The sequence below is a fragment of the Rhopalosiphum maidis genome, chromosome 4 (assembly GCF_003676215.2).
Source record: "Rhopalosiphum maidis isolate BTI-1 chromosome 4, ASM367621v3, whole genome shotgun sequence".
Taxonomy (NCBI): Eukaryota; Metazoa; Arthropoda; class Insecta; order Hemiptera; family Aphididae; genus Rhopalosiphum; species Rhopalosiphum maidis.
In genome coordinates this window covers 28966231-29110409 of record NC_040880.1, presented here as the reverse complement: position 1 = coordinate 29110409, position 144179 = coordinate 28966231, and the positions used below count along the sequence as shown (strand labels likewise).

At 28.3% G+C, this 144179-nt stretch overlaps 10 protein-coding genes across 15 annotated transcripts; 6 read left to right on the top strand and 4 right to left on the bottom strand.

Moving 5' to 3' along the window:
• Positions 1-8648: 8648 nt before the first annotated feature.
• LOC113548186 (centromere/kinetochore protein zw10 homolog) lies at positions 8649-12240 on the top strand. Its single transcript, XM_026948926.1, is given in 11 exon segments — positions 8649-8801; positions 8937-9139; positions 9344-10069; positions 10071-10149; positions 10218-10363; positions 10450-10535; positions 10845-11020; positions 11115-11291; positions 11440-11577; positions 11634-11767; positions 11833-12240. Coding segments are annotated over 11 exon segments (2130 nt in total). The 5' UTR covers positions 8649-8767; the 3' UTR covers positions 12064-12240.
• A 5714-nt stretch (positions 12241-17954) lies between these two features.
• On the top strand, positions 17955-20564 carry LOC113549058 (mitochondrial-processing peptidase subunit beta). Its single transcript, XM_026950205.1, has 8 exons — positions 17955-18112; positions 18183-18401; positions 18477-18648; positions 19126-19282; positions 19345-19532; positions 19599-19882; positions 19996-20199; positions 20265-20564. The coding sequence occupies exons 1-8, from the start codon at positions 18044-18046 to the stop codon at positions 20403-20405; spliced, it is 1434 nt and encodes a 477-aa protein (XP_026806006.1). The 5' UTR covers positions 17955-18043; the 3' UTR covers positions 20406-20564.
• Positions 20565-22912: 2348 nt separating this feature from the next.
• Positions 22913-25606, bottom strand: LOC113549059 (probable ATP-dependent RNA helicase DDX47). The gene is made up of 8 exons (XM_026950206.1): positions 25391-25606; positions 25042-25300; positions 24807-24973; positions 24509-24745; positions 24223-24446; positions 24016-24148; positions 23144-23272; positions 22913-23077 (listed from the first exon to the last, which is right to left on the bottom strand). The coding sequence occupies exons 1-8, from the start codon at positions 25454-25456 to the stop codon at positions 22946-22948; spliced, it is 1347 nt and encodes a 448-aa protein (XP_026806007.1). The 5' UTR covers positions 25457-25606; the 3' UTR covers positions 22913-22945.
• A 1194-nt stretch (positions 25607-26800) lies between these two features.
• On the top strand, positions 26801-34296 carry LOC113549057. Its single transcript, XM_026950204.1, has 12 exons — positions 26801-27251; positions 27929-28016; positions 28081-28236; positions 28303-28452; positions 28524-28667; positions 28778-28951; positions 29019-29114; positions 29181-29362; positions 29428-33368; positions 33458-33540; positions 33654-33782; positions 33842-34296. The coding sequence occupies exons 2-12, from the start codon at positions 27951-27953 to the stop codon at positions 33959-33961; spliced, it is 5241 nt and encodes a 1746-aa protein (XP_026806005.1). The 5' UTR covers positions 26801-27251; positions 27929-27950; the 3' UTR covers positions 33962-34296.
• A 4811-nt stretch (positions 34297-39107) lies between these two features.
• On the bottom strand, positions 39108-41745 carry LOC113548101 (coiled-coil domain-containing protein 47). The gene is made up of 7 exons (XM_026948778.1): positions 41473-41745; positions 41129-41408; positions 40941-41065; positions 40695-40853; positions 40445-40635; positions 39457-39766; positions 39108-39388 (listed from the first exon to the last, which is right to left on the bottom strand). The coding sequence occupies exons 1-7, from the start codon at positions 41653-41655 to the stop codon at positions 39287-39289; spliced, it is 1350 nt and encodes a 449-aa protein (XP_026804579.1). The 5' UTR covers positions 41656-41745; the 3' UTR covers positions 39108-39286.
• Positions 41746-59619: 17874 nt separating this feature from the next.
• On the top strand, positions 59620-61659 carry LOC113548638 (heterogeneous nuclear ribonucleoprotein L-like). The gene is made up of 2 exons (XM_026949613.1): positions 59620-60554; positions 60892-61659. The coding sequence occupies exons 1-2, from the start codon at positions 59620-59622 to the stop codon at positions 61238-61240; spliced, it is 1284 nt and encodes a 427-aa protein (XP_026805414.1). The 3' UTR covers positions 61241-61659.
• A 17476-nt stretch (positions 61660-79135) lies between these two features.
• Positions 79136-99733, top strand: LOC113561048 (xaa-Pro dipeptidase). The gene is made up of 11 exons (XM_026967239.1): positions 79136-79331; positions 79464-79647; positions 85223-85414; positions 88741-88788; positions 91374-91435; positions 91502-91546; positions 96423-96692; positions 97225-97373; positions 98102-98397; positions 98556-98707; positions 99559-99733. The coding sequence occupies exons 1-11, from the start codon at positions 79318-79320 to the stop codon at positions 99605-99607; spliced, it is 1461 nt and encodes a 486-aa protein (XP_026823040.1). The 5' UTR covers positions 79136-79317; the 3' UTR covers positions 99608-99733.
• LOC113561046 (FAST kinase domain-containing protein 3, mitochondrial-like) lies at positions 91532-94337 on the bottom strand. Its single transcript, XM_026967235.1, has one exon. The coding sequence runs from the start codon at positions 93585-93587 to the stop codon at positions 91593-91595; it is 1995 nt and encodes a 664-aa protein (XP_026823036.1). The 5' UTR covers positions 93588-94337; the 3' UTR covers positions 91532-91592.
• A 152-nt stretch (positions 99734-99885) lies between the features above and the next one.
• On the bottom strand, positions 99886-133224 carry LOC113561047 (UDP-glucuronosyltransferase 2B17-like). 3 transcript variants are annotated; one of them, XM_026967236.1, is made up of 6 exons: positions 132883-133224; positions 105041-105237; positions 102669-103577; positions 101429-101642; positions 100743-100962; positions 99886-100226 (listed from the first exon to the last, which is right to left on the bottom strand). In XM_026967236.1, exons 3-6 carry the CDS (start codon positions 103575-103577, stop codon positions 99986-99988), a joined length of 1584 nt encoding a protein of 527 aa, XP_026823037.1. In that variant the 5' UTR covers positions 105041-105237; positions 132883-133224; the 3' UTR covers positions 99886-99985. The 3 variants fall into 3 exon arrangements, with proteins under 3 accessions (XP_026823037.1, XP_026823038.1, XP_026823039.1); XM_026967237.1 differs by lacking the exon at positions 132883-133224 and adding an exon at positions 124201-124265; XM_026967238.1 differs by lacking the exon at positions 105041-105237.
• On the top strand, positions 108527-143261 carry LOC113561045 (C-Maf-inducing protein-like). 4 transcript variants are annotated; one of them, XM_026967233.1, is made up of 16 exons: positions 124296-124616; positions 124678-124792; positions 128292-128982; positions 137168-137296; positions 137426-137476; positions 137553-137624; positions 137717-137806; positions 137903-138094; positions 138182-138285; positions 138490-138666; positions 138852-138944; positions 140468-140624; positions 141087-141347; positions 141752-141946; positions 142036-142141; positions 142215-143261. In XM_026967233.1, exons 3-16 carry the CDS (start codon positions 128365-128367, stop codon positions 142337-142339), a joined length of 2370 nt encoding a protein of 789 aa, XP_026823034.1. In that variant the 5' UTR covers positions 124296-124616; positions 124678-124792; positions 128292-128364; the 3' UTR covers positions 142340-143261. The 4 variants fall into 4 exon arrangements, with proteins under 4 accessions (XP_026823031.1, XP_026823034.1, XP_026823035.1 ...); XM_026967230.1 differs by lacking the exons at positions 124296-124616; positions 124678-124792 and adding an exon at positions 108527-108766; XM_026967234.1 differs by lacking the exon at positions 124678-124792.
• Positions 143262-144179: the final 918 nt, after the last annotated feature.

The following is a 144179-nucleotide window of genomic DNA, read 5'->3' as shown; positions in this document are numbered from 1 at the left end:
GAATACTCAGGGAATTTAGGGAAAATAGTATTGTTTCACAATCAATTTTTGACATCCATCATTATTTTATTTTATTGTAATTCAAAAATTATCAATTTCTTTACATTGTATAATTTTTAAAATAGTTTTACTTTCTTTGTGCAATTTTTGTTTTTTTTTTCACAATTATGAATAAAAAATATTTTATCTGGTCAAAAAACTTTAACATAATATAATGCAAGGTTTCTCATAAGTTGTTATTAGTGGAATTTAAAAAAAAGTAGCGTGCGCTTTGATATTTTCTTAGCTGCACAGGAAAACATTGAAATTGAATCATATTATTAATATAATTTTGATTAAACTAATCATTAGTTGCTTGTGACAACGTTTCGTAAAAATAATTGTACCTAAATTATATTAAATAATAACTTTTGGGACACGTTTTTTTTTTCTATGGTAATGGAATTATATTATTTATCAGTTGTTAAGAACATACAATTAATTTTATCTTTTTAATTGCTTGGTTGCCATGACAACTATTACCCACAGTCAGAAAAAAATAATGTTGTATCCAACCAAAAAACACTTATATGTTAAAAAAAGTTGGATCTCATTTCACAAATATTTTTTATGAACGTTTGAAATTAAATTTAGACGAACATATACGTATACGTCCAAAATTTATATTTACGAGTATAATAATGATTTTTACAAAAATATATTTATATTATAACATTATATATATCCATGGTATAATATAAAATATGTAACTCTTTTTTACCTTATGAAATTTGACGTATGTTGTAATTCAAAAATATTTTTTCTTAGGTTTGAAACTTTTACGTACTTATACTATTAATTTTTATAACCTAACCTATGTTTTACACACAATGAATTTTCAAAAATATTTAAATTAATTATGTGCTATTGTTTATTCGTACTCTAAACCTTTATACACACGCTGTTCTATAATAAAAGTCGGTATTGACTCAAAAGTTGTTATTATAAATATATACTATTGTCTTTTATAATAATTATGCATTAATAACTTAATGAATACAATGTTTTCGGGAAAAAAATTCAATTTACCATTTAACTAATAGTAAAATAAATTACTATAATAACAATATATAGTATAATATATAGACTGACAGACTATCTTCGCTCAGAATTTTTTTTTCATATACAATTATTTTACTTAATAACTGATGATGATCTAATTAATAACAGGCATGGTCCTTATCTATTAATAATAAAAAAATAATTATGATTCCCTTTTCCGGCAAAAACCTAAGGGATACGATTCCTGTTTCTGTCAAAATGTATTTTAGTAAAAAGACGTTTCAGTCAAATATTACATATTTGAAAATCATGATATACAAATAAACAATTACAGTAGAAACTTGATTATCCGAACCGCCGTTATACGAACCCTCTATTATTCGAACTGCAATTAGCGTATCCGAACATTAAAACTTGTATTCGCGATTTAGCTGCAGAAAAGCGCGTTGCAGCTCATCGTCAAATAAAAATAGATGATTTTGTCAAAAAAAATATAACAAACATTATACGTTCCTAATGTATGTAATGTATTTTAAATAATGTAATAAAATATCAATGATAATAAATATGTATGTACATATTATAAAATATTTAACTGTGTTTTAAAAAAAATTTTTTTTAATTTCCAATATCCGAACTTTTGCATATCCGAACTAGGTGCGGTCCCAATTAGTTCGGATAATCGAGGTTCTACTATATATGAGTAAAAAGAAAAAATACAATACAATTATAGTTAAAAAATTCATCTATTACCAACGATTAATGCTGTATATAGTATATACTATTATATTATTATAGTCTTTCCCAATCGGAAATTTATGATTTATGTTGTCACTCACAAAGGTCGTAGTACTGCGCTTGTACTAGCTACCCAACAATTGTCTGGCCCTTATTGGCACAATACTGGCCGAAATGTTAGCCAGTATTACATAAGTACTGGAAAACTAGTACCGGCAGCCAGTATTAATTCAGTACTGAGTACTGACATACTACGGTCGTCGAATGAATTGTGAGCAAAGGTCAGCCAGTGTTTCTGATAGTTGTGCAAACGTCGGCGGAGTACCTACTACTTATTAGCATATTACGGGCTATAGTTATTTACAAATTGTAAAGCACTATTCCATATTATGTTACATTACAATATACAGATAAGCTATCTAAAAAATTTAAATTGTTGTTTATATTAATAATTATTTTTCATTTTTAGCGGAAAAAAAGCTATAGAGGAAAAGGTCAATATTATTTTGGCCTAAAAGCGTTAGTGTTACTCTCAATGACGAGGTACTTTGAACAACCACTAAACTTTAACACACAGTTAAGTGGTTACCTACTTACTCTTTTCCCTTTTTAAATTGATACTACTATCGTTATTTTCAATTAATATACCACTGAAAATGCAAAAAAATTAAATTATGTAGGTACATATTTAAAAACAAACTCGCACTGTCGTATGGTTATTTTATTTTATTACTTTAAAGTAAAACTAATTATTGTTAGTTTATATTGCTTATACGAGAATATAATATAATATATGTTTATTGAAAAAAATTGTATTCCAGCAGCCTTAGCTGTAGAGTATCCCAGATTTAGTATAATATAGCTAATATTTAAAAGACTATATAGCTAGAAATGTTTGATAATCACTATGTTGGTATTCACTGCCTCATGACAAACACACAGAACATATTCCAACTAATTATTAAACCATAAAGCTATTAACGAAGACGTGTAAAATTAAAACAAATATATGTACGTGGTACATATACATAATTATGTATCACAAAAGATTTTTTTTAAATAATAATAAATAATACATTTAAATTAACGATCGGAGACGTGTCACGATTATTCGCCACGTACATCATCGTCACTGCAATTCGCCACATTAGATTTGCAATATTATACTACCAATTACCATAACTGTGAATTATTGTTTTGCATTAGCTGTTTTAATTTAATTATAATCAAATGTCTTTTATACACCAGTAAAAAATTATCCAAGCAATAGCTATAGTCGATAATACATTTTTACAATATTTTTTTAAATTTAACATATAGAATTATGCATCATCGTATAAAATAAAGATATATACATATCATAATAAACCTATTAACGTGATAACAGTTTCAATTTCTTATATTATTTAAATACTGAAATTATAAATTAAATTTAACGTAATAAAATATTAACTTAAAGGTATAATTGTATTAAATGAAATATAGAAAAATAAGATGAATATTCGTCAAATGATAATCATTTTATTATTTAAAACTATTTTTAGTATTATAATGGTTAATATAATTTTAATTATGCATAATATTGTGTCTACTAATCATGGGCGTAGATATGGGGGGGGGATGTTCAAACACCCCCGAAATTAAATAAAACAATTGTATTATTTAATACATACAAATAAATTATTCATAATTTTATAATATTAATATAGATTTAGACGAAAACCCCCTCCGAAAATATTTCCTACCTACGCCCATTCCACTGATGTAAAGGGATCTTAAAATGTAAGTATTGTAATTGTTACTTTATTATTTGTACTATATACTAAATTTATAGTTTAAAACGTGAACTCATGGGCCCCCACACGAATTTGTTCAGTGGGGCCTGTCATCTTTTTGAACATTAAATAAAAATAAAATAAAATATACATATTACATAATATACATCCTCACTATGAGTATATACATATATATGTACACTCTACAGGGTGAGCCTTTTAAAGATAAAAACACTTATTTTCTCGAATAATTTTATTTTATTGTTTTTAAAATGTATTTTTTTTAGATAATTTAAAGCCATTGCAATACATTTTATTTCATTTACCTACATTTTTGCTCTTTTTGAATGATTAGGTACATTTTTAATCTCAAATGCTGGAATATTTTTCAGAGAATTTCAACACATATAAATCATTTTTGAATAATTTTTTACGATGAGTTATTTTCGTATATTAAAAGTTTGTACGAGTGGCGTGGGTGAACGGAACAAGAGTTGCCCGCTAAATGTTGGTGTATTATTACTATTTCCTTAAAGTAAACTTTAAATATAACTACAAGTTATAATTGGATATTATTCGTTTAAATTTCAATTATCATACCGGTATTAAAATTCCCAGAAAAATATTCTGCCTTGTAATATGAAATTAAAAATGTATCCTGTCGTTTAATAAAGTAAAAGCACTAGACTTTAAATAACAATAATAATAAAAAAAAATTAGTAAAGATTTTTCTAGAAAGCTAATATTTATAACTTAAAAAGAATCACCCTGTATCGTACAGTAGGTATATATGTACAAAATTAAGTATTATGTGTGATGAATGTTAGATATGACCTTGCTGGGAGAATTTCATGATCAGTATATTATTATAATATTATATATATATATATATATATATACGCTTAATACTTATATACAGGTACTATTATACTGTAGTATTATAGCAGTATGATGTAATTTAAAAGTGTATATGGACAGGACATACTTTATATTATTATATATTATATATTTATATAATAGATACTGGGATGTTGGACACTCGTCTCGCTTCACTCACCTCAACCGAAGCCAATATTTTATTATTAAACATTTTAAAGCAATGTGATAAATCACGGCATTCGAAAAACGATTCTAAGCAGAGCCCGATTCACTATGCAGGTGTTTGTAGAACGTTTAAAAAATTTAAGTGCTCATAAAAATAATTTACGAGTAAAGATATTTATAAGTTATGATTTACTGATTGAATAAATACTAATATTATAATATATAATGACACGCAAGTACATTATTATTAAGATTGTAGAAGACCCGTATTCAAAATTGCACAAATTGCAGTCGATATGTGATATGTACCTGATAAATAATTAAATATGTGAATGTCGTGTTATAAAATTAAAATTAAAGTTATTAATGTAATATCTTCATAAATTTCCAACAAATTTTTGCAATTTTATAAATGGACAAAGGTATTTCCTCATCTAAAAAAAAATTACGAACATATTTTTAATTTCTTAAATTATTTAAGCTTTTTAACAAAATTGATATAGGGTTTTTCATTATAAAGTATATTAATATGAGCTTTGCTTACAATTATTTTTCAAATGTGATAGTTTATCTTTTATTTTTTAATCTATAAAGTATAATGATTTACGTTCTTTTTAAATACAAAATCACAGTGCAAATACGATACACCCACTCTATGTAGTGGCCCATCCAACTATAATATATTATTATATATCAACTGATAGTATTATTACTACTTGATAGGTAGATATAAATTAGTGTAAAACCAAAATAGATGGTACGAATGAGTTAATATAATTATTAATTTATAAGTTTATTATAACAAAAAAATAAAAAGATTTTTTTATCTGCTATAAGCCTTTGTCCTAAAAGTTTTTTAGTTATTAAAACTGTGTGCAATAAGTACAAACAACCATACACGAAATAAGTTCAATTATTTTTAAAAATAAACTTTAGTGAAAACAATAAAATTCTATAGACTATACGATATAGCTCCTACATTGAGGTATAATAATAAAAATACTACTTAATTTGAATCTCTAAATATAATATAATCGATTCTTACTTGCTTATTTTTGTAAAAATTATTACTTGATTTACAAAATATTTGTTGAAATATTTCCGCAAGTGGTTTATATAACAAAAATTCATCCAAATAAATATTTTTCTGAACAAAATACTTATTTATGAACATGTATAAACAAATAACAACAAATAATTTAAATGTAGACAAATTTGGATAACAAGTAACATAAGAGAGTTATAAATTGTTAATATACTTTTTATCCGTGTACTAAGATATATATGTAAATAAGTTACAAGTGTTATATCATATTTAGTATTTATACCTTTATGATATGTAGAGGGGAAAATATTTTTATATCTTAGTGATTTTAGTCAGCTGTGCAGTATTACCCGTATATATAAGCATTAAGGTACGTTTTCTTTGCAGCGTCAGACAGTCACAGTTTAGACACCGAACATATCCGATGTTATAATAATTATAGATGCAGCATCAAGACAAATCGGGAAAAGTATTGATGCGGTTTGAACTTTGAAGCAATCGCTGATAACTGATTACATACAAAATTTACAAATATATAAGTACCATAGTACTATAGTAGTACCAAATTTGATAAGGTTTTTGTACGTGATTTGTATAGCTAATACTAAATGCATATAGACATACAGACCATACCGTTTAGTACAGAACAGGCGCGGATCCAAAATATATATATACAGGGTGGGAAGGTGGGGCTATCGCCCCTAGCCCCTCCTTAGATCCATGGCTGGTACAGAACATATTAATCATATTTTAGTAAGGCATAATGAACACAATACTCAAAAAATAAAATTACGAAAATAATAATTATTTCTTGGATATAGCGCAGGAAATAGGTATTGCAAGCAACTTAGTATGATTTTGATTTTGAGGAGAAAGAAGTGTCTTGTGTAATCACGGACATGGCGTAAATAACTTGTAAAAACAAATTTACAAAATCATTTACTACGATAATACAATATTAAGTCGTTTATATAATACGATTGTCGATTACAATGAATGGATATATAACTTCTAACATCCCTCCCACTGAGCACCCTACTGGTTTCCTTATACGGCTATAGTGCTATACATTATATCATATATAAGTATAAATATATTATTTAGATCTATAGTTTATAATATTGTTTTTCGGTTGGATGGGAGTAATGGGATTTTCATATTTGTAAATTATATTCAATACAAGGAATATCCTGTAAAGTGTAAAATATAAATAGTAGGCTAGAATAAAATGTTAATTTTTCTACACAATTTATATTAAACTTTGCATTGCCGGTGGGGGGGACAAAGTTCCACCCCATCCCCAAAGTGTATTAAACCATAATATGCATAGACATAAATTATTTAGTATCTATTTTTCATTATTTTTATCTTCAGATAATATTACATTAAATAGGACCACGCTTGAAAACATTACCTATGGATAATGTTAGTTTATAAACAGTAAATAATACATATAGCTCGTAGCGCGTTATAGTACGTAGGTGGCTACTGGCTACGACGCTACGTATATACACAGTTAACGATTAATATATATATATGTAAAACGGAAAAGATATATTTAGATATTTTTATAAAATATGTCAAAATGTATTAATACGAGTAGGCATGGCCCCTACAAATAGGGGGGGGGGCTGATAGACCTCGAGTACAGGGCCCCGCCTATTTCAAGGACCCAAGGGCACGTTGAAATTTATTTGTAACTTTTATAAAGTTTTATAAATGGCCCGGACAAACATTTAGAAAAGGGGCCCGATATTGTATGTGGTATTTTATCAAAAACGAAATTAAATTAAGAAAAAACAATAAAAACAATTGGCCATTGCTCATTACACACTTATTAAGCCTAGGACAAGCACTCGGTCTAGTTTAAAAATTTTAAAAATCAAAATATTCGTCCAATCTAAACACGAAGTAACCGGTCTAGTTGTTAGACGAGTGGAATTGAGCATGCGAATGAATCAAAACCGTTTCTAGCATTTTGTATTATATACACGAAGTGTGGTGTACACCACACAATTTTCGTATAATGTGTCTATAAGTGTAGGGTTGGTAGTTTATACATGACTGTGGTCTGTGGATAATTGATTAATGGTTAGAAGCATACATGGACTAAATCAACAAAAGTCAAAAATGACTACAAGAATAAAATTAAAACAAAGTATCATTAATTAATAATTATTATTATTTTATCATCACAACATTGCAAAAAGAAATTGTTCCATAAACGTTTCCAAAAGCTGAACTACTATATTGGGCAAGTTTTATTAATAATTAATAATAATTTCTATACCTAATTTTAAAAATTATTTAATTTTCACACGTGCAGCGATTTTGACAACGGTAATATTTAATGTTATTAAATTTAATAATAATATTGTATTTTTAGTAAATTTAACAAAGTTATTTACCATAATAATTATAATAACATGCTATATGCAATATATTATGTAATTAATAGTTTTATTAAAATTTAAAAGTAAAATTAAATAAAAAAATGATTAATTTATAACTGTAATATATTCTATATTCTGTATATAGTATAATAAGTTATTATTTCGAGTTTTAAATGAATTATCTTACTAAAAGCTATATTTTAATTAGCAAAATGTGGATAAAAAGGCCGGTAAAGGCGTATTTAAATTTTAATCAATGATAATATTATTATTTGCTGTAATTTAAACGATATTTCGGCGGTAACCATATAGCTGTGGTTCTAGTCATAGACTTAAGTTTATGGTTCTAGTACTGAACTTGTGGATGAAACACTGAACTCAATAGTCTATACCGTAGACGTAGAGTATAACACTATAAGTTACTCTCTAGTCTATAGTCTATACTGAGTATACTGTATACTCAATATTGTAAATAGCGTTCAGTGCACCTTGGTCTATGGTTCAGTGGGATGAAATCATGACTGATAAAGTGATAACAGTTATCTAGAACTGTTCAGACAATGTTATTGTATTTTTAAAACGCCGCGAAAAACGTTGACGTTATCACGACGCGCATATGTGTAAGTGTATAATTGCAGTATGTGTGTTTCAGTGTTCGACTCAAGATTCGACTGACGATATAAATTGACTTTTTCATATTTTTATAGACATTAGCGGGGAAAATCCTAATTATGAGCTTTCTGGCTGCCGTGTTGGCCTCCGCAGGTACGTCGTGCAAGGTTTTTTTTAGGTCTCGTATTTTTACACACAAAAAATCGTTTTAAGAATTTTATTTTGTTTTTTTATTTTAATAATCATTGCTATCGTTGTGTTTGTTGTCGTTGCTGCTGAATATTAAAGGCGAGGTAGAAATGACAGACTTGGACAAAAATGTATCCGAACTTAAACACAAAATCACAAACCTCGAGTACGACATCAAGGAAGCAATGGAACAACGTTATATGAAGTTTGCAGTGGTGTCTAGGGATGCTGCATCGTTGTTAGATACAGCCCAGTCATATTCAAATCAAATTAACAACCTTATATCTCGAATTGACAATCAGGTCTACTGGAAAAATACATATTATTTTGCTTACTTTATCTGCTCTACTTTATCTAGCTTTGGCCATGGGCTTTACGTATATATCAGGGTTAGGTTATCACTCTGGTACTTGCAATGTTCTCTCTATTTTTATCAACTTTTATGTTTAGTATTTTTTTTATCCAATAAATAAATAATAGTAAATCATTTTTTAAACTTTTTTTAGACTAAAAGAGAAGTTGTAGACGCGATGTCTGATCTGAAAATGTTCAAATCTACTTTGGAAGAAAATAAAAACGGCTTGATTGTTATAGAACAAGTCCTGGAAGCAAGCATGAATTTAACAAGTGACAGTCAAACTAAACTATCATTAGCTGATAGGATAAAAAATTTGCAAACTGCTCAATACATTTTATTAAACAATGAACATTTAACAAAATTGGATGTATACAAACCTTTAATGAGAGAACATCAAAGACTAACTGATGTCTTACATTCAAACTGTATATCAGCTTGGAGAAAGAAAATAGAATGGTCAGAGAATGATACGAATAGTCAAGACTCGTGGAGAGTGATTTTAAAAATATCTGGCAGTCAAGAGGATATTTGTGATACTGTATTTGCATTGCAACATTTTGACAGTCTCAATATTGAAGTAAAACAATTTGCAGATAAACTAATAAATTTAATTGTAAAACCAATTATTATTCAAAACTTACAAGTTGATGTGGTAAAATTTGTGAATATCTCAACAATGACTCTTAAAGTTTCCAATAATGAAGATGAATTTCTGTCAGCAATAATCAAAAAACTCAAGAATGTATTTGAATTTCTTAGTTCCACTCTTCCTGCTGACATCAATGAAATCCAAATTATGTCTTATTTAGGATCCTATGCAAGTCAGCAATTTTGTAAACATTTTAAAGACATAGTTATATTTAATGCCGTACCAAGTGAAATATCACAATCTTGATAATTTTCGAGAAGATCTGAATGAAGTTCTTGAGTTCAACAAATATTTAAGTGAACTAGGTAATATTTTAATATATTTTATTTTATATTATCATAAAAAATACCCTTGCATAATGTTGATTATTTAGGATTTTTTGAAGAATCAAATGATGAATTGATAAAATATATTGAAAATATTGATAATTTATTTTTCACAAAAATTAGTCAATTATACTATGATAGAGCAAGAACTATTATAAAGAAAGATCTTCACGATTTAGTTGAAGTGAATAATGTAAGATTTTTTTGATTTTCTTTTGATAGAACCTATGTAGCATAAGTTTTATTAATTATTATAACTGGATCATTTTTTTCTTGTAGGAAAACAGATGGACTCCTGATGAAGACGTTATAGATGATAATGGGTTTTGCCAAAAAATTTTTGCTTATCCACAAAGTAAAGTGAGGTAAATTATTTAAATTATTTGTTATTAACTACTATGTTATGTTACCTACTAATTAGTATCTAATATCGCAGAACAGATTAAATAACCAAATACCACCTTGTTGAACTCATAGTCATATCCCATATTTATACCTATAAAAAAGTTATGTTACTATTATATTTTTGTCGAGTTTCAATTATTTGTAATTGCTTTTTGTTTATTTTTATTATATAGCTACTAAAATATTTTTAAAGTTCAATTTAACACTTGATTTGTTGTATAATTTATTATTATGAATTTAATTTTATCATATAAATAATTATTTTTCAGTAAATCATTATTAGAATTTCTAGATCTTATTGATACAGTAGCCTCAGAAATGTCTAGCATACCAGAAAATAGTACTTGGAGATATCATGATATATTAAATAATATAACAATTATGTACTGTGATGTAATACCGCTTCAGCATTGTAAAGTGCTAGAATTTCATCCTCAGCAATCCGGTATACCTGTCTTTTATTAATTATTATTTATTATACAATTCAACATATTATTTAATTTTTTTTTTCATATATATATATAAATATTTACTTACAGCTGTTCTTTACAATAATATTATGTATTTTACTCGGAAATTGGCTGAATTAAGTCCAACCTATAAGAACTTACTCATCGTCCATTTACTTGAAAAACTAAAAAATTTAGCTAGTGAAATACTTCATTCTCAATGCAAACAGCAAATTACACAAATTGAAAAAATTGTCAATCAATCTGGTAAGATTTATCATTAAAAATGATTGTATTATATCATTTTGGGTAGCTGCGAATTTATCATTGATCCATAATCACATTTTTAATTTATTAAAGTTTAAAAAATATATGTCTGTTCAGTTAATACAAACATTCATTTTTTTTTCTTTAGATATTATTTTGATGGCTGTAAACTCAAATTTAGGCTATTCTGTTGAAAAAAGTATGTCACAATGTTATGAACTTCTATCTATCTTGAGTGGTTTGTGGAGAGATATTTTGCCATCAACTGTATACTGTAAATTTATTGGTAAATACACAAAATTATTATATTTAACTGGTATAAAATAAATAAATAATTTTTAGGTTATTCGTGTAACGGTTTATTTGAGTGTCTTGTTAATAAGCTATTCACATTAGAAGATATATCAGCTACTTCAGCAGAACAGTACTCGTCTATTTTCAACAAAATCATCAAAGATATTCCAACCTTATTTCCGGTATTTTAAATAGTTTGCAAGTATGAAATAGTTTAATTATATATATTTTGTGTGATTTATTTTAGGAACCCAAAGAAGTTCATAGATATGTTCCTAAATGGTGGCAGTTAAATGAATTAGTGTATATATTGAGTTCCAGTATGAAAGATATTGAAAACCGTTGGGCTGATGGAAAAGGTCCATTAGCTAATGAATTAAAAGTTGATCAAATAAAATGCTTGCTGAAAGCTCTATTTCAAAATACTGATAGAAGAGCAGCGTTACTTAAACACATTATGGCTACTGCACAGTCATAATAATGATTGATTTATGTATATATATATATATATATGTCATTACCAATTTTACTTAAATATAATATAATTATAAAATGTCACATTGGTAACTAGAAACATAAAACTGTAACTATTGTTGTAGAAAATAATATATTTAATAAAAATTATTTATTCGTACACATTGTACACAGTAAAGTAGATTTAAATTTATATATTTTATTCATATATCTCTGAAATGTATTATCACAGCAATTATAATTCATGATAAAATCATTACTTCATCATTTAAAAAACTTGGCTCATTAACAAAAGAAATAGCATTCAATGTTATTAAGAATTAAAATGTAGGGTTTTATAGATTAGTTTTCTCTCATCTAAATATTTCAAAACATAAAATTTATCTTATAATAAAATTTGTTTATTGTACAGCTTTTAATATCCATTGTTAATTTTTTTTTAATTTAAACAGAATAACACAGAAATTAAATATTTTTATATTAACATGATATTTTATTTGTATTTATCATTAAATTGTTTACATTTAACATGCACTCAAACTTAAAAACAAAAAAAAGCATAACAATTTTCTTCACAAATATTAATATACAATGCAAATCCAATTCCATGAATTAATATTAATACTTTCCTAAAGAAATGGGTTTATCAATGATAATTTTATATTTATATTAATAATTTATTATTTAAAAGATGTTAGGAATCATATTATGCCATTATGTCATCGGTTTAAGCAGAATTCTACATATGTTTCTCAATTTTATTTGATTAAGTTTTTGATTAGTAATGCCCACAGTCTTAAACAACTTATGACCAATCGGCTAATCCACTTGTAGATGAAGTTAATTAACTGGTCCAAATGATAACAGCTGTGCCATCTACCACTTTATTAAACATTTTTCAGTGCTCGTCAAGCTTTTAGGGGCTTGTTGACTTTATCATTGTAACTCAGGTCTGCGGTCTGCAGCAATTGCTTGACTTTCGTTTCATGTAACTAGTAAATTATAACTTCTTTGTAAGTAGTACCCGAGCGGACACCATTGCCCAGTGGCGCAGGAACTATTTTTCATGACGGAGGGCAAAACATAAAAACCTAATAACAATTATAATATATATTTGTGATTAATAACAGAAATACTTTCTTGATATTTTATTCTTTTAATGTTGATATAGGTAGTATATAATAATATAAAAATTATTCAATTATATGAATGTATTGATATAATTATAGTATAATATAAATATGAATATCTATATAAATAAATATAATAAATTAAATATAAAAGAAATAATAATATTATTACGCTCATTTAGGAAAATGAGACCAATTTTGAATAAGTAAACGAATAAATTAAATGGATTATGTAATTTACGATTGTATACCCTTTAATTTGTAGTGTGGGATGTACATTTAAAAATGTAGAGTGGGAAGGGTAATAGTATACTTTCGCCCCTATGGTTTATATCTGAGGGGTCAATTGCCCCCTCTGCCCCCTTCTCCGACGCCACTGCCATTGCCTAAGTATGCCTAGCTCTTTATTATTCATGCATATTTTTTTTAGGTGGACTTTTTTTTTATCAAGTTTTTTAATTTGTGTCAATGAAAAATGATCATAGGGTCTGATAAAATGTATTATTTATGTAGTTTGTGCATTGTATGTTGCAGTTACCTAAGCTCAAAACTGAAAAGATTAATTATTGCAGCTTATAATGTATTTTTAAATATTTTTTAGATTGTATATATTATCTACAAATTTTAAAATACATATAAAGGACATGATTTTTGAATTTTCTTAGTATTTTCGATTTATACATTAAAATATTGCTTCTTGGTTAAAAAATCATAGTATGAGTATAGGAAGAATCACCAAGTGTTACAAACCCTCATTTATTCTTTCTTTTATAAATTATTGAATTTATTAAAAATTCATTTTTGGAATTTTAAAGAATACTTGTACACTGAGAATTGAGCTTTATATATCATTTAAGAAGTGCACTATTGTGATACATACAAACATATTTTTCAAATGAAAACAATACTTTCCAGTATTGTTTTAATATATGACTGACTATTATTAAACTCTTCAATAAATTATATTTCTGTGATTCATTATGGGTAATAGGTAATATATATTTTATATAAGCAAAATAAATTTAGTAGGTAAGTATTGTAAGTGATACTTATCTATACCAGTTTCAGAGGACAAATATTTGTATCTACACCAATTTTACATGATAAATAATTCATCATATTTATAGTATTTATACCTATACTGATTTCATACAAAAAATATACATAATATATTGTTTATATCTACAGGTGTATCACAATATAATATCTGATGTTTGTCTCATAGATTAAAGCTACATGTATCTTAAATGTTTAATGTTAATCTATGACATATTCAAATGTAAGTTTAATGAAAATTTAAAAATTGTCATATCCCTATGATACATTGTATATTCGTAAATTAATAGTGTGCGATTATAAGTTCATAGGGTATATATTATAATATGATGATTTGAAAATCAAAATAGTCAATATTTATTCATTATAATTTTATAATTTCAAAAACTGTATATAAATACTAAAACCAATTTTAGATGTGTTTTTAAATCCATTTTTAAAGACTATTTATTATATTTTGTTATGTTAGTCATGTTTATTTGTAACAGTACTTAATATTAGAATTAAAAATATTGTGTTTTGTGTAGGTATGGGTATGTCCATTTTTCATATTACCTAATCGGCTAAATCAATATTTGAAACTGCTCCCATAAAATCATTTTTTTTTAAGACAGCAAAGAATAACAGGTGATCAATTGGAAAAAATTGAGATGTAGGTGAAAAAAATTTGAGGTAAATTCAAATTTACTGTCTGCACTATGAAAATGAAAGTTGCCCGATTTTTTTTAATGGCTGGCCATTTAACGTTATAAGTAGCTTAAGAAAAATGAAAAATGTTTATTTATGTTATAAAAATATAATATATTAGTATCTCACTCTAATATATCTATTCTGTCCTCCTAATTACACATACTGGCCTACATCTCGTTATAAAAACCCCGATATATTGGATATATTTATCACCAAAATTCCTAATAACCTCCATACGCAAACTCTCAACCTTCTAGACCCATGCTCAGTCCACTCTCCAGTTCTGCTCATCATAGACTGCCAACCTCCGGACAAATTGACCACCACAGTTTTATCCCAACATCAAACTGATTGGGAAAAATTTGATACATCCTTATTGGAAAAAACTGACTTAAAGATTCGTTTACAAACAACAAATGATATTGACGACGCTGTTAATTTGCTCACACATAACATACAATTATCAATATGGGAGTCACACAAATTATTACCTTCTAAAAAGTCACCTAACAATCTACCTGCGTATATAAGGACTTTAATCTCAGCGAAACGGCGTGCTCGTGCTGTTTAGCAAAACAATAGATACCCAGCAGACAAACGCCACTACAATGCTCTTGCACTAAAACTTAAACGCTTATTAGCTAACCACAGGTCCAAATCATATGCTACACATCTATCATCTTTCTCTCATATAGATGGTACCCTTTGGAAAGCTACTAAAAAACTTTTCCATATCTGTAACCCACTACCTACCTTACGCAACGATGATGGCAGCTGAGCTACATCTGAGCTAGACCAAGCAAACATCTTCGCAAAACATTTAGCTAATACATTCCAACCACACCATGATATTCTATCTCAAAATAGAATCAAATACATTGAAAATGATCTCGACTCTCCTTTGCAAATGTCCCTTCCTCCCCGAGCCTTTTCTCCCGGCGAAGTTGAATTTATTATAAAAAAAATTCCTTTAAAAATATCACCCAGTTTCGACCTGATAACCGCTGAAATAATTAAACATTAACTAAAAAAAACTATCATATTCCTTACTCAAATATACAATTAAATGATCAGACTATCGTACTTCCCAATCCTATGGAAATACTTCACTATAATTATGATCCTTAAACCTAATAAACCCCTGAACTGTCCTTCGTACAGACCAATAAGTCTTTAAAACTAAAAACTTTTAGCCATTCTACTGTGCACCAAGTACACAGATTAGTTGATAAAATCTCTTACGCATTAGAGGAAAAACTTTACTGTACTGGAACCTTCCTCGATGTCTCCCAAGCATTTGATAAGGTATGGCATGCAGATTTACTCTATAACTAAAACACCTACTACCTAGTAACTACTACTTAATCCTAAAATCTTATTTAAAAATCCGTTTTTTCTCAGTGCGTATAGGCTCTGCTATCTCCCCTCCAGCAGGAATTAATATGCTGGTGACCACAAGGCGCAGTTACTGCCCCTCTACTTTTTAATTTATTCATCTCTGACCAACCTAACACAAACCAAACCCTAGTCGGTGATTTTGCTGATGATAAAGCTATAGTAGCTTGCAGTGCAGATCCTAACTTAGCTTCTCTCTAAGTTCAAAATCATCTCCACCTTCTCGAAACTTGGTATAGGGAATGGGGAGTAAAAATGAATGAAAGCAAATCCACCCATTGTACTTTTACTCTTCGACACGGTACGTGCCCGACACTATTTCTTAATAACCAAACTTTACCTAATGCCCAATGTGTACGATATCTTGGAATTTACATCGACCGTCGACTTACTCGGGCTTAATAACCGCTTTCGTCTCCTACGACCCTTATTAACAGCCAAAAAAATAAAAGTACCTAACAAACTATTAATTTATAAACTACTCCTAAGACTCATCTGGACATATGGCATCCAGCTCTAGGGTGCAGCTAAAATATCTAATACTAACTGTATTCAAAGGTTCCAACCCAAAGTTCTTCGAACAGTTTCAAAAGCTCCATTCTACATCTCCAATTAATCTCTCCACTCTGATTTAAAAATATCAACTGTCACCGAGTTAGCCAAACTACATTACAAGCACTTCAATAGCCGACTAACCCAACATCCAAACCCTCTTATTACTCAACTCTCATCCGCAACTATTCCAGGCAACCCTAAAAAAAGACTAAAAAGACAGTAGTGTCGTGACCTGCAAAGATAAATTAAAAAAAAAAAATGTAAAAATGTGTAATACAGTCTAACTATCTCGACGAAGTACCTCCATTGGGAGTTCTCTTCACTCTGTTATTCCTGTTATTGTATTATTATATGAATTAAGCTTATTGTTCAAATTTGTAACAGATTGCTAAATAAAGAATTAAGTAAAAAAAAAAAATATTCTTTAAATATATAGTACTTTTATATAGACATTTTGAATAATATTTTAATATTTTACAGGCAGTTATAACAATTATTTTTTCATTCGTTTTTTGGTAGGCTTGGAATTAATGGAATTTGAAAGATCAAAATCTTACGGGTGTTCAATCCCATACAGACTACGAGTTCCAATAATGATTTTTATAATGCTTTAATGAATACTAAATACTTACATTTTGAATGGAATAAGCCTCCTAAACAATAATTATTATAATATATGGGACTTTATATTGAGTAATTACCTGCCTATTATATATTAAAGCCATCATTATCCGTATTCTATTTTCTAAATATTAATGGAAAATTGCAAACATTTTTGATTGCATGTAGCCATGAAATAGCAGTAGCAATGATTTTTTCACATAGTTCACAGTGATTCCAAAGTGGCAGTCACAAATTACTACACAGGTACCTATCAGAGATTTCTACTTTTTGTTTATTAATAAAAATGCAATGCTAAGTTCGTAATCATTACTACACCTACAGTGTAGCTGAGGGCTTAAAAAAAATAAAAATCACCAGTACGTTAACACGAATATTGATCACATACAAGGACACACTGTCAACGGCGTTGAATTGATAATCATATGTTTTAGGCGTTGATAACGATTTTCCCAATTTTTCTCTGTACTTTCAGTCCTTGGAGCGTGCACTCTACATATTACATCAAGTACGTAAAGGTTGTAGGGATTTTCTAAAATGGCATCTCGTTTATTAACCATCCAAACGCCTTTGAAGGCCCTCACATCAAAATACGGAGTCACTCAGGTAAGTGCTAAACACGACGCATATATATATGTAAAAATGCTTGTCTCACTACTCATATCGTTTTACACAGGTACCTATTTGCTGGCGGTCTACTGCGGCATCGTGTACTTCTCCTCGCGTGAACGTTCCCGAGACAAAGGTCACCACGCTTGAAAATGGTATGCGAGTTGCCACAGAAGACAATGGTTCGCAAACAGCGACCGTCGGTTTGTGGATCGATGCTGGCTCAAGATGGGAAACCGCAAGTAACAATGGTGTTGCCCATTTTGTTGAACACATGCTATTTAAGGCAAGTACCATCGTTTGAATTATTCATATAAATCAATCTATTGCTGTTTCTAACATAGTAGAATAACTTCTATAGGGTACACCAACAAGATCACAGACCGCCCTTGAATTGGAAATTGAAAACATTGGCGCTCATTTGAACGCATACACTTCTCGGGAACAAACTGTATTTTATGCAAAATCTTTAAAAAGCGATGTACCTAAAGCTGTTGAAATTTTAGCTGACATTCTTCAAAACTCAAATTTTGGTAAGTTAAAATAGATCTATACAATACCTATATAATATTCTATTGTATGCTTTTATAATAAAGTCTCTACAATATTATTAAATAAAATTGTCATGAATTGCATTTCTCTAGTACATCAGTATATTTCATAAGTAAATACCTAACACTTAATTTAATATTTAAGTTATTTTTTTTATTATTATTGACTGTTATTATTTTGTTTAGTTATTTTTTATTTATGAATAGTAACAAAAAGTATATATTTTTTTTTCATAAGCTAAATATGGCATATTTCTTTCAAAATTTGACTGAAATAATAAAATATTAATAATACTGTTTAAATACTGAATTTATACCAACAATGATTTTAAATAATAAAACAATTATTTTAACAGAGAAACTATGTATAATATATTAATTTGATATGTATCAAACAGTATACTTCTTATTAACTAATTTTTTTTTTTTTTTTGACGTGTTTAATTTTGTAACTAATAGGAGAAAATGAGATTGATAGAGAACGTGGTGTCATTCTTAGAGAAATGCAAGAAGTTGAAACTAATTTACAAGAAGTTGTATTTGATTACTTGCATGCCACTGCTTACCAAGGAACACCTTTAGGTCAAACAATTCTAGGACCAACTGAAAACATAAAGTAAAATAAAAGTCTCTTCAGTTATAAATAATTTGCAATAATTTTGTATTTATTATTTTCAGTTCCCTTAAACGTAAAGAACTTAAAGAATATGTAGACTTGTTCTATAGACCATGTCGTCTTGTATTGGCTGGTGCCGGCGGAGTAGACCATCAAGAATTAGTAGATCTTGCCAAATCCTTATTTAAAAACCCAAAAAATTTGAATATGGAAGCTGAAGTACCTCATTACTCCAAATGCAGATTTACTGGTTAGTACAAATATTTTAAATTTTATATTTATATATGTATATTTATACGGTTAATTATGAATTCAGGCTCTGAAATCAAAGCCCGAGATGATTCCCTACCCTTGGCTCATGTTGCAATTGCTGTTGAAAGCTGTGGCTGGGCTGATGCTGATAACATACCTCTAATGGTAGCCAATACAATAATTGGATCTTGGGATCGTTCTCAAGGAGGCGGTAACAACAATGCTAATCGTTTGGCCCGCTTTGCTGATTCATTAGACCTATGCCACTCTTTCCAGTCATTCAACACTTGTTACAAAGATACTGGTTTGTGGGGAGCATACTTTGTTTGTGATAAAATGAAGATTATGGTAAGTTAATATAATTTATTAACATCATAATAAAAATAATGTACAAATTAATTTTGCTTAATTATTTGTCAATCAATGTATGAGACATACTAATGATTTATTTGTTTTATTAGGAATTCACATTCCATTTGCAAGAAGAATGGATGAGATTGTGTGCTTCAGTGACTGAAGCTGAGGTAGAACGTGCAAAGAATGTTTTGAAAACTAACATGTTATTGCAGTTGGACACATCTACACAAGTATGCGAAGATATTGGTCGTCAATTGTTATGTTATAACAGACGTATACCTCCTCATGAGTTGGAAGCTCGTATCAATGTAAATATATTATTTTACACAAATTACTGTTCTACAGATTACTCAAACGCTTGTTTATTTTATAGGATGTCAGTGCCAAGAACATTCACGATATCTCTATGAAATACCTGTTTGATAGATGTCCAGCTGTTGCTGCTGTTGGTCCAGTAGAACAATTAGTTGATTACAATAGGTTGAGAGCTGCTATGCGTTGGGTAGCTTTGTAATTTTGTAAGAATAAATTCTTTTGTTTTCATTCATACCACTTTTATGCCGTTTCTGAATTGATATTTTATTTTGTTCGACCGATATTCAATTTATCAATGTATGTAATTATCAAACATCTCTATAATATTAAAATGCAGTAAAGTTTTGTTTAGAAACGGTGTTAATTGTATTTTTGTTGATTAGGACAATATTAAATGCAAATATATATATATATATATATATATTATGAAACATAAATTTCAGATTTTGGTCTTTAGTTTCTACTTAAAAGTAATATTTATATTTCTTACATTGTATCCATGTACACTTAAGTCGTAACTCATTATCTAGGGTTATAATTATTCCTAAGCATTTGAAATGCTGCACCCTTAAAAATATGACCTTTTAATTTTTGGTTGTATTAAATAAGGCCTTGCCTATAACAATACTTTCAGTTTCAAATACATTTGTGTCTCAAATTACTTTACTAACATCAAATTAAAGAGTTTCTGAGATAGTGTATCTCCACGCAAAAGTTAAGTTGTAACTAACTATGCATTTGAGTTAACTTCTTTAATTAAAAATATGTATATAATAAGTCACAACCCTAAAGTCTGTAGTTAAAATTGTCAAATATTTAAATTAGAACTGTCATAAAAATGTTGTTCTATTACATACTTTTTTTTATTAAATATAAAAGTTTGTCAGCGTGTTTCCGCTCTGCTGTACATTAGGTACAGAGTGGGATACAATTGTTAAATTTGAATTCAATGATGTACCATTCTATGCGGAATATGATTGTTTGATGAAATTATCTATTAGCATTTAGCCTTTATTCATATTTTTTTTATATAGCTATTTAATTCATAATCAATTTTTTTCTATGAATAATAATAAAATAATGGTTTCTTATTAAATAAAAAAACAATTATTAGAAATTTAGCACCCTTTCACTTTTTAAATATTAAAATAAATTATAGTCATGCAAGTGCTACAAGTAAGTACTGCTTAAAACTGTATATATATAAATATGACTTCTATAGTTGTTTTATTGTTGATATGCTTTGACAACTTTGGCTATTATCAACCATATTAAACTAGAGAAAGATTAAATTTAATAAATTACAGTAATTACAAAAAAATATAAGTTGGCAACTCATACATTATATTATGTAGGTAATTAGTTTGCTGTTTTCTAGTCAATTAGGCAGAATATTTTGTATTTTATATTTGATGCGTATAACACATTGACACTAAGATTTTGAGCATAATATATGATACAGTGATAACTTGACAGCATATTATAATATTTTGTATAGAGGGAATTAGACTTCTAGAAATATTTGTCCTCTATTGTCATGAATATGAAGTCGCTGGCTACACCTATGGACGATGAATAGTTGGCAAATTTACATTTAATTCTACGATTTGAAGATAGAAGTTATCACTAATTGACTAAATATATTTCACAATATGGTTTTAAAAAGTAATTAAAGTAATATATCATAAGTTTTACGATAAATTGATTTAAATTTTGCTTAAAACATCGCATTTATTATGTTATTATTACCTATTTCATTATTATACTAAAAAATATATATTATTGTTATTAACTTTTGAGTCAATACCACCATACCATAAACAGTGTGAATAAGTACAAATAGTAAATAGGTAATACACTAATATCTTAAATCTAATTTACGAATCCATGGGTTACAACTTACAAAATAATTATTTGAATATTGGTCTTACATAAAAAAATTTGTCTCCTAAATTTTTTTGTTCGTTATTTCAGATTATAAAAAAAATACTGGAAATTTTCTACCTAGACCTCACTAAAGTATAAACTAAATCCAATTAGCTATCTGAAACTTAAAGTTGAAAGTCAGAGCTTTTTTCACCTACTCATTATGCACACAAAAAAAAAAACAATATTGTAAAATCATCTACATTCATTAGCAGAACGCTCGGAATTAAAAATTGTTCATTATTATTCAATCAAAAACACTTTTATAATCTAATAATTAATATTAATAAGTTAATTTAAATTTTAAAGCTAATATTAAGTTTAGAATTTATAATTCTTTACTGATTGTAGTGTTTTTGAATACTTAACAGCATTTTAGTGTGCAATAACTTGAATGTTACAGCGATAATATTTTAGTGTTTTGTTTTTTTAAGACTAAAAGTTAGTTACATAGAGAGCTTTATAAAATATAAATCTAATGTTACAAGATATTGAATGATGTATATCAAATAATCTTAATACAATATCTTTAAGATGAATGAAAAAAATTTAATTTTTAGAAAATTAAGTAAATTAATATATTTCTGCCATAGCAAATAAGCTTAAATATGCAGGTGTTAAACTTCAAAGTTTAAATGTTTAACAAGCATTAATCATGTGATTAATCACAATATAAATTGTAAGTGTATTAGTATAAAGGATATACATTAAGAATAGGTTAAAATCAAAAACACTAAGGTTTTCAGGGTTGACTATTTTGAAAAATATAATACATTTTTAAAGGAAAATTATTTATTATATATTTGTGCAGTTTTATTTTTTTTTAAACTTTTTCGATTTATTAGATTTATGTCTACCAATATTCTTTTTCCTTACACCCATTGCGCCTTCTTCATCATCATCAAGGTCTCTTTTACCTTTCTTATCACCCATATCTTTCATATTCTGTAATTTTAAACAAAAATTATGTATTAAAATAGATGTAAACACTGCGAAATTTGTAATAATAACCATTTTTGCCAGCCGTTGAGCTTCTGACACTCGTTCTTGTAAACACATAACTTCATCATCTTCAACTTGATATAGCGGCAATTTTTTGCCAATAAGTTGTTCTATCCTTTGATATAACTCAATATCATACTAAAAATAAATAAATAATTTTAATATTTAATACATTTATACGTTAGATCAATTTTGATACACGTCAACATGGGCAAAACTACATTTATTTAAATTGGAAAAAAAATGATGTTGTGATTATGAAATTGATTACAAGTAGACATAATGCAAAAAACTTGTGATTTCATGGATCTACTTATTTGTAGCCATTTAATTGCATCATTAAATTGTCGTCATTTAGTTGTTATGTGTAAAAAAGATTACATGAACTCTTTAGTACTTCGATTTGCTGATAATTATTATTTTAACAAATAAAAATTAGTAACAAAAAAATACGTAAATAAAATATCTTTCATTAATTCAATAAATTAGATTTTTTATAACAGCTTGATATCAAATTAAATTTCAATAAAAATACAAATTAGATATAATTCAAGAATTTATATCATTCTAAATGAATATCTACATTCTACATATACTATAGAGTATTTACTGTGGTTTTTGACTATTTTTTATTTTAATGCAATGCAAAACAATTTCCAAATGGGAAGAACCTTAATCATCATTATTTCTATTGCAAGCATATTATATGTAAAAATATTAACATAATAATAAAATTGATGAAATAAAATGTTAAAATATTTTGTAAGGTCAATAAATATTTTTGGTTGTTTTATAAACTTCAATTATTACCAACTTTATCTATTATTAAATTGTATGATACAAACACTTATTTAATATAATCAATAATAATACAAAAATACCTGAGTCACAAGTGTAATTGCTTTTCCTGATCTTCCAGCTCTGGCAGTTCGTCCAACCCTATGAATGTAATCCTTACTGTGAGTAGGCATGTCAAAATTGATTACAACATCAACATGTGGAATATCCAAACCCCTAAATCGCCACAATACAAAAAATAATAATTAAGGATAAAAATAATTTTATTACCATATAAAGTAGACACTAACCTACTGGAAACATCAGTTGATATAAGTATTGATCTAGACTTTGATTTAAATTTATTTAGTGAAGCCAATCGCTTATTTTGTGTCATTTGTCCATGCAATGGTATAGCATCCAAACCCAAATTTCTGAGTAAAAGAGCTACACGGACAGTTCCGTTACAAGTGGCCATGAATACCATAAATGAATTACCAGCCATTTCATTTAATATATGTACTAAATATACATCCTATAAATATTGTATAATAAAAATAACATACAAACACAAGATTTATAATTTTTAATATTTACTTTGTATTTAACAGGAATGAAAATATAATATTGTTGTAGCTGTTCAACTGTTTGGAATTTAGTAGATACTTCTACCCTTACAGGATCAACTAAAGATGCTCGATGCAGTTTTTGAACTTTTTTTGTCATTGTAGCAGAAAATAAAAATGTCCTCCTTTCTCGAGGAATGACTTTTAAAATTTTATCTACTTCTTCTTCAAAATCCATGTTTAAAATTCGATCAGCTTCATCCATAACCTATTCAATATTAGTGATAAGTAAAAATTTTACAATTTGATATTATAAGTAGGTTACTTACAAGCATTTTTAAATTTCGTAAACTAAATCCTTTGGTGTTTTCAAGATGGTCTACAAGACGACCTGGTGTTGCAATAATAATATGTGGTTTCTTAGCCAACATCAACGATTGAGCCATCATATCCATGCCACCAACAATTACAGCACATTTAACGCCAATACTCGATCCTAATTTTAAAAACGATTGTTAATTGTAATTTTATACAGAACTAATGATTTTATTTGTCTATATTTACCAAGGGCTTCTATTTGCTCAGATATCTGGAAGGCAAGTTCTCTTGTTGGAGTTAAAATAAGAGCAAAATATCGCTGAGGGTTTTCTAATAGCGCTTGTAATATAGGAATAGCAAAGGCACCTGTTTTTCCAGACCCAGTCTCGGCTAGTCCAATGATATCTTTGCCCTGCAAAGCTACTGGAATAGCTTCTTTTTGTATTTTTGTAGGCGCAGTCCATTTCAATGTTTCACAAGTCTCACACAACACGTCCGTTACACCCTGTAATAGTGACAATAGAAAAATAAACATTTCATTCTAAAAATATGATTTTTTGCTTCAGATATTCTGAAAGACACGGTTAATACTCACTAAGTCTTTGAAAGTGACTGAGACTTCGTCGTCATCGTCGACTTTTTTGGGTTTTTCGGTGCTCATAATATTTGCGACTATAGGATGTGAAATTCAAATTATAGACGTTTCAGGTAGTCGGATACAATATTAGGGTGAATTATTAATTGAACGTTACTCTTTACTGACTATAATACCATTCGTCCGTTCATAGATAATAGATATAATTGCACGTGCTATTAACTGTAATCACTAATCATATTTTGTTAAGAACCGTGACTTCGTATTGGTCGGGGCAGTTTCTCCTTAAATTATTAAATTATTTTCTGGAGGAAACGATGAAACGTAGCAAATCGAATTTTCAGGAGCACCAACCATTAAACGTAAAAAATATAATTAATGTATAAATTTTGGTACTCCTAAAAAATTGGCGCTTTGAGTTAAAGTCACGGATATAGATACTACTAATATCTTAGTTTGTGGTACAGCCCATTAAAAATTTTATTTTCAATACAGAGTACAGACAATACATACAGGATTTTTGAAATGAATGAAGTCACTAGTAAATGCGTACTCATTCAATTTGTGATGGGCCATCTCATTTCAATGGGCCAATGAAGAACTTTTGGAGAATTCAATCGTTAAAAACGCACAACAATCGCTAAAATTAAACTGCATTTGTTCCATTTATACCAAAATATGCATTAATGATCATTAATATTAATACGAAAACGTAGAAAGCAAAGTATATTACAGCGTTTCGCGCATGCATGCATAAATGCGTAAAATCGTAAACTTTGGAAAGTAAGAACTTCCAAAATAATGATTTGCGAGAATTTTTTAATTAGACTTTTGTATTCAGTGCTTTGAAACACTTATTTTATGAAGAAAAAAATTGAAAAAATCGAATGGGAACTAAACTGCATTTATACCAAATATTAACCAATTTATAAACCAACCGTAAATATATAACTTAAACTTAAAAATTTCTAGTTATAATTTTTTTTTTCAGAACGTACAATATTTTTTTTGTATTCTTTAAGAAGATAAGGGTAGCCGTTGCTAATTCTAAGTTTCTGACCATAGGGCGTAGATCATAATTCATAATGGTCAAATAGAATATAGAGAAAATCAAGGAAAATTAACGGTATCAATGTATCATTATGACTTATAAGTACAAATGGTACTACGAATTATGAACTGACATATTAATAATTAGTATCGCTTTTTGTTGCTATTTCACATTCTAGAATTTTAAGATCACATGATTATGTTAATCAGCTATAATTCTTATCAAGGAAAGAACTGATCCCATCACCGCTACGTCATGGCAACACTGACCGTCGGCGTCCTTGAACTCGGCATATCACATTGGCCAACCTGTCACATTGTCCGTCGGACATGAGTGATTTGTTGTAAATTTTGATTATTTTTGTGTATCATTTGTATTTTGACAAATTTTTTATTATTATTATTATACTTCGAGGTCCGTACGCGTACGATTTCGGCGAGTTTATTTTATTATTTTAACGTAGAAAGACTGCTGTTACACGCCTAATCAGAAGGTCTCACAAGCACACCGCGTGAGCAACAGCCGCGCCGAAGTCGTCTGATCATAGCTTGCTGCCGCCGCCGCAGTGTCCGTCGCCAAATCTCCGAAGGCCGAACATCTAAGTCTGCTACAGGAGTAAAGGGATTTCAGGACAGGGTTTTCTGGCCAAACGACATTGTCCCGAGGGAAGATAGCCTGACGGCCTGCCGCAGTGCCCTTTGCCGAGAGACAGTCGGCTGAGGGATGTCGTCGTCTATCTCTCACGGGACACCAAACGCAGGACGACACCGTCCCATCCCAAACTTCGTATCTATTTGAAACATACTTAAAGTATGTACACAGCTTTATAGCTCATTTGCGATTTTTAGCCATCTAACCACTAGCTCCACGTTGCTTGTCACCCAAAGGAACAACTCTTAACAACATTCATTGACCAATTCTCCCCCGTTTGTCAACTGTCTGCTAAATACTTCGATCTCTACCAAAAGTATTATTATTTTGTTATGACTGTTGGTATACCTAATTGAGTTAATTTTCCAATCAGTAGTCAACAATAATGTTAAGTATAAAAATACAGTTTATTAAATATATACAACATTATACTTATTGCTCTAAACTTTATTTTCATTTGAAACTCATTGATACTAGATGCAAATGATTTTCGTCATATAGTCCTGTTTATATTTGAGCTTCATTAAATAAACTACTAGTAATCAATCTTTCACACATAACATTAATTCAGCGTCAATAGGTAAAGTACTTAAATACTTATGATAGAATTTTTTCAAGCTCAAATTGTTGGAAGCTGTTTAGTCTAAAATTATGAATTTGAATATAAATGAATGCATTGATTCTGTAGTCTATTTATTTTTACTCTATAAATAGGTTAGGTATATTTAATATTTAAAACGTATACAGTTACCTATAAGTTATTTTTTATTTTAACACCTAGTCTTATATTTACAGTAAATATTCTTATAATTAATTTTGTTTTTTATTATTTATAGAATTAAAAGTCAAATCACAAAGATGGCAGATTCTGGAGATAGTGATAGTGATACAGATATACACGTATATAAGCCGCAGAAATCAAATGTTAGTTTTATTAAAGTAATAGGTATTCATAATTTTATGTTTTTAATTATATTATTATTTTTAGGTTATCGAAAGTGATGAAGAAAGCTCATCCAATAGTTCTGATGGCGAATCAGATAAATGTCCAATATGTCTCACTCGACTAGGACAACAAGATTTAGCTTCACCAAATGCTTGTTTACATACATTTTGTTTAAATTGTCTAACTGAATGGGCAAAAGTAAAATATATTAATTTATTATAAAACAATTAATAATTTATTATTATAATTTTTTTTTTTTAACAGAATGCCAAGACATGTCCTATAGATCGTTTGGATTTCAAATTTATCATTGTGCGTAGTGTTGATGGACAGTTGTTACAGACAATTGATATAAACCTTAAAAATGAAGTAGAGAAACTTACCACAAATTTTGAAGACTTGACATACTGTGAAGTGAGTTTTTTTTTTTATTGTAATTGCACTTCATACAGTAATTATCATTCATATTGAAAATATGAAAATAGGTTTGCCATTTAAGCCATCGTGAAGATGAAATGCTTTTGTGTGATATTTGTGATGGTGGATATCACATGGACTGCCTAAATCCACCTATTTATACAGTCCCATTAGAAGAATGGTATTGTCCTCAATGTGAAGCAAGAGAAGAGGTAAGTTTCAATTTCAAATATACTATTAAACTAATTAATAAAAAAATTTTTGATTTTTATATTCTATTAATTGTAATATTTTAATGGTTTACTTTTATTTGATCCCATAGCAAAGTGACAATGACATAGATCGCGAAGAAGTAATTGATTTATTAAATGATTTAAATGATGATGAGCAATTACCTAGACCAAGGCAGACCAGAATACGATTACAACAACGTTTGGTGCCACGAACAAGAGCTAGTGAAAGAGTACGAATGAATACTCAGCGACTACGACAAAATGTAATAGCTTATATTATTAAGCATTAAAGTAATTAAAAGATAATTAAAATAATCATAACATGTATAGGCTACTGAAGGAGGTCTAGTACAAACGGCTTCTAATGAGAAAAGGACAAAGAAATATTCAAAAAGAAAAGTCAGGGTTAAAAAATGGAGGAAAAAAGTAATTGAAATATTTTTTTGGTAAATGAACTTTAATATGTATATTAATGTAATTTGTTTTTTTAAGAGTGTTAAACCTTTAAGAAAAAAGAATACTCAATTAGCTGAAAAATTAGGGATGTGTTCATCGAGATGGAGTAAAAACTCTTCTGGTGATAATGGCTCATTGGGTACTTCATCAAATTTTGTAGATCATACATCATTAAGTATATTTGGAAATCCTCATGAATTTGATTATGTTCCTGTAGAGTACGTTATATAAACTAAGGTATTTACATGAATAAAATAATTTTAAATTTTTGGTTACATTTTAGGTCTGATGAAGAACGAGACATTGGTGGTGATGGACCTTTGAATATGTCAACAATGTCTCGAATACGTATTTCAACTGATTTGATCTCTAGAAAGGAAATCAGTGAAATTTTACGTCGGCCAGTACGTAGAAATATGAACATATCACATAACACTGATTCAATAAATATTTTGGATAATATATTGAATGTACAAGAAAAACTGTTTAAAAAGAAAACAATAGAAAATGTTGATAAACACATCACTCAAGTTCCAATGTATTCAGATCATAGAACTGATAGGAACTCTGATAATGTTGGTAATTATTCATCAAATCGCAATAATAATAGAAACTATTCTAGAAACAATGATCAATCATACAATAGTGCTGGAAATTCAAGTTCATATGAAGAATCTCAATTGACTAATGAACCAAATTTTAGTGAAAATCAACCAGTGAATCCTTTTCCTTTTAGAAACTCTGGTCCTATCAAGTTTCGTATGAATGTCACAAAAATGGGGGAAAGAAAGCAACCTCGGACTCCTCCTAAGGCAGTTACTACTGAATATAATGTAGAAGAAGAAAGTGGCCCTAGTACTCAGGTAGAAGAAACTTTTAAAGCACTTGAACCACCTCCTGATCCACCAGCTTTATTGTTGGGTATCAATTTAGATGATGATGATGCTGATAATCTTATAATTGACGATAAAGATTATTATGATCCTGAAAATCCCAGTGATAATGATGAAGAAACTGAAATAAGCAAGCAAAGTGGAACTGCTTATATGCAGTCTCCTACATATGGTGGTTACATGGAACAAGTAGAGAACAGATCTATACCACATATACCTATTTCCAATAGTAACAATGTATTACGCCCTGATGATGAAGGCATGTCTTCTGAAGAAGATGAAAAAGAAACTAATGATGACTGCCCAAATATATCATTGTATTCTTCAACTAGTCTTAAAATAACTAATTCTCCTAAAGAATATGGACCTTTTTTGGAACATGAAAATGTCAAAAGTGATAAACTAAGCGGAGAAGCAGAATTACAATTTATTCCTATGCCACCTGTAAGTCCAGAAATAGACTTGTTATCTGAACATGGAGAAACAAGTCCAAAATCTGAAGAAGAATGTTTGGAAAGTATTGAAATTATTGATGATACAAAATTATCTCCACCACACAAAGATAATAAATGTAAAAATATTGATAACTCAGATGAAGATGAAAATAAATCAAACTCTGGTGACAATGTAACTGATGTCATAAATGAGATTCATTCAGACATGGAACGTGAGAGCAAAACATCTAAAGTATTAGAAAATAAACAAGAATCAGATGTAATAGACCTTGAATGTGATGATACTGTTATACCTATAAATGATGACACGGTTATAGATCAAGAAAATATAAATTCAACTGGAGATGCTACTTCTGATGTATCATGTACAACATTAAATAGTATAGACACTGATCACCAGCAAAAAGAAGCTAGTAATTTAAATTTTGATCCTATATCAGATTCTGAAGAAGAAAAGAAAAAAACCAAGGATCAAATAGATAGATCTAATAGTAGTCAAAGAAAAGATAAACTTTCAAATGGTAAAAACGAAGCAACTATTGCACCTAAAGAGAACAAAGATAAAGATAAAGATAGTAAAAATAAGGTGAAGGAAAAAGAGTCTGAGAAAGAAACTGTACCATGGAAAAAACTATCAAAAAATTCTAAAGATAGAAACTATCGTTATGGAAAGGGAAAAGATAAATTAGGTGAAGAAAATGATCGAAAAGAGAAAAAACAGAAAAGAAAAGAAATAGAATTGTATGATGTTCGAAAAGTACTTGAAGACAGACCTAGACGCAAAAAAGATAAATTCGGAAGAGATTTATCTAAATCTAGTCATAGTGATTCAGACTCTAAAGATCGAAGTAGGCGTAAAAAACGTAAAAGAAGTCGTTCCAAGCAGCGAAGACGATCTATTTCATCTAGTAAACCCAAAAGTCGAAAACATTCTAGGAGCCGTTATCGTAGTGAATCTAAAAATAGACATCGTTCTAAAAGTAGACATCGTTCTAGGAGCAGACATCGGTCAAGAAGCTCAAAACATTTAGGAAAGTATGAAAAGAATCAAACAATTACAAAAGAACGTTATCGTTCTCCAGTTTTATATGAAGACCACGAAGTATCTCCATTATCAAAACGCCAAGCGAAAAAATCAAAAGAAAAAACAAGTATTTACTCTAAAATAGAAAAAGACTATGAGAGAAAACTATTGAAAAATGATAAAATTGCTAAAAAAAAACTTAAGAAAAAATCCAAAGATTATCAGTTCTCATCCCCATCACCAAGATCATTATCACCTGGTATGCCAGGATGGCAATCACCTAGAGATCACATGAGTCCATGGTCACATACTGATATTTCTCGTACACCATCACCTGCTTACACGCGTCATGCAGCTGATATAGATATGAATTATACAACTAGAGATCAAGAGTTTTCTGAGTATAATGATAACATTGCATTAAATAATTTAACAGTTATAGTGAAAAACGATACTTCAAAAAAATCTAAGCTCTCTAAACGACATACCACCCGTCAAATAGCTGTTCCGCCTGTCAAAGAAGTATTTGCATCTGGGGACAATATATTAGTAAGTGTTAATTTCAACAAAGACACTACATCCAAACAAAATTCCCAAGAGCCATTGAAACGTAAACGGCAAGAAACTGTACCATCATTGGTCTCCAAAAAATCAAAAAACAATAATGCTGTGGCAGTGCCAGACACTACTTCAGCAAATCAGAAAATGACCACAAAAAGAACTCCAAACTCTAAATGGCTGAATCGTAAAAAAATTTCTAGGACAATTGAAGTAATTAATGCTAAACCAGTTGCAATCATAGATTTAAATACTTCTCCATTTAGAGAAATAGAGATGTCTCCGAAGTCCATTATTGTTTTAACAGACAGTGATGAAGACAAACAAGTGACAAAATCTGAGACCAAGAAGGACAATAGTCCTGAAAAGTCTAAAGAAACTGTTATTGCTGAACAACAAAAGCCTGTGGAGAAAAATGAAAACAGTACCCAAACATTATCAACAATCATGATTGGTGGTCCAAAAACTCCTCCAGAACCAGTTATCACCATTTCCAAACCAGATAATACATCCACTAACAGTTGTGAATTCAATAGTCAAGATGAAGATCACACTCAACCTCATGATGTACGAGGCCGGGGACCGAATACACCCCCAGAACCTCCTCGGTCTGTAGACACAGTTGTCAGCGAGACAGCATATGATCCTTTTGAACCAACAAAATCAAATTCACCAAGCCCACCACCTAGAATTGATATGTTTGAAGATGATGATGACCATGATGATGATGATGATGATGATGACAACCATAATGATACATCTGCACAACCTTTAGAGGAGAACAAAACGACTGATAGTCAATCTTCTATTTCACCTCAGATAGTAGCTAAAACTATAACGCCACCGTTTTTAGAATCCCAAAGTTCAACTCAAACAGATAAATCCCCAGAAAAACTTGCCACCACCACTGCAAATACATCGCTATTTACTAGTCCAGTAGCAGCCAAAACTCCTAGTCCTGTTCAACCAACACCTACTGCGACTAATCAAGATGAAATAATTAATTTAGATGACAATGATGACAGTCAAACGTCAGCATTTGATAATGGTGCTGATTCACCTTATTCCCCTGGAGAAGGTTTTGTAGATGAAATGAAAGGTTCGTCACCAGACAGTCCTGCTCCTCAAACTAAGAATGTTGTATCTACGTCACAGAACCAAAACAAAAGTGAAGCAAGAAGTAAATTGGACACTTTGCTCAGCATATTACCACAGCCTAAACCTGCAAATGTGTTTGATAATATAATGAAAATTAAAAACCTAAAACCTCTTAAATTTTCATCCAAATCAAAATGTAAGCATATTATAATTACCTCTTATTTGTATTACTAATTGTTTATTAGTTAAAGACTATTTTTTTTTTACATTCTTATTCACTTATAGATTCTACTAAACTTAATTCTTCCAATGAGGATAGTGTTGATGATTTACCTGGATCAGCTGTTGAATTGGAATCAAAAAACAAGGTGATATTTCTTAATTACTTATTTCCTAGAATATTACTTTGGTTAATTTCCAAAAAATGTATAATCCTAAAGACGTAAGACACTCATTGATAATTGTTGATACATGTGTTTAGTTTTTGGAAAAGCTAAATCGGCAGGAACGTGTTATTGAAGAAGTGAAACTCGTGTTGAAGCCTCACTACAACAAAAAACATATAACGAAAGAACAGTACAAAGATATTATGAGAAAAGCGGTACCTAAAGTAAGTCAAAAGTTTTAGTAAAATAATTTATTTTTATTAATGTTATATTCCGTTTGTAGATCTGTCACAATAAGAGTGGTGAGATTAATCCACAGAAAATACATAGTCTTATCGAATTGTATGTGATCAAATATAGACACTCGCACAGAAAACAAATACAACGGATCCCAAACAAGTGAATTGTTTTTAAATTTATTTACATAATTGTGTATAACATACAGCATAGCTTATTTCTTATCACAAATAAATTTAAGCTGAAAGCTCAAACTCGATTGTTAAAAGTTATAGCAAAAAAGATTTTTATTTATACTTTGTGTTCTTATCATTGTGTATTAGTATTAATGTATTCTTATTATTCGTCATTTTTTATAGATATTTTAAAGCCAGTGTTGTTTTTGACCCGGTTTGTCTCTGACTTTCGATTTATTATTTGTAAAATAACAACATATTAATTGTACATTTATTTATTGTGTTATAATTTTTGTATTACATATTTATGATAGGGAATAATAATATAATATAATATATATACATATATATACATTATTATTATATTATTTTCATTATTGTACTGTATTGTAAATATCTTTAACCTAATTTGTACATTGAATAACAATACTTATTTATTTATTTATTTAATTAAATACCTTATAGTTTAATCGTTTTATATTCAAAACATTTTAGTCATAAATATAGTGAAAAATATTAAATTAGTTGGGCAAAATTTTGAAATTTTAGATTTATTTAATTTAGCCCGATTAAAAAAAAATATATTTATATTTATTATTTACCAAATACACTTGTATTTTTTTTTAATTTCTCTACTAGTTTCAAATTATTTCCTATTTCTGGTTGTTTCAAATAAGACTTGGTCAAGTGTTCTTAATAATTTTCTGTTTTGTTCTTATCTAAAACCTACACAAAAAGTAATAAGTTTATGAAAATAAAAAAATAAAATCCAAATAATTATTTAATAAATTTGAAATAAACCATGTTAAGTAATAATTCGCTCAAACATTTGTTCTGCTGCATTTTTATTTTTATTTTTAAAATAATAGGTCATTTTACAAATAGGTATATAATTAATTTGTGAATAATATACCTAATGCATTAATTGTTTAAATATTTTATTAATTAAACTAAGAATTCCAATAGTTAAATACTTTTTCTTTAAATTACATCAAATTAAACAGCTTTGGGTAAAATCAATTGAAAATGTAAATAAAAAAATGAATAGAAATAATTTTTAACTTTAAAGTATCATAAAAAAAAAAAAAAAAATATATTTGGGTTGATTAATTCTTCAAAATACATATTACTCTCTTCAAATATGTTAAATATGTATATTCCAATTATATTTATTTTTAATAGGGTATATACTATATATTATCTTGTTAAGTACTCCGTGTCTATTTGACAATATCTACTGAGTCGTTTGTGGGGGGTCTAAGGAATTTTGATCTGATGACTTTTTTTCCTGTTTATTTTGGTCAAGTCTTTTGTAATTATATTGTTAAATGTATAGAAACTATGAAAAACCCAAAATTTTGGAGCATGTTCTTCATTTTCCAACTTATTTTAATGTAATTATTTAATGTTTTTAAAATGTAACCTATATTAAAAAAAAATTCTTTCGGAAAGTTGAACTAACTTTTTATGAGTATTTAAAATTAAAACTTTTACATCATAACATATTTATTATTCACCCATAAAATAACCATTTTTCCTGCGTTATATATAATCGTTGAGTCGACATTGCCTTAAATCTTAATCACCCTGTGTTGGTCAAACGGGGGGGGGATTGGTGAGGGAGATAGACCCCTCCATGACTTTTTTCTTTAATATACCTATTTATAATAATTAAATTTATTTATATTGTACTATAATGTTAATGTACCTATTAAATGTTGTGATATTTTTTTCTCAAAACAATGCTTATTAGCATATATTATTATTATTTAGATTCTTGACTCATTCTAGGAACAAGGCTGTTATTATTATTATTATTTAGTTGCTTATACAAAATATACGGGGATTACCCCGCTCGACAATCGTGAATATTCAATAACAATTAACAACACACTCCTCACTTGTCTTGTTATAAATGAACTATGAAGTACTAATTTACCTAATTTAAAAAATTGATACTAGGCATAAATTATATTTTAATGATTAAGCAGTGCATATTAAAAAATCAGCCACGCCCCCCTCTCATAAAATCATTTGACCACCACTGTAATCACCGAAACTCACTTTATATAGTTAATACAATATTAAAATATGTCTATACTCGGATAGTTGGATATATATTAAGATGGGTGTTCAGAAATCTATTTAACTAATTAATTTCCCACCGATTATAGCTACAATTCACTGTCACTCAATACTCACCATAACTACTAGCAATTATCGAACTATTATATGATAAGAAATAATTTTAATATTTTTATTATAGATGGATAGTGAAGACTATAACGCTTAACCATCAAAGTTTGGGATTATCGGATTAACAATCCACGTTGCAGTCTCTTATACAATTGTATAAGTACCAGCAATATTCGAATCCTCGCTCCTTCCGGAACAACCTACTGGTCAATCTCTCAAATCAAAAAACCCGATATTCTTGATATATTTGTCAAAGTTTCCTAGTAATTTATATTGTTCAACAAACCCTGATCATGCGTAGGTCCTATACTAAACAACTAAGCATATCAGGTATTCAGGTTCACCTCAGACAATCATCTAAATACCCAAACTTCTTACGACACAAACTAATCGATTAACCTTTAATAATTTAGTCCACCAAGAAATAAATTTTAAAATCAAGCTGAACAACAATTCAAAATGCGGTACACAACTCAACTAAAATAATTCACTCAGTGGCAGCAGCATTAATAACTACATACACAATTCAATTCCATTCAAATGCAGCACAGTTCTCATTTACTTCCAACTCAAATCCACTCTCTCATAATCGAAAAACGCAGAGCAAGAGCCAAAGTCCAATAAACTCACTACTCATTTATTATCTCACAAATCTTTAAACAACAAATTAACTAATTCCTTAAGGGGTCCTCTTATCAACATTTGTCTTTTCTGTCCATCTCGCACACAATATAGGAATAAAGATATTCCGTATTTCCACGATTGTAACTGGTACAGTTAAGGGAAAAGGCACCTATTATATATTTTATAAAGAAGAATATTTTCTGTGCATTTATTGAATAGTTTTTAATATCTTAAATTTTTTACAAATATAAGCATGTTTTAATTTAAATTAATTTCGATTATTTTTAACCATTAATAACTTAAAAATGAAAATACCTATTAAAAATCTATCCAGTCAATGGCAGGAAATATTCTTGTTAATAAAATATATAATAGGTGTCTTTGCTTTAACTGAATCTAAGATTCGTAATCGTGGAAATACGGAATAACGTTGTTCCTACATTGTGTATTTATGTGTGAGATAGACAGAGAAAACAAATGTTGGTGTGGCTGCCCCTTATTAAAGAAATTGTTAGCAAAACATAGATCCAATGAACTCGGACAAAAACTAACTATTAGCAAATCTTTCGACGGCAAACAGTAACTTCTGGAATGAAAAAAAAAAATTTAAAAATGCTTCATTATTTTTAAAAAGAAATTATAATACCTTAGCCAGCTCTGATACCAATAAAACCGAATTATTTAAGACTCATCTATAAAAAATTCTCCATTTTTACAATAATAATCCTCAAAACTAATCAAATAAATACATTCATGAACCCTCGTCTACTTAAAGCCAATATGAAAAACACATCACCACAATATTAAAATATCTCCCACAAAAAATCTCTTGGCTATGACCTAGTTATAGCCGAAGTAGCTTGAATGCTCGATACCAACCAAAAACGGCTATCATCCTGTCAACTTCAATATAAATATATAATTAACAAAATAATAAGACAGTTTTACCTATCGGTTTTAGGAAATGTCTTCACATAATTATTGTTCTTAAACTCAATAAACCACCCGATGACTAGGTCTCATTGATACCCACAAGCCTACTGCCTTTTTTCTAAAATATACGAAAAACTCATCCTAAACAGATTGACTTCTCACATGATTCTCAAAAACATGCTCCATCACTCATTCACAATTTGGATTTCATTCTACAGTCAAATTCACCAAGTTTATACAGTAGTAGACATCATTTCTTCATTATTAGAAAAAAAATCTGTGCTTTATAGTTCAGGGGTGACCAAACTATGGTACGCGTCATAGACTTTTACGGCTCGCATTTTATCATAACATTTTTACAAAAAAATTTTGTTAATATGAATTTATGTATTTAAAAAAGTATAATATTTTATTAAACTACAATTTAAAGAAAAAAATTACAAAAAAATATAGTATTCTTGGTATAATATTTAATTATGTATTTAATTTTTAATTATTTATTTTTTTATTTGTTGCGTGTTGATTATATTTTGAAGTTTTTTTGAAATCAGGATTATATGTTGTTAAAGCAGTTCTTAACTATTCCGTTAATGTTGATTGAAGTTTAGAATTAATCATTTTCATGGTTAAGTATAAAGATTTGCAAAAATATTGTTCTGAAAATCGATATTAACTTTTGAGTACAAAGAGTAATTTTCGGATATTTAATTACAAGTACATGTTTCCAAAATACCAATAATTATATAATAATATGACCTTTTTTTCCATTTTTAATAATATATTAAGTGACTCATGAGTCTCTTCTTGCTGGCCACCTCTATTATAGATCATATAGATTTACTTAGATCATCCATGACCTAACACAAATTCACAAATGATAACTTACACTAGCTACCATAATTGTTTCTTGATTCAAACAAATTAAAAATAAATTGTGATTCACTGTTAACTTTATTCAAATACTAATGGTGTTGATGGTGTTATAAAAATTAATAATGTTGTATCTTCTCTTTATAATGTTTAAGAAGTAAACTATGTAACATAAAACTTATTAAAAAAAAAGTAATAAATAATTCATGAAACATATTTGTATATGTTATATATTATGAACACATTTTATTCTATATCAATTGATTTTATTTATTTTTTTTACATACATTTAAAATTACATTTGATTCAATACACTTAGCTTATTCAATACATTTTTTGCCAAAACTTATGAGCAATAATAAAATGTAAATATATACTTATAAAAACGAATGGCAGTCTGTTTATAAATATAGGTACCTAATTTTTACACATAGGTAACTTGTATTTAAATGTAATGAATAAGAAAAGAATTATATTACTTAGTTTGGGATAATAGTAATACAATTTAAAGGTACGTCACAATATAATATACCAAAAAAAAAAAGTTGTACTAAAAATATATAATATAATAAATTATTAAAATGAAAAAAATTAAACAATTCAAATAATAATAAAAATCAACTACCTATTAATGTAACCAAAGACCAACAATTAAAAATACGAAAAACTAAAATAAAACCCCGTATCATCTTTTACATAGACTTTACTTTTAGTTGTTTCATTCTTGGTGCCTTTTTCCTTTGTTGACGTTTCATCTCTTTCTCCTCCCACTTTCTTTGTTTTTCTGGATCCTCCTAAATAATAAAATTGTAAAAATGCATTATTACTTTCATAGTAAAATATAACACAAATTAATATTTACTTTTAAAATTCTTTCTTTTTCCAATTTTTTCTTTTCTTCTTTTCTTGCGGCAGCTGCTTCAGCCCGTGCTGCATGAGTAGTTTTTAAAAATGCTTCCTCAACACGCAGTCTATTTTTTTCGGCTTTACTTTTTGCTTCTTTGCTGATTCTCAACCGCTTAACACGTTCCATACATTGAAATATAAATGACATTAATGGGTAGATACTACTAATAGCTTCTTGAGGATCAGCGTATTTATCAGTAGGAATAGTAAACGTGAATATCAATACTTTTTTCACTGCTGGTAACTTTGTGGGAACTGCAGTTTCACTAGAATAAAGAAATAAACGTATATATATATTAAAAGGATAATACTAATGAGAACTTTTTTAATTTATGTTTTGTTTTTATTTAAAATAAAGGGTATTAAAGAGAAGAGAAAATTAACAGATTTTATAAGAATTTAACTTTTAAAAGGAGGTATACATCAATGTTATGGAATTCAAACTTTTTTTTTAATATTTGTGTAATTTTATCATATATACAACACACTCATTGCATTTTAGTATCTTCTAAACCAGGGATGGAAAATTCATAGCACGTGTGCCCAAGGTAGCACGCAAAAAGATTTTGAGGGCACGCACAAAAAACACATCAAGAAAGAAAATAAATAAATAACAAAGTAATATTATTATAATATTATGTAGCTAAATTAACCTTTTTATATGAATACATTAATCATACAATAAAATTACAATAATTTTTTTTACAATATTGAATATAATATATAATAATTCTTTTCATGGCACACTCAAAGAGAAAAAGAAGGTAATTTTTGGCACGTAGTTGTTCAAAAGGTTTTCCATCCCTGTTCTAAACAGTAAGAGGCCAATTCCATAAATGCCTATATTTCGTATGATATTTAGTAAGTATTCAATAAAACAATAGTCGATTTAAAGTCTTAGTTAACATAATACTTAGCATAAATGATTTCATGAAAAAACTTACTCTGTTAATTTAAGTCCTGAATATCTATCAGAAAAATGTAAACAATCAATAACATCTGAATATTTGTTAATATAGTTGACAGTCTTTGCATCCAATATTGAAGAAGATACCTCTCCTAATTCGCTGTGTACACTAAAACTATCAGTCAAGCCGTAATTGGCTCCAGGCTTACGTTCTGGACAAAATACGCTCTAAACATAAAATCAAAATTAGAAATGAACAAAGTTTAAACATTTTAATAATTTCTAACAAGGTCAGCCATTTCTTTAGAACACCGAGCTGCTGTTTTTTTAGATGCCACACAAAATACAAATGTATCCATATCTTCTTTATTCATATCAACTTTAATTTGTACTTCATCTTTAACAGGTCGCAAGAATTGATTCAACATGGAAGCTAAATCTTGTCTCTAAAATATGAGGAAATTAATATTTTGATGTTATTTGCTGATTCACTGAAATGGGTAAATACTAAATATATATTTGCATTTTATTACCTTAATGAATTTTAATTCAACCAACATTCCTTCACAGCATGTGCGGCCACTGCACCATAATGTATATGTACTTTCAGTTTCTTTGATCAAACCACTATTCTCTATTTCAATTTTACCATCATCACCTGCACCAATACATTAAATAAATTCTCATTGTAAAATACTATTTATACTTTTTATATACAAACCAACTAAAGAAAAATTATCTTCTAGTAAGGATTTGTGAGTCTTAAACCATATATCTGCTAATTGAGCATTCTTCGATCGGCCGTAGAAAAAATTAGCAAAATATGCAATAATACCAACAATTAATAGAGTTTCCATTATATAATTCGACCATTTTGTATGGAAAGGTACTGGTACAGAAGCAATAGTTATTTTAGGATCCTTGTCATCAACATGTAATCTTTCAGTGTCAAAACCTTCGAATTCCTCTTCATCATTAAAATGTTCAAATTCATCATCATCCTATCAAAAAAAATATGTTAGAAACAATTGAACTCGTTTTGAACAATCTATGATTTGAATATACTTCGACGGTTATTTCAGCCTCGGCTTTTTCCAAGATAGGAGAAGAGTCATCCTTCAATTTCAGGTCAGGTTCAGTTCTAGGTAACTCTTCAAACTCCTCAAACTCGTCCACTTCTTCAATTTCAAACTTACAGTGAGCTAAACATATTAAAATCGATAATGATATGACTAGAAAATACTTCATTTTGTACAAATTTAAAATTATTGAAAAATTTAGATTCCAGACCAAATTTTGATGGGCTGAATAAAAAAATGTATTAAACGGATAGTGAATTCGGCGTTAATCTTATCTCACAACTAATGACATATTTTCATGGAGGAACGTATAGTATCCTTAATCTATGCTTCCATGGTCTAATATACGCCCTAGAAATAAACATTATTGATTTAAATAAAAAAAAAATCCTGTAAATACCTATAAATTATAATTAAAAAGTATAATGTATTCAAGTATAAATTAACCTATATATAATGTAACATTATTTTTAAAACGAAACCACATGCTGTATGCCTGTATGTTTGAAGTTTGAATAGTACTATGTATATGATGTAATCACAGTAATCCCAATAGGATGAAAATAAAAATGGTGTGAGGAAGATTCTGGATTGGTATTATAGTCGGTATAGACTATAGGTATAGATACTGTTTGTAACGGTACCCACCTTAATTAATAAATATTTACAATAATGCTGTTAGGCAACAATTATTAACAAGTAGGTACAAGTGAAGAATTCGGACGGGTGTAAATCTATTTGTACAGTGACTTATATATCTATAATGTAGTATCTACCTACCTATACATATAAACTAGATAATTAATTACAATATATTATTAAATATACTTATAAGTTATCACTTGTTAACAATATATTTTAAAAGTTCTCTTGTAGTCTTGAAAATTAAATTCATGTATATTTAAGTTTACTTTCTTAAAAAAAAACTGACAAGTTAATCTGATGATTAATTTTAATTATTAATATTTATTTTATTGATCTTAAAATGAAGCTTGGAGAAGGTATAAATAATTTGTATTATGTATAATACCTAGATACATGTGTACAGTGATGTATTATTTACAAAGGTACTGGAAAAGAATAAAAAATTTAAAAAATAGGTAACCGCTTTGCTATACAGTATATAGATGACGATACGGGTGTACTTCGTCATTGAGTAATGTACCTTCCTATGTGTTAAATTTAAATTTTAAATTCAATGTTGTTAAAAGATTCAAGACCTCATTCGAATATTTTTTAATAACAAAATAATTAATATTGTAATTGTTCGTTAAAAATTTTAATTTTAATATCAAATATCTTGAATATTTTAAAATAATTTATTTCTTATTTTAGTATAAGATACTTATGAGGTATTATATTATATTTTCAAGTTTAACTAAGACAAGTAAAGAAAGCATCAAATATTTTTAAAATTACACCGTTTATACAATATTCTAGTACAAAAATTGGGTAAAAATTTCGTATAGGTGTCTACACAGTTATTCGTTTTTGAATTATCTATATATATAAAATTTTTTTTTTTTTAATCTTATTATTCAATTATTTAAACTTACCGTATTACTTTAATAGTAAAATAAATTCTTTAATATTAATATAAAAATATATACATATATTAACATTTAAAAATTCGTGTTGCAAATATTTTCAAAATATTGGTACTGTGTATAGCATCAGTTTAAATTTTGTTATAAATCACAATTAAATTCCATCAAATTCGATTAATTATAGTATAAATTATATATTAAATATATTATTATTTTTATAAAAATTATCATACATTTCGAAATATAAATTGTTTTTATTTAGATACCTACCTTAATTGCAGGGTAAGTATGGAGTTACAAATTAGTTTGCAAATATTTGCATGGATTTTGAGTGGATCATCAGTCATGAAACTCACCATCTGTCACCAAAAAATGTATAGCTGTTATTTTATTTTTTAAGAAGATAATGGTTTCCCGCTGAACATGTTAGTGTGGGGGCCCACGAGTTTACAGTTTTAATAACAATTCATTAAATAATTAGAGTATATTTTTCTCATATTAATCTGATTTTTTCAATGTTCTTTTCATTTATTTGTTGAAATACAGAAAAATCGATGATTCCTACTGGAAAAATAAATTATAGATTTCTTCTGATACAGCGAGTAAATAGTTTGTTCTAATATTATTATTTTTTGTTTCTGTAGTATCACGCCCGACGCCGCAATAAATGAAAATACGGGATATAACATACATTGTCGATGTAAAATGGACGACGCAATAAAATACGGAATGAACTAATAAAGTAATAACTAATAAGTTTCTGTCAAAAGATTATGATATTATGCAGCGGCGTTACCAGGGAGGAGGGGTAGCTAAGGGGGCTGCAGCCTCCCTCCTTCCGTCCGAAATATTAAGAAAATTTAAAAATTATTTTAATTTTTAATGGTCTATAAAAATCGCAACAAAAATTTTAAATTGTATTTTACAAAAATTGATCAGTCCTTCTCCCCCCGAAAAAAATTCTGGCTACGCCACCGATATTATGTGTTAGGTATACTATTATTATATTATATTCAAGGCTGGGCAAGTTAATGATTTTTTTTAACTCAGTTAAGTTAAGTTAATATGCATCGATCAGGAAAAGTTAAAAGTTAAAAGTTAATACAATTTTTGGTTAAATCAGTTAAGTTAAAAGTTAATACACATTTTTTTAAAACTTTTTATGAAGTTAAAAAAAGTTATTTTTTTTTATTTGTCAACGTACTTTATTTCTTATCAACACACAACTAAATTATAGACTATAATGCTTATACTTCATACAACATACAGTATTTCTATATAGTATGTGTTTTATTTAATTTTTTTTTCGTTTCTAACGAAAAAAAACAATAGTCATCTAAATAACAGTTAAGGTGTCTAAAAGCTGAAAATAATTAATTTACATTATTAAATAAAGTGTTTCATACAGATATTATTAGTGTGTTTGTAACAAAGTATTAGTGTATTTTTTAATAAAGAATCACAAAATATTTTATTAAATTGATAACAAGGTATTTAATATACATATTAAAAACAGTTTAGTTGTTTCTATCATTATATCATTATATAAATTTACAATAAAAATATTTTTTGACATGAAAACGACATGAAATAGTGAATGTAAAAAAAAAAAAAATTAACTTAATTTATTTCTTAAAATAAAAAATAAATTCGTTAATTTCAGGTTAATTAAAAAATAAATTCAGTAAGTTAATAGTTAAGTTAATAAAAATCCAAACGTAACTAGTTAAGTTAATAAGTTAAAATTAACTTAACTTTTAACTTATTAACTCGTTAATGCCCTGCCTTGATTATATTATAATATAAAAACAATGTAACGACTAACCAGTTACTTAGAAATAATATTATAATATAATATGTTATTATTTTGAAAATTATTGTAATGTTATCGAAATGTTTGAGGGAATGGATATATAGTCAAATAATATATTATACATAGGTACTTTATAAATTATATCTAATGACGTTTATAATCACTGAAGTTTTTACTATTATAAAATAGTATTATTTTTAAGAATATTTTGTTTTAATAAATATCTCAAATACTTTAAGGTAAGATATTTTTCTTTATTAGATGATAGATTGCTTAAATAAAATGTTAATTTACTATTTGTAATTATTTATTCTAAAATGCCTTAAACTCTTAACCTAATCCCAGTAGAGCTTTAATGATGTCCATTTATAAATGTATGATAGATTCATAGCTCTAGATTCCTAGCACTGTGAAAATATTTGGCGATTGCCGATTGTAAACTCCGCCAGTTTTATTTTTTTACCTGTAATAGGTATATGGAAATTCTACCTGGAGTTAAAGCTTACATTAAATACGTTGACACATGTTGAAATTGCTAAATTTTATATCAGTTTATGCCTTAAATTTATTCATTTATTAATATTAAAAAATTATTTTATCTAAATATTGTATTACATCATTTAGTTCACAGTTCAAAATATTATAACATAACATATCTACATATTTTATGATTATTACGATTGTTTATTATTTATTTATTATGTAATTTATTACAATAGCATATTTAATGTGTTTGGAAAATTATCATTATTATTTAATAATATATACAAAGTCATTTTTAAATTTTCAACTAACTTTTTAGTTATATTTATTTTTTTGGCATATTACGTGGAACTATTGGTTAATATGAACTATTATTATGACTTTTTTTTTATTAATAAAATAGATATATTCATTTTTACTGTTGCTTGATTTTTTTCACTTGTGGAGTTCACATGCACTAAATTTTACCTATTTTTTTGACGGTGATGGAATTTATTTACATTTGAAAAAAATATTTATCCATGAGCCATGGTCAATAGACCTTTATTGCCATTGACCATGGGCGATTGTAAACTCTCCCAGGTCTTCACTTCTTCAGTACTACTTATTTAATTTAATAAAAATCATAAAATAAATCTAATATAAATTTAATTTTCATCTATAAATAGTCAATCATATTATAATAATAATTATATTAATTAATACCTTTATATAGCTGCTATGAGCTATAATATTATAGTCAAAATACAATAAAAAATAAAAATTCATAAAATAAATTTAAGATACAAAATAAATACAAAATATATAATAAAATAAAAATGTTTAAATTTATTTTTTTTGTTAATAGAAACACACAGATTTTAAAAAACTTATGGTATCTATTTCTAATCTATTACTTTTTGAGATAATAGTTTTTTCATTATTTTTTTTATTACAGTTTTTACTTGTTTTGTTTAATTTATTGCAACTTTGAATTTTAATGTTTATTTCAGTTTGAAAATGTTGATCCGGGAGAGTTTACACATTTACTTCAGGTAAACAAAATGTTGACCCGGGAGAGTTTACTATTTTTAAAAATCGGGAGAGTTTACCACCGCTCTTGGCCATATGTTTGATCCTATTAATTTTCATCAAAAGATGTGAGCTAAGTAAAACATGCTTGAAAAACAATAATAAATATTATTATCTGTTGAAATAAAATTTTATAATTAGGTAATAGATTAAAGAAAATGTCCAATTAGCTTTGAAAGTTGAAACATGATTAGATAAATCGTTAATTGGAAATTATTAAATATAACAATATACATTAATTGTACCTATATGTGAATAGTGTTATAATAAATAATAATTAAACCTAAAAGTTATATCGTGAGTTAGTTTTGAATAATTGAAACAAAAAAAAACAATTTAAATATTTTTTTTGTTTTTTCTTGAAATATTAATGAACATAAATTAAAAATATAGATAATTTAAGTACTTACACAGTCACACTACACAGATTCACTTATACATTATAATATAAATTTTAAGCTCAAATACCTATTTGCATTTTTATATAATTTTATTTTAGCAGTAATACATTATGAACATAAAAATATTTCCTTGTTAAATTCATATTTTACTTTTACTTAAATTTATGCTGTCATTCATTATTATAATAACTGCAGATAAGTATCTGAACTTTGAGATTATAACTTATAAGTTAGATGTTTAGACAGTGTAAATGTGTGATTAATGATATTTACATTTCTGATTTTATCATCTTGTGACACATTCTATACAATATAATATTTTATAAATTAATCAAAGATTACATTTCTGTAAGTACTCCTATAGTGTTATTAGGTAGGTATTTTAAGATTCAGTGGTCCAAATGAAAATCATAATAATTAATAAAATATAAATTATACAGAGTAGACCGTTGTATAAAACATACAATACATTTACATAAATAAACATTTAAAAGTTAAGTAAATACAAAATTTAAATAGCCTAGTTTTTTTTTTTTTTAATGAAACTGACTTATAGTTGAGGACATTGTTGTATGTATATATTTAGTTTTAAAATATTACCTACATTTTATTTTTATAATTGGCATAAATAATTAATACTTACCTATTTTTTATTTTTTTCTAAACAATGTTAAATGATTAAAATAATACTAGTATTACCAAACACTTAAATTTTGTATTTACCTAACCCTTTCACTACCAAATTTTGTGTTATGTGAAAAATTTTCTTTTTGCATAACTCATATCAGTAATTTTAAATACGGTTATCGATTTTTAATTTTTTTTTCTTAGTTTTCAAAAAAGTTACCTAACTATTGTCATGAATATCGGGGTCGGAAATGCTGGCGTACAAAATAAAATAAAAACCTTAATATAATAACATTTAAAAATATGTATATTATATCTTTAGCAAATATATATAAATCGAAGTAAACATAATTATTGAAACTTAACTAAAATTTAATTCGGTGTAATAAAAACTATAAAAAATATTTTGTAATTTTGATAATTATAATTCATAAAAATAATTTTTGCGTAGGTAAAACAAATGTATTTGGCATTTCGTGCACATGACAATGTGTTTTCATTTTCAATCCCATCCAACTTTATTATCAAATATTCAAATCGATGTAATACTGTTTTTTAATAATTATGTTTATGACTTAATGAGTAAGATTTCTGAAATTCCTAAGTCAATCATCATTATTACGGAATTCCTATCCATCAAATGAAGATTAAAATGGTTTAACAAATAACAACTAATATTAAATATAAATTAAGGCGTTCGATAATAATGTCATTTTGTCCACAAAAATACACACTACTAAAATAAATTATCCTGTATTCTTCAATTCTTGCCCTGTCTGTATCCCGTAGTATCAACCAAATTTGATAATATATATTTTCATTTAATATAGATTAAATTATTCTATAGCAATAGCCTGCATTGAACTTTGATTTTTAATATTTTAACTTAAAACTTTATAATACATGTCTTATAAAAAAGACAATTTTAAACTTTTTTTTATAAATTACTTTATACCATTATTTATAAAAATATTAAATCAGAGTTCGATGTGTTCTGTAAAAAGAATTTTTTTTTTTAGATAGAAACAATCATTCAAATCTAACAATTCGACGAGATATTTTAGTTTTTCCTGAAGTCATTTTTACGGTAAATACAATATACCAAATCCTTCCCTCTTTCCACTAAATAGGTATCAACTAAAAATAAGCAGAAATGTATTACTATTACGGAAGTAATTAAAACATAAAATATAATTTTGAAATTTTATAGAATTGCTGACAAATTAAAAAATCGGCACCAGACCCTTATTTAATTAAATTAAAAATTATACATTTCTTTTTTTTTTTTGTTATCTTTCCAAAACGTTGTCAAAGTAGCAGTGTGGTAGGTAAGAAAGCATGACATCCTCAAGTTATCTCTTATAGTTGGCTTCTTGCCAGATTTTAAGTGTTAGAATATCTTTTTTATGCAACATAAACAGTATACCTACATAGCCACCATATTCCAGCTATAGTTCTCAACCGTGGTCCACGTGAATCATGACTCATGAACACAAACACGTGTATTTGTAAGATGTTTTAAATATACGTAGAATTATATTATACAGTATGTTATATAGTACTTTTAATCTTTATAAGTCAATACTGATAAATACTTAAACCGTATAATGTTCTAAATAAAGATCGCGGTAAAAATAGCTTAAAATTATTCTAAATATTTTAAAAACTGTATTGTGTACAGAAAATGATAACTAAAGTAATGGTGTAATGTCTTAAGTTTATACCATAAATATTTTTTGAATTATAGAAAATTAACAAAAAAAAAAGAAAATCGTTTGAATAGAAATTGCAATTTTAACTACATTTATTTTATCATTCTACAGTTTTGTCAAAAATTAAACTTTAAATAAGGTTATAAAAACAAATGTAAAAAATAAATAAATAAATATAATACATGATGTAACAAATGCAATGTATGCTGTATAATAAAAAGATAAAACTTATGTGAGTTCTACTCTAGTTTTAAAGTGTAATTTAAGAAAACATAATTATTGTCAAACAAACCGTTTCCTCTTCACCTCATTCGGATTTTTAACTATGTAAAATTTTGATCTTGGATATTAAAATGTAATAATTAAATTTAATCTAACGTGTGCTTGTGCTTGACATAAAGTATGTTCATTTGATGGCATTATACATTTATACACGCATGGCATAACATGTCTGTCATCATTTGGGCATGCATGGTATAACAAGATACAAGAATATGTCAAAATCTACACATACGTATTTACGTATACTTATTTATAATTTATAATCAATGGAGACAGTTTATAAATAACAATTAATACTTTAAGTAAGATGAAAAATGTTATAGGTGCTAATACATATTAAAGTTATATGCCAATATAATTAACAAAAAAATTAAAAATATACCTATAAATAATAATATTATACGTTCATATATAATTATTAACAAAATTGTGTTACATTCCCTAAGATTATTATACATTTATAAATACCTAACTACGTATTTTTACGTTACACTACATTATCTAGATTTTATAAAGTATTTTTGCTAGATATATTATTGCTTCGATTCAGTACATTTACTTACATATGATGTTTGCCAAGTGTCAACTATGTAATATACTAATATAATGTGTTTAGATTTTAACTTTATTTGTTGTTTTCAAAAACTATTCTTATTTCTTATACGTATCTATGTATTTTTTTTATCAAGGTATTTATTATAATTTATTTTTGTTTACTTATTGAATAAGTCAATTGGTTATTAACAATCACAATTATTAAAGTTATAGTTAAGTATAACAGTAAAAATATTTTTTTACTTTTTGTAACTCAAAATTGTTTATTTCGTCTTAGCAAATTAATGTAAATACTTTAAAAGTTGCATTACCAATTTATATTAAGTATTAAAATAGTACATACTGTAAATTTTAAAGTTTAGTCAGGAGGTGGATATAAGAGAAGTAATAGTATATTCTATATTAATAGGTGCAAAGGTACATACTATAATACTAATCATATACGATGACAAATATATAGTAAACGCGACATCCTCCAAAATAATATTATGATTTACTAACAGTTGATATCTCAAAAACAATTAACGTCTATTTGAATTCATTAAAAAGCTACATGTTTATAAAAAAAAAATTGACAAATTATTTAATTGTTATAACTTTTTATGTTTTTCATTCTCTTGAATGATGACATATATAAAACTAATTAGTAATTATATAATAATTAAATAACTACTCGGTCAAAATATAAAAATTAAAAATTCTCAGAAAAGTATTATATAATACAAATATATGTTAATATTAAAAAAAAAAAAGATTAAATATAGTTCAAAATACACTTAATTTTTAACAAAGTTGTTTTATATAATAAATTAAAGTTACATGAAAAAAAAATATTTTCAAAAACTTTTGTACTTTTCAGGTTAATTACAGTAGTTTACAGTTATGATCACCTATAGTTTTACGTTATAATACATTTTTGTATTGTGTGGTTTATGCAGTCCATTGACCATCCATATTTTAGGTTGCACACTACTATTATAATATACTAATATAGGTACATATTGTATTTTCAAATCTGTTTTTATAAAATATTTATATTACACAACTTTTAAATGACATAATAATTACTCAAATATTCCAAAGTAAAACTTTTATTGATTTTTTTAATAATTGTCCTTATGATTTAAATATCCGAAAGATCCGCTATTAGTCCGAGTTCTTATACGAAATATAAGCGAATATTTGGAAAATACGTGCATGATGATCATTATTTGATCGTACGAGAGGTAATTTATTGTTTTATTAAATTTACATACAAATCAGTATTCAAGTAATCAACAATCACAAGCAATTTTAATGAATCGAAACGAATTTGATGATAAATTGTCTATATCATATAGGTAATTAACACGGAATTGCATTTAATGACTTTGGAGTTTAGATTGTACCTATATTCGTACTAACCAAAAAATACACCAATAGATATCTTAATTATTGAAGGTTATCAATGCCCAATGGTATTATAACTTTACTTAATGTTTAAGTACAATTCCGAAATAATATTACGTTTTGAACTATAGCGGATGTTAAACAAATAAAAAGAACATATTATTATTTTGAAAACTGATGTAAAACTTATAAATTATAAAACACCTAATATATCATAATATTGTTTGATAGGTTTGATATTTCACTTTAATGTTTCAAAGTCTGTATGAATTAAACATAATTACTCACATGTGGGTTGTTTGATGTATATATGATTTAATTATTATATTCAACTATATACTGACCACGTGTGACTTTGAAATATCAATTATGATGTTTTAATGATATTGGATAAAGAACAAATTACAAAGAACATTTGGAACAAACCCAAAAATGTTTACAGCGTTAACACTTGTGTTGTTATTTATTGTTTATCAGACAAAAAAAAAAAAGTAGGTAGGTCGTATAGGTATATAAATTATGTATATATATATGTATATTTTATATGATATTCATTAATACTATATACTTAAATCATGCAATTTATTATAGTTACGTACATTTTAAATTATAACATGAAAAGATGTGTAAAGATGTCTAAAAAACGTCTTATACATGTATACATACCATTAGATATATAAGTAATATATTATATTTTATTTAACGAGGTTAAAACAGAATGATAATGCGTTTTATGTCGTATGTATTATGTTTTTATATATTTCAATCTCGTAATCGTAAATGTCATAAAAAACTAAACTATTCTTAAGCCATTTGCACATTTATATCGCTTGTGCTGGAAGTAGTACTATATAACTAGATTATAGATAATATTATAAATAAGCGTACCTAGTATACCTATATGGCTATATGAGAGAAAATCGCATACCTTTAAAAGTGCGTACTACACTACTACAAAATAGGCATACATCACCTTTATTTAATATTTATATAGTGGATCATTGCGCGGTGTTTTCCAGTGAATCTAACACGAGCTGGCTCTAACACAAATGGCTCACCGAGTATGTGCTTGTTATATGTGCATTGTGTATATAGTACAGTATTGTCAGTATTATTATTATCTTATCGTTCGGTAAATTATCTCAAAACTATGAAAAGATATTCATTAAATATTTGTTTAATTAGATAGGATTTTTAGGGCATGTACCAACCATTTCCACTAACATTTAATACTACCATTTTTGTTATCGTTTCCACCAATTTTAAAAATGTTTGATTTCCGTTTCCGCTAATACCTATTATATACTATTTAGGTATATTTTTAAACCTTTGGAAAAATTTTTGTATTTTTATTGACTAGTTTCAAGATAAACTATTTAAGAGAAACTTGGACCTTGGTATTACATTTTCAAGACTGAATAAACATTTTATACATTTTTAATTACAAAATTATTTTCAAATTTTCGTTATTTTAACAAATTTTAATAAAATTTTAACTTTCAGTTCTTTTAAAAAAAATCTTTCATATGTTATGTATCTTTAGTACTTTTAAATGGCTTTAATAACAACTTTTAAGGAACTACGAGATTCCTTATTGTGAATAACAGTTATTTATGCAACTAATAACTATTAACTATTAATATTAATTCTAGTGGTTGGCGAGTGGAGATTAGAATGATGGTTTTTTTTTTTTATTTCATGGGGCTGCGGCTTGCGATAAATTATTTTTCACATATTTCAAGGAGGCATGATTCCCGAGAGGTATCCACTCTCGATAGTTACGCGCTGCCTATATATACATAGGTATAGTATAATACTAATAACAATAATAATAATAACCGTAAAATGGCCCATGTACATCGATTTGTATTTGCTGCAGCGTCTTGATATCATGGAACGCCTACATAGACACGCAATTTCCTTCAAAACATTTCCAGAAGTTTTAAGTAACCTCTTGACAGATTCCAATAAAAGTAAATCGCATGGCTTACCGATTCTCATATTGATTCAAAGGAGCTCAAAATATTTCAGGGAAAATCACAACATTCTTCAATAGCGCATTAGAATTTTAACCACTATTAAAACATTATTTTTAAAAAAAAATGATGGTGTTGAAAATATAATTAATGATAGGTTCAAAAGCTTTTTAGTTGTGCGGACCACCAATTTTGTAAAAACATCTCTGAGGCCCACTAATAATTACTAATAGCACACCTATGTACGTATGTATATAATATATATAATATTATTAGGTATATAATAATATTATTTTAAATATATGCGCTAGTAATGATAATAGTTATAGCTCAGTTTTAGGCTGCCTGCGGCCCACTTGTGCTATATATTATATTATTTTTTTTAATGATTGAAATTAACTATTAATTTAATAAATGTAACAGTTTTTGATTTTCTTAGTTTGTGTAACTTATTGTCATATAAGTAGTAGTACCTTCCTTTGATAATGACAGTGATAGTTTATAATATATAATTATATAATGATAGTTTAATGTATTCTTGGGATCTAGGGGAGGGGTCAGGGGCTATATTGAGGACGTAGCCTATCTTTTAATTAATTTTTTTAAAGATTCTTTCTCATTTCTATTATTTAATTATACAAATATATAATGGTTCATATCTCTAATAGTACCTACTAGGCACCAATAATACTTTATATTAATAACGGCTTATCATTTTTTAAGCTATATGAGTAATTAATATAACGTAATATATTAGGTAGTCATGCATAAATGCATAAATATATACTTATAGGTATATTATACTTAAATATGACCACCTATCGGATTTATATTAAAACAATTTTATGCTTATAACATAACTTTAGTTATTTAAAACCATACGATGGAAATATATATTTAATTTTGTACAAGTATAAATTGTGGAACGATTTTGTACTTGATATACTGCAGAGTAAAATTATATAAATTATAAATTATATACTAGTACTAATAATTTATAAAAATTATTATAAATCATTCCACCTCCTTGATAATTTGGACTGAATCCATTTCCAGGTCTGTAGGCTGTACATGTATTTAAATCTTAATAAAATAATATTAATTTAACAACGTTATACATATATTAATGATAAGTGACTTTTAGTAAATACAAATTTAAACTATAATTCTTATTAAATATTATTTTATTTTATTTTTTTATTTTAGATTCTCATAGAAGCAAAGAATGTATTGATTTTACAATGATGTGGTTTTTTCTTTTATTTTTGTTTCTAAAGACGTCTTTTTTACTATAAAAGTAGCTCCGATTATATACTTTGAGATTTGTGGAGGTTTCTGGTACCAAATTATAGTAATATAATATAATAAATATAGTAATGCACTAATACATGCCGCTATATATTAAAAAATAAAATCCCAAATTCTTCTATGAATACGACACTTGGTGGCATGATTTTGTTTTTGTCATAATAAAACAGTAATTTAGTTTAACAATAAAAAATATTATCAATATCGGATAATCAAGAAAAAGGACATACTTGGACCTTGGGATGGCCAATTGTGTATACAATTCTATACAATATAGATATACAGGTGACAACACTCATTAATTCAAAATCTGTAAACGTTTTTGAAAATATTTTTGTTTTCATAATTTCCAGTCGAAATAAAACAACATTTATTTTAACAGTTATATTTATAGTTAAGTTTTTACTTGTTTGAATGATAACATATAATATTTTTAAATTCATATTCTGAAGCAGAATATTTTTCGGAGTATTTCGATACATAAAAATCTAAATTCGGACGAGTATAGTTGAACTTCTTAAGTTTTAATAAACTCTTAGCTACTCATCCGAGGTTAGGTTTTAATGTATCAAAATACTTGAAAAATATTCTGCTTCGGAATATGAATTTAAAAATATATTATGTTGTCATTCAAAAACATAACTATAATATAAATTCTAACTATAAAAATATTAAAAAATATATATTTTTTTAGTTTTATTTCGACTGAAAATTATGTAAAAATTGTAATACAATTTAAACAATGAATGTTGTTTGATAAAATAATCACCCAGTACCTATACTGTATGTGTAGTGTATGTTGTTCACAAATTCACAATATAATATTACTCGTATATATGAGGGCACACCTTGACATAGCAATGTCGGGTATTGTATAATAGGATACACCGCGTAACTATTGTATCGATCAATGATGGAAGAGGAGGTTCCGGTAAACTATTTTTTTTCGTACTACGTGCCAGCCGATAATGGAAGTAAGCGAGGAGAGGGGGCACAAATAGTCTTTAGAATCAAATAGTGATTCGAACAGTTATAGAAATCGTAACTTCTAAACGTTTCGTACAGAACACGTCAATACGCATAATTTTTGTATTGCAATGCTATATACGTCGCAGATTGCATCTAAATTTAGTATGTTCCCCTGTACTTTTATACCACTGACTAGTATTCTTCCACCCACCACTAAAAAATTCAAAATATACAAAAAGTATAATACAATTATTATTCATAAATAAACATATATACATTTTTATATTTATTAATACTATTGTTACATTATTCCAATCTTTTTTTTTTTCATGTTTGAACCGACGACGCCGTAGGAATTGCTTTCGCATTACTTCCACGACATTATTCCAATCTAAACTAACCAAAAATGCTATTATATATATATATAAAATAATAAAAAATAAATTGTATTATTATGAATAAAATAAAATATAAATTAATAAAGTGATATAACTATTATGGTTTGTAAATAATTAAAAATATCGTTAACTATTATTATCAAAAATTGCGCAAAAATAATTTACCCATGTATCAGTATCATATTAGCTTAAATTCTTACTAAAATATCCTAATATGCATTTAAAATTTTAATCGGTGCACTCAAATTACTTCCATAAACTAGTGCTTTAATGGAAAACCGTATAATTTAATCAAAGTTGTAAATTTATTATTTCGCTATTCTGTTAAATTATTTGTTTTATAAGTACCTAAAGGCTAGTTCATATAGTATAATTAAATCAAAAGAGCTGAAATCAACCAATACGACAATACATTGTCAACTATTACACTATAGATAATAGATGCAGTATAAATGTATTATACATAAAGTATATTATGATTAAATAAAATAAAGAGAATTTTTAAATTTGTATTGGTGATGTGGAGAGAGCATCCAGCAACTCAATAAATAACGAGGGTAAAACACCGATAAATACCATCACACTATCACTACTGATGTCATTGATCGTTGATCCATTTCCCGAAACGAAAATTATAAAAAAAAAAACATTAATTATAATGTGTGTAGCATACTTCAACGCAATGTGGATCACTATAAATACAATATTAGTAATATAGAACATGTTCTGTAGTCTGCAGTACATGAGTGAATCTCACAAACATGTGAGATATAATTTATTGAATATCTCACAAAGCATTGATCAGCCTCATCATGGTCACGAATTTTCATGGTCGCAGCAAACCTATAGTATAGACAGTATAGTGGGAAATATATAACAATAAAATGAATATGCTTTTTAAATCCAAAATAACCCATAATTCTGCCTATATACGGGTTCCGACAAACACTTACTGAGTATATAAATAATATAATATGTTTATTTTAAACTCAAAATTTTAAAACTGCAATTAATTTCATTAATTTTTTTGAATTTTCAATACTCCAGCACCATTTATTATAATAACGATTGTCTTTAATTTAAACATTTTTATCACGTATACTTAGTACTTATCTGTGACCTCTATCTTGTACCTACAAATTATGTGACAAGTTGCGCGTGATTCGTGAAAATATACTCGAATTTTGTTATTTTATAGTAGATGCGACACAATAATATGAGGTAGGTGTACTCGACTACTCTGACACACCCAGGGTTTTTTAGGATTTAATTCAGGGTCTATTAACATGATATACCTAATAAAAAAAGACAGTCACAGATATTTGCAAAATGTTAGCAAATTTGACTAACTTAGATTATCGAAACTCAAAATGTGGGTGTCAATGAAACTTATAGATTTTAATATTGAAATAACAACATTCCAATAACTTGAATTCTATGTATTAGCTATAACCTGTAAAATACTATAAAAAGTAAACACTAGCAATACATAAGTAGGTAATAACGATAATATTGACCATTCAAAAACATTGAATAAACTAATATGATTAGTCAGTTTAGTCACCATCTGATACTATAGTGTGCGCCTTAGTCCATTGATACTTGTCACTTGGCATTTGCAAGTTGCAATACCTAACGAATTTATACGATGAAATTTGAATATTTTTATCATTTATGTTTCGTACTCCGGCATTGTGACCTTAGATCGTATATGATAATAAATGAACAACTGAAAATTATTATCTCATTTAAGATAACTGAAAACTTGACTTGTTCAAATGATACAATTCTAAACTACGGAAACAAAATGAGATTGTACAATTGTATAAGGAAATACATATGAACAACGGTAGGTTCTACATAATCGTGGAAAACGCCGAGTTTTCCGAAATCACAATCGCGATGTACTCACTAAAACTTTAACTCTTGGAGGCGGGGGCCCCAAGAAGTTATGCTAAAATGGGGACCAGGTCAAAATGGCGTTGTTAACTGTTTCCCCCCAACCACCATCATTGAAGAGTCGTGTAAACAAGTACATGGAGACTAGGCAGATGCACTTCGTCGTCACAGGTACCTCGGCCACCAGTCGCCGTACTGATACATGGCCACACACACACACACATATATATATGTAGACAATAAAATAAAACACGTCTTTAGGATGTGCGCGTTACTATAGATCGCGTCGCATTGTAATAGTCCTATAAATAAACGCGAGTCGTCCTTCCACCCATCGCCCTGCCAACCACCGCCACCCGGCCGTCCGAAACCAAAAGTGCCGCAGTAGGTACCTCTATACACATTATTATAATGCGGCACGCTCGCGTGCGCTAGGCGGGCTAAGCCGGTCTATCCGTTTCCGCCGCCGCGGCGATGGCTCGCGTCCAAGGAATTCCCCTCGGAGCACTGGCGGTCGGCTTCGCGCTAAATTACGATAACATAATTAAAGTCTTTTGTATTCTGGTCCGTGCCCCGCAACGGGCTGGCGGGCGGACGGCAGAGTCCCGTGCGAAAGTGTCGGCGCGCGTCGTCCCTAAATGGCCCGCGTTTATCAGCTGCTGCTTGTGGCCGCAGCAGCAGGCGTGCAGGCAGAGCAGTAGCAGCTTACGTGTGGACGCCGCCGAGGGGTTCTCAAATCGTTTCTCCGCGACCGCGTCTCCCCCCCATTTTTCCACTCACTTGTCGCGCGACACGCACACACGCCGAACGCCGACCGAATAACGCGCCACTCGCGCGCGCCTGCCTTATCGTCGCCGTCGTCGCCGCCGCCGTCGTCGTCGCCGCCGCCGTCGTCGTCGTCGTCGTCGTCGTCGTTATTATTTACGAACCATCCGAATAATCCGATCGGCGATCACAACTGATCAGTGCGTGTTCGATGTCCGAACGTTTCCGCCACGGCGCCACTGTCCGTTCGATCACCCGATGCAGGTTTTTTTTTTTTTTTTTATCGACGTTGTTGTTGTTGTTGTTGCTACGTTCCGATCCGTCGTCCCCGATTCGATAATATAATTCAATAATAATAATAGTTTATAATACTATAATATTATTATTATTATTTATGACATCACCGTGTATGCGCGCGCATTGCCGCGTATAAGTGCGTGCGGGCGAGTTTCGCGGTTTGTATTGTAAAGTTGCGTGCGTGCGCGCCTCCACGAGAGATATCGAGACAAAATGGCGTCTGTCTTTTGATAGCGCTGGTCTGAGGTGCACGATATATATATTATACTATAATATTATCGTTTTAATATCGTAAATTATATTCGTTTTTATATCGTTATCGTGCTCGGCGCTGCGGGTATGTGAGATGATGACAAAATGGTCTCGATCGACGACCGTGACATCATCGTTGTCGTCCGTACCGTTTTGACGCGATCAATTTTTCTCGGTCTCGTCGGAAACGATTCGTCCGCCCGAAGTGCCATGTAGTCCTTTGAAATCCGTTCGAGCTCCACTTCCTCGTCTTATTCTCTGTTCTAACTCTTAATCTCTCTCTGTCTTTCAGTATCCGTACTTTATCTGGACCATGTCGTCCGTCGTTTCGCCGGTGACCAATAAATAACGTTTTTTTTAGAACCCGGGACGTGTTTCCCTCGAAAATAATGATGTCATTTAACCATTACGGTTACAACAGTTTGAAAAACGAACAGACCAACAAACGGTTGAGGACCGCCGACTACGACCGGGAGTCACGAACCACCAACAGTTCCGTGTCGTACGAGGACGGCCGCCGCAAGAACGCCGAAACGCAGCCCAATCACATACTTCTGTTGACCATCACCAAAGTGACGTACCCGATAAACACAGACGTCATCCACACAATTTCCAAAGACCATGGTAACGTTCTGCGCATAGTTATATTTAGGAAACGCGGTGTACAAGCCATGGTAGAATATGAAGAAGTCGAACAGGCCATAAGGGCCAAGCAGTTGATGGACGGTGCTGACATATACCAGGGGTGTTGTACGCTACGGGTAGAATATGCCAAACCGTCTAAGCTAAATGTTTACAAAAATGACTCCGAAACTTGGGACTACACCACGCCAAATCCTGGCGAGAAGAAAACTGCACCCTTGTTACCGGACCCTCCCAGAGCTCCACTGATATCTACTCGACCTACATTCCCTCGATTTGATTTCGAATGTCGGGGCGGACTATTATCTACACCTCATGATTTACCTAATAATAATTATGGAGATAGCTATCCAGCAACGCCTGGGCGTTGTGTACTAATGGTCTATGGTCTAGATCCCGATAAAGCAAATTGTAATCGGCTGTTTAATTTATTTTGTTTGTACGGAAACGTGGTTAAAATTAAATTTTTAAAAAGCAAGGAAGGTTGTGCAATGGTACAGATGGACAATGAAATGTCTGTAGATCGTTGTATGGATAATTTGAATAAGCTAACACTTATTAGTGGTAATGTGTTACAGCTGCAAGTATCAAAGCAAATGTATTTGTCTGACATTATGGTACCATATGATCTGCCTGATGGCACTCCGTCATTCAAAGATTATTCCAACTCAAAAAATAATAGGTAATATTTATTTGGCGAATCGTCATATTAATATTGAATGTCAGTTTAGCTTATAAAAATAGTTTGGATTAGTAGGAATGGTACTTTAAAAGAAAAAAAATTATATAGTATAAATTGTTTATAGTGATTTAATAATTTTTAATTAAATCAATTATCTACCTAGGTAGATAATTTCAAGTATACATTTAAAACTGATTTAATTTTAATTTTTCAACTCTACAACTTTAAATTATTTATCCAGCTATCATATTACTTATTAATTACGAGTATTTTAGTATATTTATTAAATAATTTTCTAAGGAATTAAATACTAATCAATGTATAATTGTATTTGCAGGTATCATTCAAATTCTAATGGAAAAAATCGGCGTCAGACCCCATCCAGTGTGTTGCATTTTTTTAATGCTCCACCAAACATATCAGAAGCTGATTTATCCCAGACAATAAGCAAAGCTGTAAAAGATGTTGATCCAAAAATTATCATTAAGATGTTTCCTCCCAAAGGTACAGAAGCACGTAGCTCATCTGGGCTTGTTGAGTTTACAGATATGGCTATTGCTGTGGAAGTGATAATGGCTGTCAATCACTGGCCTATAAAATGTGAATCATCCAAGTTTCCATACTTACTCAGACTATGTTTTTCATCGCTGCCCAAAGGAATAGCGAATGCCGAGATGGCACAGTGACATTGCGCTGCTTAATGAACTACCGTATCTCATGTTTGTCAATTATTACTTTTTAGTGCATAATATTGGGTTATTTTTATTTTTTAAAGAGAAATCGACTATGTTTCACATTTCCTATTAATAAGTTAAAAGGACTATGGTTAATGTCTACCACCCCCTTAAAATGTTTTCATATATTTATTATTATTAAATATATTCATTGTTTTTTTTTTCTGTATTTGTATTATTAAATAATGTAGACTTGTCAATTATGAAAATCAAACCATATCTTTACTATTTTTGTTTTTGTTTATAATTTATACTTTTGTGTACTTATTTCTGATAAGTCAATTTCAGAGTATGCCGAAATTAGGGATAAGTGGTGGGACCAAAACCATAATCTTGCCAATAAACTGTCCTAATACAGAATTTGAAACATATTTTTTTGTCACAAAATGCTAATGATGCGTGCACATTTAATATGATACTGAAATATATGATTCCTATTATTAATATTATTATTGATTATGGTACTGGTACTATTTGTTTTAGGAGGAATATTTTTCCCAGAGATATTTAGCTTGATAGTAGATTGTTTTTAAATTTGTTAATACTTGTAAGTAAAGACAATTCGTTTTAGTTTTGTTTTAATAGTGATAGATCCATCATAGTTGTTTTATGTTTTCTTTATTTTGCAACAATTATAAAGATTTAGTTGAATATTTAAAATGTATATTAGACTAGTTATAATAAATTATTAGGTTGTATTTATTTTATTTTTAATTTTAGAATAAAATTGATATATGATTAAATACAATTATATAAGTTACCACTGTTTTTAGTTTCCTAGCAACTTGGGTCATTGAATGTAGTAACTTCAATACCAAATAGGTAGTGAACTTGTTTCATGTTATTTTGACTAAACAAAAGTTTTATGTATTTGAGTAAGTTATATTGTAGTATTCTTTTTATTTTTCATTATATTTTCTTAAAAATACTTTTGAAATTATTGTGTTCAATCCTATCTAATTCTAAATAATTATTTAAAAATTATACATCACACATTACATTATATTATCATTTAATTGATAGGTAAATGTTTTTTTTTTCACGCTAAATTAAAAATATTGTTATTATTTTAATTCTAATTATGTTTAATGAGTTTTTTTTTAAGCATAAAATAATAAGCTGACTGAATTCTATTTTTGCAGTTAGCCTCTGCTAGCTGCAGTTTATAACATGATATTTATTCTTGAATCATAATCGTAATGGTATTGTAGTATTTTACACAAATATACCTTGATGAGTCAAAATTTAACCTGCTCTTACAGATTCAATGACCTTGTGTTATTTTTGTTTATGTCTATTACCTAACAATAATGAATTATCTATTTAAAGGTAAGTATTTAAGACTGGGAAATGGTATCTAATTTAATAACAATTTGTAATTTAAAAATTAGTAAATAGTAAATTAATTGTTTAATCGATTTGATATATCATTATTTGTCTTTATAGCTTAAGTAGGTAATTAACACTATTGCCTTGTATTAGTTAGGTAATATAATATTCTTACATTTTATTATTTCAACAATATTTTTTCCCAATATATAATTCAACAAGTTGAATAATTTGAATCAATTCATGTATTACTAATCATTTTTAATATTTTATTACTTATATACCTAAGCGACTAAGCATAAGCGTTTAATTTTAAATAAGTAATACCTACCTACAAGCTACAATTTAAAATAAAATGTTATCTATTTAACTATCACTTTTACTTTTTAAAAGTTACCACAATATTAAGTCATTGAATATCCTTCAAATAATTAAATAGTATTATTCCGTCTGGGTCCAAATTGTCCACCTATCTGGTTGCCGCATTTTTCAGTCTACACTTTATTTTAATCTGTGCTACTAATTATTGATTATAGTAAGAAGTAAAACGAAAAATTAATTAATGATTAATAGTATCTATGACCAACGAATTCCCACAGATTTGTTGATAAGTTACCTCTATTAAAAACAAATAATTATGCGTTGGTAAAAAATCGTCTATCTCTATATAATAATGTTACGTAATATGTAGAACTCTTTTATAAGGAGATTTACATAAAAATGTAGAAGATGTCAAAATATGTACTATATTGGTGATCTATAGGTTAAAATTTAAATAATTTAATAATAGATATAAATGTAGGCGTAGGTATAACATAAAATACGTAATGACAAACGGTTCAAGTTCCTAGGGCCTACAATTATTATTTTTTAAATATTTAATTTAGTAGAATTTTGAACTTCAAAAAAATTATGCATAGGTATAAATAATATGATATGTGATTTATATATTATATTTTCGATATTTTTAGATAGCTATACAACATAAAATCTGCTTTCGATAACTGCAGGTGTTGTGTAAATATTCTGTTTTACCGATTATTTTAAAAAGTACTGAGTTATTCAATACCTATTTAAGATTGAATCATTTTTATTATTACCATGTCTGACGTCAAATATACGAAAAACACATTATTGTTCAACCAATAGTAAGTTATGTTCATTGTTCCGCTCCTAAACTAAAATGGGACATTGCCACATTGGGACCAACAAGACAGCAACATTCCATTTCATGTTATACTTTGAATATAAATTATAATAACTATCTAGTAAGTAGCAGCAGGTAGATATCTCTTGTCCGGTTGTCATTATACATAGCCACATCCGTAGTTCCGTGGTTGCGTCCATTAATTTATCATCTAATGAACTTTCAAGAGTTTATACGTAGTAGGTACTTTATACTGTTTACCAATTAAATATTATAAAGTATGTGTATAAAAAATTCTTTTAGCAATATTAGCAGATAGCAGTTTCTATGCGAAATAATTTTTTATACCTACCACAAACACGTTGATTTTGACATTTAGATTTTATTAGATTACATTATTATTATACATTTATACCGTTTCATATCCGTCTAACAATTATACGTTCGTAATTCAAGCTAGAAACTATTGTTATTGAGCAGGTTATAGTAAACTTAAATTTGTATATATTTCAAACTTACTATTTACCATATTATCATATATTATGTTATATGTACAAGTTATGTGGAAAAATGTAAGCTTTGCAACTCCAGCGTCTAACAGGTGTCCTTACACCTCTCATATAGATATTTTAAAATTCTATCTATATCCATAATCCATTAATATATTGATATAGGTATAGGCAGGTAGCTGATCATTATAAGAGTCTTGACATCTGTAAAGCAAATGGAAATTCGTTCCAATATCTTAAAAGCCATAAATGTCATCTATTTTTGGCGCCAATACATTATTGGCATGACTTAACCAATGATCTTCACTATACAAATGTTTTATAATATGTAATAATGTATTAAGAACAAGCATTTTCTGCCTACAGCCTATAGATTACATTGGCAAAGTATTCCGTTTGAATAGGCTATTTGAAATAAGGAATTTATCGTAAACTAGTACTAGTCGCAACAATATCAACTTGGTTTTAGAATGAATTTTAGCGATAGTCGTTTGAATTTGGACAAATTTTACTATAGCGGAAAATGTCCATAGGTAACCCATTATACATTATACACTATGTTTACTAATTAATATGTAAAATTTACATCAGTAAAATTAAAATGATGCAAATTATAATTTTAATGGACTTATTTGAATTATGAATTTTGATCAATCACAAATCAAAAACATATTTAATTTATAAATAGGCGATGATGTAGCCTATATTTTGAAATTTCAGTACAAAAGCTGTTATACTTTGAACGTACAATTCTAAAACTGTTATTAATGATGGCGATCAGAGGAAATATTTAGCCAAATAGGTATCTAAATATTCTGTATAAAATAAGTAATTAAGACACGCAGGACCGTTCAATTATTAACAACTATCTATAGGTAGGTACAGTAGTAGGTACAGTAGCGCCCAGTGGCGTAAATACGGGGATGCACGACGGTGCACTTGCACTCCCTGGCAATATAGCAGGTGTAAAGATATGCGTTTGCACCAGCTGAAATAAACTGAACTCAAAAATCAAAATTTTATAAAAATATTATTTTATTTTATTATTTTATTGAATTGTTTGATAATGTTTTTGATTGAATGATTATTTTTATGTTATGTTTATGCTTTGCACCCTGGGCCCAGGGGGCTCTAAGACTTGGTTAGGAGGACTAAGTCATATTTTTCACAAAACTTTATAATTGTACACTTATTAGTTATTACATACATATTATTATTTATTTTAATACATCTGTATGCTGCAGAGAAACACTCACAGACAAATACATCATTTGTCACTGTTACTATTGAACTACAAGAACATCAGAGCCAACCTCGAAATAGCCGACAGCCTTCAAGAAACATTAGGCCCCAATCCAGACAGCATCAAAACAGTTTTAAATTCTTAAAATTATCAAAATTGTATGGCCTAATTTAATACCATTATATCAACCAATGACTAATGTAATGAAATTGTACTAAATATATAGTATATATTATTGTAGTCTTATTCCTTTTCTTTATTATTTTGTTCGTAAATTAAAATATAATAATAAATACAATCTCCATGTACATAACATTTATTTTCCAAAAGCCAATAATTATTGTTGTGGCTTCAACATAAATTAAAAAAATATTTATGTATATAAATGTATTTATTTTTCGGGTATCGGCCAGTCTGGCCCCCAGAATATAAGAGACATTTATACTCACGACAGACTATATAATTGCATTTTTGTTTTTGATTTACATTATCTAACTCAGTACCGCCGAATGTAAATGAAACAGGTAATCTAAATAATTTGATTTATCCACTCACACATCAAAACATTATTTTTTTTTTAAACAGTTATAAATAAATATACCAATTTATTCTTGTGTTTAATAGAATTTATATCAGAAAGACTTTTCACACTCTGGTGTAGGTACTCTATTGAACTACCTGAAGTGCGTGTTTAGAGCTACAGTACTTATGCAAATTTTAATACTTTTTATAGTAGTATTATATACAGTATACAATAGTATTTTCTAACAAAAAAAAAATTGTCTTGTCATTTGATAACGGGCGTATGCATCCATTTAATTTCAAAATGCTAGGGTGTATAATGTATATTGATGAGTTTTATAGTGCATAAAAAATAGCATTACACACAAATTCGTATAACTAACAAGAAATTAAGAGTTGTATATTTAAGAACTGTTGTTTACAAATATTTATTATAAAAACATTTGTTTTATGTGTATGCCAATTATTATAAAAAAAAAGTTATAATGTTTTCCTTAATTTTCCAATTTATGATTTGGTTTTAATTTTGTTTTATTTATGATGGTTTTTAAAAACATTGTATGTTAATAATACAATAAAATTTGTTGGACATCCATTTAAATTTGTTCAAGGTAGCTGGTGGGCTAAATAACTAAAAAGCGAGAAAAAAAAGTAGTTAAGAAATTCAGAAGGATTTAGGTACTAATTTAGGATTTATATTTAATATTTAGAATATTTTGGAGAGGGTACTATAAATTTTTTATTTATAATAAGTGGCAAAATTTTAGCGCCTCTAATCATTAAAAAGTTATTTGTCTCATTATTCAACCCTGTTTCCCCGTCGGCCGACACTGCACATAATAATATGAAATTAGATTTTAGAAATATCTATAATTATTTTATTTCTTGATTGTTTATACCTACCACGTGCATTCGACTACTTGCAAATGGATTGCATTAATTATTTTTCCAAGAAATAATAAATATAGCCACTGTCGTTACTCTTAATTATTGTTTCAATAGTTACTGTAACTATTTATATTTATATACCTAGTTAGTAGTTATTTGATAAATGATATAATATTCAATACCTATTTGCAAATCCATTAAAATATTTAGTAGGAATTGTTTTATTTAATAGTCTGTTTATAGTTAATTATATATTTGATTTTAATTAGCTTATTTTATCCTCCAAAAATAGGATAAAATATAATTACTAATTAATAATTACTTATCAGATATTATTTAAGTTAAATGGGTATATATTTATAATTATATAAATAAACACCATATTATTATGTTAGATGTCTGAAAATAAATTTATAGCACTAAAATAATTAAAAATACATTGAACTTTTTCAATTATATCTTGTTTCAAAGTCAACGAATGTTAAGACAGTTCAGATAAATAATAATATTTACGTATACGATTTAAGTATACTATTTTTTTTAAATAAATACATAATTGTTTATAACTGTGAATTGTGATTGTATTGTTGCTCTATGTATTTTTAATCAAGTAAGTATGGTTATTGAAATGAAAAAAAGTTTAAATTTTTAAAACTTCAAGAATTATTGTTAATTAGGAAACGATAAAAATGTAACTAAGTAGTAATGATTAGATGGATAATTAAACTAGCTTTAACATAAAATAAAGAGAGATCCGATATTACACCCAAGCGGTATAACGATTTGAATCCACAAAAACTTCGGCGTAAACAGTCCCAAAATTTCTATTTTTAACTTTTATCCAAAACTATTATAGCTAAAAAGTTGGTTGAAAGCTCATTAAAAAAATAGTTATTTTTGGCTAGATTTTCATTTAGCATGGTAGATTATCGAAACTGGAGAAAGGATTTTTTTATTTTGGATATTGTTAGATTCACATTGGCTAGGAGAAGTGCTGTGAAAATTTTCAAAACTTTTCCTTCAATCGTTAACTTATTACAAATCTATATAGCTGAAAAACATAAAAAACGACAAATAAAATGTGTTTTAATTTTTTTTTTTTTTTTTGAAGCTTTGTAATGAATTAATTATAATATATAAAGTTCTGAAAATCTTCACTGCACTCTCCTAGCCAATATGAATCTAACAAGACCGAAAACAACAAAATCTGCTCTCCGGTTTCAGAGGTCTATCTCACTAAATGAAAATGAAAATAAAATACATTATATATATATATATATATGCATACAATTAATAAATTTCTAAAAATTGAAAATCAAGAAAGTTTACATGCTGATCTCTGACTTGGCAAGCATTTTTTTTTTAGGCTTAACAGCCACAATTTACAATTAACAACATGGCGTACATAAAAGTGTGTACCTATTATATACTATGATGCAATAATACATACTTGTTGCCTGTTGGTATTAAGTTGCTACAGTTGATGCCTTGATGGTATATTGTTCGTCTTCGTTGATACGTATATCAAATACGTATGTCATATTATTACCATTATTACTTTTACTTAATTACATATTCTTACACATCATAATTCAAAGGTTACCAAACTTTGTTTTTCGAGTACCATTTATGTTTATTACTCGTACGTATCAGTCACGTACCACTAAAAATTACAATAGTGTTATATTAGCCTTATATGTCTTCACTAAAAAAGAAAACTGTTTACAATGTCTAAAAATGTATATAAATATGATTGGGCAGTAAAAAATTTATTATCAAATTAATAATAATTATTATTGGTTATAATTTATAGTTGATAGTGAATAATTAATATAAAATAATATTAGATCCACCACAAGCATTGAAAATTAAAAAAAAAAACCAAATAATTGTTCCGTACTATCGTATGATCACTGTTCAGTTTTAGCATATCTACAATTTGGAAACCATGGATTATACGAGTACATAAATGATATTATATACTAAGTATAAAGCTGAAATATTTGTGTAAAAACATTATAAATAGTATTATAATTAAAAACTTTAAAATAGTTATTAAATATATAATCAAACTGATGTCTTAAGATGAAGGCAACATTAAATAAAATTTCACATATTTTCAACTCAGTAATTTGGGTTGTTTTGACCAAATATAATAGATACGTGTACAACTATACAATTATATCCCAAATATAACGTTTGTAGTAAAGAGTAGACATTTTATCGATTGAACAAATTTTTAAGTAATTATTAAAGACATACCATGGAGCTTTTGTGATTAATCGACAGAAAATATTTTGGAAGGCTTGGATATAGTTCTCTCGTGAAGCTATAGATAACAATAACGCCTTACACCCGTAAAGGTTGTAAGAGAGTTGTATATAATATAAGATTAGCAGATATGTTACTAATGTTAGGTTGGAGCTTGGAATCTATAAGTGGCCTTAGTAAGTAATGTTTATCGATTTCAGTTTTTTGAGTTTGCCTTAAAAATTAGATGCCCAAGTTAAAATGTCGAATATTAACTCAGGATATTTTACTTCATTTGAGTAGAGGGTGGTCGGGTTATGGTGTGTAATGGTACAAAAGAGCAGTGTGACAAAGTGCCCCACATATGTCATGTATATAAATATATAATATATAATATTATGTATGATAAAAAAAATCTTTGCTCGTTTATTAATGTGTATAAGTGCATGCATAATACATTTTAATCATAATTTCTAATTAACTACTTATTCTGGTTATTTCTAGCTATTTGTATTAGTTTGAAACAATGTTACGCAGTAAACTCGTATAATAATATTTAATTAAGATATCAGTTGTTACCTATTGGTATTTATTATTTTGTAATAAGCTACGGGGACAATTTATTTTAGTGCTGCATTAATTAAGGTTTCAGTTAACCGTTCAGGCCGTTCATAGATACGTAGATATATTATACAGAATGATTCACCAAGGTTTTCATTTAAAAAAACAGAAATTCGTATTTTTATAAGGTTAGAGCAGTTAGAACATTACTTAAAGTACAAAATATCTTAAAAATTTGAAAATATGATCTTTAAATTCTTTATTTCCAAAAATCAGAATTTTGATAAATTAAAAATGGGTGTGAGCATGATTGGTAAAAAATCCTGTGTGTACTATATACAGTTGACTATACGTTTGTAAATATTTATTAATTATAATCACAATTGGTACAGTGTCGTAAATCATACCTATTACCAGCAATGTTGTCATTTGAATATATTTTACAGTAATTCGAATCATTGTCACTAATTTTTATTTGTATAATAAGTACTTGCATGCTACACGTGTGTAGATTCTTAATTGCTTAATTATAAAATGTTTTGATTTGTATAATTATTTTAAATTTGATGAAAATATCCCATAATTATTGCTTTTTATATTATACAGAATGATTCACTTAGCATGCTCATTTTTCTTTATTAACTAATTTTTTTAAAATTTCGATTTTTACTCTTTTTTTATTATACTTGAAGATTACATTTTAAAGTACCTATATACATAGATGTTTTATGTAATTTCAATTCAAGGTCTGTCTTGTACTTTAGTGCTAATATTTTCAAAAAAAAAAAATTGGCCGATTAACAATTTACTGTAAGAGTTGTTCTCATTTGTTAAAGAATTTCTATCTCTACTGGTAGAGATAAAAAAAAAAAAAAGTAAAAAGTAAATAGTATAAAAATCTAAATATTTGAAAATATGATTTATAAGTATAATAGTTATACTTTAGAATTAAAAATAAATAAATAAATAAAATTCGAATAAATATATTATTAAAGGAAAAATAGTGAGTGAACACGCTAGGTGAATAACTCTGTATATTAGTGTGATTTAGGTATAATCTGTACCTGATTCCTTTCGTCGGATTAGGTTAGTTTGTGTCAAACATATTAATTTAATCTCGTCTTATATATCAATATTTCTCATGAAATGTAGTTAGTTTTGCCTATACCGAACCCCTTAATTATCGCTTTCAAATCATCTTGAAAACGATGAATAACACGTAATGTTGTTGGACATATAAGGTTATACAAAAAATTATTAATCTACTTTTTCAATTTAAATATATTTACAATGTTACGTTATATGATACAATGTATTATTATCACTTATAACGTAAAATTAATTTATCAATTTTACTTTATTGTGACTATACATCTACTTTACATTTTTTTTTTTTTTACTATATATCCCACGAAAACTTAATTGCTTTAAGTTAGTTTAAAAATGTATACAAAATAATATAATGTAACATCATATAATTTTAACATGTATACGTATTAGTATAACATTGTATTAGTTTAAAAACTAATGTTGTTGAAAATAATTTGGAATTAAGTATTTATTATTTGATTTTGTAGGTACTTCAGTATTTATTATTTATGTCTTATATAAGTTATTATCATTTGTAAGATGGTATTAATGAATAACAATTGTTTATTTGGATTACCCGATGAATTAATTTGATTTAGATAAGTTATCAATTTATTTATGATTGTTTAAGAAAAACCTCGAGTACTTTAAATTGTATTCGTGCCTATTCATGGATCAAAGATTAATATTAAGATACTAAGAAGCTAAAATTATATGGATTTAGTACATTTACAAATAACAATAAAAGAACCGATTGTATTAATTATTACCTACGTATGTATTATATTATACTTTATCGTAAAATAATATTTTATAATCTATAATCTATATTCAATACAATAAAAATATTATATTATGTCTACATATGTACACATATGATAGGCTAGGCTATGTACAATTCAAGACTTATAAAATATGTCTGAAAACGTGTACGTTATACTTCTATACCTACTCACCAGTGTATTGTTGTTATTTAATACATGTATAAAATATTAATTAACCAATAGCCATTGGTAAATATTTTATAACGTCTTTATCATATTCATTCAATATTAATAATTACCTAATTATAATTTTGATGAACCGAAAAGAGATTTTAAACAGTTTGTAATTAATACGGTGTTGGATTAGAATGATTAAATCTAAATTATCTAAATATATTTACACGTTAGTTTTTCGAACATAATTTGACTAGTTCTATCAAATCAAAAAAATTGTATCCATTGAAATTACTATTTTTACTGTAAGTTATTCTTTTTTTTATGATAATATATACAATATACATTAATAAATAATACGTCAATATCAATATCGTGTATTCAAGCAATCACGAGTAAGTATGGGTAGGTAGAGGTGTATAGCTAACGGAACGTTATCTTATCTATGAATAAAAGCTGATGGAATTTATTATTTATACATATATATACAAATACAAATGAATAAAAAAGTAATCCTTTTACATTATAAAAAAAAAATGATGGTTACTACGATTTAGAATTGACCATTAAGATATTATGTAATTCACGAATAGATACGTTAATTTTAATATTTTATTTGTAATACCTACTGTTAATAGCCAATAGGAATTGTGTGTGCAGTTGTACATGTGTACACATCACCATTACCGCAACATGTTATTATTATTATTATTATATTATATACTTAATGGATTCCTCGTTTTCTTGTATGCCAAAAATATTTTGTACAAAATATGTAAAATATATTTTAATACGTGGGCTCTAATACTCGTGTTTTACGCAGTAGTGCGTAATATTTTAAGTTTCAACTAAACTGCCGAGCGTGCAGTGACTCATTTAACAGGTGTTACCTAAAGCTATAATGGTACTTTACTACATATTATCATGACTATTCGTCGAACAATATTCGTCCCATAAATCCTCTCAGATTGCATGGATGGACATTGGGGAAAAATAAAATATTAAAACGCCTCATAAGTGTGTGCGTTTTTAAGATTTCTATGACACCATTACATAATGCGATGCTCGTATTTTTGTTCATAATCATAATAGTGATTATTGGCAAATAATTTTAATATTCATTAATTCGCGTACTGCGTTGTATAAAATAATTTTTTCCCGTGTGTGAATAAACCGCTTTTATGAGGCCAAAATAATGGGCATTCTTTTTAGTGTCGTTACTCGTCATAATACATTTCGCACGTCGGTGTTTTTCGAGCATTCAATAATAACGATAAAAAATATGATGATTAAGACGATTATAATAATAATAATAATAGTAATAATAACAATAACAAAACAATAATAACAATAATAATTAATAATAACGATGTAGCGACCCGTCCGCGCCCCGCCCACCAAACAGTCACATTGGTGGAAATACATTACTATTATTGTTACAACGTGTTACAAACGCAGAAGAAGAATAGATTAACATAACCGGTGGCAGAAAACCGGCAACGCGGCACGTACAAAACGGCGCGACGACCGCAACGTTGCCGGATCGTTCGCGGTGTTTATAAACAACAACATATTCTTCCAACGCACACCGAATATTACCGTTCGGCAACCGCCGCCGTGTTTACGTTTCTCCCGCCGCTGCTGCTGCCGCCGGTGGTGTTTGTCGGCTGACGAAATAACCTTGGCCCCATACGTGTACCCGGCGTGTGCGTGTCCCGTCGACCGTCGTCTTGGCCCGCACCGCAACAGCAGCAGTGCAGCACCAAGCCACCAGCAGCACCACCACCACCACCACCACCACCACCACCACCATCGCCACCACCACGCCATTACCACCGCCGCCACCAGGCACCACACCGCTCCAGTCGTCATCACTCTCTCTCTTTCTCGCCAGTCGACCAGCGCTCGGCAGCACAGAGCCACAGACGCGGACACCCGTCGTGCGACATCGTACGAAAGCAATAATAATCACATATAATCAATTGTTTCATCGATATATCTTTTTACAACGATATTGTTTCATATTTTTGTGAATACGGTCGGCGGCCGACAACTGTGTGACAATTTCAAAGTGAGATCCTCCGCCGCCGTCGTGGTAAGGGCCGATTTTCGTCGGAAAAACGTCGTTAAAAGCGGACAACGCGTGGCCACCGCTTGCCGATTTCTGCACATCAGAACATTTTCGTCGGTCGCAGAGGCGCCCGCACGCGACGTCGTTCGTTTGATGTTTTGTCTGCGAGCATTGGCACCAAAACAATAACACGAGAGTTGTTGCCGCCTCGTCTGCGGGCGTACGTGCGTGCGTTCCTTTTTACCCCTACCTCGCGGACGTGAGCCGCCACGATCCATTTCGAGAAAGACACACACATATACACACGCACGCACACGTACAACACCGCACACACACACACACACACGCAAACTGACATCGGTGCCGGTTAGTCCGTACTATAAATTAATTCTCCTCCGCGGTGGTCACCCGTACGACAACTACGTCACGTAAAACGATATTGTTGTGTGTAATAATAATAATAATAACACTGTACAGTACACACGTATCGTCACGTAACAACCACCTAACCTGGGTAGTTAGCTCCCTTTGCGACGACCAACACACACACACGCCCTTGTTCCGTCGCCGCGGTTATCGTCGGGCCCGCCTGTCGGAAAAAAACCGTCTCGAAAAAATATTTTGACGTCGATCTGATGCGCGCCCTCGATTGATTGGCGTACGACGACGACGACGACGATACGACGTTTCCCGTAAGTATGTGCGACACGATGCACAGCAGGGACGTGATGACGTCTGCAGCGGCAGCCGCCGAAAAGCCAAAGTTGTTGTCGTTGGACGTAGAACATCTGGTGTCCGAGATCAAAGAGAATCTGCGGTTATCGGGGTTCAAGTCGAGGCGTCACCGCACCACCCACTTTGCGAGGGTGAAACCCTACACGACCAGGCCGGTGGCTTGCGACTCCTGTGCGGCCAGACGACCGTGTCGGTGCGATGATGACGACGACGAGGCAAACGACGACCCATACGAAATGCTGCAGGAGTTGTTACGTGAGGGCAGTCTTATCAAAGAAGCAGTTCGCCGACTGCAGATCGGCCTCTCTCCCAAACAAAGGTATTATTATGAATCGGACGAAGAGTCTTCCAGGAGCCCCAAGTTTAGATTGTGTTGAGAGGTTTAATATGATCACGCTATGTCCATAATAATATATATTTGGTTCCTTTTTATAAAATTGTTATTAGGCTGTTTATAAGTTGTTCAGATAAATACTCATGTATTGTTTACAATTGTCTCATAAGTAATAATAGGTAACTGATGATTAACTGCGATTTCAGAACAAAGTTTTATACTTGACATTTCACATTTTTCATAAAATTGTTTTGGTAACTATCAATTAGCAAACCTATAATTTAGATCTAGTCCAAAGTATAAATTTGCAGTCTGACTTAACATTTAATGAATAAAATATAAAAAGTAGATACCTACATTTTTGTAGATGAAACAAACATGATCAATGTTATTAATACTAATGTATTTTATTTATTTAATATCAAGTTTATTTAATAACAAATTAACTTTTTCATATAAATATATTGTAGTAATCATTGATTTGTTTTATGTTTAATCAACAAAAAAAAAAAAAAATTGCATCACATCATTAAAAATATTCATTAACAAAATAGATATTTGAAATTTGTTTTTCTATTCAAGCATTTTGATAAACATTTTTGACCCATTCTAATTCATAATTATTGTTTAAACATGGTATCAAAATTTTTGTTATTATTTTTATTAACTATTATAAATTAGATGTATTAATTTAATTATTTAAAAATTAAAAAAAAACTCAATCCACTCAATGTCCTCCTGAATACTAAAACTAGAGCCTAGTTGACCATAGATTTTTAAAGTTACCTTATTCTAAAATTAAATATTACTAAAATTGTGTAAATACTATTCAAAATTGTATTTCTGTACCAGTTATTGTTGGGTAGTTAAAGATGCCATGTTATTATCAATGTACTCACATATGTATATATTTTATATGTTTTTTTTTTTAACAAACTCATTTTGCAAATTTATTGTGGATTGCTTGTTTTATTTAGTCAGCATTCAGCAAGAAGATAATTAAATTGTTTTGTAAAGTCTTATAAAATATGATAATATGTACAATTTTTTTTTTTATCAAAAATAATTTGATAAATGTTATTTAAACCTCATATTGTTATAAAGATCTATTTAAGTTTATATATTGTAATTTGTAAATAATGTGTGCATAACTCAAGTGAATGGACCAATACCATTAACCTAAACTGTTATTTACAGTAAGTGAAAGTATCATTATTTTCTTTATTCAACAACATTAGTAAGCACTTAAAAATCTATAAAATAATTTAAACAATGTTGTGATTTTTTTTTTTTTTATTATTAATAATCTACCTATTTAATTCATCAAATGCCAAATTCACCTTCTCTTGTTCATGTATATTAATTATTGTGGTAATTTATCTATATATATCATAGTTAATATAAAGAATAGTTTTTATAACAATTGTGTACAAAACCTTGTATAGTATAATAATTTTATTAAATGGTGATTTAAAATAGGTATTTTTTGTATAAATTTAGTTATGAATGGAGACTGTTTTTTTTTTTTTGTTGTTTTAATTGTAATTTTAGATTTAACAATATAAGGGAAAATATATATTGACAAGATATTTATTATTATTATTATTATTTGTTATTTTTAATTTACTATCCATCTTCCACAGCTTAGCTCACATATCAGAAGTTTTGTTATGATAATTAAGGAAGCTAAACAATTAACCCTATGTCTTTTTTTATGGTTTAAGTGTTTATGGCTATCTCCATACCAAATTTTAACAAAATCGGTTTAGTGAGTTACTTGTATGAACTAACAGACCTAGTAACTTTTGTATTTATCATATTATATACACTACTATGTTTAGTATGAAATATATTCCTAAATATTTTTGAAATTATAATAATTTTAACAGTGATAGGCAAGGCAATTTGGATATTCGCTTCTTCTACATAAAAATAATAAAATTTGAATATTTATTCACAATTGTCTACCATGCAAGTATTTTTTTTCTAAGTATCAGCTGTATCACAATACTTTGGAGTGTAAACAATGATCAGCTGATGATGGGGAGTTTAATATTTCTGTTTGTTCTGTAGACTATTGAGCAGTGGTTCTCAACCTTTTTTTTGATACAATCCCTTGGTGTTTTTTAATTATCATGGTGCACATTACACTTACAAATTGTGTATGAAAACATATTTCCAATAATTTCGCGGTATACTGGTTGAGAATCACTGTCCGCTGTTATAGTTGATAGTGTTAGTACAGTACAGTTAATTTGCAATATTCTGAACTCAGTTCCCTTTTATTTATTTTATTAACTAGTGTAATTAGTAATTACACCGTATATCTAGTTTATAGTTGATAAGCAATTAGATTATTGGGTTTTTATTAAAACTAGAATTATTCATTATTCAACCATAACTTTTTATTTAATGTATTCGATGATTTTTTCGAATTTCAAAGAATTAAAAATATCTACAAAATATTTGAAATCCATAAATAATTCATTGGAAACAACTTAAAATCGATTCTTATCTGTTTTTTCAATTTTAATCTGTTAATTACGATACAATTACGTTTCTAAAAAATACTACTAGAAATATTATGTTGAATCACTCATCAATGGACAATGTTTTATTGTGTTTATGCTTTATGTTAGCCATTAAATCATCTTATCAACAAATGGTGTAATTATCGAACTATCTAAACCTAAAGGGCAAAGACAGTTATAGTAAATTACTCAGTGTAATATTTTTACTGTTTCAGAAGAATCACATCTTCAGATATAATACCTACCTATTTAAATTTTTTCATTATTTATAATTTATATTGTTTTAAAATTATAATTCATTATGTATAATTATAAAAACTAAATAGGGAATAGAATAATTTGTAGTGTAATGTATGTATGTTTAATTTTTATTTGTGATGAAAAATTGACCTCCCATAAACAATTTCTGGCCTCTATATTTGTCATTTGAACGTGTTCACCAATATTTACATAAGAAAATTAATCTGAAGATTGTCACCAAAAATAAATACAAATAATAATAATATATAGATATGTACCTAGTATCTATAATTTATATTGTATTTGTATAAATTGTTATATGAGTATTGCAATGAAGTACTAAGCATAGGTAGCATTAGAGTCGTATAGCCGTATAGGTTATTATGGTTACTATTAAATATAATATCTGTTTTCATACCTTGACACACGTTTATAATTTAAATGGTTCTTTACAATGGTATTCATTATCATTATTTCAAAAGATAACATACTAATAGCTAATATAGGTATTTTCTTAAGTAAAATCGATTTGCAATGTGACTGATTTTATTGTATTAATTGTTTGTTACTAATTAGTAATTTACTATTGAAAAATTAAAAGCTGTATGGCGCTATCATAGTTATCGAAACTAAATAAATACAAAACATTTGATATTATGACGTCAAAAAGGTGATAATTAATATCATTAGGTAATATCAAAGGTACATAATTAAATCTTTGCTAAATTGCTATCTGATTTGAGAATTTATTAAAAAATGTTTTTATTTTATAATTTAATATTAAGAGTATAAACAAAGTCCAGTAAAAAAAAACATTTATTTTGGATGTACAAATAAAATAATAAAACACATTTCAAAATGTTCTTAATTTCCACTTCTCTCAAGGGTCTGAATGAAGTATACGTAAACCATATACCTATACAAATCCTTGGGTAAATAATAATTAACACAAGACAAGTAATTTTGATCAAAAATCAAATTTAAATTTAGAACCATGTACCATAGTACATCTAATTATTAGTTTATAGTCGCTATTTTCAACATATATTAAGAGTATAAGAGAAAGTAATGAGAAAGGAGCTATAGCTTGGTAATGTTTATAGATTATATCAACTATTAGTTTTTGTATATTATGATTTAACTTTTATTTCATTTAATTAATCCGAATAATATAAATTAAAATTTCAAAATTTTTATTTTATGATAATAATAATAATAATAATAATAAACAAATGTATAATTTTCTGCTAAAAATTTACTAATTTAGTATTCTTCTTTATATTTTATACAATTTCAATATATCTTATTATTATTATTTTATGGTCATTCAATTATTTTTTTTTCATGACCATAGATACTATGGTATCTATTACTGCGATATCTTTTTATCGTTATCACTTATCAGTGACGATGGCACATTACTTCTGTTATCATTGCGTAAATATTTAAATAAATATTAAATTGTTACTATTTTAATTTGTAAGCACCAATTACCTATTATTATCTATTGCCTTTAATTATTAATTGACTATTGGTAATAGTTAATTGTTAGGCAATAGGCATACTACTAAAAATAATTTGATATTTTAAAAGGTAAAAAATATAGGTTTCATTTACTGCACCAATTCCAAAGAACAGTACAATGACATGTATCAGGTACCTAATAATTTTATATTACAATTTGTTAGTAATATTGTATTAACATTTTTTATATCAACAATTGAATAAACATGTATTAATTAAGCATTTTGAACTAAAATTTTTTGATATCCATTATTAAAATATTAGTCAAGATGGAAAATTCAGTTTGGGAGAACATACATTGTCAGTGCCTATGGAACTGTATAAACTTAATCGAGAAAGACTTTGTAAACGTCTATCAGAAGTTGTGGACAAGGATACTTATGTACTATTACAAGGTGGATCACATATATCCCATTATTGTACTGATGTGGATTATGTATTTAGACAGGTTAGTTTATTTTGTTTGACATATGGATGATTAATTTTTAAATTTATTTATCATGGTTATTTATTTATTTTTGAAACTATTTAATATTGTTCTTTATTTACAACATTATTAACAATATATATATAATATAATATTTAAATTTAATACAACTAATAACGGTTATTTATTTCAGTATATATAATTTATTATGTTATATTTGTTGATAATTTAAATAAGTTATTAACTTTAATAATTAAGCTATTAAAATATTATATTTAAAGTTAACATGTTAAAATTTGTTTTATCTAATCTTAATCTTATAATACCCTTTTGGTTAAAAATAAAAAAATGGTTTTAGATTATTTTAATTTTGATTTACATTGGCAGTATGTATGCATCTAATTTTAAATGTGTATCTATTTATTGATTTCTTTGTGGAGTTACAGTAATATATATTTTCTATAATGTGGTAGAAGGTAGAAACGTGTACTATAAGATCTAAAATAACTAAGCTTTAATTGCCTCGGGCCACAATAAAGTAACATTTGTATGTTAGTGTATATATTTTTAGTTTTTGGTAAAAAAATAAAAAATCAGTTTGATTTAAAATTTAAAAATACTAATATAATATTAGAATAAATTTATACAATTGTTATCCAATTTTCATGTTTCATATTTTATCTTAGATGTTATGTTAATAAATGATTTCTTATACAAAAACTTGACTTGTCAATTTTGATTGTCAAAAACTCAAAAAAGAACTGAGAGGTTTAATTTTTAACCCTGAGTATACAAGTATTTGTTTATTGAGTTACGGAATTTAATATATTTAATTGTTTTTTATTACCTATCACTTAAACACTCAAAATTAAAATAGATGGTAAATAAGTTGATAAGTTGTTTTATAAATTATTTAATGTAAAAGTTGATAAAATGAGTATCATTTTAGTCTTTGTATATATTTTATATTTAGTACTATATTTATATACCTATATTGGAAATGCATAGATAATAGATATAAATAAATTAAATGTAGATATGTATCACATAATTTACTGCAAAAGTGATTGGCATTACCTTAGTTAAAAGAGTTATTTGATGTATCCATCTAAAATCAATATGAAAGATATTATATAATAGATTACACTTCAATCTATTTTAAAATCTAAATTTCTATTAAAAATCAATTATAATAGTTAAAGGTTTGGTTGATTTGAGCATACACTATTTAGAATTTGAATTTAGTGATTTACTAAACCATCTCTATGAAAACCATATAAGTTTTTAATCAGTTTTCCTGTATCAAATAACTTACTAAACTTATTTAACCCAATAATTTCAAAACAGTATTAAAAAGTTAACAATATTTAATAGACAGTATTTGTTTTTTCATGAAAATAATGTAGATTATTTTAATAAAAATTTTATGAATTTGAAAAGGAAAAACTTCACTAAATATTGAGGCATAATATTCTATGAAAATATAAAATGAGTACCTATCTACTATATATTTAAAATGTAATAATATAAGCCAGGAAATTCTTTTGTATATTCAAAAAATTATGAAATATTTTAGATATCAATAGGATACAAATAATATATCTAGCTATAGTACAGTCTATATTAGCCTATCACATATGGTCTAATTACGCGAGAATCAGATTACAAAAATGCTTTTGAACTACTTAATGTAGTTCAAAGAATGGTAATTTGAATTATGTTTAAACATTATTATTAAAATTATTATTGCACAGATGACTTATTCAAAATGCTTATTATTCTAACTCTTAAATAACTATGTGTGAAATTGTTGATTGTAGAAATATTTGTATAAAAATAGAATAAATTTTAAAGAGCAAAAAATAAAAAAAACAAGAAATACTAGCAATTAACATATAACAGCTAAATCCTATATTAATTATTTTTTTTTTTTAAATAGAAGAATAAAGCTTTTTAATATTATGCCGTATGGTAAAAAATTATTCAAAATAAATTAAGATTTAATTATGAAATAAAAAAAAAATTACATGTTATTATTTTATTAAATGATTTAATTAATTAAAAATTTTTATGAAAACTGTTACAACTGTTTTTTTATTTCATTTTATTTAGTTTCTATATTAAAATTAATAATATTAACTAATTGCAAACTCTCCTTGTTCTCATCACAAATGTTTTATTTTAATGGAACTGGTTAGGTACTTCAATAAAATAAAAAAAAATAAATCTGCTAATATTCAATTAACATTTTTTATAACCCTTTTCCCTGACTCAAAATACACTATTGTTGAGATCTTCTTAATCTTGTACTGCATGCCAAATTCAGCTTAAATTAGGGTATTGTTATTGGTTAGTTTCCCATTTTACTGTTATTCAATTATAGGTCTATATTTATGTATTTAAATTTACTTATGTTACTATTGTATAAATTAGCTTGTATTATTGTATATTTTTTGTTAAATTATATGTTAGAAATATAAAAAAATAGATAAAAAAATTACATTAATAGTTTAAAATATAATTACTATAAGTTTTTTGAAGTAAAACACATTACAAGACTTATAGACAATTAAAATGTTTAATAAAGCATGTGACAGGTATCAGGTGGGCAGGGTTAATCATGAGGAATTTGGCTAATTATTCTAGGTGAGTAGCTCAACATTATGTGTACATTACATAATTAAATATTTCACTAATAATTTCAATAGGTAGTTTCTATTTTAAACCACTTAAAAATTATCAAATTGATTAATATTTATACAGAATTCAGTTTTTCTTATATTATGTATTATATATTTTTTATTTTTTATTTGTATAACATATAAAGTTTAGTAATGACTAATGATTATTTTCAACACAAAAAATAGTAAATTATCATTGAATGATAGTATAATTTTAATATCAATATGAATCATACATTTATTTGATCAATAAAGTATTTATTCGTTTTTGAAATAGGTATAAGGTTTTTTAAGAATGACATTGACAGTTTGACTAATAGGTAGTTAGCGCTTTGAGAAATTGAATTGTATAATTATGATCTAAGAATAATAATATTTATGTTAATTATTTCGTATTGGTGACTTTTTTTAACAATACATATTTATTGTTATCTTAAAAAGTATAGTTGTATAAATGTTTTTTTACTTAATTTAATGAATTAACAAAACAACATTTTTGAAAAAGTTATATTTTTTCACTATTTTTATCGTTTTTATTTTATACTTTTTTTATTTATTAAACCATAACATACATTTTTTAGTTTGTTTTTTAAAGCAAACGATTTTTCTAAGAACTTTTATTTAGAATAATCGAATTCCAAAAAACAAAAATAATTAGTCATTAGTGTTCAAAGTTTAGGCTCGTGGAGTTGTAGATCAACGTTTTGGGGGTTGACATTGGTTAACAATACTTTAAATGCACACTTATAATGTTATGTAAATAATTAACAAGTCGCTCGATATTTAAATTATGTACATGGACATTTAAAGAAAAGTATTCTACTTTTTTAATATCTTGCTTTGGAATATTAAATAAAAAATGTTAGTTCTTATTCAAAATAGTTTATAACAAAACAATTGATTTATTTTTTAAATGGTTAAATTAAATTCAAAAACGTTAAAATATTTTGAATTTTGTGATAATTTGTGTTTAATGGTATTTACACTCGACTCTGTGTATATGTAACTGAACATGTAGGAAATAATTTTATTCAATTACAATAATGTTAAGTGTTGTAAAGTCTATATGATTTATATAATTACTACATATTATGTAGGTACAATATTTAACGACAAAATACCTACTCTATAAACAACGTAACAACAACAACAAAAACAACAACAAATCACAAATGTCTATTTGATGATGTTTATAATATTTGTGGTGGTTAGAATACACACATAAACGTTTATGAATAGACTAAATTATAAGTTGCCTACGTGTGGAAATTCAAGGTTTTTATTTATGTATATATAATTTTTGTTTACGTCAGTATGTGCCTCTATCAGCCAAAAAACATATAGATAGATGGGATTTGAGACTAATTATTGATATAATATAGTTTCAATTATTATTTAAAAAAAACATTATGTTCGTATAATGCATTAATTATATATAAGTGTTACACAATAATTATGTTTGCTGACGCACATTGAAAACGTGTATAATGCATTAGTGCATATTATAGGTATATATATATATATATATATGTACAACGGTGTTTATTATTCTTGAAAACAATTAATAACAACTATTTATAATTTGTTAAAACAATATTATAGCCTATAGGTGATGTGTCATACATAGGGCTAAAACTTATAAACTTTCTAAATACATATAAAATATACAAGGAGTTATTATATATATATATATATATATATATTATATACTTGATTTAAACATTTGTGGTTTCTGGTAGCAATTATATTAAATTTAAATTCCCAGTTATTTTCAAAATAATTGGATAATTATTTTGTTTAAAGTTGATAAAATTTTCAATTTTAATAGCTAAAATTAAAAAATTTAATATAATATTCGGAATATTCCTCATAACTTATAAGTTTTTTTTACAAAAATCTAAAAATTTTTAAAATACAAATGAACATTTTTTTATAGACTTTAATATTTTGTAATTATTACAAATTTCTATAAAATTGGAGATTTAAATGAAAATTAGTAATTTTAGTTATTTTATTAAAAATATTATTCGTAGGTTTATTCCAGCGGTTCCCAATTGGGGGTAATTTAGAGTCTGCTCGGAGGGGTATATATAGTGATGGTGGAATTACGAAAAAAATTATGTTACTTACAACGTGTAAAATTGAAATCACTATATTAGTTTTAGAAAAAGGTAAGAAATAAACAGTCTCAAATTACTCATTAAATTTACGCATACGCAACTATAGTAATATTATATGAAATAGAATATTATAATATAATATGTCAATATGCGATTGGGTTTTGACAAAAATTAGTCCAACCTATCGTAGCAATCATACTAACAGAAAAATAATTTTTTTATAGTAATCCAATTTTATTATATTATTATATATATCATGCTGACTGTTCGTAGAAGATGGGACGTTTAGAATCATTTTTTATCGTACCTACAATGATTTATTATTAAAATAAAATTTAACACTTCCATTAATGACTTATATTCAATGAGAAGGTATATTTTATACCTTAATATCTAATATATAGCAGAGTTCCTTGATTTTTTTTCTTGGATTTGTATGTTTTTAAATTGAATATTAAAAAAAAAATTATATGAACTTATGACATGGCAAATAAACATATGACATATTAAAATCTCAAATAGGTGTCTTTATTTTTGATTTACTGAATTTTATCTTTAAACATATAAAGACATGTGCACTTAAAACTTTTAGTATTTGATTTGAAAAGTCATGAAATTAAATTATAACTTACCTAAAAATAATATGTATATTTAATAACCTAAAAAAACTTGAAAATGTTACAAAGTTTGAGCCCTCGTCTTATACATACCATATTATACTGAATAAGGAATGATATCCATATTAACATATTATTATTGCTTTTTGTTCGTATAACGCTTTTATGATGGTTTTAGGAACCCTACTTTCATTGGACTTTTGGAGTCAGCGAACCCGATTGTTACGGCCTAATACACGTATCTAGCGGCGAAGCGCATTTGTTTTTCCCGAGAGTCGAAGAGGCGCACACAGTATGGTTGGGCAAACCGTTGTGCTTAGATGAATACAAATGTCGGTATAAGGTCAACTACGCATCGTACGTGGATACGGTAATAAAATAAATAATAATCATAAAATTAGTTTATATTAAGTTTCTATTTATTTGTATTGAAAGAAGATACGCCGAGTGAATCATCCCGCTGGTTGGATTAATAAATGGTTAGTAAGTCTAAAGCACTTGTGCGAAACATTATTGAAACATTATCACACATCGACATCGTACATTCTTATTGGAAAAATATAAAAATGTCAACTGTTAAAATGTGAAAAACATTACACATATACGAGTATTATACTTAAATACTTAATGCCTGTATATTTAGTATTGTTTTTTTTTAGTTGAGATCTAAATAATATAAGAATTAATTAAATAGCTAGTTGCTATATTATGATTTTTAGTCGTAAGCCCCGTGATCTCTTAAACACTTGTCTAGTGCCTTATAGGTGATGGTTTTAGTAATCATTATTTTGTTTTGCGAATATAGTTTATAAACTATATTAGTGGAATATATTCCACTGTAAATGTTTATTATATTTAAGAATTTACAGGCTGTCTTCCAAAAAATAAAAATAAGAAAAAATCCTAAAATTATAATTAAATATTAAGGCATTATATTAATACATTTATTTTATTGAAATATTATGATACATTTTGAGCAATGCCTTTCAATAAATCATTTATGTCACGGTTTCCAAAATCATTACAGTCACAAATACTCAAATTAGGTGAGCGCGTGGTCTATCTTATATAATCGGTCAAAAATTTAAGTCGTCTTTTCGAAAAAATTTATACCAACAACATTATTTTTTTTTTTTTTTTGGTAAATACATTTAGTAAGTAATAAAATGTGTTTTTAATAAATAAAATTTGTAAGGTCCATCAAGTGCCCTTTTCCAATTTAATAATGTAACTAATTGCACCCAATTGTCATTGTGCTTAAAAGTCCCGCGCCTAATGCCGATACCCTGCTACAATAAATGTAGTAATCGTTAGCCAAAAAATTCATATGACTTGGGACTTTTAGAAAAATATTGTTTATGGCAATTAGGAAGATTGTTATGCTTAGGAATTTAGTTCGTTTTATTTAAATAAGCGTTTGAAAGTTTGTATTGAACTTTTATTTGAATCTAGCGATTTTAGTAAGTTATTGATGAATAAGAAAGGGTATTTTATTTATGTTACATTTTTTAATAATTTGGTGGTCGTGTACTCTGTTGTTACAGCGACACAACATGTCATAGGCTTTTTAAAGGTATAATAATATGGTACCTGCAGTGTCCAGTATAAGAAATCGTTTGTTATTTATTGCTCTGCAGATATCTGTATGTATAGGTTTGAGAGGTGGTTTGAGTTTGAAAGTTTCGCCAAAAGCCACATTAATCGATGGGTAGGAATTTATAACTTTCAAGATACTAAATTATTATGTTTATTATAATTACGTTTGTTTATCATTTTTACCAATAGTTTGCCTTAAGTGTTTATAAGTGATATTGGTCTGTAATTGAAAAAAATAAATCTATATTTAACGGGTGTTGAGATGGTTTAATTATTGCGTACCATCACTAGTCTGGGTAAACAATAAATATTATAATTTCGTATCTATGTTATATATTTTTCTTAGAATATATTATAATATAAAATAATATTGTATAGTTTTTTTGTTTTGCTTTTTCTGATTAACCGCCACATAATATTTATACTCACGGATTTACGATAGACTCGTCAGAAACACATTGACGATTGACGAAAATAGTACTTTTGCATTATGATGGCATCATACTAACGTTATTTTCTCGGACGTATGCCCAATTGTGTCGCGTTGTTAACATCGTGTCCGACAAGCAACGCTGAGTGACAACAACCAAAATTATTACAATATGATCAATAGAAGATGCAAGTTGTGGAGAAGGGTTTTAAATTCCATATCTTATACTATACGTTTATAGGTTGGTGCGCTTTGCCTGAACGCATTTACTATTTTGACACATGTAGGTACGCTAAAAAAAGCCACTGTTTGGGACATAGGCGCAAATACTAGGGGAACCAAATTGACTGACCTTCCAAAAAAACTTAAAGCTTCCTTGATAAACTAGTCTGTACTATATTAAATAATATACAATGTATGTTTGTGTTTTTAAAATAGTGTTTTTTAACGACCGAAATATTAATTGATAATTATAAAATATTTTTTCGCCAAGTCACGTTAAAATAATTCTATAGGAACAGTAGAAAAAGAAACACAAATTTAACTGTTATTTAAAATATGATGAATAAGTTAAGTCACAAGTGCTTACATTAAATACATCTTAATTTTTCTTATATTATATATTTATATGTTATAACTTATAAGTTAAAACACATACTTTTACTTGATCATCAATTTATTGCAAATTGTCGTCGTAGATTTGTTTTGTCATATTATAGAAAACTATCAAACTTGTAATAAAATGTTGTTGACAATAAAAAAAATAAAAAATTGTAGAACATTACATTCATTGTTACTTAAAGGAACTATAATAATATAATACAAGAGTTCGTGTAATAAACAATTTTATCTTAAGTATTTTTCATGAAATATTTATTTTAAACTTTCCAAGATAAGTGAAGTTGCTTAGATTATTGCTCCTAAATATGATTTATACTTTTAAATATTGTAGTTAATTATTTATACTGTATTTACACATTACACCACATGTTAAATAATAATTTATAAAATGTCATCGGTAATATTATTATAGTATAATTTCAAATATTAAAATCAGTATTATAATAATAACGTGAGATTGTAAATCTTTTTCGATTATAAAAAGTAATATGGTTGCTACAGCTCTAAATCCTAATATATCTATTTTTAATATCACGTCCATAAAATTTGATTTAAATTAAAGAAAATTTCTGATCACAATCGTTTCTATAACGTTTGATAATATTATATAGACTTCGATGTTTTGATAAATCTTCTATTGATACATAGGTAATGACATAAAGTTATGCTCAAAATGTAAGAATTTTTAATTTGAATCTTACGAAATATTTTTATTGAAGTAACAAATTAAATTAAATTGAAATTGAAATTGCTATATAATAATTATTTAATTAACGTATTGATTATTTGTTTGGTATATTTAATCAATGGTTTAAAACAGCAATAAAAATGAATATAATTTATATCATCAATTTAATAATTTACTAAAATAAAATGCGATTAAATTATTTTAAAGACAACTATATACAAAAACACATTTTCTTTGCGCTGATAATTTTGTTGTGTTCCGATATATTTTGTACTTAACCATATTAAGCACATACTTACATAGATATATCTGTATGGTTGTTTGTAATTATAATAACTGTTTGTTTTATATGTTTTATTAGCTTGGTGAAACACTAAATGCATTGAAACCTTCAGTGATATTGACTTTAGTAAGTAAAACAATTTTAATATTTAACTATATTTATTATGTTTAATTCATGTGTACCTATGTGGATATGTCCTTTATATATATAAATCTTGTGTTATATATATATAAAGTTATGTCAATTTATTGTATCGGTGGTTTTATATTAAAATAAAATTAAAATAGAAAAAAAATAATAATAATATGCATTTATATTGACATAATATAATATAACGCATTGTTGCCAATTCACGTTGATTAAACCTACTTTCTCGGTAAATCAAGCATCACAAATAAATTGTGAATAGGTATTGTTTATAATTACAATATGTCAATATATAATACATAATTATAATATAATTATTTGCATAATAGAAAATTACTAAAATACTAAGTAGAGTATAATTATGACCGTTGATAATATTGTCCAATGTGATTTGAGTATATGTAATGTAATATCTTATGTGTATAGGTACTATATGAATATTTGAAATATTTATAGAGTGGGTACTATTTATTTAATATACTTTTAAAAATATTTCAAAGTTTTAACATAGGTTTCTGTATTGATGATGGTATTAGTGCTTGTTTTCTTTATCGCCTTAACTAAATTATCGCTTTATTTTTAATGTGTCTTACACGTAACACATAACATACATTATTTTATTTGGCGATTAAATATAAATTGTTTACTAATATTTCTGCCATAACTGTTTGCCAATATAGAAATATATATGACACAATCATTATCACCTTTTTTTCCATTGGCTTTAATATAACACTATAATAATAACAACACACGAGTTACTAAAGTGGCATTAACGATAAACAATTTATTTACATTGTTCGTTTATTTACCCCGAGACTAACGATTTATGTGTCCTAATTTCGATTTCTTTCACAATCCAAGATCTGTGTGTATGCAATATTAGTTGGATAATGAATATGTTTTAATGGCCGATCGTCATGAATTTAATAAATATAAATGCGTACTTAACTCTAATAATTAAATTTTCTTAGATATTTATAATTGATGTATTATATTGCATTAAAAATTTTTAAGTTACTGATAAAAAAGTTTAACAATTTTGAACATTTGGATTATTGAATGTAAACATGTAGCTGTACTGGTAATTGGTTAAATAAATATATTCTATTTAATGTAAATAACGAATATGATACATAATAAGACGTGTAACCATGTGTCCTTGTACAAAATCATCAAACCTTATGCTACAAACGTGATTATAAGAGATCTTTAAAAATAACTTTTATTCAAACTTTAAAGCTCAATAATTATATTTTGGCTCACGATTTTTTATTAGTTACATGGTTAGAATAAAAAATGGTTATTTGTTTTGTATTTTCTGGTATTGTAAATAGTAATTGAATTACTTAATACAATTATGGTATACTAAACTTCAACTCTTAAGTGATATACATTTAATGTGTTCTAATTATAAGCGGACATCAGGGGGAGGGAGGAACTTGGTCCAACAAGTATTTCAATAGATCCTTAAAAATCGAATGTGAAATGTTAAACTTGTGTATAGAAAGGTGGCGCGGGGTTACTTTACATTGGATTATTATAGTCCCCCTCCCTAAAAATTCAACTAAATGTCCGCCTATGTTTCTAATAAATTGTTAGGTCAAAAACAATGATTGACAATTTAAAAAGTATATTTTTTTTTTACAGATTTTTTTAAAATCATTAGGATGGGGATAGATGTATTTTATATTTTGCAGAATTACAATAAAACTATCAAAACTGCCATTGACCCACACATAATAACATTATAATGGGCTATTGTTATAATGTGTAGTTACTATAAATTGAACTGATTCACCAATCATTCTATAGTTTAAATTAACAATAATTAAACTAATTATTGTCCTTATTAAAATGTCTTTATAACAAGTTATTATTTTTATTATGCAAATTTTGTATGATGTTGGTTTTGAGATGCAAATACAAATATTCACATACTTATTTACTTTTCTAAATGCTCTTTACTCTGTAGTAAATATAGTTCCATTGATTATATAATAATTTAAAGTTATTTAAAGTTCTTAAAAATTAAGAAATATTATACTTTTGTCTACTTAAATGTTTGAAGATACGTACAAGACTTACATAATTATGTATAAAAATACAATATTAAGTAACAAATATCATTTTAAATTAATGTACTGTATGTAAGTACTGAAGTACTTGTAACATTTTATTTTTCTCATGGCAGTAGTTTAAGTTTAGAATATTTCAAAGGAAATGTTAATCATTAATGTATAAAAACAACTATTGACCATTGTACTATTTTTTCAGTTTTGTTTATAAGCATTTCTTGAGTAAGGTAGTACAGTACAATTTCCTTAAATAATGTTTTCTAAGAATTGCATCTTGCTTGAAGTTACATAACAGTTATGATGTATATAATTTTAAATAAATATTATGTAATTGAGATTATAAATGTTTTGTTTTATTTAATTACTGTATATTATACATTTTGTGAATACATTTTTTTTTTATAGTTTTTAATAAAAATTTTAGGCATCTGGTACCCACATTTTTCTAAGTTAATAATTAAGTACAATTCTTGTCTTTTTTTTTAGTATGGAAAAAACACTGATAGTGACCTGACATGCAAAGAAGCACATTTTGAAGGAATAGACAGGTAAAATAAAAACACTAATAAAATATTGTATTAATATTAATTATAATAATGTTTTTTGAAATTAAGGTTCATATTGGACAACAAAATATTACATAAAATCATTGCTGATTGGTAAGTAAAAAAAAATTATATAGCATACATAGTTTTTTGAATGAAATTAACAAGGAGTTAACATATTTTTATATCTATTGTTAATATATTCAGTCAGTTCAGCCGGGTATTTGAGTTCTAATATTTTTTCGTAGTTGATGGACATTACATTTAATCCAATTTTTTGAAAATGCCGTATTCTAGTGGTTTCAATACCAGTTAAGTGTTCTTTTTCCCAGCAATAGTGTTCTGGCAAATGAACTAAAATTACAGTACATAGACCAGGATGTTTCTTGAAATTGATGTATCTATTGTTAAGTTCAAATTTGTCTGGGTGTACTAAAGCATCAATTATGTAAATACTCATAAGCGGTAGTCGACTTAGAATAGTCGAGTAAGAAATTTTGTAGCCTTGAAAAATATTTTCAAGAGTACTACTGATTTCTTTTAAGATTCGTTTTATTCTATAGTCGCACCAAATGCTCTTTGCAAATTTATCTTTGGGCAACACTGGCCCACGATAGTGATTACACTCTAATGTCATACACTGGTCAATAATTTTTAATTTTATTTTTGTATAGTCATTATTACCTCCATTTTCAAATAAATGATGTAAAAAAGAAGTATTAAATATCCTGTGAACAAAGTTCAATGGATGTTTCTCTAAGTAAACACAAGATAATAATATGTCTATTGTATCTTGTGTCTTAAAGTTATAAAACTCTTTATTCATTATATTTTCCACCTTAATCCAAAACTCTAAAGCTGATTTAGGTTTGTAGTTAAGTTGACCAAATGGCCAAAATAAATCTCTAAATTGAGAAGGAGTTATATTTGAACCATACTGAATTATGTACATGGCACATCCTTCAAAAATATTTTCAGAACGTACATTAAATTTTGAACAGTAGTTCATGATTTCTACCATTAATAAAGGACTATTTATTGTACTGTGTTTAGCCTTTATGTAGCGTTCTAATGCTCTTACAATACCAATATCCACATAGTTGGAATTATTTAACTCATTTACAATTGAAGTTAGATTATTTTCATTCATAGTGTGTATGTTTGTATTAATCCATCTAGATGTAGTTTTTAAGATAATATTTGAACTGCATTTTGTTAATCGTAATGTATATAACATTTCTATCAAGTCATCAGTACAAAGATGATGCCAAAATTGCTGTAAACATCTTTCTAGCAGCTTCATTATGGTTTTTCTACTTTTCTTTAACAAGTGTAAAATTCTAAAAACTTGAATTACATTTTTTTCATTTATTTGATCAGATTTATCCATTATTCCAATCCAAAGCTGGTCTGCAGTTTTGACTTCATTTAACTTAGAAAATGCATCAATTGATCTGCATAAATCATCTATATTAAGTTTGTTTTCAGTTACTCGGCATAAAATTTCTTCAGATATTTTATTTTTAAATATGTCAAATGGCAATACTCGAACACGATCAATAGATATTAATTCTAGTATTCCAACAACAGCAGAGTTATTATCTCCTGTCATTATTATTTCTAGCAGCTTTTCTAGTATTGGTGTTTTTGTATAATCTATATTTGGTTTAATATTTAAAATTGATAACAATTTATTTGATGCTATATGCGATTTAAAGTTCTCTAGTTCTACTATTTTTTTCAGAGCACATAGTGCTACCTCTGGAGTTATTTCATCTAGCATTACTATTTCTAGTAGATCCACTAGTGATTTTACAGAAGAACATTTTTTAAAGCCTCGAATAACATCTACAATTTCTTTATCAGCTTTTTTACGATCTGTTTCATTCTTAAGATCATTAAATTTATTGACTAGTTCATCATTATTAAAGTATGTTTCTTCAGTTTTAGTACATTCGTTACAGCAAATTTCGTTGCTACATACATTACGTACAATCAGTGGTAATTCTCTTATTTCACTTCCTTCTTGAACGAGTGCGAATGTATGTCCAAATTTATCAGCTTTATATCTGTTTTGTGTGATGTTTATCGCTTTTAGTACATTTAAATAGTTCACTCTGTTAAAAAATAATTGATGGATGACTATTCTTGACATATTTGATAAACTTCACTATGGACTAAATTCATTGAACTAAATAAGTACCAGAACAACAAACATTATTAAAAGAATATTTTATGTTATAATAATTTTGTTAAATTTACATAACACTATACCACAAAATAAGACAATGCTATTCAATATATTGAAAATCTCACGTATTAACTATTTAAGTCGGTACCTCTGTAAATATTTATTATTTCCGAGTTTCGAGTCGTAAATTTGTAACTTTAAATTGATAATAGATGATAATATGGTTATCAGACTAAATATTATTACCAATAGCGGTTAGTGATAGTCTTTGTGGTATTGACTGGTTTGGTTAAAAATTTAGTACATTGATTACAACTTACTGCTAGATATCACTACCTTGCTATGACATTGTAAATACAATTATGTGCACAAGGCTTTATTTTTTGACGTGAATCTAATGTTCATGACGAACGTTCTAAAAATATTGTATGTTAAAAACGTCATAATGTACAATAACTATCGTGTGTCTTATATTTCAATACACGTTTGCGAGTAATAACATGCCATATTGTCATTCGTGTGTATAATATTTATCATCTGACGTCCATTCTATTAATAAGTATTTGTTAAATTCCGGTAGAGTGGCCAACGATTGTTGTTTTTGTAGGACACAATGCCAGTGTTTTTGAATGTATTCAAAATATGTTTCAAAAGGGAAAACAACCGGATTAAACATACCTAACTTATGAATGATCATCGAAATAAAAAAAAAAATACTGACCGGTGCTCACTGCTTAGTGCTTAGTTCATTGCAGTAAACTGATATTGATGTTTTTTCTTTTATTTCTCTAAGAGTATACTAAGTATGGTCACCTATTTAAAAATTGTGAGTTATGTAACATTATCGCAAATGAGCTTTTACCGGGATTTAGCAACAGTAAATTATAAATTAAAACTGTTAAAATATAGATATTGTAACTAATAATATTTACCTAGCATTAGAAAAATAAGACGCATTGTTTATAGAAAAAAAATTGGTTTATTATACTTTTATTTTGTTTTATTATCTGATAATGAACGATGTGTACTTCTATGATATACGAACAAGTTGAATGTTGAAAAGACATTATGCTTATATATTATACGCAGTTGTTTAGTTATAGTGAATTTGTTTAAAATAAATATACAATTTAAGTCTATATGCTACAATTTTATTGACTGTATTTGTTCTATGATGTACAATGTATCTAAGAATTGAGTGAGGAGGTTACGTTACTTTATATTTTAGCATTGATTGAATTTTTATTTTACTTATTCTTACTAGCGCATTAAACTCGAGTTTTAATTTTTTTGTTTTTATGTAAGTACATACAGAACTAGTACTTGGTCGTTGGTTCACTGACAAAGAGAAAAGAATTGGAAACGTGTATCCGTTGTTTTAAAATTATTTGTTATGTATATATTATAATAGAATATAAAATAATAGAAGTTGTTTTCATTAGAATAGAAATTATAATGACGCATCATATTATCATTAATCATTATTAAAATAATATATACATGTATATAGTCACAAAATAATTTAGTTGTATATATACAACAATTGCTATATTTTAAGGTTTTATTACTCAAATATTAAATTTTTTGTTTTGAATTTTTAAATTCTTGATTAAAATTATAAACTAAAAAGTTCTTAAAAAGTCTTTTTAAAATAATCAATAATAAATAATAACACTGTAAATATTTTTATATGTCCAAAAATAAAAAAATAAAAGCAGAATGCGATTAATAATAACTTAATAGCACTGGTTTTAAAATAGTATTTTATAAAACCAATGCTAATCGACAATAGTAATAATAATTTTTAAATTAATTAAGTCATACTCAATAATTTTATATATATAATATTATTAACATGATGTTAGGTACCCATGCATGTGTTGCATCTGTCTTACAAATAATGTATACGGGTGTTTCAAATGTACGATGTTCAGAAATGATTGTGTTATTAGTTCAGTGAATTGACCTATTAGCAGAGTTAAAGATAAGAACATAATCTAATCTTAAGCGTCGTTTGTTTATCGATATTTTAATTTTTAAGCTAAGTATTAACATTTTTAATATGTAATATTTTATATACTCATACCTTATTTTTTAAAAAAATATAAAAAAATCAACGCTTAAGCATAGATAACCTTCTTACCTTTAACTTTGATACTATATTAATTCACTCTAATATTAATACTAATAAAATACAATTGATTCTGATTAATACAAATTTACTATGCCGTACCCCGTACATTTGTAAGACGGAAACAAGTAAACAACACATAAGTAACGTCCTCTAAACGTATTAAAGTTTTATTATTGATGATATATATTATATATATTTAATATAATTAGTGACATCCTATTTTATTTAAATTATTACAATATATTATATAGTACCTGTTATTTTTTGGAAAAAATTGAACAGAAATCAAATAACAATAATAATATATTCTTGTAGTGTTGACCGTTTTATTAGAACGTCATAATAACTTGTGAGTTTGGTTGCCTATACTTTTTAAACCAATATGTGCACTGATTGTTATATTATAGTAATTTATAATGATCAGTGGTACAACGTACGAATACTATCCTTGCAAAATTACTTTGAGAGGAATCTGTTTAATTTTTTATTTATTATAAATTGATATACAATTTACTAGTGTCAGAGTTTATGTATTCTCACAATTTATTAGATTATGTGGTTTTGATACATTTTAATGTTTCAAACGCGACGTGTGCATTCTGCTCGTGCGCGGTATATTATCTGAACGATATCATAGGCACTTACACGTTATTTGTTTGTTTCAGTCGCGTTATCAAAACGGATTATGAAAAAGAAGTTATGAGGTACGCGACGAAAGTTACTTGTAACGCCCATAAGTCTGTGATGGCAAAGTGCAAGCCAAACATGTATGAATACCAATGCGAAGCTAACTTCCTACATTACGCATATTACGTCGGGGGATGCAGACATGTAGGCTATAACAACATTTGCTGTTCAGGTATGAACGGTGCCGTTCTACACTACGGACACGCTACCGAACCCAATTCTAAAGAGATCCACGATGGTGACATGTGGTACGATACTATAATATAAAAAATAAAAATACAATATTAGATTTTGTTTATACTTATAGATTTTAAAGCATACAAATTTATTTAAAATTATAATCTGTACCTATTCAATAATATTTAAGTATCTAATATCTATGTATACTATATAGTGACGACGAAGAATACAATATTCGTAAAAATAATTGACGACTCTTATCGTTTATTGTCATTTTTTTTATACATATTCCATAATACAGGTACAAAATCATACAGAATTAGAATATAGTGTAGATATGCGTCAGAAATTGAATAAAAAATGTAGTGTCTGACATCATTGCCACGATTATATTATATAGGATACAAAGAACACTGTATGAGATCGTTACGGATTAAATTTAATAAATATGTAAATATCAATATTTCTTCTTAAATTTTATTCAACGTATTGTATCGTATTGAATCCACTATATAGTTATTAGGTTGTACGATTTAATGTTGATAATATTGTATTAGTGGTCAAAATAAATACATTGGATGTGTGTTTATTGGGTTTTAGTCTGTTCGACATGGGAGCATCGTATAGCGGCTATACGGCAGATGTGACAGTTTCATTTCCGGCTAATGGAAAGTTTACCGATGATCAACGCGCGATTTACAATGCTGTTCTTACAGCTAGCCGTGCCGTGATGAACGCTATAAAACCAGGTATACATTGACTAGGCTGTTAATGTGGGTTCACTCGAATTATCTTCGTTTAATTCTCAACTTGCCCACCATAATATTTTTTTAAATGAAGGTTACTTGAATTACCAATATATTTAAAAATTATCATTCACTGAAATTGGGTAGTTAACCCCTTTAGTATTCGTAATACTTGTGACTTTTTTTTTATTGGTTTAAAAATTAGTGACTGTAACATATTAACTTGAAACCAGATAATTATTTATCATCATTATTATCGATAGCGGAGTATATTATAATGTCAATATTTTAATTGATTTAATTATTTAATTTATGATGAGACTTTTTAATTCAGTAATAATGTGTTTCGAGTAATTGTATTCAAATAAATGGTATTTTAATTTTGAAATATTGATTTTATTAATTTTAGTTTCATAATATTATCACGTAAAAATAAAGCTATATAATATTTGTCACATAGTATAATTGAGGTTTATTTCTATTTTTTTGTAATAATATGATGGTTTTTTTTGCAACAAGTAAGACAAATTATATGATTTAATTGGCTTTAATTGCTTATAATTTATCTTGAAATGTACGATTTGTGTATATAGGTAATAAAGTAACGTACCTACCTACGTGGTTGCGCATTAAAACTATTATTCAATAACAGTATTTTTCATCTTATTCTACCAAACAAGTATCCACCATCATTATTCGAGGCTTATAATTTTATAATTGTGTGATTTTAGGTGTTTCCTGGGTGGACATGCATATATTGGCCAATAAAATCACCCTAAGAGAGCTGCGAGAAATAGATTTACTCCGTGGTGATGTCGACGAAATGTATGAAGCCGGTCTCGCCGCAATATTTCAACCACATGGGCTGGGGCATCTACTAGGAATCGATGTGCACGATGTTGGTGGTTACTTGGAAGGACACCCAGACAGGCCTCAAAAGCCAGGCGTCAAGGCCCTGAGAACGGCTAGAAACTTGGAAGCGGGCATGGCACTCACTGTTGAGCCGGGATGTTATTTCATCGAACCGGTATAACAAACATTTTTTGAAATGCTTCGTTTTTTTATGGTCATTGCAGAGAAAGTCATCTAATTTTTAGATTTAACCTCTCCCCAAATGTATTTCTTAATTTATCTATACTTAGGAACGAAACTATAATTTCAAACTTTGTCGTTCGAATATTTTAGCTGTTGAAACGGGCTCTTAGTGATCCAGTATTGTCCAAGTTCTTGAATGAAAAAGTACTGAAACGGTTTTGGAAGTTTGGTGGCGTGCGCATTGAAGACAACATTTTCGTCACCGAACATGGAATTGAAAACTACACTCCAGTACCAAGAACGTAAGTTTAAAGTTTGAAGTATATAGGCTTTTGTATTTTGACTAACGAAACGTCGATATATATTTGTGTTTCTCATATCGGTATAGAGAAAGACCGCGTGATCCGTATATTATTATACAATAGCGAGTGTTGAGCCAATATTATTAGAGTAAAAAAATCGTTGGCTGTTGTGTTGAACGATGAATAATAACTAGGGCCAGATCTTTTATAAACATTGGTATGTGTTTTTTTGCAACGTCCTTTTAAAAATGTATTTTATAGGTTATGTTCACGAATCGCCTAATATTGACACAAATGATCTATTTTTTATTTTGAATATTTTTGCATATTTTAAGAGCAATAAAAATGTGTATTATTGAATATTTTAACCGTAAACAAGAAAAATGTATGTTTTATAGTATATGTATAAATGAAAGTAGTGTAAAAGGCTAGATACCACTTCGCATTACACGGTTTTAATATAAATTTCATAAAATCAGTAGTTTTGAAAAATGTATTGAAAACGCTATTTATTTGTTTAAATTATGATTAATAAAAATTGTTTTAGCTTATATATAAAATACACTTATTTAATTGATTTTAAAATTATAAGATGCTACTTTTTCACTTAATGATACTGTGAAGATAATTGGTAAATAATAATTGTTTTTCCATATCCCAAATTGTAGCTTATATCATTATGCTATTATTGACGGTTAGGTAGAGCAATTTTTTTTAGAATTTTCTTATCACTTAATGGAGAAATACGGAAGAGAGACTATTAAAGTCAATATTATTTACCACGTAGTAATATTAGTAACTATATTATAGTCAATGCTAATTTATGTGTTTAATTCGTTATTTTGTATTAGTGTTGAAGAAATCGAAGAGTGGATGAGTAAAAAAGAAATGGTTGCTTAAATCTATATCATCGAAGAAGATACGTTACGCCTCTTCATTATATTCATTTTTAACAATATTATTTATTTTATTCAATAACCAAATTTAATATAAAATGTTTAAATAAAACGATACTTATTTTCAGAATTATTGCTCAATATATGTTTATTTTATATACAGTTTATTATATTATTATGCATGTATAATATTGTAAAAAATTACATTTTAGCTGCAGTAATAAACGTAATAAATCAATTTTATATATTTTAAAAATATGGTATGGTAGTGATAACATAACAAAACGTGTTAATACATTTATTATTATTATAACAATATGTACATTTTAGTTTCGGGTATTTACGGATTTTATCAATCGCGTCATGAGTGTGTTATAGTATTTTATCGTATACATTTTTTTAATCGGAACGCTATATAAAATAAAAATACAAAAATCGACAGTCCGACGCCAACTACGTCTAACAAAAAATATTGATGAAAATCATAATCTATTGCCGGAGATGCGGTGTTGGTTGCATTGCCGTGCCTGATCACGTATTCTGTCCAAAACACGGCTGTTTCAATTGGGCTTGTTGGCCTGTCCCTGAATCTTGCTGACAACTCTGATGCTTTTGATCGGTATCTTAAATCAATTTCACAAAGTTATAATATTGTGTGTACATTGCAAAGGTAAAGTGTAAAAATAATTTGTAATGGTATGTATTTAGTATCGATTTTAAGGATTTTTTTAGATTTATAGAATTTAAATACGATACCTATTATTCTTGCATAAGGCGATAAAGGAGTATAATTTTATATGGCCAGTTGATAATATATGTTTTACATGTATATTTATTTAAATAAATTATTTTTGAAATAATTGTTCATTTAACTTTTTCTTATAATATAATTAATCGTAAACGAATAAAATAATAAAAAAAAAATTCGTTTCGGTTCACCGGTTGTTCATACGAAACAGTTAAAATAAATATATAATAAATATTATATTCTAAGCAGAGGCCAGAGATATGTATGATTTGGTATTATTAAATATTTTTGTCTGAGAACAATTTTAAATTTTAAAAGATGTTTTTTGTTAGAAAAGATTTTTGCAATGATACAACATATTCTATACAAATAATATCAGATATAGACTCACTTGCTATCTGTGATGATTGCTTGTATGCTTTTGATCAGTTTTTGTTCAGTGATCTGTCGGTAGTCGAGTCCGATGGCTATGCCTTTTGCAATACAGTTGGCGATGTTTGACTGTTGATCACCAAACACAGGTATGCCAATCATCGGTACTGCAAAGAACACGGCCTCCATTACGCCCATAAGGCCACCGTGAGTTATGAACGCCTTGATATTCTTGTGACCTGCGAAAGCACAATTATAATATACATTGTACGTGTAATAAAATGCGATGACGGTAGTGGTGTACTAAAAATAGCATATCTATAACGCCGTATAATCAAAATATAATATATTATAATATTATCGCTAGTTGCTATACGCACTATACGCACTTAGAATAAATTAAAACGTTTGTTTTGATTTGTTAGTAGTTAGCCTTTATTAATTTATGACGATAAGAATTTCAACCTTTTCTCATCTTAAATCAAATGAATATCACTTTAAAATGGTCGATTTTTGTGTTATGGCTTTGGATTTGAACATTTCAAAACGAACTTGTATGTTTTATTAATTCATTTAGTGTATTAACTTAAGATTTTAAATTTTTTTAATGAAGGTATGGGGATGTGGAATTTAAATGAAGATCGCATAGTTTTATATAGTATTCAGTTATTAGCATAACGACTATGTTTTCGTTGTGAGTCTTACTCAGAATCTGCTGTTGAGGCATCCACTTAGACACTCTAATCCGTTTGGATATCAATTCACCCTCGTATTTCCATAGTACGCAATACGGTAGCGCTTCGAAAGCCTGTACGAACGCCGTTGTGAATTGAACTGGAAACGACGATCCCTTCAACAACGAGCCAAAAGACACGTAAATAATGCCTTGGTCACACAAATCGCAGTAATTTTTCCATTCCTATTGCATCACCAACAAAAACCAATGATATCATAAAACTATAGCTATTATATGGTAGTGAGTTATATTATAATATTATAGTAATAATATTTATTATGAGAAAAAAATCTTCGTTGTATGTGTTTTTTTAACTTGTTATCTGGTTATAATCATATATATTAATGTACAGTATGTTATTACAACTTCTAAATTTATAATATATAAATATATATAAGACAGTTAACTAACTAGGATTTGTATATATTATGTATTTTATCAACAGTCAAAATGCCTAATTAATTGAATTTATTATAATTAATCAATTCATTGTGTTTACGATCACGATTAATTTATTAAATTAAAATAACAATTATATAATCCAATTAAATATATTTGTAAATTGAAAAATTCTATAGTTATTTAAGACTTTGGATTTCTTAAATTATCTGGATTTTCAAATATCAATAAAATCGTTACGGACTGTTTACTGTAAAACTTGAACATAATTACACAATTCAATAACTCAAATAACTCATGTACACAGTGATTCATAAAAGTTTAATTAATTACAATTTTAGTTTGGCAATTTTTAAAGTAGGTTCCCATATTTAAAAATCATATTATTTTTAAATAAGTACTGAAATATTGCATTTTGTATGTGTAATATTTCCACGACTCAAATACAATTCAATAAAAATAAAGATTATATATTGTATTTTTCATTGTAAGTTTGCCTTTTTCAATGATTTGTAAGGAACGTTGCAGAGGCTTCTTACAGTTGAGTGTATAACACTCACTACCGATAAACACACTCGAAAGCACTACGAATGTCTGATAAACCTTGCATGGATAACACTGTAGATTATATTAAATTGCTTCATAGAACCCGATCATAAATAGAATTTGGTTGTCGACCATCTTAACTAGGACGATAGAAGTATATTTTTTAAAAATGTTTTTATATTCTCAGTATAACTTAATATTTTGAACGCTTTTATCTGTTTCTCTCGAGTTTCGATATAATAAGAGTTTACTGTGAGTACTTACGTTTGTCGCGTTTTGCAATTTCGCGGGCTGTGCGATGTGCAAGCCGCCCACCTCTATCACGTTGGGCACCGTTGGACGGGGCTGGGACAAGCTGTGATGACTGTTGACTAGCACAAGTGCGGTGCGCCGGCGCGCGATTTCCGGAACGGACGGTGTACCGTGCCCGAAGTGCCGCCGGACTAGCTCGGTGGACGGACCGTCGGAGAAGGCGTGATAGCCGACCGCACCGAAGTGCGTGGCCAGCGCGTTGATTAGCCGCTGGACGAACGACATGTCGTGGCCGGTATACTCGAGCAGGTGGTTGACCAGGTACGCGGGGTTCTGCGGGTTGGCCACGCGCCGGTTGAGTTGCGGCGAGTAGTCGGACGTCCGGATAGACACCAACGGTGCGTCGTACGCGTGCGCGAATGCTGCGAAACAGTCGGTGGCGAACGCTTCGGCGAACACCACGTCGAACGCGCGGGGCTCGCGGATTAGAGCACGGACCTGAGGGTGTTCGAAAGTGGCCTCACACACGCGGTGGTTCATGTGGCACAGGTCCCGGAGCCCGGTAATTGGATCCACGCGGTGTTGGAACTCATTCGTCACGTTTAGCTGGCTTATGACCGGCGGAAGCGTGTCCGACACGTCCACGTCTATGTATCGACCTACGCCGTCGCCGTCGGCGCCACTGTCTTTGCGTCGCGGGAACGGGCTGATCACGGTCACGTGGTGACCGCGTTCGGACAAGGCGACCATCAGCGGTTCGGCCATGGCGAAGTGACTGTGGCCGTTGTACGGGAACACGGCTAGTATCCTAGCACCGTTGGCCGGGGACGTACACGTTAGCGATAATACAGTAATCGTCACCGCGGCCGCCTGTAGCCCTACCGACCAACGACCAGTGGATTTTACGACTGCGGCCGTCATCTGTGAAAATAATATTTGTGTTATATGTATACATTATACAATTTTATAACACTATAAGAGGCAGCACTTCGTGATAAAATCTAATTTTCCGGTAACACACGGGTACTTACATGGTCGAAAGGCCACCTAAAAATCGGAGAAATAGTTTTGGAGTTGAGCGGAAAGACAAATACTTAACGTAATTAGGTGCATACAGAGGCGCTAGGTTTTGAAAATGTCATGGGGTCTCACTATTTTATGAACACATTTACAGTTTTACCTAAATAATTAATAAATATTACTAATCGTTAAACAATTATTAAAATAAAGTTATTTTTTGTTTTGAATGTTATAACGTTTAAATAGTATTAACGATTTTAATTTTAGGAGGTTGAGCTCCACCTTATCAAGCTCATGGGGGCTGCAGCCCCCGAACCCTCCTGTACTCGGCGCCCTTGGATTCATATGCGCATTAGTGCATATAAGCAGTACTCTAGTGTTGCGTGTGGACCGCCTAGGGGAAAAATACTTTTTACTGCCAACTTATAAACATAATTAAAGAGAAGTGGAAAGTGCCTATACGGTCTATCACATAATTACCTCACTCTTCCCCAGCCAATTAATTACGTTTAGATTAAAACAAAATTTTACTAATAATAATAACCACAAACAACAAATTATTATATCTAAATAATATTTACAATATAATAACTTACTCATCAACACAAAAAAAACGATTAAATTACACGAGTCACTTTATTTAAATATAAGCAATGTAATTACATTAAGGAATGTCATCAATAGAGGAGGGTTAGTGAGACAATTTAAATTCTTAATGAAAGCTAACTTTTTTTTAAAAAAATACGAGTATTTACTTCTACAATAATGTTGTGCTATCGTATCACCTTTGATTAGTTTTACTAGATTTTTGGTTCTATCAAGTATATTCATGGATTTCATTTGGATTAAAAATCCACAACTTTTTATTAAGTTCAAAGTCAAAGCTGTGTTTTCACTCCTGTTCTCCAAAATGTGTTTGATTGCTTTAAATGTTGGGTACACACCGCTCCAACACGAAAATGCGTAGAAATAATGTAATTTTGATTGTTTATTATCTGTTATATTTATTTATTATTGTTTAATATTAAAGTTCGAATAATATATCATCTGCACACGCTTAATTATTTTCTATCTTATTGGATTTTATCAAAAATTATAATGATAATGACAGTTTTTTTCTATCAATATTTTCGAAAAAGAATCAATAAAACCATAGAAAGTTGTCTTCGACAGTAGCATGACGCGATTTTATTCGTTTGACGTTTACAATTGGAATACACACATTTCTTTCTTAATAGGCTATAGTACAAAAGTTTTGATTGTGGAAGAGGAGTTAAACAGCAATACAAAATATAAACGTATACATATAATTATTATATACTAATAAAAAAAAAAATAAATGCATAGTGAGAAAACGCACGTACTTTGTCCTCACGCTCTCGTTTGTTATCAGAAAATTAGACGTCCCCGTAACTTGGACAACTTTGGCAGGAATGATTTTCCGATTCACCTGGATAGAGTGTGACGAATAAAATGATGGCCGTATATTGACACTGCAACAGTGTACCTCATATATCATCAGTAATGTAGCCTGTTTCATGATATCAACGACAAACGCACACTGCAAGTGTAAACAGTGTATTAGTTTAGACGAAATCGTCCTCACCGTTGTATCGCTGCGTACGTCGTACCAGTTATGTAAAAACACGTTCGACCGGGTTCTGATATAATAAATGTTGTAAGTAGATATAATAATATAGCACTAGTATATACTTCTTTGTTAAGTCTTAATATAACGAGCAGTGCAGGATTTATAATTTGGAGCCCATGGGCCTAGCATTCGATAAATATATTATTTTAAATTCTGAAACTTCAATTAAGGATGTGATTGGATCCTAGATCATGGACTCTGTTTCCACTCAAAAATCGATTTTTATAATCGATGTATAGATTTATAAAATCAAAGTAAAGCCTTGTAAAAAGTATATCATAATAGTTGCTGTGTTACGCCTTACATGACGATTTTTAGTATAACTATTGTATAGGTACGACTGTACGAGTATATACTAAATATACTACATATAACTATAAATGTATGAATCGTTATTGTACAGTTTCGTACTATACATCAATATGTTATATTAAATAGATGTCATGTATCTCACGTTTAATAGATAAATATCACGTAGAGAGAATCCATATTAATACAGGGTGTAACTCGTTTATTATATCATATTATCTAGCTGACAGTGGGGTAAGGTGCGAATTCGACGGAGCAAAGACGATGAGGGCTTATGGCAAAATTTCATTTTTATTTTTTATAGACGTGGTTGCTGCGCACAGGATTATATTATGTTATACTAGGCACGTAAAAACTATGAAATAAAAAAATTATATTGTGTATATTATATAACGATTAATGTGTTGTTGTACGCATGTAACTTGCTGCTACAGTCGTGGACATTAAAATTCCATATATATATATAAATAGCTGAATAAGTGAAAAATATCTTAAAAATTATATTATAACTAGTGAAAAAGAGAACGGTAACATGGATATTTGGTGGATATTTCTATTATCTACGGTTATTTTATTTTATAACGAGTAACAAAAAAAAAAAAAAAAATCGGTTAGCTGAGAATCGGTGTTGCGTAAATATTTTCGTTGTGCCTTTGATTATTTTGAAATGTATTGGATGTTTTGTACAAACTATAGATGTGATTGAGACTAGGTACCATGGACCACCCTTAACAATAGAAACAAACACGAAAAACAAAACAAAAACATCCGTCGTTGCTTTGCTCAGAAACTAAAATATATGTTGACGGTAATCAAACAAAATCACGTTTAGTACCGCTGGCGAGTTAAACGGCTATATCTACTTTCTTCTCTAGTGCATACGTCATATAGATGATAACCGTGTTCGATTATTACAAAACAACCGAATTTTATTCGTGTGGTGACTATCGATAATTTTCTAATGTTGTGGGTGTAGGCTGCAAACTGCAGCATTATAGGTACCTATACGTTTATGAAGTAAGAACGGTGCGGCGCAGTGCAATGGTGTGCGGTACATAAAATTGTAACGTTCGTCGGAATGCAGACGATTCAGAATGTTAATAATTGCGCATAATAATAGAATAATATTATATCAGTGAACATCGACCGATTGTTGGCGACGACTTCGATGTCTGCGGTAAAGTCGAAAAACGCGAACGCGACCCACATCACACCGCCGCAGGGGTGTTTGGAACTACGCAACGCACCTATACAACATAACGACGGGGTTCCGCCTAGGGGTGGGTGTAGTCGTCGTGGTTGGAGCGACATATACAATATATAAATTATTATACACGGATCCACATCAAAGGGGACTCATCTGCAGCGGGCAGGCGTCCCACGGCGTCTTCGGCGGTCGGGTGGCGGGTGCGATCGCTACTGCAGCAGTCGGCGAGTGATTGTATTATAATATACAGTATGGTTCACCAACCATGCTCACCCCCGTTCTTTCGTTTTTATTGTGAATTTATTCAAACTGTGATCTTTGTAATTTTTAAACATACTTTAAGATCACATTTTCAAATTAATAAGTGTTATCGCACTATTTGTGGAGTGACCGACGATAAAAACTCTTCCAAACGAGGACCCCCTTTTTTTACTGTAAATGATATATTGGATAATTTAAATTTTTAAAAAAAAAAATTAAAAATAGTTATTTAATTTTTAAATAACTAAAAAAAACTAATTGTTCGTATTATATGATTTTGATACGTCAAGATTTTCAAAAAAGTTATTCGCTGAGCAATTAAACATAAGATAAGGGAAGTTACGATTTGGAAGACGGAAGTTTTGCGTTTCTACAGGACCACTCCTCAAGAGCAGTGGAAAAATCTCAAATCTCTTGATAATATTATGGTCGTTGAACATATTTTAAAATTCCAAAAATCAGATTCCGAACGACTTCGTTGTATTGAAGAAGGAAAATGGGGGTGACCGTTCTCGGCGTATTACCCTGTATACGCGGCGCGGGGAGGGACGAAAGCGATGCCGGGCCTGCAATTACTGCGTCGGCGGATGTCGAGGTACCCGCGCCACCGTCGCGCGAGGTCATTCGGTCAAAGCTGGGAACGCCATCTGCTCGTCAAAGCGGCGTGTGCGCGCCTCTGCCCGTCGCCCCGGGGAGACCGCTGGCGCGCGGCGTTCCCCGTCCGATCGATTTTTGTTCTCGAGCCGGCGCGGGTCGATGCTCGCGGCGCGACCGGCAGCGGTGGCAGAGGCGCGCGTGCACCGCCGTGTCACAAGCACGGGGACCGCCGCCGCCAACGCCGCCACCGCCGCGAACTTTCGCAGTACCGTCGACGGAGCCGCGCGCACGCACGCACACGGCGCTACACCGCCGCCACCGTCGCAGATCCGTGCGCCACACAGCCGCGCTCGCACCGCGTCGGTTTTTTTTTTTTTTTTTTTTTACACAGCCACCGCTGCTGTCTCGCATAGGAATTGAAAACATCAAATTTTCGCGGGCCAAACGGCGAGTCGTCACGGGGCGCCAGTTTTCGGAGCTCACAGTTCGGTCTCGTCGTGTGTTCGTTCCGTTGCCTCCGCGAGAGCCGACTGACCGCATATTATTGTTGTTGTTGTTATTATTATTATTATAAGTATAGTTTTGTGCTTATCGACCGTATATAACTATTATTAATTACATCGGTCGTGGACGCGGGTCTTCGAACACTGTCCGTCGGACTGCAGCGAGGAGAGTCCGCGGGCCCGCGTCCGGCGGCGTGCGTGCTCGCTTCGGCCCCGAACGCTAGCGAGCGAGGGCGCGCGCGCATATATCGCCGCCGACGTCGCACGCAGTAAACGCGCGCGCGCGCGCGCCCCCCCTCCCCCCATCCCCGCTCCCCCGGCCCCCCTCTACGACACACTGCACTTAGCGAACCACCCACGACCACCCCCGGCACCCCTGCGCCGCGCGTACGTGTGTCGGCGGCGCCAAACACGGTGTATAATACGAGGCACGCGTAACAAGTATAAATGGTAAACAATGGCCGGCGACCAGTCCGGGCGCAGGTAAACGCATCCGCCGCGACCCGACGAATAGACGTGGACGACATCATCATCGCTGCCGCGGCCGCCGCCGACGTCGCAAGTACGTATGTTCACATTGTTTATATATATATATATATATATATACTGTAGCGATGTAGCGACCTCGATGCGTATCGTCATGTATATGTGGGTTATGATGTTACGTACTCGTTATGGACGGTGTAAATATAGGACCGCGTACGATGCGACGACGACCCGCTCGTCACTGCTGTTCGCGTTATTGTTATTATTAATCACACCGCATTACGACTCTCGTTAAGTCGCCTATTAAAATAACTAATTTCTGGGTTGTTCGCGCCATAATAATATTTAATATTCATTTTTCTCAGTCGCAGTTGTGTTGCTATAATAGAGTGACGAGACGTTTATGCCGCGCATACGTTTTTATTGCCCTATCGTGGTAGGTAGTTACGGTGCATAGGTACTTACATCGGGTTTAGCTAGTGGGGCGCTACATGCCAGCCAGGAAAAATGCGTCTTATTGAAATAAATTAAAAAAAAAAAAATAATGATAATAATTATGTAGGTTTATATACTTATGACATAAGTGGTGTTTGACTAGGAAAGAAAATACGGATACTTAGATGCGAAAAAAAAGTTGCTACCCTAGGTGATTATATCATAAGTAATAAAACCGCGGAGAGATTTACACTTACACCCCATTGTTTTGACCTTAAAAATATTACCACGAGTCAACGAATATTCCATTATTCGTTATCATTACTTATAGGTAGGTACTTTAAAAAAGTTTCAACCATAAAAGCGTGTGTAGGCGGTAGAATTTTGTAGGCAAATGAGGTAACACTGGTATTTTATTTTTAATTGATTATTAATGAAATATATTGTTTTGATATTTTAGTTGTGTTAGTTAATTCAAACATAGTTTTTTTTTAAAACCAGTCCACATTATGTCATCCATAAGAGATCACTAACCATTCAACGGAATTAACATAATATATTTAATATTATAAACAAATAATTTTTATTAATCATCTTCATACTTGATAGATTCCATAAATGAGAATATTTTTTTATTTAGAATATCATATTTTTGTCATTAAGGACACACATTCTCCGTTATCTCATCTTTATTTGTTATTCGTGGTGTTTTAATACGGCCTTACATCTATATAGGACCGTGTTTATATTTGTATTAGCTTATGTCTATCCAAATATTGAACGTATAATTATTTCGTATCACTATATCAGATATACTTATAATACTTATACATACATTTTGTTAACAGTTTTAACTTTTATTAATAAAAAATAGAATGAAAATATTAACTGTAATTTTGTAAAAAATAATTTAATAAGTACCATATTATGCGTTTTAATTCGAAAATATATAGAGGTACCTACGTTAAAATATTTGATAATTTAGTTGCGAGGTACCTACTCGATTTTCTTCAAATCAATCACTATTAATTTATACGAAGAAAAATCGATCGCTTTATGTGTCATTATTATTATTATTATTATCGTTGATTGCAATTCGTGACAAACAGTGATTTTGTTTGCTGTAACGAGGGCAATGGAGGTCCCGGGCTCTCGAGCGAGTAGACGGCGCGAGTCTCCGGGCTGCCGTGGTCGCCGACGTTTCGAGGGAGGTACGCCTGATCTCGACGTTGGGTCTGGGTCATATTCGAAATCTGTTCGTGATACCGTTCTACACGCGAGCGTACAACGTTTGACTGGCGACTAACTAACGCTGAACGCATAACGCATCATATAATATTATATTTTGACTATTTCGCTGTATCTCGTACAGTCGTATCGTATATGTATTTGTATCTGTTCATCGAATTGCGCAGCCGGTCTGTTGCTCCATACTAATATTTTATATGCAAACGTTTGACGTCTTATCCCCGCGTGGACAGTGTTCATCGAGATTTTTTTTTCATATTTTTCCACGGACATTACTGTGGTAGATATGTGGAACACGCGGGCGTCATATTTGCGTTCGTATTTATTATTTTCTGCAGCGATATAACTTAATAATGGATTTGGCGCTATTGACTTTAATATAATATATGTATACAGCGACATAGTATATATATATATATAATATATAATGTATACAAGTCCTACGTGGATCATCTGAAGATGTGTATACAGTGTACAGCATTATGGTACAATGTATTTAGCTAACGTCTCGACCGACATTTTTAGTTGTATAATTTCACATGTACGATTGAAGTGACAGGTTTGCTCGGCAGAAGTGAGCTTATAGTATATGATATAATAATATGAGTTAGGTTTTAAATAAAATAGTGGTTCTATAATAATTATGCGCAGATCAAATTGAAACGTGTATATGACGTACTGACGCAGTGGCTTAGTCACAATTTATTTTCTGAGGTGTTGAGGGGGGGGGCTGATCAATATTTGTAAAATAAAATTTAAGATTTTGTTACGATTTTCATAAACTATTAAAAATTAAAATAGTTTTTAAATTTGATTAATATTTTTTTTTTTGGGGGGAGAGGGGCTGCAGCCCTTTTAACCACCCCCTGGTTACGTCACTGTATTGATGTGTGTTTTATTCGAATTCAGAGCATCATTGCCATCGTTATACAACTAAATGACTCGTATGAAAAACAATGTTATAACATCTTGATGTTGGATCATATCAATTTATCGATGGAATTGTACCTATATTTATACTATTAATGTAGGTTGCTGATCTTCAAATTATAAGTGCTATCGATTCTGTTATTTTAGTGAAATCTGTATTGCTTAAAATAAATGATAATATTATACCGTATGTCTCAAAAGTCCCGTATTCAGTAGCGCATACAGGTTTTATTTTTGTACGGATCATACAAATAATAATTATTATTTATCCAAAAATTACATACTGCTGATACTACAGCGGTGATGGAATTTTTTTTAAATAAATTTATACGAAGAAAGAAGTTTTGGGGGAGGGGAGTTGTAATCCCTTAACCACTCTCCCTCTGCAACGTGCGCACGCCACTGACCGTATCACCTTAATTTCTTCAAGGTAAATTTTTCATCAGTAATCCATATGATATTTATACCATTAAATTGGGATTCTCTGATCAATTACTTTTGAAAAACAACTGTATATATGTAATTTATCTCTATATAAAACATCACTTGCAGCCATTGTGATAAATTACGATTGAATTGTTTGTTCAATTTTATCATTCTGTAAAGTCTGGTTTGCTGCGCACGTATTTTTAATTTACTCAATTTGAATCGATATTAATTTTCTATTAAATTTCCGTATCTTTGAAATAATTTAACACAAAACCACAGTTTAAACTATCATCATATTCATATGCCGTATACAGTGTAGTACACTCTTTAATATTCGATTTAGAGGTGGCAAGGTTCTACAAGGTAGGTTTTGAGATCTATTGAATTATTGGAATCGTGTGGTTTTTATTAAAAATTATATTATCAGTATTCATTTACTAAAAACTAGTTAACCCAATAATTAAAGTTATTAAAACTCGTTTCTTTACTTGTGGTACTGTATCAAACATAAATTATGATAATTCGATGACAGACCATATTATAGAATTTATAAAAATATAACTACAATCTGTATTACAATAATATACGTAGTGCTTTTAGAATGTTCTTGATCAGTACAGGAGTAGGTATTGGAACTCAACTACTATACCTAACCAAAACCTTGGCATTGATGATTTTTTTTTATTTTTCAATGATTCGATTATGCTAAATAATATTATAGTACAAATAAATAAGTCAATAATAATAATAATGTTTGCATACATAATTTCTACAATTAATCCAAATATAAAATTTTAAAATATGTTAAAAAAACATCTGGTTCAAAAAGTGTAAACATTTTGATATGAAGGGCACAATTATACTTTCCAGGGTAATATGTCAGGGGTGGGTTGCATCCCTTCTATGTATTATGTGTACTGTGCAGTGTATATGTACACACTATAAAATTAAGTATCATGTATATGTAAACACATTACGTTATTAAGATGCAATTACTTTTACGCGCGACCTTTGTGAGTCAGACCACTACACTCTATTTGTCTTTTCTATTCAGAACTATAAATTAAAAGTGCAATGAAACATCAAACACACACACACACAAACAATTATATTTACACTATACAGGGTGCAACAGAAATAGCTGACATTGTGATTAACTAACCATGTACTTAATGACTATTATTTTAATATATTTAAAAATTATTTCAGAGTTAATTAATTAAATTTATCAGTTACTTCTATGAGTCCTTGTACATTTTCTATAGATATGTAGAAAAGCCACAACGGTCTAATTCGAAGTCTCTAGAGACAAATTTTGGGATACTCTGAGTATTACTCAGGATAGCCCTATATATTGCGTACTATTTAATAACGATATTCCCCAGGTGAATGTAAAACTGTTTTTCTTACACACAAACTTAGACTGTACGAAACGTGTATATATAATATTATACATATTATGTTATAGTCCAAGTGGGTAAATTGATCATTGTAAACGCTTGTATACAAAATACAACGCATGGAATATTTGAATAATATAAATAATAAATATTTTTTCTCACACAGACTATTTTCTAGTCATTGTATGCAATGATGAAACTGGCGTGGTTAAACTACTCTCAACACTAATAACTAACACATAAAACGCTGTGTATAATTATAATATATGAAATCAAACAAATCGTACATAAGTTAGGTACTTTATTATTTTGGGATTATTATATTTTTTTTATCGATTTTGACGTATTGAGAGAAGTATATAAATATAACAAGAGACACAATTATGTTTTGTTTAAACTTGTGCAAATTATTTCAAGAAAAAAGGTAGTACAATTAAAAATAAGTGAGTGGTTAAACCTATTATATTATACAAAATGAATTCACATTGTCGAATAGATCTGATTGGCGTGCACAGATTGCAGACGATTATGAATTTATTTAAATCTACTAAGACTATTACCTATTTAACCAAATTTGTAAACTTACACACTTTAACTCATAAACGTATTAAGGATATTGCGTATGTTTTATTGGTCACAAGGAGATGCAAATGTACTGCTACTGGCATTTTATATTACTTCAAATGCCGTGATGGCAACACATGACAAAATAAATAATTATTTAAATATATACCTAATATTTTATATTCGTTTCAAATTTTTTTGTGACACATGTAAAAATGATTATATATTTTTTTCACTTGACACTGTCAATGCTGGCTATTGTATATTATATTAATGTCTAGTCGACGTATATAATTATTCACATGGATTGAAAAACTCGGCCATTGTGTACAACTCCCAGACATTATTTACAATGACCATTTTTCCACTTGGACCGTAATATATATATACATATATATACATATATATGTATTTAAATGTATATGTGTATGTAATACATACCTAGTTAATTTTCATTATCCGCCTACTTATACTATTTACGGTATCAACCATGTCCACGTACACGTATATACTATATATATATATATATATTATGTATATGTGTCAACATATCGTACATTATATTCGTATAGTATTATATAGTGTTTATACATCTATTTTTTCCTGTGCTAGTCGTTCTTAAATTTCACAAAATATTCGTTTGTGTAACGATATTTTTGAACAAAGTGGCGTCAATACACACATACATTTACTCACGTAGATATCAAAGGAGGTTATCCAGTTACAAAAATAAAAAAAAGAAACACGAATCTAGAGTGTTTTGTGAGTGATAAATTGTGCTGCAAAAATAAAACATCATGTGCGTCATATTATTCGAAACGTTTCGACGAAGTATATTTTATATATTAGTATGTATGTATGTATGTGTGTGTGTGTGTGTGTGTGTATGGATAAAATTGAAATAATGTGTATGTCCTCCATCATATTAATACCCTGTTTTTCAGTACAAAATAAATAGCATACATATACATAGTAAACAGTATACGCATAGTAGCGTACATAGCTTATCATAGAAATATGACAATAATTTTACATTAAATTTACATTTGAATGTATTAGTTCATTGTGAACACCCTGTATAGCTGTATAATAGATACCTACACACTATACCTATCATTTACATACAATACATACAATATAGGTCCATAACTGTATATCACTGTGTTGATAATAATATGTAGTATATATGTATATATAGAGTACTTAAACCAAGTAGGTTCACTCCCGTTTTATCCTTTGTTTATGTATTTATTCAAATTCTGTTTCTAGAATACTTAAGTATACCTAAAGGCTAAAAGCCATATTTTAAAATACATAGATTTTTTATGATATCATTTAAAGAGTTTTCTGCGGAGATAAAAAACATTTTTTTTTTTTTTTAAAAAAATGAAAACCTTCTTTGTTTCTGTAAATTGTTAATTATTCGGTTTTCTTGACAATATCAATTCTTGTAATCTCAACAGAATTAATGAATTATAAACATGATATTATAATAATTGTAACCAAAAATCGTCATTTTTTCGGTTTCAGCTAAAATTATATTTATTTATGGCCATTTGTGTGATAGATAAGCGTTACCGTGAATATGTCTATAGTATGAAGAATTGTAGAATTATTTATTATAATACATCATTTTAAACGCTCTGTATAATATATTGGTGGTATAGATTTAAATTGTTTTGTTGAAAATGGTAGACAGATGTTGTAAACTAAAAGTCAATTATACAACCAAATAATAAATTATTTATAAAACCTCGGAAAACAGAACAGAATTACCAACTAGACGAACAACAATACTTTATTACAATTTGTATATGTATATAATATAATGGTACATGAGCTCTAGTGGTTTGTAGTGTAGATCAACATTCCATTAGATGAATTATTTATTTATTTTGTTAATTAATTGTGTCAACATATTTAATGTTTTTACAAAGTTTCCGAATTATAAATGATAATTTGATGAGTACCTAAATGCAAATATTACTTATTAGTTATTACGATAAACAGTAAGATTATGAATAACTGTTGATTATTTGTCAATGATACAAATTATAGGCACTTATATGTTTTTAAATAATATAGTCGTTTTAAGTAAAATATAAATATGACGTACGAATAGTTTATGCATTATAGTCTAATTGTTATATGGTTAGCACCAAATCAATTTATACGTCTGAAATGCAATTTTGTTTTTGGTAATACTAGCAGAATATTTCTAAACTTTAAAAATATATCCGTGATTTTTTTTTTTATAAAAGTTAAAAGATCATCAATGCCTTTTTATTTCTCATAGGATAGAATATGAATAATTGCAAAATATAATAATAATAATACTACCCATTTAAAATGATTAATGTAATAAAGTTTTATTCAGGTTAATTCTATTTTGTAAAAATAACATGGCTTAAAAAAAATGTTTGACTTTTATAAAAAATACCGTTAAAAATTAAGTAAAATGGACGAATTGATAGACGTGATTTGACAGTGATCGATTATAAACATATTATGTAAGAATATATTATACGCAATAAACATTGAACTTAAATGATAGTAAACACTAAAAATGAGTATAGTTAATTTATAATTTATACATAGGAATTTATTTAATATGTACCTATTTATACATCCATAAGTGTCTACGAGCTTATGTGAATATAAAAGTCATAAATATTTTTTTTTAAATTTAAAACAGTAACATTCGTATACCGTACTGGCGTTGGTCAATAATTCTTAACTGTATTATAAAATAATAGTTTAGTCTAGATTACTGGCATAAATAAACATGGTTTATATAATATTGTCTAGATTTAATTAGTGTAAATATTTCAGTTTTGCACTTTGAATATTGTGACGGGTAACAACTAAAATTATAAGTAATTACAAAATAAATTATGATATAATACATAATATATGTACAATGCACGTTTATATAATATTAACTACCAATTGCTCTATTACTCTCTCGCGAATATGATTCAGGTTAGGTAATGCAAAGTTTCTGTCTTGAATTAAAACAATAACATATTGCTATTTACATCAAAGCGAGCATAATGATCAATGTGTAGGGATCAACTGCAAATTACTTTCAAAATATATAGTTGGATAAATAATAGATAGTCCGACATAATATGCATTTATTGGACTTGGGTCAAATATATTTAAGTTCAATATGTAGTTAACTTTAGGTGAATATTTTCTATGTAGGTACTTGATTAAAGACATACCTCTTAGGAAAAATATATTTTTAAATTTTTAAAATAATATAAAGAAAAAATTATTATGACTCCATTTATTTTTTATCCAAAACTAAAGATTAAAATAACGTTTTTCAATAATTATGATTTTATTATTAACTAGATTAAATTTGATATTTGATATTTTGAATTACGTAGTTATTTTCAATAACATAATAATTAATACTATTATATATAAATCAGCAATAATTAGTATTATCATTTACAAAAACGTGCAGCTCGTTACTATTTTTTAATTTAATAATCGCGTTTTTTTAAATTTAATTTTATACTTTACTTTTCTTAAATTTGTTCTTAGTCTTTGTTAGATTAATATTTTTACAAGTCTAGGTTCTAGTTCACTCTCCTTCCGGCTGACATTGATTGTAATATTATGATATTAGTTGTAATTATAATTTATTAAATATTATATTTTATGGATAATGGTACATAAAATTAATATTTAATCGTATTGATTTAGAATAAGAAAGTTAAAATAATTGTAATCAATTAAACTTAATATTTAAAATATAATACTATGTAGTATTTGTTAAATAAATAAATAATTTTCTTTGATAATTAAATTTTTTTCTTAAATTTTATTCGTGTAAAGTTTTCAAAACTGAAAATTCGCCACTGAATTTTTGTATCGAAGGGTTATTTTTTTTCATTAGGTATACCTTATACCTAATTGTGTATGGGTTGGTAATATATTATATTTGTTGATTTCAGTTAGATTAACATTATTCCATCTTTTAAACTATAGGACAGTATAACACAGCGTTTCTCAAAGTGTGGGTCGCGGCCCACTGGTGGGTCGTCAGTCAATTTTTTAGTGGGTAGTAAAAAATTTTTTGAATTATGATGTCAATGCTGTTATTAACCATAACAAAAAACAAGCACATATTTCGCATACACCTCATTATTAAAAGACTTTTATAAAAATAAATTGGTTATAAACCTATAAAATACTAAATATATATTACAAATTTATACATATTTATATAATACAAATTTTGTTTTTTATAACTACTTTTTGAAAAGTGAAACCATGTGGGTCGCGAAAGATTTTTTAGGGTAAACTTAGGCCGCGATACTAAAAAGATTGAGAACCACTGGTATAACATTAACATAATATATTATGTATTTAATATAAATGTATTGTATACCATAGTTAATGATTGAAATTCGCCGTAAAACGTCGTGTTACGCGATTTTTTTACGATGTTAGTTTGCATATAAACATTGTACTACTTATATATTTGTATATCTTGTGCAGTTGTGTGCGTACCTATATCTATTTATAAGGCATATCTATAGACAGTTTTTATTACATAGGTTATGTGTAGGCTCTAAAATATATCACACATTTTGTAATCTCGTATCGAATGACGTCAATTTGTGTTATTTAATTATAGGTAGTAATTATTTAGACATAGCTTAACCGACACCATCTGTAAATTAAAATATCTCAATATAAAAGCATTCAGCGAGTAATCCATGTTTGGTATTATCAATTCCAGAGACTAATCCTGCAATCGATATTTTAAATGTCAAGGAGTATTTGTTTTTGAGCCCAATCTCGAAGTTTTTCTATAGTTATGTTTCATAATCACTTTCACGTATTGCACATAAGTGTTATTGCAGTATTACATTTCTATATGATGTATGTGATTACTAATTAACTTTTAGAGCTTGTTCTGTGAATTTGTTTTGTTTTGTACGTATTTTGTACAAGGTGCACTTAGCCCGGTGTGCCACAGTAAAAAAATATGTTTGACCTTTATAACAAAAAATTTCGTTAAAAATAAAATAAAATAGACGAATTGCTCGATTTGCATATTTGCAATATATATATTTTATTGTCGCAGTGTTGTATCACGATCACAGAACTTTGATAAAAATTGAATAAAAAAACGTCCCTTGACCATTACAAGTATAATTGATTTTACATATAACGTGCTAATGACTGTCCGGTTACGCTTTATCAAAATCGAATGAATATGAGTTACCGTTGCGTTCGGTATAATCATAAATAACATTTTGAAGCAGATCTAATATCTGTCACTCACAAACAGTTTAATCATGTTATTGTACTTTTAAGATACGATCAGTTTAATAAGTTTATAATCGTCCAACATGGGAACGGAGTACTAGTAGACGCGAATAAAATGACTGTGCGTGGTGATAATATGCTGCTATATACCACGAGTGCATGATGTGTTATTGTTATAATTTTATAATACCTATCGTGCGATATTGTATCATCGATAATCTATTGTATAGACAGTCTCCTAGCGCCACATCTACTGGATGGGCATTTAATGACACGGAAATTCTACACGAATGCCACGATACCTGCATACATTCGTAAATACGTACTTGCGGTATCATTATATTTTTATTATTTTAAACGCTTTATATAACAGTGAGCAGTGCAATAGATTTCACTGTTCTTCGGAAGAATTTAATATTCGAGTGTTCGGGTTTTGATAATAACCATTGTATTAGATATATAATTTTATAACTATTGTACACATTTTGTACACCAATGGAAGTGAATTAAAAAAAATGCATTTACAGGAATCATTTAATATTATATAGTAGAAGGGTGTAATGATTGAAAAAGTAATCCTAATTTGATCGGGGACGATTAAATCTTTCTAGATTCATTACCTGTTAAATAATTATAATTTATTAATATTACCTCTCTGATTCTTGTGTCCACTCGCTTGCTGAAACCGCAATTCGTATTCAAGATGCAGCGTAAGGTGATGGATAGAAATGTTGAAATAATTAAGCTTTTTTCATATTAACTATTATAATTTTATTTGACTTATTGTCACGAAACTTGACACACACGTTTTAATTTAATATATATTTATAACCGATACTTCACTTATGACATATTATTGTACGAACGATCTGAGTGGTTCTGTGTACTCGCCTTTACCGTCCGCACAATGATGTGTCAATGGTGCGAGTGCCTTGACCAGCAGATCGGAGTCCTTATATTCTAATGCATTGTTTTGTGTGTGTATGTATGTGTGTGTGTGTGTGTGTGTGTGTGTGTGTGTGTGTGTGTACAATATTTTATCGTTAAATGGCTAATTATAATTATCTTAAAAGATATGATGGCTTATGTGCACATCATTACAAGGGTAGAAGGAGTGTTTCAAAAGTTGCGTAGGTACAACCTTATTTATTGATTTAAATTGAGTTTTAAAGAGGGATTCTAGAAAGGTAATATTTTTTATTTCTTCACTTCTTTCTCTTGGCGGTTAAGAAAATTTATTTAAGAAATGCAATGAAATTGTGAAATTGAAGGCAATCTATAATTTTTAACAAAATAAATGTTGGTATTTTTGTTGAGTATCTATTTCAAAAAATAAATATTTTTCGTTATTTAAAATAAAAAATATTTTTGGAGCTGCGGATTGTGTTGCAAATACGAAAGAAAAAATTCTACATTTTTGGATTAAATATATATGCAATTTTATATATTTGATGTTTTATTTGTTTTATTGGTTAATAGGTAATAATATAATATCATAGTTGGTATTTAATATTACAGCTAAGATCTAAAATTGTATAAATAAATTATCATGATTTAAGTAAATAGAGTTATTATAAGAAATTGTAGGTGTAAATTATTTTTATATTCTATTTCTACAAACTGTTAGCTTATAATAAATTTAATGGTCATATTTTATTTTGAAAAGTATTTACAACATATAAATATAATTCTATAAATCTTAAAACTTTATACAATTATTGTAAATATTAATTTTGTAATTTATATAATATCAAAGTAATGGGATGATACTACTCTATAAATATAAAAAGAAATTAACACGCAAAACGTAATTACATATTCATAAATATTACAGTTAATATTCCTACCTGGCTACATAATTTATCGATTTATAAATCATAATTTACGTGTTAGTTGACGTAAACATATTATAATTGATATAACATATTGTACACACCAAACACAGAACTCATAAAGTGTATAATCGTATTTTTATGATTAGTAGGTATTAGAAATATCTGTTTACAATTTTAACTAAGGATATTACGGGATTATAATATTATTTTTTCATCTTGAAAAATTTATCAATTTAAAACCGTTTAAAAAATCAAAATCTAGAAGGTATAAGTGTATAAGTGTAGGTACACAAAAATATTAAGCATAATTTCCTAAAAATGACGACAAAATAATAATAAATATATATTATTATAAAATACAATTATATATATTATATATTATTAGAGATTAATATTGAAGTAAAAAAAATAAATAAAAATAATCAGTCAAAGCCCAAGCATAAAAATTTAACTATCCTAAAAACTATAGAGTTTCTAGTTCATAAAATCAAACTTTTTTGTTTTCATTATATCTGTGCAGTGCAAAAAGTATCATTCTGTTGAGTGTAACATAATATATATATATATATTAATATGTGCCTAATATATTGTAAATATAATATAAATAAAATAAAATTATAAATGAATTATCAATTATTATTTTAACTTAAATATTTTAAATAAAATTCTATAGTGATATTTGCTTATTATTCGTTGTTAAAACTTTTAATTAATAAAATGTTGCTTAAAATTTAATGATTTGTATTATATTTCTTTTCATACAGCTCGAAAGTCTCCATCATTTCAGTAGGACTTAATAAGTGATATTGTTTCAAAATATCCCCTAAATTGAAGACACGTGGTGTACTGATCATAGTGACCGAGATAATTTACATAATATTATATTAGTATTTATTATATAGTAAGTAGCGTCTATTTAATTTATACAAATTCGTTTGGTGAATAGTGATGGATTAACTTTTTGGAATAGAAATTAAATACTAATATCGTACAAATACAGTACCGATTGATAACAAAAATAAGAATAACATTAATTATATTTTATGCTGACTTTATTTATATAAGTAGGTTAAACTTATTTATGCTTATAATATACTGAAAACAGCAGTGTAAATGATAATAATTAGTAAATAATACTAAACGATAATATTATCATATTCTAACGCAATATTTAAATTTAATAAATTATGTGGGTACGTTTTAAACTAACTGCATACATTTTTTTTTTAATTAATTCAATTTTTGTTTTTCTTTTATCAAATTAAAACCATTATTTTATGTATTTTTACACGATATTTTTTAAATGCCCATGATGTCGACTATTAAGTTAAATCCATGCTTGAATCTATTGTACATTATTCGTATACTATATACATTATACATATCACGCGGTATATTATCGTAATAATATTATTGTCTTAGCTTTTCTGATTAGGTATTTTACAGTATTTATATACGACAGCGGGAAACGTCGTCGCCACTAGATGTATTTTCGTAATTCCTTTCGAACGCGCTTAGCAGGGGCATTGGACGCTCGCCAAAACAGATGTTTGGACACGGCTTCGGCGATAGGATAGGAGTTATGGAATGATGCAGTATGTATAATATGATATGTAAATCATTTTTCGCCAACAGCCGTTGTCCAATTTTATAACCACGTCGCGGGCCAACTTTTGACGTATATATGTGCGAAAGAGAGTGTGAGATAAAATGATCAAGAGAGATCGAAGGGAGGGATGATTTCGGGCCCATATAATAAGGTCCATCGCCCACTCGTTTGGATAGAACCGTTCAGTTGGCACACGCCACTGGTCATGCGGGGGCGTACGTCCTACGTTTTACGTCCCTACGACGCATTTGTGTGAATTAACGATTTAGGTGCTCGTTGGTCACACATAACTATAATTACTGGGTGTCGATATGGTATTAAATGCAAATATTAAAAATAAGTATAATGTAAGGAAAAATGGATTTAGAAAATTTGTTGAAATTAACTGTTATTTAGACTTGTTGTATGGCAGTGATACACTAGGCGTATTATATAATCATTTCGGATGAACCCCTCCATTCAGTCGGGGGTTGGTTAAGAGTTACTAGAAGTGGTTACTTCCACGTAAATTGAAACTTTTGTTGTAATAAGCTAAATAACTATTTTTTTAAATTTCCTTTGCAAGTATGATATTTATAATCAAAGTTATAACTTGAGGTTCATACCCATTTTACATTGTAATCAATTTTTTATTTCGTTGAATCGCAAAAAAAAATTTCACAATGTACAATATATTATTATTTTTTTATGCTTGGACTAACTTACGTATACTAAAGGTGTTATTATTTTTATTTTCGTGTCCGGTCATTCTTTTGCAGTTATATTTTATCCGTCCATTAGATTGCCAATTTTATAGCGTTGTCATTAATCTAATCCACGTTTTTGCTACACGTCCCTTCAAAGTTGGGGAATTTATATATAATATGTTTATGGCTTTCAACTCTTTCACATTCACACTTGTCAACCTTCAAAAATCCCCATTTGAATAAATTCTTTCTTGTTCGTCCGAATTCCGCTTTAATTCGGTTAATTGTTTTCCAAAGGTCTCAAGAGAAAGCCCTTGGTTTTATTGATACAATGTCTTTTTAGTTACTTTTCCCTACTATGGTTATTGGTGTATATATATATTACCTAATATAATAATATCATAGTACGTAGACACGTTTTTAATTGAAATTGTAATAAAAATAGTTTATAAACATAATTAAAATAATAATAGCAATAACCATTGTCTTGAAAAGTGGGTGTGTATCACACTGTTTCACTTAACAATGTATGTAGAGTAAATTGTTATACTAAGAAACCCCCGAATTCTTGAAAAGTATGATTAAAATTTGTTTTAAAAATTGATGTCGATAGTCTGAAATTTGAAAATAAATATACAGAACGTGAAGATAATTAAAATGCTTGATATTTTAGTTGTTATTGTACAATGACTTGTATACATTTTTTTAATGTTAAATAATGCTCAATCAAAAAAATAAAAAATTGTGGAAAGAGAATGGTTTTTTTCTAATTGTTAAATATTTACGAACAATACTAATTTTATATATAGAATATGAATTAATATATTTCTTCAAAAGCGTAAACTATTTGAAATAAGCATGCTCTTTGACAATGTCGATATAGTGAATATATAGCAGGTTAACGCAGTAACTGAAGATAATTATTTTATTATTTTAATTATTCATTTTATCTATGCATCTATAGGTATACACGCGTAATACAATACAACGAATAACCAATAACGATAATGTGGCAAACAATATAAATATTATAATGATGTACCTACAATTGTATTCGGTATAGCTATCGCGTTTTTACTTACCTACGTCACACACCACAGCCACCGCGAATGAATAGACGCGACCGAACGCAATTATTATAATAGTGTTACTATAATACTAATATGCTGTATGTCGTACGTTGCAGTTTTACATTTCAGTGCGTATCGTGTCCGCGGTGCGCAGTATGATATTATACATTCATATTTAATATTTTATAATAGTACGGACTGACCGCGGTCCACGAGCACTTCTGTGTTACAATATCATAACACAATATATTATTATTATATTATCATCATCGCGCGGTCGGCATGTGTGTTTAAGCTGCAGTCGGACTCGGTGCGTTGTCGCGAATTACAGTTTCACCACAATAATAACATCATTTTATCGAAGAATACGTGTGTGTGTGTGTGTATGTATGTATACATATACATATACATATATTATAATATTACAGGTACGCGTTATCTACAGTGGACGTCTATTACAATATAAATAATAAATATTTATGCTATTAGCGCGCATAGTTCAATTCGATTGTTTTTTTCTTCGCCAGCATCGATCGCAGTAACATCAGTTAAAATATTATCTCTACTACATGTGCACAATGTCGATAGCCATAATATCATATAGGTTGGTATAGTGTAATATTACATTATCGTATATATATATATATATTTGTATATTTTTTACACGAGTACGCTCTCGCACGTGAACGCGTTCTAGCGTTCAGGTGTACACACTTTTTATTTTATTTTCACAAACATATTACTCTCGAAGTGTACAATACTCTATAGGTTTAATAACCGTCGTGCGTGTAATATTTTATTGTATAGTGTATTTCCATAAAACAAATAGAGTAACGATATAGACATATTATATTACTATATATATAATATTATTTAAGTATAGTTTTGCAAAGGCGTAGATACATCGAAAATAGGGAGGGTTGATACGACACCCCTTACTCCGTTTATCGTATAGAATTTATTTTTAATATTATAATTTAGGCATTATTGCGGATGATATATTGCTATAAAAGGCCACATCATAATTCGTTCTGATGTAAAAATATTATTTAATCCCCCCAAAACGTACTTCATACATTGATGACATCATCTATGACCATTATTGCAATAAGTATTTAGGTAGTGTTTTGCTTCATTTGGTAATATATATATAGTTATTCACCAAGCATGCATGTATTATGCTCACTGAATTATATTTCCTATGATAATGATTTTATTTTAATTCTGAGTTTTGGAACTCATAGGTATACTTTAAGATTATATTTTTAATCATTTCGATTTTTTATTTCATTTAAAGGAATGTTTCGTAGTGATACAAATTTGTTACTTTAAAATGAAAATTTCCTATTTTTTGTGTGAGTTAATACCAGTTGACTTTTTGAAAATGTTGATGCCTGTCTAAATGACTAAACATAGAAATTAGAGGGAGTAATTTTTAAGTTATTTAACTTGGTGTACTAAGGACAAAATGTTCATGATAATGGATTTAGAAAAAGATTTAGTGGATTTATGATGATTTTAAAATTTGAGTAATTAATACAATCAATTGTAAATCAATTGTAAGAAAGTCTTAATTAGTATAATAAATATTAGGACCAAAATTACATATGTAAATCTGTTTTAAGTTTTTATTATATCATTTTTAAAAATCATTATTTTTAGTATATATAATTAAAAAAAAAAAATTATCGGCTTAATAATTTATAGTAGTAGAGGTTTATTATAGAAAATAAATGAGGTGAGCGTATTTTGGTCAATCGCAATTTTATCTAATTTCAGTAGAAATAAGAATTTTGGTACTGAGAAAATAACAAATATATTTTTCATTTAAATTTGATAGTATTTATTTTTTTCAAACTATAACTCAACTTATAAAAATCATATGCTTTTGTATTGTGTAAATTAATTGTATCAATTCCACGTTCTCATCTGTCGAATTATATTTACGATATAGTATTTGATTGAATAATTAGACTTTAATTTAGAACATTACATTTTCGTATGTTTAAACGGGTTTACATTTTGATATTGTATGATAATTGATTTTTTATTTGAAATTTTTCTCCTACTGACTTCTACGTTTTCTAATAGCTATTAAATCCATCGCCATATAATGTTTAATAATTAATATTGGAGATCAAAGTATATATATATATATATATATAAATGATATAATTTATTTGTCTGTCAATTAAATGAATCGTAGAGTGTATTATACAGTTTTTATGCGGACGTGCGATAATAGTATATTATACTGTACTCGTATCCCGTTGTTTACACATGCTTTGTACATTTATCGACATATTATTACGCGTATGGTGTAGGTATATATATATATATATATAACCTTTATATATGTATACATCTATATATATATATATTTTTTTTTTGAAGGATTCAGAACAAATAATAATTATAGTTTATTTATAATGAATATTATAACGATATAACTCAATGTAGATAATTCGTCATATTGCACATTTTATTCTATTATATATTGATATGGTTGAACCAAAAAAGCAGTCAGAGGCAATTTGGCAACTGTTTAAAAGTATTATGTCAATATTTTATATTTTATATGTAAATAGTATTATATAATATGATCATTGTATCTATATGAGTAATAATATCATGACTATCATCTGACGTGATTTCTCAGAAAATATAAAACAACTATTTACTTTAACTCACTATTTTTGGGTATAATATTATAAGATTAGAATTAATTTGTTTTGAAGTGTTATTGCGTATCACTTTTAAAATTTTTAAGAAGAATTTATCTCGTTATTTCAAATTGTTAGTTAAGAAAATTCGTTAGCTTTATATATATAATAAATTAACAATTTTATGTATTATGCAATAATAAACAATAGATATATGGTAAACAATTTTTGAAGTAAAATGATAAAATTTATTATAATATTATACGGTTTTAAGTTATTTTAAGTAAAGTAAGAAAAAAAATCAAGGAAACTCGCTCTGCTGTAAGTTTGGAGTGTAACTCGTTATTGAGTACCTTCATTATTACATTATACCATAATGGATGAGTCAAATTAGAATTTGATGTGAATTGATAAGTCGTTATAAAGATTCTGTTGGAAAAATCATGTCAACGACATCTATTGCAAAAGGGATATTTAGTAATTATTATAAGTAATTCATTTTTCTTATAGTATACGGTGAATAGGTTCTTCAGGTCATTGATATGAATAGCATAAAATTGTGCTTAATAATAATAAAAATAATATTGCTTATAGAAAATAGTACAATACGTAATAGAGAAGAGTTTCAAGTCACAATGATTAATATTTTTTTGATTACAATAAAAAAAAATATCGTGTAAGGAAAAATCGTTATTTTTCATTTATATATTATCTAATTTTATTAAAATTTGAATTCCACCGATAGATGAAAATAAAAAGTTGCTTTTTATTTTCGGTGTATTATTTTATATATTATATTCAGTTACACTCGCATTACGTTACTGCTATTTTACTTATGGCGAATAAAACATATGTACATATGTTTACAGTTTACTGTATCACAGTAGTACAGTGTTTCTCAACCTTTGTATTGCAGCAATACGTTTATAAAATATTTCATACTTAATGACGTACTGTGTAAATAGATTAAAATGACGAAAAATAAGAATAATCTAAGACCAAAACCTATGATATATTTTTATTAATATTGATACATAAATTAAGAATAAATATTTTAATTATTATTGATCTTTGTTTTTGAATATTTTGATTTTTAAAGTGGCAGCTATTTTATGAAATGTATTAGACGAATTTAAAGGAACTTAAATCCACGAATTATATTTTTATATTTTAAATTATAAAATTTATATCCTATGCCAGTATAAATGTAATATTAAAACACATTAGTGATGTCCGGAGGGCGTGGCTTGCACTTGGATTGTAGCTATCAAATCGTTATACCGTTTATACTTTATCGTCAATATCTTTTTGTCATTCCGCTGGTGTGTCTATAGCGACAACACTGCAGTAATATAATTGTAGCATGTGCAGCCTAATTAACTCGTATTATATCATACAAGATGCATAATTATAATGCAACTTATTTCATAATATTTTCAGGGATTAAATGAGAAAATGTTTTTGCGGCCAGTGACGGTCGTTCGTCTTGCACGGTGAACGAAACTGCGGCGATATGAGTTGCGAGATAACGGCCGTGGACGATCTTCGGACGGACCCTCCGACGCGGAAGTGCAGCACGAGCAGCACAAACAGCACGAGCAGTACGAACAGCACGAGCAGCGCCGGGAGCTTGGCCACGTCGGACGGGGAAATGGACGCGGCCGCGGTGGCCATCCCTTCGTCGGCCGTCATGGTCTACGTCACCGACGACGCCATTGCGGCCGTGAGTGTGGTCGGATGTCGCGGGGATCGTACTCTCGCGTCGGTGACCAACGTGGACGCGCCGAGTTCAGACATCCACACTGACCGCGACGAATTTTCGTCGGACGACAGCTGCAACGGGCCTGACTCGCCCACGGGGCTGAAAAGGGTCGGTTCCGTGTACGACTTCGGACTGGACGGGGCCGACAGCCCGCCGCCGTGTGCCAACCACCCGTTCGCCGGGGGACCGGACGCCGATCTGACCAAGGTGGCCCGCAAGCAGTTGCGCATGATTCGCGAGGTGGACGTGGCCGTGTGCCACCTAAATCACACCAACACGATTATCAGTAAGATACTCAGCTCCAAGTATCTGAGACGGTGGGAGAACCATCAGATCCGCTTGCAGGACGATTGCATAACTTCCAACACGGTGAGTGCGCGTAGGGCCTATATAATATATAATACTGTTATTATATACCCTCAATGGCTTCAGTACTATATATTATACTGAGTGGTTATTTTAATAGCGAACACTCGCTGGATATTTAAATATAACGTTTCTGAAAATATACATTTTCGTCGACTAAATTGTACAAAGTCAGATGACAAATATTTTGTATCATCTTCATTTTTAAGTTTTTTTATATTTTTTCACATAACAATATTATACATTTCGAATGTATACATCATATCTCCGTTGGTCTAATCTTAGATAACTATTTTTGGCGGGCAAGAGTTGTTACATAGATGGTGAGCTGAATAAAGGCCTAAATAATGAATAGGCAACAAGTTTAAAAGTGATAAAGCATTTATCAAACGACTATCGTAATTAATCATTGGTATGTGCATATCGAATTCGTGTGTAAAAATCCAGACACAGTTTGTCGGCGGGGTTGGGTGGTGTGGTATACTGATGTATTGGAATGGTAGCATAAAAGTGTTACTCTCGGCACGCCACTGTCTCCCGTAACACTCCTACATCTAACACACGCGTATGCATGTGCACAGACCAAAAATGTATTTATGTGTATAATATATATTTATGTGTACCCAAGTGCAATACGTGCGTGAACATTATTACGTGCGCAATTATTTGTGTGTATAATGTTACAAGATAAACGCACCGATCGAAAGAAAAAACAACACATATCTATTTTGTGTGTTATTTTTAGTTTCACCAAAATCGTTTCACACCGTAAAATTCCACCAAATTTACTCTGCTGTGTACAGCGTTTGTTCGTTACGTTTTAATAATATTCGTGTATATATATACATACGTGTAGTTATTATGTACTTATGTACAATATTATGTATCTATTATGGATATTTTTGCAAATTTAACGCGATGACTGCCTCGCCTACACATTAATATTTGATATCTACGTATGCTTTCTAATTATTGTTATTTAATCTATCGTAATAATAATATAATAATGTGTTTTCCGCTTAAAATTTCGAAATATTTCACAACATATTTTGCCACGATATACGTACAGAATCGTTTGACATATTACTGTAATAGTGTAATGTAAAGTAATTCAATATCGGGGAAAACTATTAATGCACGCGAGATTGCGTATTCTCCGGTAAAATTAAATCAGAAATCGTAATACATAATAATTATATATTTATATATATATATGTATTATACTATAAGAATATACAAGTTGCTCATGTACGCATAATGTAATATTTTAATAAGTTGAAGTCAAAAATTAAAGACTTGATAAGATTATAAGCACATAAATTATTATCATCATGTGATTAAAACTAAAACATTTAGGACTTTTGTACATTAAAATACCCATTACCCAATATAATACAAAATATTTCACGTTGCTTTTGTTTTTTTCTCCATAAAATAAGAATAATCCTATTTTATTTTTAAATAAAAAAAAATTATAATATTTAAAATTTCTATTTATAGTTGAAGGTAGCTAAAACATTGAAAAAGGTGGGCAAGTAGATGCCGTTCTGCTGTACATTAGGTGTCAAATGGGTTACTATTATGGGTGTGTTAGTGTTAAATTTGAATTTAATGATTGTATAACGATTCTGAGCGTAGACGGTTCGTCAGCCTAAATCATTAGGTATGTATCGTTATATTATGTATTTTGGATAGCTATAAGCTATTAAAGTAATTTATTTTACGTTTAGAACGATAAAGTTTTTTCCCGGAAATATTGCATTATAATAATATTTATTATTATACTGAATGTTATCAAACTATATTGCTCAAAATTTAATCTAATATCTTTCTGTAAATACCGTATGAGAGTATAAGAGTTAAAATAGGTTCATAGAATAAAGAGATAATGCTTAAAATAAATAAAAAATGTCATTGTGAATGATAAATTTCATAATTTTTTATAAACGTAAAAGTTTTAAGTGCTCACCAAAAATGTTTTTAAATTATAAAAAATAATTAATATAGTTATTTATCGTTTATATAAGTAATTTCATCTAAAACTCCAAATGTCAATAAAAAATAATCGTCTTAAATATATTTAAGATTTATGGTTTTAGTATAAAACACTTATGAGTAATTTTGTACTAAATTTTTAAAACTTAGGTAAAAAAAGAAAAGTTTTAATTTCTTAATAATTTGTAATTTTCGAGATTTTCACAAATTTTGTCAAAATTCTAAATTTAAATGCTGTGCAAAAATATTATGACTATATATTTTTTAATGGAGGGATCAAAAATTAATGAAAAGTTTTGTATTTATTTTTAAAACATTTACAGTAATTTTACATTTTGATCTTTTTTAAGTACAAACTTGATCAAATTTTTTATCCAAAATCAACATCTAAGTTAAGAATCAAAGCACTCTATCGATTAGGTACTTATTGTTTGCATATAGAAAAAAAAACACATTTTATTGTAAAATCAATAACTTCATCATCAACATCGCACCGTCCAGAATCTAAAAATTATATTTAACGTCGAAAATGTTAATATAAAAATATATTCATTTTTTAGTTCAATTAAATAACATAGTCGATTTTGTCAAAAATTGGTGTTGCAGTGTTGCGTAAATTTTCCCGTTATTTTTAATTTTTTTAGTTTTGTCTGATTATCAGGAAAATTATGCATAAAAAAATATGCAATTTGATATCAGAAACCACCTTTAAAGTTTAAGACTGAAGCGCTTTTACTGCTTATAAAAAAGAAATCAGATATACACAATAAAAATAAAATATATACATCATTATAAAACCAATACATTCATCGCTCTGTAGAGAATATAAAATATGGTTATCTTAAAGTAGACTTCATTACAATAATTTTATATTATTTGAATTTTCTAGGTATATGATGTTCAAAAAGAAAAATATTCTTTTGATAGAAAAAATGATTTTTGATTTTAACCAAAAGAATAAATTTACTGTGCTAAATTAAAATATAACTTATAAATTATTGTTCCATTCCATATCAATATTCTTATGATATCCACAAATACCATTTCATTGTCATAGCATACGATTTTACTCTTTTTCCGTTTTTCTGCTACTCCATCTGATTTACTAGATTTTAGTTTTAATCTAATCATAATACCATAATCAAATTCTTACCTATGTTTTATCATTAAATTTTTTTTTATGTAAATATGATCTATATAAGTGTGGTACATAATTAACAGTTGAAATATTATTTTTGAGCGATAATTAAATTCAAGATTCACTTTTCAGTTTCTACAATAATAAATATCAAATAATATTTACAACGTCACTTTTAAATTAATTTTTAGTGATGTAACCAGATAGTTATTAAATAGTTAACAGGTTTTAATTCCATAATTTATAGTGAACATTATAGCAGATCATGTTGATTATTTACATTACAGTTAAGTAAAGGATTATTAATACAGATAAGCACGTTACTGCTCGAAAGGCTTTAGCTTATATATTTATATATATTCAGTATAATTTTATTTGGGTTGATTGGTAGTTCCCCCTCCTTTTGACATGCATAACTCTATAGTCATCATAGTAATCAAAACATAAAACATTTAATATAAACAAAAATTAACTATTATATATAATTTAGGAATATAAATTGTTTCTCACGTAATCACCTATCAACAGGGGAAAAAGTGAAATATTTCCCCCTCCACGGGACACGTCAAGAATCGCCCCTAATTCGGTGTGACTATAATATAATTAATGCTCTCTCTCTTTTTCTCTCTCTGGTTGGATATTGATTTTGCTACAGGAGCAGAACGCGTGACATAACGCCGTATTTCGTTCTGTTTCCGCGATAGGTGCTGCCGATATTAATAAGTATTGCATGTGCGCGCAAAACCCATGGGTATAAACATTCAACGTACCTCTCGTTATTTTTTTGACTCCGCTGGTCTCAACTCACAGCATAAGCGGCAGTCGCAGTCTGCACACGCGCGTGTATCTCTACTCGTCGGGTTACAGTTTAGGTTAGTACTGCATCTAGTCTATTATTCAGCTGCTGAACTATAAATTAGACGGACATAATAATAATATGATAACATCGAACACAACTACATAGTGATACGATATTTGCTTAATTTATTTTAAACTATAAACACACTATAACAATATTGTACGTTTTTGAGAACGGCGTTATGTAATGTTTATCGCACCACTCTAACTATATAGTTTGAATTTACGTCGGCTGACGCACAGACGTAATTGAACTTTATCACTCTATTACAGCTGGTTATTTTTATTTATCATGTGTGAGCGATGGAACGGGCTAATAATACATATATACAATATGCTATCCCGTACGGCCGTGCCCACACTGCGCTACGGCATGCGTTAGCGGTAAAATATAACATAATATTATACTGTGCCCGGTGCTGTTTGTTGAAACTGTGGCAGCCATAATTTATAGCGAGTTGGGTTGGCCAAACAAAATATTTAATAGACGTTTTCATTGTTGTTTCTGGTCAAAAACTGTGAAGACGATGTGGCATTTGTAAATCGTTGTTTTAAACACTCGACGGATACATGTGTCGATAATTATAATGATAATTAATTTTAATAATTTTCTTATACCAATGTATTACACGAGATACGATTCTTTGTTCGACTTAAAGTTTGTTGTGTTCGTAATAGAGTTTTCCTCAAAGATTGAAGAATATGCTGGCTAACTATAGTCCACGCGATCACGCGACAAATTTATACCTAATGGCTAATAATATGTCCAAAATTTGAGTATATTATATTATTATTAATTGTGTGCCTACATATATATATATATATAATACGTTGATTTCAATTTCAAAAAAATTACTATTACTAGTTTAAAATAATGTCACATCCGTTTCTAACGAGTTATTATAAAAATAAAATATTTTAATGAAATTTTAAGAGACACCAAAAGTGAAAAATTTTAATTTATTGAAATATTTATTCAAATCATCTTTTCTTCAAAGTCTGAGAATTCCTATATTGTTAGGTCTCCCATTCATGATGTATATTTTGTATTCTATTTTAGTGTCGTCATAATTAATTTAAATTATTATTGCTAGAAATTATCTAATTTATTTTAAAAAACAAAAAAAAAAAAACCTTTGAGATGGTAAATATTTTTTTATTTTTTTATATAATAAAAAGGATCTTCAAGTGTTTCTATGGTATTATAATTATTGTTGGATGAGAGAAACGGTTTCAGTGTAGGATAGAACCGGGAAGGTTGCATTCAGTGAAATAGTCTGGTGGTAGAAATAGTGAATGCCTTCGTAAACACAAAAATCAAATAACTAAATAGTGATGCTAGACGTTAATAATAAAAAAAAATATTATTATTATTATTCTAAGCTAGAATTAGACCTTAAATGGCTTGTGTTTGCGTGAAATGATTTTTAGCAAATAATGTATGATTTTGTGCCATTATATTGAGGCAATAAAATATTGGAAAACTACTTAGACATATTTATGGTTTTACATTAAGTTATTACAGTACATATATTATTAAAATTGAATCGTACAAAAATGTATAGAGATTGTCTTGATGACAAAAATACACTAATACACTAAAACAATTCAAATTAATTTTAATTTATTTAAAAAATATTTTAACAAATAATATATGAATTTGTAATATAATTATTTAAAAAAAAAATTTTGTATTTAATAAAAAGCTCAAAAATGCACTTTTGTAGTAATAAATAAACTTTAATTTTTATATTACCATATAAAAAGCATTTGCTCATATAATATATAAATATTTATATAATACAGCATGGGATTAAAATGTAAAAATGTAAAGTTATGGTTATTTAAAATTGATTTATAGAACCTTCAACGTCCTTAGAAAATTATTATAAATAAGACATTTTATATTATATAAGGATAGTATAATAATATTAGAAAGATACATTTTATCATTGTAGATATTTATCAGTGAAATGTGCTTAAAAATATGTTTTTTAAACAGTTTTTACTATTTTTTAGTTAGTTTTCAATACCGCAACTTAATAAAAATTAAAAATAAATTTTATAATTATAATTATATTATGTTATATGTGAATACGCCCTTGCGTATTCGTGACGACTTTTGTACAATATAAAATGATGAATAGTTTCGAAAAAAATTATTACATTTGTTCGTATATTCAGTTAAGCACAGTCCATGCATATTTCGAAATTCCTACGTTTGAAATGGTGTACCTATATTACAATATTACAGTATAATTGTGTATCTAAACAATTTTTGCCGCCTAATCCAGCGCACAAATATTTCACTATATCGATTGTTTTTGAGCTGGAAAATACTAAAATCATGTTATGTATATAATACAAAATTATTGTATCTAACCGGATTAAGTGAGTGAGACAAAGATAGGCTTAGTTTCAAAGTCCAGCTCTTTCTACAAAATATGTTTTTACTGTACATATTCAAAAGAAATTTCAAAATATATAATAAAAACGCTAATATTACAAAAAATATCTAAATGATAAATTCAAAATAATTTTATATTTGATATCAATATATGATAACGTTTATAAGTTTGTGAAAATTGGGGTGGTGAATAACGTAATTCAATAAAATGGATGCTGAAGATTTTACCATATAACCATTAAATTATAGTAAATATTTAATTGTGCAGGTAAATGATTACCTTTAAAATACTTAAACTTAAAAGTAAGGTATAATAATATTTCAAATTAAGGGACTGCCACATCAACATTTGTTTTCTCTGTCTATCTCGCATATAATATAAATAACAAAGATATTCCGTATTTTCACGATTACGACTTTCTAGTTTAATTTAAGGTAAAGATACTTCCTATGTATTGTATAAAGAAGAATATTTTCTGTGTATTGACCAAATTGATTTTCATTTATGAATAAGTTATTAATGAATTTAAATTAAAACATGCTTATATTTAAAAAAAATATAAAATATTAAAAATCTATCCGGTCAATGAACAAAAAATATTCTTCTTTATAAAATATATGATAGATGCCATTACCCTAAACTGAGCCAGAGAGTAATAATCATTGAAATACGGAATATCATTGTTCCTATATTATGTGGGAGATAGATAAAGAAAACAAGCAGTGTTGTTATAGCGGCCCTTAATGTTTTTGATGCTTAAAATATTTGAAGGTTGAAATTTATGAGTTGAAAAGGATCAATAAGTGTCTGGTGATATTTGTCCCTATGGATTTTTATTCTAGGACTTTTATTCCTGTTTTGTTTTGTATTGATTTGAAAATCGTTTAAATTATTTTGTATAATTTTTATTATATATTCCCTATATAGTATATACCTTGATGTATCGTATGTTTATCTTAAAGCGCATACTCGTATAGTATGCTCAAACTCAATGTCTTTCAATGTACTGTTTAAAAAAAAAACGTATTTCAAGTTTTTGACATCGCAAGATGGTTACTGCTATTTACTTGAATATTTAATATATACAGTGCATTTAATAGACAGATACTACAGTAATTTAATATATACGTCATACTTGTACATATCTATATAATTTTGTAAGTCCGTCGACGCTGACATTCTCTATCTCTTCTCTTGTCAGTCGGCCATAATTGCACCGGAATGAGCACAGTAATCATTGTTTTCAATACTTCTTTAAGTGCGTAATAAAATTGTGATTTAATTTTGTCATACAATAATATATAACATAATTTATGTTATCGTTAAGAAATAAAGTATCTAGTAAAATAAGAAGTATCTGCGTAGGTACTTATAATTTATTAATTATTAGTGCTTGAATATTTAGGGGACTGAGTATCGTAACTAGATTTTAAAATATTTTAATGATTTCCCTTTATCAATTTACCCTTACTTTTTTAGAATAATTAATAAAATGTATGATAATACATCCTTGATTGGACAATAATAAGAATAACTTATTTCCGGTTTTTCACAAAATCACAGTTAATGTATTTTTTTTAAATATTCACAAAATACATTTTTTTTTTATATTGTTAATGTACAATATTGATTAAAATTATCATTGTAATTAATAACAATTTGAACTGTGATTTTACTTTAATACGTACTGCATAAAATTAATTTGATTATTATATTTTTCACGAATAAAATCTGATTTTTTAATTACGAATTTGATGAGTTTATTTTTATTTTGTTATTTGTTTTTTAGCCAAGTGGATTTCTTAGTAAGACTATCGGATACGAAGCTATTAAAGATTTATATCCAGTAAAAAGATGGGACTCAAATTTCAAATATTGTCTTCGCGTAGTGGTCACTAATGGTTCTTATTTATTACAGGTGATTATTTTTAAACATTTTTAACAATTGTTTGTCACGTACTATTTGAATTACTTCCTTTTTTTGCATGTGCGTGACGTTGTTTTGCATAACCAATACGCCGTAGTAACCGTTTATATTTGTTTACAGACTACCAATCAGTATTTGAGAGATCAAATTCTTTATTCAATCTTATGGAAGGTTCGTTTCAAACTTAATATTATTTTGAAACTATTTAAGAGTGATAATGTTTTTTTTTTTAAATTTCCGTGTATAGAAAAATGTGCAGGAAACCCAAACACTTTTGAAAAGTCAATCTGATCCAGACGATATGTTAAAAGAATTGCAGGTAACGTGTGATAATATTATTATACTTGATTTTCAGTACACACTAATTATATTGTCTGTTCGAAACATTTAAATGTGTTATGTATTTAACAGAATATAGTGGATTTCGCCAAAAACATTCCATTGGTCGATGATGAAATATTTCATATGCCAACTTTTATTGCGAGTACGCTAATGACAAGAGTATGTTTCTATTTGCATATTAAAATAAAATCATTATTATTTCCATTCTAACGTTGACAATATCTATATACTTATATAATTTTTTTTTAAATCTAGGACCAGGAAAAATATTGCAAACAATCATGGGAAAAGGCACTAATCGGTACGTTGCGCCCGTTGATTGAAGACTGTCCCCCGTCCGCCGAAATGTGTTCGTTTTTATCGCATCATTGCAAAGACCAAAGTAGCCTACCTATCATTAAAGATTCCTTAGTTTACACCATAACAAGAATACTCAAACATAATTTTGTGAGTGCATGGTGTAGCAAATAAATGTTTTTAGATTTACAGTAATGTATAATAATGTGTAATAATGGTTTTTTTCGGATTTTGCAGGACTTTGCGAGAACTCTGACAGCTCGCACATTAGTACAAGATTATATCAAGGCTCTTTACATCCAGGACCAAAGTGGTAAATCAATTAGATATTTTTTATCGAGGTAAGCAAAACTGAGTGTTTAATTTTTTTTCAACATCATCACTGTATCATGATTCCTATCTAATATAGAAATATCTATAAATACATACCTAACTAATATTGTTCGTTTGAATAATGTGCTCGGAAATATACCTTTAAAATATAAATATACGATGCATAAATAAAATGCGATGAATTGATAATAATTTTCGGCGTACATGTTTAGAGTTCACAGTGCCAGCGCTGTGTGCCCTCATAACAGGGTACTACCGAACATGGTGTCCACCTGTATTACTGCCATATACTCCGCATCAGAGGAGTTGCCGGCTAACTGTTCGGAAGCCGAATTCGATTGCTATTACACCAATCACCTGAGATGCTACATTGTTGTTCTTCAAAACATGTAAGACATACTCAATATATACTATATACATTACAATTGATACGTCTGGTTTCCTAACCCGACGCCACACCATCGTAACCTGCCTGTATCTATGGTCCATGTACTGAGTATGGACTGTATTACTTTGTAGCTGTTATTAACTTTGAATTAATATAACAAAAACGTATTGCATTATTTTTTAACAGATCAGAATACAGCGACTGGCTGTACGGACTTGCTCAACTGTTGCGTCCGCTGCCGTTTCCCGCATTGCTGTTAATTCGTTCAATTTTTATGGAGTGAGTATATTATTGTTTTATTATTCAGATTTTTGATTGCGACCGAACGAGTAGTTTACGCAACCGCTATTCCGAGCATACACATTAAGAACATAATTAATAAGTTTTAAAAATTAAAATACAAGACGTTTTGATTTGGTTTGCACAATCTATTTGGTACTTCAAAAAGGTAGTTTTGATACAGTGTTTAGAAGTTACTTCAATTCAATACAACGTATTTAATAAATGACCATCCAAAATTTATATTGTAGAGTTTCATTCTCCCGACTATTTGCATTTTTCTTCTATTCTATCGTTATTGTTGAAATACGTACCCGCGTTAAAATAACAGCGTGAAAAATATAATAAAACGTGGCATTCAAACAAAATATTAAAAATAATAGTATAGTATACTTATTTGCGTATCAAGTACATGGACATAATATCGTTATATACGCATTATTATTTAATATTTCTACGAAAAATTTTATTGTTATCATAATCGGATTTCTGCAATTTTCACATAGTTATTTAATATTATAATATATAGGTATATAAAAAGGTATTTGCGATATTGCGTCACATGTAATGACGTGCTCGTAACGGTTCGATAACTGATAATTATTTTTATTTGTCACAAAAAAATGAATTGTATATTAAGAATATGTATTATAACAACATGATTTGTAGGATAATAATTACGTCTATAGATATTAGATATTCTATTTGAAATAGTCATATTTTATATCATTAAAATAATCTCGATTATCATACATTTTTATGAGTAGGTTGGCTTGGCCATTTAAGACGTAGTTTTCAGTTTTAGCAATAGAGTTAAATGTCATTTGCAAAAATAAACTAATCTGACTTAAATAATTTTATCGGATCAATTATTTTAAAATGGCGACTAAAAAATAAATATTGTAACTCATTTTTTTTAAAGATGTGTCTACCGGATGCTTGATTTTATAGCGCTTAGAAGATTTATTTTATTTAAATATTGAAAAGAGTGTTATAATGAAAAATGAGTGTATAACAGTTATTCAATAATGATTAAAATATTAGTTATTGTTTTATTGCGCATTGAAAACTTAAAAGTCAATTTATTACTATTTGCTAATTACTAACTGTTAAATTAATATTAAAAAAAAAATATATTTTTTAAAACTATAAACGTCTTTTACGTGGTATAAATATATTATGTCGATTTTATATAAATCGTTATATGAAAAATATAATTTTTTGATAATGTTCATCGTATATGATATGTTCTATATTATTTATACTAACAAACAACACAATTTTTAAACACGACATGTTTATGACACAAATTAATGTATATTCTAAGAGAGTTTGACAACCATTCTGATTCTGACACCATAATGGGTTCATCTAAAATATTAGAACCCATGAGAACCGTTGTTTGATTTCTATTGTACACGGTTGCTATTTATTGTTTCACATTATTGAACGACGATTTATGAAATTTAAATTTGTGACACTTCGTAACCAATTGACTATTGTTCTTTTTTTGTTAACTTTAGGGACATTTCCTCTGTAATATTAAAAATAGGACTGCATGAAGATTGTGAAATTCATAAGCAAGTATTAGCTGTCCGTGAGACAAAAGATGGCTGGTTCGATTTATGTTCGCCGATCGAAGCCGTGTTCTGCGAAAGTTCAATTGTCTGGACTAAATTGGTACGTTTTTGATAACAGTATAAAAGCTAAACCGTACAAAACATTAAACTTATAAATTGTATAGACCACTTGTGTCAAAGTCAATGTATAAATAATACGTTGAAGCAACTTTTATGTATTTTAAACGTATATAATATTATTGACTTTTAATTGACTAACATTATAAAAAAAGCATTTTTTTTGACTTTATAACTATCTCGAGAGCTTTCGAGGTTTTCCTTTAATCTTTCACACCTAGCGCCCTTTAATCTTGACTTTAATAAACTATCATTGCATTTGTATATCTATCGGTCCAACTTCTTAATATTGTATGACTACTCTCACGCCATTGTTTCGACTCTTAAGTTTGTAAAATATACCAATAAGATATAATATTATTATCATGTTAATAATTTTTATTCAGTTGTAAAATTGTAGTAAATAAATATAATACATATATATTTAAATATCTGTTAATATTAGCTTAAAACTTTAATGGATTGTGAGCGCTGCAAAAAAAAGAAACTGTTGAAAAACTTAAAAGCCAAGCATTTGGGGACGTGCGTTTCGGAAGCGTTAAAAAATAACAAAATCGTGATGGATGTTCTGTGCTTAATGCTTGAGTGGATGGTCGTGGAAGACTTACATCAAAGAAATCAGATTGTTGATACACTCAAGTCTACAGAATTTGGCAAAAATGTATACGACGAGTTTATGTCAAGGCAGAATCAACTACTTGAATTGGTAAGATAAATATATAGGTACAAATATTGATTTTTAATGATGTTTACATTAGGCTGTTTGAATACCACGACTTTATCGTTAGGATTCTGTGTAAACTTCGTTCAAGAAAATATTCGGTTCAATTGATGAAGTATCTATACAAGATTTTAGATAATATTTATTGTTTATGGTTAATCATTAAATTACATGGCGTTCGGCATATGTTTCATGAGACGTAGTAGTATGGCTATATGTACCTATGTGTACAAAGAAAAACAAAGAATTTAATTTAATCGTATTAAAATTAAATATTTTTCATTCGATTTATTCAGGGATATACGTAATATTTAAAAATAAGATTTTGATATTCTATAGCTTTTTCACTACACGTTATAATAAGCAAATTATATTCATTTCATTTTCAGCAACGAAAAGGAGGTCCACAGAATTTATCATTACCGGCTCGAGGCACTGACTTGGATCTGAATTCCATGTTTGATTGTGGCCCTTTCGGTAATTTAGAGTCCGTCGACTTGGCTTTTACCAATGTAACAGATACTTGTGCCAAGACGTTGATTAAGTTACCATCTTTAAAAGTTCTCAATTTGTGGGGTACACAGGTATGTGTATACTTCTCAAAGATTGTTTATAAAACGAATAAAGCAAAAAACGTATAAAATAAAATAACTAAATAAAATAATTATTTTAGTTTGGTGATTCCGGACTACTAATCATATCGGATCATCTGACCAACTTGCAAGTTTTGAACTTGTGCGAGACTAAAGTAACTGACAGGGGAATCGTATCGCTAATAAGTAAGACACGTGTCTAATATTTGTTTGATTGTCTGTATTTATGACCATTACTTAACAAAATCGATTTCTGCAGGTCTTATCAATTTGAAAAAACTCAATTTGAATAGCACTAAAGCGACGGTCCGATCGGTGGACGTATTGAAAAAAAAACTACCGGGCTTACACGAAGTGGACGTCAGATACTCATTTGCCTGGTAAAAGGTATTTTTTTGTTATATTATATTATAATGTGTTTAAAATAAAATGGTTCTTATTATTTTTTATTTTTGTTGACAATCTGCCTGATAAACACATTTACACGCAACTATAATAATATATAATAACAAAACTACATTAATATATTTAATATTATTATATAACTGTTTTACTCTTCGAGTATAAAAAGACTGTGGCCCTGTTTTTTTTAATTTTTTTTTTTATATGTATAAATATATATACATTATTATACTTTTACCTTTGTTTAAAATAATATTATAAAATAAGTAAACTTTAAGGCGATGTATAATAATCGTTTATTTAATATTTTGTTAAAAAGAATTAAGTAAGTAATGCTTAAGTGACATCGCATTTGAGAAACGATACCACAACGTTATATTATCTATAGTCGTGCCTTTTTTCATTAAATTGCTAATTATATAGCGTATAAGTATATAATATTATTATATTACTCGTATTAAATTTTACTTATAGAAACGCTCAAAAAATTTCAATTTCCATTACGATTTTATTCTATTCTTAGTTAGTCGAATATTGTGTTATAACATTTGTTTATAATTTTTTTGTTTATTACAATTTTTTATCGTACAATATTCGTATACATGTGTAATGAGTAATGATGAATTTCGACGAACAAAACACTTTCACGGCGGGTTGTTTGTATTTAGATTCTGTTTTTTACGTACCATAAGTATTATATTGAAACTAATATACACGGAATATTAATATTAATTATGTGTATGTTAAAATAATACGAAATTTTTACACTAAAGGGTACGAACTGTGAGGGTAAAGAATAACTAAAACGATTACACCAGGTAAATTTATTATTACCTGTGTCATAAAATGTAATTACTTAGCTAAAATATTATAAATTAACTACAGTATAATATATATATATATTATAATCATTATTATTATTATTATTATTATTATTTATTATTATTATTATAGCTATTATCCTTGATTTTTTTATTATTATTATTATTATCATTGTTATTATTATAATAAATTATTATTGTCTGCTATATTGAAGCATAAAATATTTATTATAATTCGTAGACTCACGTACATTATTATGTTGAAATAACTTGTATCATGTAAAATCTACGATTAATCTCTATAGTGCTAAACTAATTAGTACATATCGCTATGTTGTTTTTCTTCTTAAATGTATACTTTTTTTGCATCATCCACGACGTATAGAATATAAGTGTAAACATTCAAAATTTATTTATATAAATCTAATATCAATATAAAAAAAACATCTACATGATTTTAAAATTATTTTGTTTGCCTTTATTTGGGTTATACTTTTATCCACCATGTTTTTCTGTATCGCGTTTAAAAATTCACGTTATGGTTATTTAAATGAATACTTTACAACAACTAACAAGCAATAGGCTAGAGAAAAAATTGCAATGGTTATATCTATATGTCATTATAGTATTATACATACATAGGTACGAGTATATTGTATAGATATTATATTCAGTCGATACTCGAAGTCGTATAATGTGGGAAATAGGAATAACAACTAATAAATGTATAAACTAAAATCATCCTGCAGGTACGCGTAACCTTTCTTCTTTTTATGATTTAAAAAATTAAAAATTGTTATTAATCACATTTTTCTAGTTAAATCAAATGAATTAACAAAAAACAAACACATTTTTGTGACACTCCAGACAACTGTACACAAATTAATATTGGTTCGACTTAAATATTTTGATTTTATCTTTTATAAGATGTTGGTTGTTTCTTATACGTACCTACATATTTCTACACAAATAGACTATTTTACGACAGCTGCTATTCTATC

What these genes read in the sequence shown, in the direction of transcription:
- LOC113549058 (XM_026950205.1), top strand. Translation starts at nt 18,044, where the DNA reads ATGGCATCTCGTTTATTAACCATCCAAACGCCTTTGAAGGCCCTCACA. An exon ending in GGACCAACTGAAAACATAAA is followed by an intron (nt 19,283 to 19,344) that starts GTAAAATAAAAG and finishes TATTATTTTCAG; the next exon opens with TTCCCTTAAACGTAAAGAAC. An exon ending in AGTTGGAAGCTCGTATCAAT is followed by an intron (nt 20,200 to 20,264) that starts GTAAATATATTA and finishes TTTATTTTATAG; the next exon opens with GATGTCAGTGCCAAGAACAT.
- LOC113549059 (XM_026950206.1), bottom strand. Translation starts at nt 25,456, where the DNA reads ATGAGCACCGAAAAACCCAAAAAAGTCGACGATGACGACGAAGTCTCA. An exon ending in CAGTCACTTTCAAAGACTTA is followed by an intron (nt 25,301 to 25,390) that starts GTGAGTATTAAC and finishes TCACTATTACAG; the next exon opens with GGTGTAACGGACGTGTTGTG. An exon ending in CAATTACACTTGTGACTCAG is followed by an intron (nt 23,273 to 24,015) that starts GTATTTTTGTAT and finishes ATTTATTTTTAG; the next exon opens with TATGATATTGAGTTATATCA.
- LOC113549057 (XM_026950204.1), top strand. Translation starts at nt 27,951, where the DNA reads ATGGCAGATTCTGGAGATAGTGATAGTGATACAGATATACACGTATAT. An exon ending in TTAAAAAATGGAGGAAAAAA is followed by an intron (nt 29,115 to 29,180) that starts GTAATTGAAATA and finishes TGTTTTTTTAAG; the next exon opens with AGTGTTAAACCTTTAAGAAA. An exon ending in TGAGAAAAGCGGTACCTAAA is followed by an intron (nt 33,783 to 33,841) that starts GTAAGTCAAAAG and finishes TTCCGTTTGTAG; the next exon opens with ATCTGTCACAATAAGAGTGG.
- LOC113548101 (XM_026948778.1), bottom strand. Translation starts at nt 41,655, where the DNA reads ATGAAGTATTTTCTAGTCATATCATTATCGATTTTAATATGTTTAGCT. An exon ending in AGGCTGAAATAACCGTCGAA is followed by an intron (nt 41,409 to 41,472) that starts GTATATTCAAAT and finishes TTTTTTTGATAG; the next exon opens with GATGATGATGAATTTGAACA. An exon ending in TCAGGACTTAAATTAACAGA is followed by an intron (nt 39,767 to 40,444) that starts GTAAGTTTTTTC and finishes TCTTTATTCTAG; the next exon opens with TGAAACTGCAGTTCCCACAA.
- LOC113548638 (XM_026949613.1), top strand. Translation starts at nt 59,620, where the DNA reads ATGATGTCATTTAACCATTACGGTTACAACAGTTTGAAAAACGAACAG. An exon ending in TCCAACTCAAAAAATAATAG is followed by an intron (nt 60,555 to 60,891) that starts GTAATATTTATT and finishes TTGTATTTGCAG; the next exon opens with GTATCATTCAAATTCTAATG.
- LOC113561048 (XM_026967239.1), top strand. An exon ending in CATAAAATCATTGCTGATTG is followed by an intron (nt 91,547 to 96,422) that starts GTAAGTAAAAAA and finishes TGTTTGTTTCAG; the next exon opens with TCGCGTTATCAAAACGGATT. An exon ending in GATGTTATTTCATCGAACCG is followed by an intron (nt 98,398 to 98,555) that starts GTATAACAAACA and finishes CGAATATTTTAG; the next exon opens with CTGTTGAAACGGGCTCTTAG.
- LOC113561046 (XM_026967235.1), bottom strand. Translation starts at nt 93,587, where the DNA reads ATGTCAAGAATAGTCATCCATCAATTATTTTTTAACAGAGTGAACTAT.
- LOC113561047 (XM_026967236.1), bottom strand. Translation starts at nt 103,577, where the DNA reads ATGACGGCCGCAGTCGTAAAATCCACTGGTCGTTGGTCGGTAGGGCTA. An exon ending in AATTGCAAAACGCGACAAAC is followed by an intron (nt 101,643 to 102,668) that starts GTAAGTACTCAC and finishes GTGATGCAATAG; the next exon opens with GAATGGAAAAATTACTGCGA. An exon ending in GCAATCATCACAGATAGCAA is followed by an intron (nt 100,227 to 100,742) that starts GTGAGTCTATAT and finishes AATTGATTTAAG; the next exon opens with ATACCGATCAAAAGCATCAG.
- LOC113561045 (XM_026967230.1), top strand. Translation starts at nt 128,365, where the DNA reads ATGAGTTGCGAGATAACGGCCGTGGACGATCTTCGGACGGACCCTCCG. An exon ending in ATTGCATAACTTCCAACACG is followed by an intron (nt 128,983 to 137,167) that starts GTGAGTGCGCGT and finishes TTTGTTTTTTAG; the next exon opens with CCAAGTGGATTTCTTAGTAA. An exon ending in ATTAGATATTTTTTATCGAG is followed by an intron (nt 138,286 to 138,489) that starts GTAAGCAAAACT and finishes GTACATGTTTAG; the next exon opens with AGTTCACAGTGCCAGCGCTG.